Source organism: Amblyomma maculatum, chromosome 11, assembly GCF_055883805.1.
Source record: "Amblyomma maculatum isolate TAMU_Amacu chromosome 11, ASM5588380v1, whole genome shotgun sequence".
In the NCBI taxonomy this organism is placed as follows: domain Eukaryota; kingdom Metazoa; phylum Arthropoda; class Arachnida; order Ixodida; family Ixodidae; genus Amblyomma; species Amblyomma maculatum.
Genome location: NC_139354.1, coordinates 149,537,994 through 149,682,172, shown reverse-complemented (window position 1 = coordinate 149,682,172; position 144,179 = coordinate 149,537,994). Strand labels below are relative to the sequence as shown.

The 144,179-nt window shown below is 48.2% G+C and overlaps 2 protein-coding genes across 2 annotated transcripts; both read left to right on the top strand.

Moving 5' to 3' along the window:
* The first annotated feature begins 37,024 nt into the window (after positions 1–37,024).
* Positions 37,025–104,628, top strand: LOC146175164 (juvenile hormone acid O-methyltransferase-like). The gene is made up of 4 exons (XM_084584598.1): positions 37,025–37,190; positions 99,716–100,351; positions 101,289–101,454; positions 104,303–104,628. Exons 2-4 carry the CDS (start codon positions 99,794–99,796, stop codon positions 104,473–104,475), a joined length of 897 nt encoding a protein of 298 aa, XP_084440724.1. The 5' UTR covers positions 37,025–37,190; positions 99,716–99,793; the 3' UTR covers positions 104,476–104,628.
* On the top strand, positions 49,115–52,496 carry LOC146175165 (uncharacterized). The gene is made up of 2 exons (XM_084584599.1): positions 49,115–49,490; positions 49,727–52,496. Exons 1-2 carry the CDS (start codon positions 49,338–49,340, stop codon positions 50,111–50,113), a joined length of 540 nt encoding a protein of 179 aa, XP_084440725.1. The 5' UTR covers positions 49,115–49,337; the 3' UTR covers positions 50,114–52,496.
* Positions 104,629–144,179: the final 39,551 nt, after the last annotated feature.

Genomic DNA, 144,179 nt, shown 5'->3' with positions numbered 1-144,179 from the left:
GGGGGGCATTGCTGATTAGAAGAACCTGTTAGCGGCGAGTGAAGACCGCTTTGCGACGAAGGATGAAGCTGGAAGGCAGAAAAGAAAACAAAAGTGGGGCAAGGTGGAACAGGTGAAATACTTTGCAGTTCTTGCCAAAAGATGTGAACGCCAAGCGTAATGGAGGTCTTCGTGAGAAGTGGCCTACGGAGGACTTCAAAGAAGCTAGAGAAAAAAAAAAGAAGGAAGAGTGAAAACAGAACTGAAAGAAAACGAAGAAAACTGTTAAGGGACAACGCGGTCACTGCGAACCACTTTTGTTTCGCCACCCATGATTTTTGTACGACAAAAGCTGAAATAAATAAACTTGTAACTTGAAGTGCAGGTCCCGGCGAGCATTGCAGAGATTGCTAGCGGCAGGGCGCCTGATGTTGTGTACACATTTGTGGCAGAAAGGGACGAGCAATACCTCAGGGCGATTGAGGCTAACGCCGCGCATGATGGCATGGAAGATGTTCGCGGTGGAACTCGTGCGCATGACGAAATGGGTGATTCGATAGTCGAGAAAGTTCAGTACGAACACTCGAAGCCCGGTGGCGCGGGAATAGTGGGACAGGTTCGCTTCAATGATGGCGTTGACAGGGTCTTTGTCTGTCGCCCTAACAAGAACAATGAAACGCCGGCAGAGTTCACGACGCATGACGATTCATTCTGGGATCCCGGCGCGTATGTGCATGAGAAGGGGCCCGACCAATGCATAGCAGCAACTAAGCTGTTCAAGCTGGCTGTGCCATGCACGAAGTTGCTCGCCGATGTGAGGTACCTGCCACCTACGGCATTCTGCTGTCGTTCTGCACTAACAGCTTTCAAGGGCTTGCAGTCAGAAAGCGAATGGTGTGATCGGAACATTTATTCGCGCAGATGGCTTGTGCCGCAGGTCATGAACTTTTCACACATGGGTCGCGAGTATTCGATCCGGGGGGATGCACGGATTTGGTGGCTGCTCTTGAAGGATGTGAACTGGTTTAAGACAGCGAGCACCACTCCTTTTTGTGTTCTTTTTTTTTGTTTAGAATGTGAGTGACATTGTGGTAATAACTTTAAGATGGAGTGTATGGTTGTTTTGCGTCACAGTGTTGACGTCAAGGTTGTGCATCTAGAGCTTCAAGATCCAGCTGTGATCTTCCAGCGTAGAGCTCTCCATTTTAGCAAGGTGAAAGCCTATCATGCTGGCAGTGAAATGGGGCAAACCTACAAGACCTTCATGCCGGAGAGTAGGTCTCCAACAAGCAGATGTCATCCAGGGAGCTGAGTGAACCCTTTCTCTCAAAGTACGGCGTGACCTTGGAACAGAGTAAGTGGCGTCACTGCCACTACAAGTAGAGGTGATGCTCTGGTCCTCGCCCAACAAAACCGGAACCCGTAGATATCGTGCAACATTGATGAGGTTTTCTGGCTATGATGAGGCTCAAGCATAACAGCGATATTTGGAACATTTACAGCCATCAGGTGGACCACGACGCGAAAGAGAAGCAGATGCCGGACGAGTGCAATCAGCTTCCGGTCTTATATAAGCTCTTACGACAGCATCTTGGATGGCGTCCGTTCATTGCAGGTCGTCATCATAAGGATCTCCACAGGTTGTGAGAAAACTACCGAGGTGCCACAGTTGTTGAGCAACGTGTTATGGTCACAGCGCCGACAACGCTGCACAGTCTGTTGCTGGGTGTATAGCAAAAGAATGTTCGGAGGAACTTGACCAGACTGTGGGCAACAGTGCATCATTCGAATCTATGCTGTCGCATCCCTTCGGATCCATCTTGTTCTGCACTATGAGTGACGTGTTGCGAAAGCTGGAAGCAAGTGCAGCGGCGGAACACCCGTGAAACTGCGCAGCTGGTTCCCATGGTTACGGCGCATGTGCAATTGCGGCTTGTGCCACGCACGGCGACATTCGCTTTGCACCATGTAGTGAAGCTTTCGTTTCAAAACAAGGTTTGCATATAATGCCACTAAATCTTCAAAACTGTATTTGTTGTTTTTTAGCAGTCACCGGCATGCAGCCTTATCACTCTGATTCTGGCACTTCACAGTTACCACCTTTATTTAGAAAACTAATTGAACAGTTACGGGTGCCCTATGTGATCGCTGGGGAACTTAAAGCTTACCCTTCTGGAAGTGCAAGTGCCGACTAGAGGTCAAACTACACATGATTTTAATGCGTAAGCATTAAGTGGGTATGTCTTTAAGGCCGTGTCACCAGAAGATTGTCGGCAGGATTGCGTTTGAGGGAAGCTAATGACAGGAGTCCCTATTGTAGAGTCTCTTTCTTTGATCGGAAACGTGCAGCGACAGACGGTGGCGCCATAGCCGGTACGTGCGCGAATGGCGGCGGCGGCGGAGGGCGGGCGGTAGCTTCTGCATACGTGGGTGGCATCTTTACTGGTCCAGGTAGAGACGGCACGACAACAGGGGGCTGTAACTGAAAGGTGCAGCAAGAGGTGTGGGCTGCTGTGGAACAGGATCCTGCTTGTTGAGGCTGACTAAGACACAGCAGAGTGTGATTAACCAATTATTAGAGAATGAAAAATGAGAAAAGGGGGTTCAAAGGTGTCCTAATAGTCACATTGCAAAGTTAATGCTTTTCATTGCTAAGTAAGAAAATTTAGTGCGTAATTTATACATAAATCATTGCAACAATAAAAATTAGTAAACAGAAGAAGGGCGATCAAAGGTGCCAAAATTCTCAGAATGAGAAGCCAGTGTTTGATGCCGTTAATTAAGGAAGTATATAGTGTGTAAATGACAATTCAATAATTGAAATATTCGAAAAAAATTAAATGTTTAGAGGTGTAATTTAAAAAGAAATAAAATCTTTCAAAGATGTCACACTGTTCAGAATAGAATAGGTTCACTGATGGTAAGTATCAGTGTATCAAAAATATACGAATTTTAAAAATGAAAAGCATCATCGGTGCATTTAAAACGCTATCGAGGCATACACTTAACGCTGGAGCTTGTCCCCCAGCGCTGCCTCAGACGCAAATAGCCCGTTCAGCTGAACGGGCACTGGGACGCGCGTCAAGTTGCAAAATGTGGCGTCAGAGCTTACCGGGCACTACATCGGCAGGTAGGCTATAGCAGGAAAATATAATAATGAAAAATTTTTAAATGTGAAACCATCGTTCGTGTATGTGAAACGCTATCGCATCATACCCTCAATGGCGGAGATTAAGTATACCTTACTTTTTGTTTTCCGAAGCTGATGCGGCATGGTAGAATCGTAAAGATAATATAAGTACCTTGCCGAGAAAGCCATTGGTTCAGTTTCTCAGGTGAGGCCGATAAATATATAAGCGCTGTATAGTCAAAGCGTAGAGTTTTCTTCATTACAGTGTCCGAAAAACTACCTCTGCAGAAAGGCTTGCTGGGGCTCTTGAACGAGGTCGATCACCTTCGGGAGTACTCAAGGTAGCCTTGCCGATGAAATAAATTCTCCGCCGCGGGGGCTCACTATAAACAGACATTATAAAAAAATAAAGGTGCAGTGGTTAATATTTGCGCCCGCTGTGCCGGAGGTGAATTGGAACTCCCATCTCCAAGAGATGGGAGTTCCAATTCACCTCATCAGTCTCCTCAGGAACCTGTATGAAGGGCAAGAGGCCACAGTCAGAACTGGGCATGGTCTTACTGATTGGTTTCCGATCGAGAAAGGAGTGAGGCAAGGCTGCATACTGTCGCCCTGCCTATTTAACCTATATGCAGAGTGCATCATGAGGAAGGCCGGTCTGGACGAGTCTTCAGCTGGAGTGAAGATTGCTGGAAAACGTATCAACAACCTTAGATATGCGGATGATACCACTTTAATGGCAGAAAGTGAAGTGGAACTCAAGAGACTTCTTATGCGCGTACAAGAAGAGAGTGAGAAGTTTGGGCTTAAACTGAACATTAAAAAGACAAAGATCATGGCGTCTTGCCCTATCAAGTCCTGGAGCATCAATGGACAAGAAGTGGAAGCTGTGACAGATTTTCTCTTCTTGGGCTCCAAGATTACCTCAGAAGGAGACTGCAGCCATGAAATTAGGAGACGCCTGCTTCTGGGAAAAAAAGCAATGGTTAGCCTTGACCGCCTAGTAAAGAGCAGAGACATTAGTCTGCCAACCAAGATCCGTATAACTCGTGCTATGGTCTTTCCAGTTGTGATGTATGGATGCGAGAGTTGGACTGTGAAAAAGGCTGACCGCCGAAGAATTGACGCATTTGAATTGTGGTGCTGGCGAAGACTCTTTAGAGTTCCTTGGACTGCCAGAAGATCAAATCAGTCGATATTGTCGACCATAAAACCTGAATGCTCATTGGAGGGTCAAATTCTAAAGTTAAAGCTCAGCTACTTTGGTCATCTGATGAGAAGAGAGGAGTCGCTGGAGAAAGATTTGATGTTGGGAAAGGTTGAGGGCCGCCGGAGAAGGGGTAGGCAGCGAACGCGATGGTTAGATGGCATCCTCGAGGCACTGCAGATGAAGTTATGTGATGTTAGGAAGATAGTGAGAGACCGGAAAGCGTGGCGTGACATGGTCCATAGGGTCACGAAGAGTCGGACACGACTGAATGACTAACTGAACTGCCGGAGTACCCAAGTTAGATGCCAACCGCCGGCGGCTGCGTTTCTATGGAGGCGAAACGAAGTCGCGTCCGTGTGCTGTACGATGTCAGTGCACGTTAAAGAACCTCAGATGGTCGAACTTTCCGGGCTCCTCCGCTACGGCGTCTCTCATAGCCTGGGTACTTTGGCACGTTAAACCCTACAAGCCAAATCAAGCCTAAACAAATGCTGTAAGACAGGTCAAATCGTTGCAGTCGTCGAAATCTGTTTTAGACAGAGTAAAGCTATAGAGTTGAGTTTATGGTGTCCAGTTGTAGTCTTGCTACCACAGCATTAGAACACTGCGCTAAAAGCCTAAAGGGGTCAGGTCATTACCTCTAACATTTGAGCATAAACTGATTATTGCATTTCGCTCCACGCACGTTAAATTATAAATCCATTGAAATTTCAGCTTATTCAGTGCAATTCTTAGATCTAAAATTCATTTTTATTACTGATATTGAAAGCAGCTTCCTGGACTGGCAACCACTGGTCGATGATGTCACAACGAGAGGATGGGTATAACGACGGAAGGATAAAAATAACTCACTATCTACGCGACGCAAGTTACAGGGATATTAGGAGGATTGCACTGAAAGGCAGAGGCCTCAAAAAGAGAAGCCTCTTGAGACTGATACAGGCGTACATAATAAGCCGAATATGCTATGCCACACCGTTCCTCAACATCAGGACCAATGAAAAAGATAAGATAGACGCACTCATCAGGCGTTGCGTCAAGAGGGCGCTGGGTCTACCCATCTCCTCTTCTACGGAACGCCTGATAGAAATGGTAGTGCATAATAGCTGGACGGAACTTGGTGAAGCGGTGAGACTCGCCCAACATGAAAGATTAAGTAGGTCGAGCACGGGTCGAACCATCTTAGAATGGGTGGGTCGAAAAATAGATAGGGGCGCAGCGGACAAGGTTGCCCTACCGCCACGATGTCGCGAGAACATCATTGTCCGTCCTCTCCCTCGCAACATGCACCCAGAATACCACAAGGAGAGACGGGAGAAGAGAGCAGAAGCACTGGTTAAAAGTGCAAAAGAATTCAGAGTAAAAGAAGTTGCCTACGTAGACGCTGCAAGCGGCCGATCAGGGGCGGCAGTCGCCGCGGTAGTCGATGGTAGCGGCGCACCAGTCGTCTCCGCCACCATCCGAAGCAGAAACATAGACACGGCTGAAGAGGTCGCAATAGCGCTCGCTTGCGTCGGAACGAAGGCTAGATTGATCTTTAGCGACAGTAAAACTGCTCTCTGGAATATCGGATAAGGCAGGGTCTCGCAAGAAGCCGCCCGAATTCTAAAAGCTGCAAATAAATCGATCTCAAAATCACCCTAATTTGGGTCCCAGCACACACGTCCGTCCCCGGCAACGAGGCGGCCCACGATTTAGCCCGAGATCTCTACTTCCGGGCAAACGCGGAGCCGCCCGACTGCCAGGCGATGGACGAACGTTTGCAAACCTATAAAGAAATAATCGAAAATTATAGATTAAGAAGACGTCTGATGCCGCCACCAGATCCTAGCTTAAATAACAAAGAGCCATAGCCTAGCGGCGATTACAAGCCGGAAATTTCCCGAACCCTGTCTGGCTGTTTCACACCCAGATAGATAAGAGAAAAAGTGATAAATGTAAAGCCTGCGAAGCGAGGGGGACCCTCGACCATATACTTTAGGAATGCCGTAAGTCTCCGGGCGCTAAGGACAACATTAAAAGTAGAGAAGCGTGGATAACCCTACTGCGCAGCGACGTCCCCGCTGACGAGTAAAAAGCCGTCTGCCGAGGCCGCGAACAACCAATGTATATTCGCCAGTCCTTAGTCGCGGATGTTCCAGCCCCTGTTCCTCAGGCCTGCATGCCAAGAGCGGGGAGTAGGGGGCCTGCTACATCGGTGGAAATTAAAAGTTTTAATTATTATCAATCATCATTATCCCCATGTCGTCTGCTACTCGTGGTATTGGCTGCACACTTACTTGCACGCCGTGGACGGTGGTCACTGAGAGCTTTTTTTAACAAAAAAAGAAATTTATTCGCATGTTCTCTTTTTTTTCTTTGAGAAGCCTTTACTATAAATATGTGACCTTAGTTATCCTCGGACTTGTTTTGGTCTTCTCCTAGAGATTGTCGAGAAGCTGAAATCGATGGACTTATGCTGTATTATTTAAGCATACTCTTTTAGGCATACTCTTCTTACGTTATAAGAGCTTGTTTTAGCGACAGGCGCTCCCTCATATAAAAAGGTATATGCCCAATGTTTTCTTTCACCGTGTGATTCGCGAACGTGGAGAGGGGTTAGCGTTACGTTGCTGATTGCTCAGCTACTGCCCATCGATTGCGCTTGCGGTCTAGAAACTCAAAGGAAATCCCAAACAAGCATACGTTGACGCGAGAGCATACCCTGCGACATTAGAGGAGCAGACAAAACTTTTGAACAAAGCGGTACCTGTTGATTTGCTGTTATATGCGCATACTGGTGAAAATTATTTTTTGTTTGGTAAAGCATTTTTACAAAACTCATATCAGTCTGGCCACGGCCAACGCACGAAAGCATGCACCGCCGCTTCAGTCCTGGCATCGCAAAACAAAAATCGATTCGAATGCACTTCAGTGCTTCCCATACGCCGCCGTCTCCGTCTCGCATGCCCCGCAGCCGCGCGCGTGACTGCGGCCGACTGCCGAACCTAGCCTTGCGTTTTTCTAGTGCTTGTCCAGCATATTACTCGTGACTACTTAGGCGTGAATATACACCATTTCGTATTTAGCGTGTGAGCCCTACACTCCTGCAGGAATGCGCCGTTTGTTTACATAGATTTTGTAATGACTGGATATGGGCTGATAGTTCGAACGGAACAAAATGCAAGCTGAGCTAGCAGTACGAAAACTGCCACTTCTTTTCGCACCTGTTCGCAAACTACAACTGCGCTGCAAGAAGCGCCGTGGATGCTGCGTCCCCAGCTGCGCCGGGTACCCCACAAGCGGCGCCGACCGTCGCCGGATGCGCTCGCCAGACAGGATCGCATCGACGCTTCCCGTTCAATCTGCACGCGCTTTGTGATGTAACATGTGAGCAGGTGCAGCGGCGGCGTAGCGGTAGAACATCCGCCTCGCATGTAAAAAGAAGACCGGGGTTCAAATCCCGGTGTCACGCAATTCTCCACCGGATAAAAAAAATCCGCGTGTTGATGGATCATGTAATGCCATTAAGGCTATGCGCAAAAAAAGACGACACGAAAAACAGAGGCAACGACAGGACTGTTTTTTTTTGTGTCGTCTTTTTTGCGCATAGCCTTAATAGCATTACATGATTCAAGCCAACTAGCCCGACAACAACTCTTGCTGTGTTGATGGAATTGCATGAACAGGTTTGGGGTGTGACCTGTGCCGGTGAACACCTCTCCGGCAACACACTCCCTCACCAGAACAGGAGTTGGCCACCATGGTGCAGTAATTGGCCGCAACCTCTCATGATAAGCTCCATTAAAACCCCGGCGGCGGCTGCGAAACAACTGACCACGGCGGCGGTCAGACCTGTGACGCAGCGGGGGGTGCTAAGAATTTCTTGCTCCGCTGGACAGGCCGCCATTGGAAACTGACCCTGGCAACGTTTAACGCTAGAATCCTAGCTAGTGGAGCTAGTTTAGCAGTGCTGTTAGAGGAGCTAGAGGGTATGAAATGGGATGTCATAGGGCGTAGGGAAGTTAGGAGGCCGAATGAGTCATATACTGTACTGAAGGATGGGCATGTACTGCGCTATCGAGGTTTGCCGGAGAGGCGAGAACTAGGAGTAGGTTTCCTTGTCAATAACAATATAGCGAGCAATACAGATGAATTCTATAATATAAAGGAGAGGCTGGCAAGCATCGTAATTAGGCTTAATAAGTGCTATAAACTGAAGGTTGTACAGGCCTATGCACCCACATGTAGTTATGATGACCAGGCAGTTGAAAGCTTCTACGAAGATGTAGAATCGGCAATGCGAAAAGTAAAGACGTAGTATACTATACTAATGGGCGATTTCAATGCCAAGGTAGGGAAAAAGCAGGCAGGAGACAAAGTAGTAGGTGACTATGGCATTGGTTCTAGGAATAGCAGGGGGGAGTTACTAGTTGAGTTTGCAGAGCGCAGTCACTGGAGAATCATGAATACCTTCTTCAGCAAACGGAAGAACCGGAAATGGACATGGAAAATTCTTAACGGGGCGGCTAAAAATGAAATTGACTTCATACTGTGTTCAACCACCGCCATTATACAAGATGTAGAGGTAATCTGAAAAGTGCGATGCAGTGACCACAGGATGGTGAGGTCCCGAATTAGCCTAAATCTGAAGAAGGAACGCAACAGATTAGTAAGAAAAAACCCATCAACGAATTAGCGGTGAGGGGGAGGGCAGAAGAGTTCAGGATCTCGCTACAGAACAGATATTCAGCTCTAACTGAGGATGGCGACATTACCCTAGAAGCAATGAACAATAATTTCCGAGATATCATTATTGAGTGCGCTGTAGAAGTAGGCGTTAGGGTAGTTAGAGAGGGTACCGGTAAGCTGTCTAAGGAGACGAAAGATTTGATTAAAAAACACCAGAGTATGAAAGCTTCCAATCCAACAGACCAGATCGAATTGGCTGAGATATCCAAGCTAATCAATAAGCGCAAGGTGGCCGATATAAGGAAGTATAACATGGAGAACATTGAGCATGTTATAAAGAACGGGAGGAAGCCCTAAAGCGGTAAAGAATAAATTGGGCATAGGCAAAAATCAGATGTATGCGATAAGGGACAAGGCGGGCAACGTCATCACGAATATGAACAAGATAGTCAAAGTAGCCGAGGAGTTCTATACAGATCTCTACAGCAGACAAAGTAGTGAGCACCGTAATGAGATTGGCGGTAGGGAAAAGCAGTCAGACGTTCCACCAGTGATGAAGGACGAGGTCAAGAAGGCATTAGAAACCATGAAAAGGGGAAAATCAGCTGGAGAGGATCAGATAACTACAGATTTGTTAAAAGACGCGGGAGGTATTCTGCTAGAAAAACTGGCCACCCTGTATACGCAGTGCCTGGTGTCATCGACGGTACCGGAACCATGGAAGAATGCAAACATTATCCTCATTCATAAGAAAGGGGAATCTAAGGACCTTAAAAATTACAGACCAAAAAGCTTAGTGTCTCTTACGTATAAAGTATTTACTGAGATTATCGCTAATAGAATCAGAACAACAACAACTGCAATCAAGCAAATTATCAAGCAGGTTTTCGGAAACGGTATTCTACTATCGATCATATCCATGCCATGAACCAGGTGATAGAAAATTGCTCGGAATATAACCAGCCCTTATACATAGCATTCATTGATTACGAAACAGCATTTGACTCAGTTGAAACTTCGGCGGTGATGCAGGCATTGCGAAATCAGGGGGTAGACGAGCCGTACGTGAAAGTGCTGGAAGATATATATAGGGACTGCACAGCAACCATAGTTCTGCATAAAGAAAGTAACAAAATTCCCGTAAAGAAAGGTGTTAGGCAAGGAGACACGATCTCCCCCGTACTATTGACAGCTTGCTTAGAGGAAGTATTCAGAGACTTGGAATCGGAGCAGTTAGGGATAAGGGTAGATGGAGAATACCTCAGTAATCTGCGATTCGCTGATGACATTGCCTTGCTAAATAACTCGGGGGATGAACTGCAAACAATGATTGATGACCTAGACAGGAAAAGTAAAAAGGTAGGCTTAGAAATAAATATGCAGAAGACTAAGGTAATGTCTATATGGGAGAGGCCTTCGCCCTGCAGTGGATATAGTCAGGCTGATGATGATGATGATGATGAAGGTAATGTGCACCAGCCTCGGGAAGGAACAGCAGTTTACGTTAGTTAGCGAGGCACTGGAAGTAGTAGGTGAATATGTCTACTTAGGACAGGTAGTAACCGCAGATCCGGACCATGAAAAGGAAATTACAAGAAGAATAAGATTGGGATGGAGCGCATTTGGCAAGCACTCGCAGATTATGACTAGCAGCTTACTGGTATCGCTCAAGAGAAAAGTATACAACAGTTGCATCTTGCCTGTACTCACCTATGGGGCTGAAACGTCGAGGTTAACCAATAGAGTTCTACTTAAGTTGAGGACAACCCACAGAGCTATGGAACGAAAAATGGTTGGGGTAACATTAAGAGATAGGAAGCGTGCACAGTAGGTCAGAGAAATAACTCAAGTTACTGACATTCTAGTGGAAATTAAAAAGAAGAAATGGGAATGGGCAGGACGTGTAGTGCGAGGAGAGGATAACCGATGGTCGCTTAGGGTAACAAACTGGATTCCAAGGGAAGAAAAGCGCAGCAGGAAGAGGCAGAAAGTTATGTGGGCGAATAAAGTTAAGAAGTTCGCAGGGGTCACGTGGATGCAGCTGGCACAGAACAGAGCTAATTGGAGAAATATGGGAGAGGACTTTGCTGTGAAGTGAGCATAGTCAGGCTGATGATGATGTAAGCAGTCGTCGATTTGGGGTCACTACTGCCTTAACTACACTTGATGGCCACATGCAACCACTAATGCTTGTGAATGCGCGTTCCGTAATCGCCGAAACACTGGACCCGAGCTTCGCGTACTCGCGCTAGGCCTACTCGTCGAGGAGCGAGCCGGCTAAGGTCATTTCTGGCTAAGGTCATTGCTATGAGAAGTGGGAACTTATAAAATGTGGCTACTTCTTTTCTTTTTGCTAACATGGCTAAGCCGCAGATAAACACAGCGGTTCAGAGCGTTAACTCATCGAGTATCAAGTTCTCGCTCGGCCTTCGATCCGACCTAAACAGATCGGGCGACAGTCCGTTGATCAGTTACGTTGTCGTCGCGGGGTTCGTTCGTGGTTGGCATAGGGGATCGTTGGTCGCGCTGGCATTGTCGGTGGTATAATTCGGCTGATCAGTACGTCGATAAGCTAAGGAACGTAACCGTGCAGCCCACTGACTGTGACCGTGTCTTATGCTGAAGAAAACCTACATGCCGTACTCTATATAACTTTTTTGCGGTAAAATCTTCAAGCACTTCTGCGCGAAGAACGAGCACTGTGTTAATCATCCATAAAAGAACACGAGACGTCTCCTTTGATATTGCAGCGTGCATTGTAGACGACGCTCCGCCGCGTATTCCCATCTGACGACACACGAGCATTTCAAAATAGGCTGTGGCTAAAGGTACGTCGGACGGACCCGATCAGTGGTCTTAACGGTACGTCCGACGGACCCGGTGCATTTTTCTTCGGGATACGTCGGACGGATCCGGGAAATATTTTTTAGAGGTACGGCAGACGGACCCGATCAGGGGTGGACCCGATGTGTTTTTATCCTGGGTAGGTCGGGAAAGCCCGACGGACCCGAGGCCCCTGAATGTTTGGTTGTAGTGGTTGTAGGTTGTAGCAACAACTTGGTAGCGATAGCCAAATGTAGCCAAATCGAAGTTGATACGAGGTGTACGATTTGCAAGAAGTATGTACTGCATACGTGAAATGTGAAATTACGAAGAATAGTGCAGTGGCAAGAATAGTGCCTAGACTACGTTATGGCATGATGATAGGTTTACGGGAGTTGGACCGCGGCAGGGTGGCAAGCACGACCAGAGCGCAAGCGCATGTAATCGAGGTGTTGACGGCCAGCCCGCACGCCCGCTCATTTGGACCTCGTAGTTATGTAGTTTTGATTCTTTAAAGTTTTCTCACTATCATCTGTGATGAGATTCGTCACGTAACGCGTCGCTTTCTGCTCGTATTGCTTCGCGGTGCCGCAAATTTACACACATACAAGCGGCGCTGAAAAAGCTGGGTACCGCCGGCATGTCTCTAGCCCAAGCATCACGTCATTTTTGTTTGCTGTACGACTGGAGGTGTAGGCGCCGGTTTGTGCTTTCCGCGAGATGCTGTGATATACGGACTACGCCCTGCGAGACTGCTGTACGAGACTACGAGAGTGCTGTGATGAGTGCGCCGATGTCCGGACGGACATCAGCGTGTCCATTGATGATCGCCGATGTTCCACGTGCATGTCAGTGTTTATTAGTTGCAGTGGTAAGTCCAAACACGTCGCGTAAAGAGAGCGTCGTGGGAATTTATTTACATGCGCTGTGCAACAGTCAGACGATAATACGTCATCGACATTTTTTTTATCAGACTGCACTACAGAACTCAAAACTCGGAAAATGATATTTCTACACAGTACGCGTCAATTGTTTACATTTGTGCGTTTTGAAGCTTCAAAAAAAAATTTAAACGGCGATACTTTAACCTGGCCTTGCACCAAGTTGTTGGGAATGCACATGATACAGTTATCGCATGTTTGAGTGGACAGAAAATTACGTGCCCAGCCCACACCGCCGAGATGCACATTACTACATATTCTAGAGTGAGGCAGACAAAAGTAAAGAAAAATGAAGTGCCTTTGCCCGTGCCACTAAGTATAACGGGCTGCGCATTACTACAGGTGAAATGGTTCAGGCTTCTGTATAATATTAGCTGCCTGGCACAGCACCTTCCTAAATATTCAGGCTCTGTACTATTGTTGAAGGCCACTTTATCATAAATAAAGGAACGAATATGCTTTATGTGCAAATGACTAGTGCTTTTTCAATGTACTATGTTCATTCGCTTAGTTTATTTTGCTTTTTCATGCTAGACAAACACAACTGTTACACCTTTAAACTTTTCAGTCCAAAGCTGCTAATGAATATCTGCCATGCATTTGGAAGCAGTAATGCTGGAAAGGTTGGCGTGTATAGGATGTAGTTACACGCTGCGACATCTCAGTGGCGCGTTCGGCTGCTTGCCCCAAGGTCGTGATATTTAATCCCAATGATGGCAGCCACACTTTGTTGGAGGCAAAATGCAAACGCATCTGTTTTTTGCGAGATGTCAACGCAAAGTACAAAGCCCAGGCAGTTAACTTAATATTGAACTCTCCACTACGGTATTCCTCATAGCCATATATGTCACTTTAGGATGTGAAACCCTACATGCCACAGGTAGGGTGTTTTTAGAATTTGTAACCTCTCATCTATGCTGTGTAACATTTGGCTAAATGTAGTTCTCAAACAGTTGTTGAAGATGAAGCCAAAGTAGTTCTTGCTATGGTTTCCTGCTTGGATTAATTTGCTAATTGGAACTTGCATCAATGCTGGACAGTTCAAATAGCGGGCAGTGGAATTACAGGAAGGATGTGGGTCATGCATTTAAGTTCAGACAAATGGAAAGTAATTGACTCTTCCATGCATGCACAGGTGACCTTAGCCAAATACATAATCGGGTGTGTGATTGTGACACATATCAAGGGTCGATAGGCCATGTGGAGCCAGTGTGGTATCCTTCATGAAGGCTAAAATAAAATTGTACAACAGCTGCTGTCCCATGCAGAAAATAACTGGTCATTTTATGTATGATTAACTGACCATTAACAGCATCTTACTCAGGGCATGATGTGATTAATATCTGCTTTAGCATCCCAAAACAACTATGGCTATAAGGAACGCAGCAGCTGAGGGCTCCGGTGTATACTCGACCACCTGGGGTTTTTTTACATGCACTGACACCGCACGGTGCTTGACAGCCTATTGTTTTGCCTCTATTGAAATGCCTCTGCTGTGGCTGGAATCAAATCTGCTTCCATGGGTTCAGTAGCCAACACAACAGGGTCAAGTAACAAAATGCATGCCATTACATTTCGTTCTAGCCTGTGGTTTCCTTCACAGAACTAATGTATACAAGGAAAAGTAAATAGCAAAAAAAACAGCAGTTTTATTGCACATTATATTCGCATATCAGCAAACATTCTCTAGGAAGAAATTTCTTATACTGTTTGCATAGAAACCAGGAACATCTTACAAAAACAAAAAATTTGCACTTACTGCACTCCAATTGTTAATGGGCAAGGTTGCATCTACGCTACTACACTGCACTTCTCACAAAACCACAAGCCCCATCTTCTTTGGCCAATCACTTGATGAAACCCCACCCCTCATGTAATGTCCCGGAAGGGACCTTTGAGGAAAAATAAATAAAAATAGAAAATATGTCGCACACCGCAGACTGGTCATCTCTCAACATATCTGCATTCGTTGCATTTCAATTTCATGTCTTTCCACTTAGCTTCAACTGTTGCCAACATTACTTATCACCCATCTTTTATGAACTACTTTTTTACAGTGTTGAGATCAACATCCTCGTTAACGATGGTCTCGGGCATTCTCGATGCTATCATTTTCCACACCTGGAACAACGAAGAAAATGACAAGCCATGAGCAGACAAAAAATTAGGAAGACATCTAATATCAACCTGTAAGGGTATGATGCGCCAGCGTTAATGACTCTTGTCTACGAATCCCACTGTCGATTTCCATTAATTTATATGTCCTTTGCTACAAACCTAATCACCAATTCCTTAATTCATGTCTCTGTTATCTTACACATACTCATTAGCATACTGTCTTAGGCTGCCCTGTTATGCGATAGACAACCTTCCATAAACCTCTGTAAGCTTCACATTAACCAAACTACAAACATGCCTCCATGGACTAGGAGTAACCTGTCTTACTCAGAGCTGAAAGGTCCCAGAACATATTTCAAAATATAACTTTGTAAGCTCGAGTTAACAGCTTCTGCCATTCGTTAATCATGCTGGTTAAGATGCATGAAAAATACATTTTCGCACGAACATTGGTCGCAAACGGTCAAACGGTGCACTGCGGAATCTGAAATGTATACCTACATTTATGCAAGGGCGGCATCATCACATAACATGATCAAGAGCTCTGTCAATACCTGCAGTTAGATGAAACTTCAATGCCCGTTAACTACTACCTCATACAATGGTTGTTGTTACCTCAAGACCTGTTCTAACAGCATGCGGACACCATTCCACTGAGCGATGGACATATATGCATACCTTATAAATAGCGTATGATTGTGGGTCTCATTTATTTCTATGACTTCAAAGGAGTTCCTGTCGTCAGAAGCCCTACTTTTTATGAAAGCGGGACTAGGCGAATATGCTGCATGAAGATACCAAGAAGCTTGTACAAAGACAATTTAGAGTGAAATGACAGTATTTTTGAAACATTGAAATAAACAACAAACTACACTTTGTCAAATTTATCATCGAGGAATTGACATCATGCAGTCATCAAAAACGTATCATGGAGGACATTTTAGGTCATCTTCACAAAAGACGCACCTGACACGCAGCTTCATACTTATGAAAGAAGTCAAGCCAATATGCAACAAGTTTGGAGATAAACTAACAATAAACCATATCTTACATGTCCGCAAGGCTCGAGAAAATAAGAGGAAAACATTTTGTACAATTTTGCAACAGATCCCTCTCCATCCCAGCATGATTCTAGGAGAGACTGCACTAGTTCAAATCCCCTGCATTTTTTGTTTCCTAAAATGAAGCAATGTTCCTAAACAAGTTGCATCCTAAAGAACATTTTAGTCATTACACATAAAATAAATACATTAAACCTTGTTCTTTGTACATGGCAGCATTAGTTACTTATGCACCATAAAAATCAACACAACGCGGTTGTAAGCTTGCGGTCTGGTTGGTCCTTATTTACGTGACAGCACTGTCGTGCGGGTCTAACGTCCCAGCGATCGGAAAGCGACCTTTTTCATATTCTAGCATAACTTTAAGAACCATGAAGGCGATTCTACAAATCTCTAAAGACGCGTGGGCGTTTGGTTTCGACTGGAGTACTCAAATGTTTTATCAGCATCCGCCTGCTTTATTTCTTGGAGACAGTCTGGAGTGACGAGTGTTAAAGATACGACATTTTTGAACATTTAGCGTGCTTCTGAAGGCGTTACTTTCTATTACAGGGCTCACAAAAAGCAGCTGAATGCTAGACGCCGCCTAGGTTGGCTTTTTAGCAAGACAGCGATGTGGCGTGAAAAATCGCTCCGCCGGACCAGCTCTGGCAGCGGATTTGAAAGGCGAACTATTCGAACTTAAAGCTACTGACCACGCCTGAAACACTGAGTGTAGAATATTATGAAAATCCGTCCTCTCTTCGATCATTGATACGTCCACATGTGGAGAATTTATGCGCCTCAGGGTAGGCCAGCCGTGGGAACACGAATGCGTGGTTGTAGCAACGATCGCTTGCATGACACCCTCTGCAAAATTCCAAGTCAGCTTCTGAAACGAAATGTGCAGCGCACATTTTCTACCGCGTACCGAAATCCGGTGACGCATGCATATCTCCCGCTCGTTTCAAAGCCGAGGCCGTTCAGTTGGGTCACGCTACCTCGAGCATGTATATTCGCAAAATTCAACGACGAGAAAAAGATGCAGGCTTAGCACTTGTCTGGTCTTCCCCTAAAGTAGTAGTAGTAATGCACTTTATTTAGGACTCAAATTAAGCGTCCAACAGGTCGGCTGCCTGTTGTACCGAGGCTATTACCAAAGAACATTGCGGTTCGTAGGGAAGCGGATCATTCGCGCTTCCGGGCTTTCCGGTTGTGCACTTATGTATTGCGGTGCAGCGGGTCTTCGCCTCGAGGAGTCGACGTGCAGCTCGCCGCTGTAGCAGCGTAGGCTTCTAGTAGATTCAGCGTGTCTTTTGCCATGGCTCTGAAGAAGAATTTAACGGAAGGATTTAACATAGAAACATCCTATCTCCTTTGTCTGCATATGAGAAACGAGCATATGGCCGAATGTTCTGCACGGCGAGGCGTGTGTTGGGCCGGCGCTCGATCTTCGGAGGTCGATGCGGGATCTAAGACAGCGTAAATGCTAATAGCTCGCTTGAATTACGGGCAGATCGAAATGATAGTTTAGTGCGAAGCGAAAGCTGCTCGTGAATGTGCGTATCTCGATGCCAGATGGTGGAGCATGGTGCAGTACGTCGCATCGCTTGCAGATATATGTGCGTGACAGCGATGCTTGCCGTACACAACCCTGAGTGAAGACCGTGATCTATGTTAGAATGGGCGAACTCTTCATAGCATCTCATCGAGTCGCGGCTAGCTGATATCATACAGGATAAGATTGACGCACGGACGCACGCGTCGCAAGCGGAATGCGGACATATATGCATTCGACGTGCATGTAGCCGTGAGCCTGTATATCGACGTCCGCCGTATCTTTACGAGAATCGAATGGATATGTCGGACGTATCTTTAGACACTTGGTTCAAAATAACGGTTGTTCTCGGCGGAAGGAGCTTCCCGATTCCCATTTCTATCGCGTTTTTTGTAATATGCGCCGCGGGCTATAGCCGCATGCAGTTTAAGAAAAAAGTGGCATCCAGCTATCAAAAGAGCCCCTACAACCAATACCTGCCGAGCTATACCATGAAAAGTAAATAACATGGTTCTTTCAAGGTTCTCAAGAAATTTCTCTAGCCCAACATTTAGTATATACTTTGTGAATATGGTACATGCAACCAATCCTCCAGTTGACATTACAATTAATTACCAAAGCCATAAAAAAGTATTTGTTGAACCAACTGATCAAATGAAAATCTGTAGAAGATTTACAAATTTTAAAAACTGCAGTTCTACTGATATTGATGGTCTTTAGGTAAGACCCGTGAGATATGTAATTGATATTATTGCGCCACACCTTTAGTTTTATAGTGTGGTTGTTTCCACACAAGATGAAAATGGCGAAGGTTCAGTCATCTTTAAAGGAGGCGGGAAAACGACGTAAGAAATTACTACCCGTTTTTTCGAAGGGTTTAGAGAAAATAATGTTCACACGTATCAATAACTTCTTTCCAAGCATAATATACTCACTGAATGCCAATATGGCTTTCGGCAAAGCAGGTCAATAGAAACAGAACTGCTTATGCAAAAAGAGATGATAGTAAAAAATTTATAAGATAATAAACTTACCCTCGGGATATTTACAGCCAACAATAAGGCATTTGACTATCTAAACCATAGTTTATTGCTGCGTAAACTTCACACATACGGAATTTATAGACTGGCTCTATCACTGTTTGAGTCATACCTTCAAAATTGAAAACAGTGTGTTTCAATAGGAAATCACTTATCATCTCCCAAAATAATCTCTACCGGTGTCCTTCAAAGTAGTGTGTTGGGACCCCTTCTTTCCAAAGTATGCATTAATGGCATTGTTCACCAAAACACTAACGCTTCATTCACACTTTATGCAGACGAAACCAGCCTCTGTTTTTGACAATGATACAAATGAAGTGGTCACCAAAGGGGAGAGACTGCTCTATCGGAACTAGTGGATTGGTCCCAACGAAATGGAATAAATATAAATACACATAAATTCAAAGCAATGATGTTCATGGCCAGGGGCAAACAGGTGCGTGTACCACGATGTGTGTCGCTCGGTGACTCATCTATTGATATAGTTGGCAAACAAAATTCTTGGCGTAACATTTCCTGCTCATATGACGCGGACGCATCCCACTGACTCCATTTCCAAATCACTTTCATCAGCCACTGGAGCGCTTTCGCGGTGCCGCCATTTTCTCCCTGAAAAATCCAAACTGCAAGTTTACAGCGCACTGTTTTCATCGCACATGAGCCTTGCACATTGGTGTGGGGCACCACCACGCAGAAGAACATTGACAATGTATTGCTTTTATAAAAGAAAGCGTTGCGTAACATCGCCAATGTACATTACCTATACCCATCTAAAGGAATATTTTCTCAATACCGGATAATAAGTGTGAAAGCAGTTTATGATTTCCGTCTTATTTACTCATTTTTGTTTACCAGAAATGTGTATAAAGCATTTCTTGAATCCTTATCCAGCTTGACAGTGTATAGTAATGACCCCCGTGCCCGCAGCTGTGACAAGTGGCTTATTCCTCACAGACACAATGACTGCATGTTGCAGTCCCTGAAACACAGATTACCTTTTTTACTAAATACATTTTTAAACCAAGGTTTCAATTTGAAGACTGCTACCTGGAGAGAAATACGCGAGTTCTTTGTTATCTGACTAATGACGGCTTCGTTTTTGGATGCTGATTTGTTCATAATAAAATTTTCTTGGTGCTAACTTTTCTTTGTTACTTTTTTAGCGATATTTGTGATCTTCGTATATTTTGCTTCTGATATTGGCATATACACTAAAAAAAAAGGCGATTATTTTTGTCTTATATGCTAATGCACAGAAATACTTTGTATGCTGCTGCCTGGTACGGTCCCAGGCACCTTCAAGCTGTTTCTCAACCGCTTTTTCGTCTGAGGATCCCCAACGACATATTGAAAAATAAAGGACGATGATGATGACGTCACGGCCGACCGCCTTGCACCTACGAGTAGCGCTTGGAACGTGGTTCCTTCGAGTTTTGACGAAACCGCTTTGTTTTGTTTTGTTTTTGTTTTTTGCGAAGTTTATTGCCTCAGGGCATAAAAGGAATGTTATGATGGATGAAGCGTGTGGTCAAATAAATGAAAAAAGGTTGGCTGATGCAATGAAATCGAGGAGTGAACGATGATGCGGTCCCAGTGTCCAAACAGCATATGACTGCGGATTATGGGGGGAGAGGCCAGCTGCCACCAGGTGCCGGATCCGCGTTGGCTTCAACGCTGGACAATCCCATAGTAGGTTATGGATGTCAGCTTCTATATTTCTTGACTTGCAGATGGGGCACCCAGGGTGTGGATATAAATACCGAAATTGTGGCCACTTTCGGATCACTGCTGGTGTTAGGGCCACCCCAACTCTAATCCTCCGAAGCGCCACCTCCTCTGCACGGGTTAGACCGCGGGGGAGGCTTACCGTACACGGAGGTATAAGAGCACGTGTACGGCGCCGGAGGTGCTCCTTTCTTGTTAAAAGCAGGGTGGCATTGTCCAATTTTATGAGGTTTGGCGATGTCGATGTTGAGTTTGAAAGGCGGGTAGCAGAATCTACTTGGCTTTGAGCACTTAAAAGGTCACGCGGGGTCCATTCAATACGAATTGGATTTGGTATGCGAGCCGCTAGACTGTGTATGTTCTGGCAGATTTCCGGGCTACTACTAACTCGTCTAAGTAGCTTTGTCAACTGGAGGGCGTCTCTTTTCCGCCTTGGACATCCTCATTCCGACATCGGAATGAGTTTCGTCCTTCTCGGGTAAGGATTGTGGCGAGTTAAAGTCCACGCCTCTCAAGTTGTACGAGAAGAATAAGAGCAACCATGTCATCTGCAGTTGCAGACGGGAGATGATCCGAAATGCGTATGTTCGCTTGAGGTATCAGCACCCGGAGCGTAGCGTTGAAGAAGCTTGCGCTGTAGTGAGTGACCTTCTTGGAGTCAGCGTGGCGTTGGTGATAGATATCAAAAAGGAGGCGGAGGAAAACGATGGAAAAGTTACAACGCCATCCCGGAAGCGCCCACGAGACTAAGGCAGGAGACGATCCACGCAGGTGTATGACGACTGCACTAAGTACGCATCGCGGTCTTGTGTACGTCGGTTTTTCGAAGGAGAACCCAACTGCGAAGAAGATTGCTGCCGATTTCGACGCTAGCGGCGACGTTACTCCTCTAAAGCCGTGGGCTGTGCGCCGACTGCTCCATCATATAGGATTCAGGGGTGAGAATAGGGGCCGGGACTCGCGGATGATTGAGCGGGATGACATCGTCGATTGGCAGCAAAAATACCTGCTTGACATCATAAGGTAGAGGAAGGAAGGCCGGAGAATATTTTTCCTGGACGAAACGTGCATGAATGCAGGACACGCTATCTGGACTGCGTGGACAGACAAGACTGTTGCTTCCCACCGCGATGCCTTTATGCGTAGTCTGGCGACAGGTCTAAAGCAGCCGTCAGGGGCAGCGCCTGATCGTGGCGCATACCCGCTACGAGGACGGCTTCGTCAACGGTTACTTGGACGTCTTTCGCAGTAATAAGACCGGCAAATGCCACGAAGAGATGGAAGGCACACGCTTCGAGAAGTGGTGTCTTGCTGTTCTGGAGAAATTTCCACAAGGTAGTGTTATTTTAATGGCCAATGCCTCGTATCACTCGCGTTTGGGAGAAGCAGTGCCTACGACTGCTTCTCGCAAGGAAGTAGCACAGGATCGAGTGACATTGAAAGGGATTACTTGGCAACAGAAAATGCTGAAATAGGAGCTCCTGAAACTTGTGGCCTCTGTAAAGCACGAATACATGAAAAATCATGTTGACAGCGCAGCCGAATTGGTAGGGCGCGTTGTGCTGCTGCTTCCACCCTACAACAGTGAGTTCAACCCAATCGAGCTCATATGGGCTCAGATGAAGCCCGGTGTGGCAGCCAGGAATGCCCCATTTAGGCTGACAGATGCAGAGGTTTTTAGAGAAGAAGCCTACAAGGTGACTGCAGAACACTGGGCAAATGCTGTCAGGCATGTCAACAGTATTGAAAAAAGTTTACAGAAGAGAGAAGTGGCAGTGCACATGTCCAGCCCATCATCATCCATCTCGATGAAGATGGCATGGACACTAAAAGTGATGTGTCTGGAGTAGAGCCCCTTGAAGGCTTGTAGAGTTAACACCTATTCACCAGTGTCCTAAAAGTATCGGAACTCCATTTTCCTACTGCTGAATTGATACTGTTGAAAAAACACTGCTCTAATTTGCTGTGATTATCTCAGAGGTGCGTGCTGGTCCAGCGTGCCGGTTCGTCAGGATGGCCTTCAAATATAGCAGTGACCGCGGGAAAAGCTGCTTCGGTGTTTCATTCCTGACACCAATATCAGCAATTACTTCATTGGTGTGTGTGTCGTATCCGTGGATTGGGCTCACTGCCATTTCGATGTAGCAATGGGTACGAGAAAAGTGGTTTGAGTGTTTCCTTCCTGACCTTGTTTGCTGTGATTAACTTGAAAGTGTATACCGTGTAGCTCGATCAGCCACGATCGCTTCCTAATGTAGCGGTGACCAAGGGAAAAGCTGATTCAATGCTGTATTGACGATCTCATTTGCTGTTTTCATTAAAGGATAAAATGAGAAAATTTAATGTAATTTCCAATGAGGTTAGTTCCCTTCAGTTAGGGCCATATTGATTGTGTGGTGCTATATAGGGAAGAAAAGTTTTCTAGAAATACACTGTACCAGAAAGCACGAACTGATGGGCGAGTTGGTTTTGCATGATGGACCTGAAAGGGCGTAAAGGCTGTTGCACCCGTCCATCCATGACATATTTCTTTTGGCATTGGCATAACGAGAGAGAGAGAGACCCTTTAATGAAGAATAGAGATTTTAGTCGGCGTTTAAATTTCGCTAGCATGCTACTCTCTGTAGGAAGGAGAATTCGGGAGGTAAAGATGGAAAAAGAATTGTGAGGAGATCAGAAGAAATTAAGGGGCAGATAAAATGCGGCCATTAAGTGTGTTCTAAGGTGCATCGTGGAGTAATGGTATGAAATGAAATTATTAAATGCATAGTCCGATAAATGTGCTTATAGAGTTCACAGCGTGAAAAATGCCGAAGGGTAACATTCAAGGTGAACTTAAAGTTTGTCTAAAAGTCCAATGTATTTTAAATACGTAAATAAAAAGTTCACTGCGAGTCTCTGTTGCCTAGGGCAGGCTAAGGGTCCTAAAATGATGTCCATTGTTAAAGGCACTGAGGAGAGCTTTTTCATGTTATGTTCGTAGTACGCGTGCTCGTCAGAGTACGCAGGACACTCAAGTAGGATATGTTGCACAGTTTGAACCTCACCACAGTTGTCACAAAGAGGACTGTTCATTTGACCAAAACGGTATCGCAAGATATTTGTATATGCACAGTTCAGACGGAGTCGGTGGTAAAGAGTTTCTAGTTGGCGAGGAAATTTCGGAGGGAGTCTTGACCTTAGATGTGGGTCAATCGAGTAAAGAAATTGATAGTGGCTTGTCGGTAAGCTCCAAAGTCGATACTTTGCTTCGGTTAGCAAATTTTTTAGCCAGTTTGGATGCATCAGATTTCGTGAAGTAGGCCCGAATGTATCGAACTCTGGGCCAACATATTGGATACAGTGTAAACGTCTTCTAAGCCAGCAAGATGCACACATAGTCCCCGAACCGACATGCCCAAAGAGCAGCATTCGGTTAACCTGCTTTTTTTAGTCTAGAAATAGGGAGATTTAGTGCACTGCTGGAAGTGTGCTCTGTGGCATGTCTGTGCACTGACAGCAAGAGCACAGTTACTCTGGGCTCTACAACACTGGCGGTGTTTTAAACTTTTTCTTGAAATAAGGACACACTGTCACCCTATAGATATTTTCGCCACAGAGAGAGATTGACTCCTCTCCTGTACTGTATGAGGAGTGAAGTGACTGAAGTGAGTTCCCCAAACTCACTTAGAGGTGAATGCAATATGCAGCGAATGATTCTAAGGTTTATCATGTGACAATGTGCAAATGACATCAAAGGCCTGTGGTGCTCGTTGAAAGTGATGCTAAATTTGACCATGGTACCGCATAACTGAAAAGTGCATGTCTGTGCAGCTGGCTAACCCAAAATTGTCTTCTGGCACATTAAGAATTAAAAGAGGCCTGCTTCAATGTTTGAGGCCAAACGTGCCTTCTGACATATTACAGAGGACTAGAATAGTTGCTTTAGTGCTCCATATCTGATCAGATTTGCTCAGTGATTTCTCTCGTAGTTTTGTCCCTATGGCGAAACAAAATTTTTGTTTTTGAAACCAAGGGGCGACAACTTTTGTTATTTTGCTATCCTTCTTTCCCACAAGCCCTACAATGATCTTTCAAGTGAGAATATCGTGTGTCCGACAGCGAATTGAGGTGTTCACGCAGACGAATATTTATGCATCGACTCGTTTGACCTATGCATACCTTAATGCATGACAGTGGAATTTCGTACACGACAGCGCAGGCGCAATCTACTAATCTCGACCTATGCGAAACCTGGCATTCAATCGGGTTACTCTTCTTTAGCTTTTCCTGGCGGTTAACATTCCTTTTAGAGCCATCATATCGGAAGCTGGAACTTGGCAGTACTCAGTATCTAGCTATCTGCAGAAGCATCTTTCACCATTGGTTGTGGAGAACCATTTCTTGGTGGAAAAAAACGGACAATATGATAAATTTGCTGAAGCATAGTAATCCTGGTTTGTGTTCAGGTTTCAGCATTGATATAGAAGACTTATATTTCTCTTTGCCTCACAAGGGAATTATGAAAGCGGGTAAAAAATGTATCACCGAGGAGAATGATGAAGTAGGTTTCATGGGTTATTGCGGAGTTTCTATTCATTCTTTCCTGGAACTGTTGTCCTTTTTATTTGAAATCAACTTACGTAGGTTGGCGAGGCGATGTTTATGTACAGAAAAAGGGAATTTGTATTGGATCAAAGGTAGCGCCTGTGTTGAGCAATATTTTTTTGGGTGAAGCTGATAGACAAATTAGTAAACATGTCGATGGTTTGGTGATACGCATCTTCCGATATGTTGATGATTTTTTGGTGCTAATGGAAAAAGACAATTTCAACAGGAGAATGGTGGACGTCTTAAAGCTGTTTCGGGAGTGTGCAAAAGGTTTGTCTTTTACTTTTGAAGTACCGTCGAACGATATCCTCCAGTTTCTGAGCATAAATCTGAATTTCAAACGTGACAACTTATGTTTCATGTACTCCCTAAGGTCCCAAAGCAGGTGTTAAGCTATTCTTCTGGACACTCAAAAATTGTAAAAAAGGGAATTGCTGGTAGATGCATTCGCTCAAGCTTGCTGAGCTCATGTTATCATTGCATTCATGATAGTGTATTGCTACAGGTTCGTAGGCTAAAAACTGCAGAATTCCCGGATTTGGTTATTTCGGCAACATGTGAAAAGCTTTTGCGGATGGTTAGGAAGGATTTTCCGTTTTGAATAAGGGACAGCGCACAGAAGAAGAAAAAACTAGCAGTGATTCCCTACATGCATAAGATTGCAAATAACCTAAAAAGTGTAGCTGGGCGATTCGAAGTTAATGTTGTTTTTTCGGCGCCGCATAAGTTGAGCAGGCTCTGCTGCGCTATCAGGAACCACCAGGAAAAGCTAAAGAAGAGTAACCCGTTTGAATGCCAGGTTTCGCATAGGTCGAGATTAGTAGACTGCGCCTGCGCTGTCGTGTCCGAAATTCCACTGTCATGCAATAAGGTATACATAGGCCAAACGAGTCGGTGCATAAATATTCGTCTGCGTGAACACCTCAATTCGCTGTCGGACACACGATATTCTCACTTGAAAGATCATTGTAGGGCTTGTGGGAAAGAAGGAAAGCAGAAAAACAAAAGTTGTCGCCCCTTGGTTTCAAAAACAAAGATTTTGTTTCGCCATAGGGACAAAACTACGAGAGAAATCACTGAGGCATATTACATCAGCAAGAAGCAGTCGCAGTGTGTCAGCCAGCCTTCATTGGTTCTTATCGAAAAAGAGGTTTCTTTTCTGGTTAATGTTTGTAGATAATTTATAATTTGTGAAACAGGCCGTTGGGGAGGAGGGGAGGGGGGACTTGTATGTTTGGTCTTGCTTGATAGGGTTTTCCACGTGGCTGTTGGAGGAAGAAGATATCTCTTGAATTTGCCTGGTCAAGGGTTTCGTTCTTCGTAACATCATGTGACATATTTTTTGTATAAGAATCCGCTTTCTTCCTAATAAAAAATTAGTTGCGAGTCAGCGCTCGTCTGTTGTGCGTCTCTTCTTATGTGTCGTCTTTTCGCGCTGTTCTACCCACTATGCACATGAGAGAATTGAATGATTGAATGACTGGCATTGATTGGAAAAGTCCTCGTTCCGGTTGACATTCGGTAGCGGCAAGTGGGGCATGAGTAATCCGAGCGAAGACGACAGTGTTATTGGTGTTATTCATGGAAACGTGCCGGCAGAACGTGAAGACGGACATGACGACGCATGCAAGCGCATATTGAGGCAAGGGCCCGCAAAGACAGCATATCCTGTTCGAGATGCGGCGCAAGCAAAGCAGCGTATCCCTTTCGGTGTCTGGGCATGCACAAACCTAATTAATAGAGCCACGGACAAGCGTCCTGAAATTCCAGAGGGGCCATGTACTGAAACCTGTTTAGCAAGAAGAGAGAGAGGGTAAATATTGATTAATAAAAATTGCCAGCCAGTTTTTACAATAACTATCATCCGATTATTTTGAGTGCATAGCCGCAATTGTGAAGTACAAACTAAATCCATCTATTCTACTTATAATAAAGCAACTTTGTTATTGTTTTTACGCGAAGTTAATTATCTGGTTACTTATCTGCTATGTTTAGAAATATATGTTTCACTATAAGCGCAGGGATGTTAAGCGGGCGATAGTAAAAAAATTATGGTGGGCACTGACTACACGTGCTGCGAAGCAGAAAGCGTTGATTTCTTTTTTACCACCGACATATGTACTCAGATCTGAATTCATTTAATACTGATTTAACTTAATCTCATTATTATTTTATTTAAAAACTGTGGGGCTCCGCAGCCCGTTTAGGTGTTTTAAACCGCGCGCGCGTCTTCCTATTTGTATTGTGTTTGCACGGGCAACGCGAGTGTGCATGAGCAAGTAGATAATCTTGGGGGGGGGGCGTGATGTTAGCAGCGACAGACGAGGGTAGATAAGCGCGTCGAAAGCAAGGCGCGGGGCCTTTTTTGCCCCGGCGGAGAGGCCGGCGCGAGGCAGCCGGCGAGCGTCATGGGACAGCACGGTGTGCACGGACGACTGAAAGACGATCGCCGACGCGAAGATAGAAGCAATGCCTGCAGGAACAGCCTAGGCGTATTCGTGAGTAGCATTCCCATGAGGAGCAATGTTTCTTGTGCCGCCGTTAGCGCTTTGGCCCTATTGCTCGTTTTATTCGCTCCGAAGTGTGTTTTGTTTCGCCGCGGTAAGGCCCTGATAGTCTTCCCGCTTTCCGTTGGTGTTCTATTGTCGCGCGCATGAACAGCCTGTTCTCAGTGCATTAGCGCCTTATGTTTCTTTGTTTTGCTATTTTTGTTTATCCAGAATAAACCGGTGTTTTTAAGAGACTGGATTCGACACTCGTCGGGCGAGGCCATGGCTCGCGAACCCGTTTTTTTTTTTCAGGGCGAGGCCTTCAGCTGGCGCCCAACGTGATTTTTGCTCGAGCTTTGGTTTGCCCCGCAAGTGTCGCAACTTAAGTGAGAACATTCCATGTTTTCATGCGTAGCTATGGCGGATAATGTCAACTTACCTGGCGCAAGCGCCCAGTTGAAGGCTGAATTTCCCCCTCCCACCCATGCGGGTTCTATGCATGAGCAATTACGAGACCGGAAAAGCAAACCGTCGGATTTTCAAAGCGGAATTATTAGCCTCCTGACCCAGCTACTTGCATCAAAGGCACAATTCAGAGAAATGATGGGAAGCGAGCCAGCTTCGTTAACGCCCACTCCCTTGTGTCGCGATAACCATCTGCAGCTAAATTTGCCCGTGCCGAGGTTTGAAGAATACGCCGACAAGAAATCTGCGATTTTCTTCATGAACTCGATGACTATCAGATGGCAATGGCAATTTCGGACAGTGCTCTGGTCACACGTGTGATTCCTGTAGATTTAGCAGGTTCCGCAGCAATCTGGAGGCGTAGACAGCGGCCATTCACAACAAAATAGGACTTTGTACAGCGTTTGCGGGAAGAGTTTTTGCCGCCTGACTACGTCATCCGCATCAAGCATGAGCTTTGGGCCAGGACGCAAGGCGAACACGAGGGTTTGCTCGAGTTTTTGCTCAGTTTTCAAGAGCTGCATGAGCGGGCAGGTCCTAGAGCTCCGGAACCAGAGAAGGTGGCTCATGCCATACATCGGTGCCATCCGAAGTACTAGCCATACCTCCGGCGCCGCCAGTTCATGGACTTAGAGGACATGACCAGGGAGGCCTCCCGCATCGAGGCATCTTTTCTGGCGGAGCTCGACTACAAGCCACCTCCCTGCCTCTAGCCGTCCTGTGCATGGCTCGGATCATTGGCAGCCCACAGTGTGATGACCCCCAGCTGCTGTATGGGGGCAGGCGACTTCCACGAGGTCGCAATTCCTGGTGCGCCTCCTCCTGAACCGAGCCGACTGCAGGGGGTGGCAGGCCAGACCGGGCCTCCTCCTGTACTGAGCCGGCTGCAGGGGGTGGCAGGCCGGACTAGGCCTCCTCCGGTGACTGGTCGAGTGCAAATGGTGGCAGGCCGGACCGCGCCTCCTCCGGTGACTGGCCGAGCGCAAGGAGTGGCAGGCCGGACCGGGCCTCCTCCGGTGACTGGCCGAGAGCAAGGGGTGGCAGGCCGGACCAGGCCTCCTCCGGTGACTGGCCGACTGCCGGGTGTGGCAGGCCTGCTACAATGCGGGCGAAGGAGCGTGGCCAGCACGGAGCCTGGTGTTTTGGTCATCTCGTCACCTGGCGGCCAGGGTATGGGGCTGCTGCAGACGTCAGCCTAAGCGACGCAAGAGACGCGGAAAGAAGTCTTCTCCTCTGGCCCAGGCAGCTTCGGTATCAGAGGTGATTGGCGGCCCCTTGGAGCGTGAATTACGGCCCCAGGACATCAAGGACCAAACGGTAAGCGATTTTCCGTCCACTTTCCGCCTCCAAGATGCCCGCCCTGATAATGCACCGTTGGTGGGTGTCAAAATAGCGGGGATGGAAGTGCCCGCTCTACTGGACACAGGTTCCACTGTTTCTGTTTTTGGCGATGAGGTCAAGCGAGCATGCGATGAAAGGCATTTGCAGTTACGAGACGTGACCACAAAGCTTCGGATGGCATCGCCACAGATAGTGTCGGCAACCTCTGCGGCACGTCTGACAGTTACCGTGAATGGTCGCAAAATAAGGCAGCCCTTTCTGCATCTTCACGAACTCTCTTGTTCGGTAATTTTGGGACGTAACTTCACCTCGAAGGCAGGAATTATTGTCGACCTACATTCAGGCAGCTACCGATACGGCATTACTGCAGAACCACTCAAACTCATTAAAAACGTAACAGGGCGTCACTCAAATCTTCTGGTCGCAGACCCCCCCCCCCCCTCAGCCGGAGTGGCAGAAAGTGGTGTTCTCACTGTCCTGCAGTCTTTCAAAGGGTCACAAACGGAAAGATCTAGAATCCAGGCGACTCTTGAGCCCTTCGCTACCATGTTCACGGAGGCTCCTGGAAAAGCTAACGTGCTGACGCACAGGATTGACACCGGCAGCTCCCGCCCGATCCGTTTCAACCCCAGGCCGTTGAGCGTCCACAAGCGAGGACTCTTGTATGCCGCTCTGGATGAAATGGTGGCTACCGGTGCAGTAAGACCCTCAAAGAGCCCTTGGGCTTTTCCCGTTGTTCTTTCGCTTAAGAAAGACAGTACAGCACGCTTATGTGTCGACTATCGGCGGCTGAACGCTGTAACAGTCAGAGATTCGTACCCTTTTCCGAGTTGACTCTGTAACGTATACACTTGGATCAGCAAAATTCTTCACTGCTCTGGACTGTAGCAGAGGTTTTCTGTAGATACCGATTGACCAGAGTGACATCGAAAAGACAGCATTCACTTGCAATTGGGGATTATTCGAGTTTGTTCGACTGCCTTTCGGCTTATGCAATTCACCTGCTATCTTTCAGCGCGTGATGGATATAGTGCTAGGAGACGCGAAATTCGACTATGCAATGGCATACATGGATGATGTCGTGGTGTTTTCAGAAAGCCTAGATGAACATCTAATCCATTTAACCACTGTTTTGCAACGGCTGCATGCCGCAGGCGTCACTATTACCCCCGCAAAGTGCAGTTGGTTTCACGCAGAATCAACCTGCTTGGTTTCATTGTTGAACAGGGCACAGTCCGGCCTGACGAGAAGAAACTACAGGCCATATTGCAGCTGCCATCACCAACAAATGTCAAGAGCCTGCAGCGATTCTTGGGGATGGTCGGTTTCTACCGCCACTTCATTCCAAACTGTGCGGACCTGGCAAGACCCTTTCAGCAGCTTCTTCGGAAAGGCGCCCGTTGGTCCTGGACAGACACGGAGCAGGAATCGTTTTGCGCGCTGTCAACAGCTATCGCCGATACTACTCGTCTGCGGCTCCCGGACCTAAACCGGCCCTTTACAGTGCAGACTGATGCGAGTGAGTATGGAATAGGTGCTGTTTTGCTTCAGCATCACGAAGGGAAGCTTTGCCCCTTGGCATTTGCAAGTCGCACTCTCTCATCGCCGGAGCAAAAATACTCGGTAACAGAGAAAGAGTGCTTGGCAATTGCATTTGCGCTAGAAAAGTTTGACATGTATTTGGATGGGGTTGAGTTTACAATTCAGACCGATCATCAGGCACTGAGTTTGACATATATTTGGATGGGGCCGAGTTTACAATTCACACCGATCATCAGGCACTGTCTTGGTTGTCAAAGCTGCAAAACCCAGCCGGCCGTCTAGCGCGCTGGGCGCTCGCTCTTCATAAATATAGTTACAGGGTGGAGTACAAGAAAGGCACCTTCAACAAGGCGGCCGACGCCCTGTCCCGAGCTCCGCTACCTTGCAGATGGCGAGAAAGCACCGCAAGTCCTGGTGATCGCAGAAGCCGCTGATGCCTGGGGGGCGCTGGTTTCCCGTCAACAGCTGCTCGAAGCTCGGCTAAGCGATCCTCAGTGCATCCAAATACGAAAGGGCCTGGACAGCGCCAACCCTGCAGGAAGCACAGCGCCTACCGGCAGCTATGACTGCTACCTTGAAGCAGAGGATGGACTTCACCTGAGATTTATACCCGCTGCCGACGCAGATGGTGGCTAGTCCACATTTCGTGTTGTCGTACCAAAGAGCCTCCGCAAGCTCTTTTTAGAGTATTTTCACGACACACGCCTTGCAGGCCACAGCGATAGCAAGAAAACATATGAAACGTTGGGTCGCATCGTGACTTGGCCCCGCATGAGAAAGGATGTCGTGGCATACGTCCGTACTTGTCTTACATGCCAGACAGCAAAGGCATGGGGGAGGTAAACACCGGGCTTCTTGCAACCTGTGGAGAGCCGTTACCCGTGGGAAATTGTTGCCTGCGACGTAATAGGCCTTTATCCTAGATCTGTGAAAGGAAATCGCTACTTGCTAGTGGTCACTGATCATTTTTCTAAATGGGTTGAATTATACCCGCTGCGTAAACTGGACTCAAAGGTAGTCTGGGATAAACTCCTAGACGCATTCACTCGGTTCGGCTTCTCGGCGCAGCTAATCACTGATAATGAGACATATTTTACGGGCAGGATATTTGCTGACACCTGCAGAGCTCTTGGCGTGCAGCACAAAAAGACTACGCCCTACCATCCTAAGGCCAACGTCACAGAGCGGGTTAACAGAAACCTGAAAAACATGCTCGTGGCTTTCACGGAGCGTCACAAAGACTGGGATTTGCGAGTGCAGGAGATGGCTTTCTCCACAAGAACCACACTCATAGCCTCTTTTATGCTGTGCCTGTCAACGCGCCGCGCGAACAATAGAGCGGCGCCGTCGGGTAAAGTTGCGCGGCGCTGCCGCTCCCCTCGCTGAGGGCGCCACTGACATAGGGGTCGAGGCGCACGGGTCGCACCGGTACGAACGTCGGCGCGGGGCGGGAGCGCTGTTATTCGCTAGCGGGATAACTGTTGCTGAGCATGAATTGTGCATATTCAGCATATTTACTTGTAAGGCCGACATTCACTAAGCATAACAAGTGATCATGATACTTGTTAGGCAATAACACCAATGCTATATGGCATATTATGTCAGGCAGTTTCAAGAAATTGCGTATGGCTCAAAAAACTGCATGACTGCTCCGCTAGCGCCCATGGTAATAGAGAAATTACAATGCTAGTCTACGCTGCAATAAAACAAAATTTAAGAAGAAAGGCATCGGCATTTATTTACACATTTCACAACAGTAATAGTGCTACAAGAGTACCATGTAGAAGCGGTGTGATGAATAGTTGCCGCAAGTAAGAAAAAATGCTCACGGTGACTGTTGTCACTGATAGCACTTCAGAAGCAAGCTTGATCTACAGATGATTGGAACAACTGCATCGCAGTATGCCATTGAGATCTGTAAGGAGAACAATTTTCGTATCAGCTGTTACTTTCAATGATTCAGCGCGTCGTACAAACGTTTTTTTTTTTTTTAACTTGAAAAACAAGGAAAGACAAATATACGCGTTGCATCATTCTGTTTCGATCCCTCTAAAATAATCGTCACATAAGGCAAAGTTTGTGTTTTTATTTTTTCACAGAATTTCTAAGTTAGCGAAACAAAAAATACTGGGCTGGAGCACATGTAACATACCAGACAGACGAGCTAACCAGGACGGGAGTTAATTATCATCGCAGTCCAGAAAATACACGTGCACATTGATTATTATTATTACCTTACTGACTCGTAATAAACACACTTCTGGTGCTGTCATTATTTTTCACAGGCCTTAATGCGGTTGAGTACGAGTGTAGCGGTTTCCGATGCTAGAGAGGGACAGTGATTTAGTTTTTAGATAGGCTTTGCACGATTCGGTTTAACTGACTTTAAAGAAGTCATCTTCACAATAGGTAAATATTGTGTTTCAATTTTATCACAAAATTTCGTAATTAGCGTATACTGCAAAAAAAAGCAAGCTTCGCAGGAGCACATCTAACACACTACACAGACGAGCTCGGCAGGGAAGCAATTAGCATTGCAGTCCAGAAAGCACAGGTGTACATCTAACATTACTATTGCAGTATTGACGAATAAACACAGTGTTTGGTGCTGCCAGTATTTTTTAAAAGCCTCAAAGCAGCTGAACACTACGCAGCGATCGCCGGAAGGACAAAGCAAAGCTGGCACTTACCAGTTGGTGCAATGCTGTATTTCTGCAGCACCCGAAGGCAGAGAAAAGTAGAAGCATGACCTTGCATACTGCAAAACAGTCCACGAAACAGCGAGAAAGCGGCAGCGCGTGGCTCTCCGCACCGCTTTGCAACACGGCGCACCCCCACTCGCCTGGCGAGGGTGGATGGATGGATGGATGAATGGAATATAAGAGCGTCCCCTTTGAAACGGGGTGTAGCTGTAGCTATCATGCTCATTTTTCTCCCTATATCTTAATTATTGTTTAGAATGGTTAACTAAACCATTATTCTATGTATTAAATTTTTGTTCCTACATTACTAACATTATGTCACTTCTCTGCTTTTAAGCCACCAATCTTCCAGTTGTTTTTTGCTAGTTTCCACCGCCGGTTTATTCACCCTGCCACTGTTATCTCTAAATCCCAGAGCTTCAGGAACAGTGATTGTGCCTGCATCAACTTCCGGATAGATACTATTACATTCGAGTATAATATGGTCAATTGTTTCACTGGAGTTACCACATACAGCACCATGCGTCATCTCCATTGTTAAATTTCTTTTTGTAGCTGCGTGTTCTAAGGCACCCTGATCTAGCTTCAAAAAGTAGGGCCCTGCTTCTTGAGTTATCAAAGAAATCTTCCTTCCTGATCTGCATTTTCCACTTTCGGTATAATTCCACACTCTGTTTCTTTTCCATCGAATTTATCCAATTTTTACCGTCTGTATTTTCACCTGTTGCTTAATGCTCTTTATTCCTCCGTCCTTGTGACTAGCATTCTTACTAGTTAGTTTCCTAGTTCATTCCTCCATTTTGAGTCAACGCTTTTTAAGTACAGGTATTTAAATACTTTAGCTGCGCATCTGTTACTGTCCAATTTCCTCAGGCGTTCCTCATTTCATATTTTACTCTGAGCTTCCCGTACTTCGAAAGATGCCCACCCCATACCTCCCTGTGCCGCCTCATTTGTAGTTTTGCCGTGGGCAGCCAGTGCTAATCGTCGTCCAACAGATCTCTGATTTATTTCTAATGTCGACTGTACCTCTGATTTTAGGCACAAAACCGCATTTCCGAAATTAAATCCGGGCACCATAATTCCTTTCCAAATACCCCTCAACACCTCATACCTATTGTATCCCTACAATGCCTTATGCTTCATTATCCCGGCATTCCTTCGCCCTTTGGCCTTAAGTGATTGCTCATGCTTTCCAATGTATGCCAATCCTTCGTTTACCCATACCCCCAGACATTTATATTCTGCTACTCTAGGTATTTCATGGCCTTGTATTTTAAGACCCTGATCAGTTGAGCCGTTGAAAATCATCAGACCCGACTTAACTGCGCTGAAACTGAAGCCTAGAGCGTCCCCTTCGTCTCCGCAATACTTGCTAGAGTCTGCAATTCTTCCAGACTCTCAGCTAGCAGCCCAATATCGTGTGCATACATCAAACCGGGGAGGCGCTGCTCTACCGCCTTTCCACCTAATCTATATGACAGGTTAAAACCTAGGTTACTGTCTTGTATCCTCCGTTCCAGGTTTATCATATAAAGCATGAACAGCACCGGTGATAGAGGACAGCCTTGTATTAATCCTTTGCATACTTTGACATCTGCCGTACTTCTTATCCCTTCCCACGTAATTTCTGCTTTGTTATCCCGGTATATTTCCTGTAGGAACTCTATTATCTCATAACCGATACCTTATTCTTTTAATATGTTCCACAGGAGTTCCCTGCTTACGTTGTCGTACGCCCCGTTTATGTCCAGGAAGGCCGAATACAAAGGTTTGTTTTCCACTCTAGATATTTCGATGCATTGGGTAAGCACGAACAGGCTATCATCTAAGCGCCTACCATTTCTAAAGCCGTTCTGAAGTTCTCCGAGTATCTTGTTACTTTCAACCCATGCTTGCACCTTTAATTTCACCGCCTGCATGGCTAACCTGTACATAACAGATGTTATGGTAATCGGCCTGTAGGATTTTATGTGCATCCTGTCTCCTTTCCCTTTATAAATCAAAATCATTTTACTCTGCCGCCAGCTGTCCGGAATTTGCTTATTCGTTATGACTGTTTCCAGAGCTTTTAACAACGTTTCCTTAATTTTTGGACCGAGTTCATTAATCAGCTTGATCGGAATTCCATCTATTCTTGTAGATGTGTTTTTAGGAATATTTTTTTCTGCCTTTTTCCAGTTTAGATTGGTCAGTTCTAAGCTGCTTTGTATTCTGCTACCTTGTGTTGCTTCCTGATTTGCGGAGATTACCCTATCGTCGCTCTTAAATGACTCGGCTATAACTGATGTAATGTAGTACACTGTGTTGTCTCCCTTTAAACAATTTCCCTCGTTATCTTGAATCCGATCCTGCTTTCTTTGATTCTTCTTCCCTAGCCAGCTTATATGGTTCCAGAATTTTCTTTCTCCACCTCTAGAGGCATCGTGTATGTCAGCCATCCAGCGACCGGTGGACTGCCTTATTTTACTTTGGATGAGGGCCTGCACCTGAAGTTTCTTTTGTCGATATGATTCCCATTTTTGGTCGATTTCCTCCTGAGATACCTGTGCTTTCTTTGCCATTCGGTGTTCCCTTGAAGCAGCCCGTCGTTGTTCAATAGCTTCCCTGATTTCCTTATTCCACCAGCCCCGCGGCTCCCTCTTTCCATTCCAGCGGTTTGCTACTTCAACCTCCTGAAGTTTCCTCCTTATGAGTAGTTCTACCTGTTCATAATCCCAGTCTTGACCCTACTGACCCTACAGCGATGTCGTCATCTCTCGGCAGCCAGCGGCGTAACTTGTCAACGGAGGAGGAGCGGCGGCGACGGCCGCGGAGCGCGGAGTTGCCAGGCACAGAGTGTATAAAGGAGGCTATGCCACAGTACACCGGTCGACTGGTTTTACGCCGGCGTCTATACTTCTTGGTCGTGAGCTTCGATTTCCCATTGAACATGCCCTTACCCATGACTCTGATTTACAGGCTCCCAGTTATTCCAGGTTCACCCAGGATCTCTCCAATCGTCTCGCTGGAACTGTAAAGGAGGCCAGGGAGAATTTGGACCTCGCCCGCCTGGAGCACTACGGCCAGTACAACAAGGGCAGGCGTCCTTTGCACTTCGAGATTGGGGATAAAGTACTCCGCCGCTCGCACCCGCTAGTGATGCCGCAAAAGGATTTGCCGCCTCTCTCGCTCCTCGGTGGACTGGTCCTTTTGTAGTAATAAAGCGTCTTTCGCGTCTCGCTTACATGCTTCGTCATGTGCAGGGTGGCCGGGAGATCGGACCAGTCAACGTCGCCGACCTGAGAAAGTACTACGAGCGACCAGAAAGTACGTAAAGGCACTCGGGTCTACAAGATGTGAACCATCTGGACCATCGTCTGATGATTGCCACCAATCCAGCGGATTCCTTCAAGCGGGCAGCTTGTCAGAACCAGCACTGTTTTTGTGCTCCTCCCAGTGCCCTTCTTTGTTTCGTTCTTAGAAATCTCGGGAGGTGTCCCGTCTTGAAAGGTGGGAGGGGGGGGGGGGGGAGTGTGGGGCTCCGCAGCCCCTTTAGGTGTTTTAAACCGCGCGCGCGTCTTCCTATTTCTATTGTGTTTGTACGGGCAGCGCTAGTGCGCCTGAGCAAGCAGATAATCTTGGGGGAGGGGGGGGGGGGGGGGGCGTGATGTTAGCGACAGACGAGGGTAGATAAGCGCGTCGGAAGCAAGGCACGGGGCCTTTTTTGCCCCTGCGGAGAGGCCGGCGCGAGGCAGCCGGCGAGCGTCATGGGCCAGCAGGGTGTGCACGGACGCCGACGCGAAGATGGAAGCAATGCCTGCAGGAACAGCCTAGGCGTATTCGTGTGAGTAGCTGTCCCGCGAGGAGCAATGTTTCTTGTGCCGCCGTTAGTGCTTTGGCCCTATCGCTCGTATTATTCGCTCCGCAGTGTGTTTTGTTTCGCCGCGGTAAGGCCCTGATATTCTTGTTACTTTCCGTTGGTGTTCTATTGTCGCGTGCATGATCAGCCTGTTCTCAGTGCATTAGCGCCTTATGTTTCTTTGTTTTGCTATTTTTGTTTATCCGGAATAAACCGGTGTTTTTAAGAGACTGGATTCGTCACTCGTCGGGCGAGACCATGGCTCGCGAACCCATTTCTTTTTTAGGGCGAGGCCTTCAAAACATACTGCCAGCCTGAGTGTGAGGCTTTAGGCAGGAGCAGGCATACAATGCATGCATAGTTTCGGAAAAGAATAAAAAAATTAAAACATGAAACCGTAACTAAGCATCATAAATACAAGTCAACGCTAGGCCGGCAAATTGAAAAATAGAAAAAAGAATGTAAAGCGAAACGTGTTGCAGCAAAAAAGCTCAAATGCTACCAACCCGACGCCACTGTTTGAGTACAATGCGGCAAATGCGTTCAAATATTCAGAACAGCGCGTGACAAAATGAAGATACACTTGTGCGTTAGACAACAGCAGATAGGGTATTCCACTGGCGAGTCGTTCTAGGAAAGAATGATTCTTTAAAAATGATGGTTTTACGTGAGTATTCTTTAACCTTTTTAACGTGATAGGAACGTTTTGTGGGTTTGTTAGCGGTTTCAAGGTAAAGAGTTGTATTAATTCCCAATTGGTCATGATAGAGCAAGTAAAAAAGCTTAATTCTTTCCCGGTTGCGTCTTGAGGCCAGGCTTTCCAAGTTGCCATCTAGTAAGAGTTGGGTTAGAGATGTGCGCCAGTTATATTTGTTGTAAATTATTCTTACTGATTTACGTTGTACTTTTTCCAGTTTAATGATGTTAGTTTGCGTGTAGGGGTCCCAAATAGCGGCAGCGTATTCCAGTATTGTTCTGATGTACGTTTTGTAAGCCAAAAGTTCTATGTCGCGTGTTGATTTTGCCAGCGTTCTTCTTAGGTAACCGAGCCCTTTCATTGCCTTTCTTTTTTTTCAACGTATCGTCGTGTTCGCTCCATCAGAGGTCGCTTGTGATTATTAATCCAAGATATTTATAACTTGACACTGTAGCTAAGGCATTGTTTCCAAAATAATATGCAAAGTGCAAAAGTTGGTTTTAGCGAGTGACTGTCATTGTAAGTGCTTGTTTTGTGATTTATAGCCATTTGCCATGTAGTGTACCATTCTTGTATGTTGGCGAGAGATGTGTTCAAATTTACCTGATCTTCAAAACTACAGATTTCATGGTAAATCACACAGTCATCTGCGAAAAGTTTGATCTTCACAGGGATTTCACAAGCAATGCGATTAATTAAAATCAAAAAGAAGAGTGGTTCAAGTACCGATCCCTGAGGGATTCCTGACTCAACTAAAACAGGTCTAGAGGATACATTTCCAACCTTAACATTCTGATGACGATAGGACAGATAAGCTTCTATCCATGCAAGCAAGGTATCATTTTTCAGTAAAGAGTAAAGGTTACAATGAGATACGCGATCAATAGCTTTTTCGAAATCTAAAAAAATAATGTCAATCTGATTATCATTATGTAAAGCTGCAGCGAGGTCGTGAATTGTTTCAAGTGCCTGAGTTACAATGGATAGACCTTTACGAAAACCGTGCTGACGCTTATGAAGTATTTTGTGATTGTTACGAAAAACTGAGATGTGTTTGAAAATGATATGCTCCAGGGTTTCGCACAAATGCAGAACAGTGAAACGGGCCTAAAGGATGAGGGTTACGACTGGTCGGAAGTTTTTGGAATAGGTGTGATTTGGGCATACTTCCAGTCAGATGGGAGTTTTTTGGAATAGGGGAGATTTAGGCATACTTCCAGTAAGCTGGCAGTTCGTCGCATGCAAAAGATTTGTTAAATATGGGGGTCAGGTAATTTGCGCACCATTCGGCATACCTTATCAGAAAACAGGTCAATATTCCATCTATACCACACAACTTAGCGTCTAAGTTGAGTAACAGCGAAAGTACACCTTCCTCTTTAGCGTGTACATCGCCAACAGCCGGGACGTCATCATAAAGGTTGAAATGGGGTCTTAAGCAGTCATCACGTGTAAAAACAGAGTAAAAGTATTCGTTTAGGGCATTTGCAATCTCAGATTTGTCAGTTGTAACGACATTGTTCAAGCACATGCTTTGCAAGAATTTCCTTTTTGGTGCAATGTGGCGCAAAACTTTCCTGGGGACGAACGCAGAAAATTTTTTAGAAAGACATTTTGGTAATGAGCTTTCGCCTTCTTGATGCTATCTTTCAGCAGTGCGCGCAGATCGCCCATTTATATTCTGCTGGCCACGGACGGGTGCCGCTTATGTTGCTTTCTTACATTTTTCAACTTTCGGCCCAGCCGGATGATTTCTTTATTATTCCAAGGGCTGGTATTGCGCACTATTATTCGCTTAAAGAGCACGAAGTCGTTTATGCATTTCAACACCAAATCCTTGAAAAAACGCCGTAGCTGGTCAACATAACTCTGGTTCGAATTACAAAGGGAAACAAAGCCGGTAAATGAGCTATTCATTGCATCTAATTATGTCACGTTGGTAAAAAGGCGTGTGAAGGCCGCAGAGCCGGTAACACAGAGAGCCCGGTGTTGGCGAGGTCCAGGGGCGAACGGTCCGAGCGCGAAAACGGGAACTGTCTTCTTCACACTGGCAGCATAAACAAGGTTGACGACTGGGCAAGTTGGTAAGGGTTCATATTTAACCAGCCAAAGGACGAGACACAGGGAAGAAGAGGACAGGACAAGGCTGGACTAGCAACTGAGCGTTTATTTAAAGGAAGAAAACAACGAAGACTCCTTCCGAAAAGCACGCGCACAACCCAACCGGTGGAATGGCAGGAAATTGAGAAGATGACAAAAGAAAATTCAACGCCAATTCAAAGTCAAGGCTTGACTAACGACTTTTCTAATAGAGCGAATTCCTTACAATGAAGGCTAACCGATACCTTAGCCACAGACTTGTTCTCAGCCTTAGCAACGTAATATGCTTCGAACAGCTCTCGACAGAATTATATACCATTGCTGTAAACTACACCCGTATTACTGAAATCAGGCGCACAAAGGCACGGCCATGCTCCGACTTACACTTTCGGGATTGCACATGTAGCGCCAGATTAGAACTCGCCTTCCCTCTCAGAGAATTAGAGTGCTCCGTCAGGCGCACATTTAGACATCTGCCGTCTGCCCGTAGTAGCACCGGCCACAATTGAGCGGAATGCGATAAACCACATTCTTTCTGCAGGTGGTGAACCTTTTCTTAAGTGACACTGTACAACGAAAACTGTCACGAGCTACACTGTCGAGCCCTTTTCTAACTCTGGCGCGCAAGCCTCCTATCTCTTTTCTCGCAGTAAATACGTCAACGTCGTACCTTGCCGCCTGTTTCTCAGTCGGTGCGAAACGCCATGGGGGTAAGGTACGGCTGCCACCTTCTTTCGCCGCGTCGCCACACCAACATCAACCTGCCCCGTTTTGCTCTTTCTCGATCGTGTTAAAACATGTTCTGACAGACGAGCGAGATGGACAGTTGGAAAGCCTGCCACCAACAACTTCGAAATTTATTGTTAAAATGCATCTTCAACACGGTGATGGCAAAATTTACGTAATGCGGACTTGATGCATGCGACTGCCAACCCATTCTTTACCAACCTCGAGTCATCGTCATCATCATCATCAGCCTGACTATACCCATTGCAGGGCGAAGGCCTCTCCCATATTTCTCCACTTAACCCGGTTCTGTGCTAGCTGCATTCACTTGACCACTGCGAACTTCTTAATCTCATCCGCCCACCTAACTTTCTGCCGCCCCCTGCTACGCTCTCCTTCCCTTGGAATCCAGTTTGTTACCCTAAGCGACCATCGGCTATCCTCTCTTCGCACTACATGTCCTGCCCATGTCCATTTCTTCTTAATTTCCACTCGAATGTCGGTACCAACCTCGAGTGGTCCGATTCGAAGCTAAGCAGAGGCTTCCCTGACCTGGGGCTGTAGCTCCAACACACGTGATTGTCTTAAAAGAACTGGTCCAAATCCAGACACTGTATATGTTGATTTTTAGGAAACTCATACGTAAAAGAGAGGCCCTGACCTTGCTCTTTGAACATTCGTAACACATCTTGCGCCAAACTATCGAAACCATCCTTATCCAAGAAAATAAGGTAGTCATCAACGTAGCGAAACGCTACTATACCGAAGGCATCCAAACCTGGCTTCAATTCGGTGTCAACTTTAGACAGAAAAATGTCGCTGAGCACAGGAGCGACCTGCGACCCAATGCATACCCCTAACTTCTGGATGTACATGCTGCCTTGCCAACAGACGAAAGTGAAACTAAGGTAAAAGGATAACAGCTCCAAGAAACTAGCAACCGATATACCGCACACATTAATAAAAGCCAATTCATCATTATCTACAGTGATGCAGTCTTGCGCACACCTTAGAAGTCCGTCCTGTGGCAAAGAATAATATAAGTCCTCCACATCAATGCTTATTGCAGAGCACCTACCCGGTTTTCTGTCCATTAAAAATTCTAGCACCTTAGAAGAACTCGGAATCAAAAACGGGTCCTCAACTTTCCACATCTTTAGATGCTTCTTCAAAATCCCGAAATCTCGTACTGCCCGGTTCGACGTTCCGAAACAATAGTCCTGAAAGGAATGTCGGTCTTGTGCGTCTTCGCCGAGAAGAAAATATCCGAGTTGGCGTCTGTAGCTGCCTTCACCCTCGAACTTAAAGCCTTCAGATTATGATCATCTAACCAAGCTTGCTTCCTGTAAGACGATGGCTTCGCTTTCACCTTCCTAAAAGTCTTGGCAATCCTCTTGTCAAAGTCTCGGCAAAGTCTTGTCCTGTCCTCTTCTTTCCAGTGTCTCGTCCTTTGGCTGGCAGCATTAGCTCCCCCGGTGAGAAACCATCGACCCGATGCTCGAGGAAAGTCATGGACTCACAGGGAGGGCGTCCTCGCGTGATAATGTTTGAGGCAAACGACGTGTACCATCTCTGGGCGTGCGGCACTACTTGGGGCCTCGTGAGGAACAACTTCGTAGTTGAGAGCGACAATGCAGCGTAGAATTCTCTAAAGGCTGAAGTAGCGACGCAATAGCTTTTCGCTAAGTCCACGTCGTCGAATTGGAGAGCTAGCCCAGACAAGATCACCTGTCTGATATTCAACCTCGCGGTGCCGCAGATAGTAGTGTCGCGCATTCTGCACCTGCTGCTCACGGATGCGCAGCTTAGCGAGCTGGCGGCCTTCTTCGGCACGTTGCAAAAAGTACCCAACGTCATCATTGGGGTGGTCGTTGACATGGGGTAGCATGGCATCTAGTGTTGCGGTGACTTCGCGTCCATAAACAAAGCTAAACGGCGTCATATTGGTCGTTTCTTGGATGGCTGTGTTTTAGGCGTACATTACGTAAGGTAGGACTGCATCTCGCGTTTTGTGCTGAACGTCCACATACATTGAAAGCATGTCGGCAAGCGTTCTTTTTCAACGTTCGGTTAATCCGTTTGTTTGGGGATGGTATGAAGTAGTCCTGGGGTGACTTGTGCGACCTAAGTCAAGAATATGCTGCATAAGCTCAGCAGAAAAGGCCGCACCTTAGTCCGTGATCACAACCCGGGGAGCGCCGTGGCGCAGGATGATTTGCAGTACAAAGAATTTTGCAACTTCTATAGCGGTTCCACTCGGAAGAGCCGCTGTCTCCGCATAACGCGTCAGGTAGTTGGTGGCCACTATTATCCACTTTTGTCCGGAGCTTGAGGTAGGGAATGGTCCTAACAAATTTATCCCGATTTGTTGAAACGGCTGGGATGGAGGCTATATGGGTTTTAGGAAGCCGGCTGGCTTGACAGGAGGAATCTTTCAGCGCTGACAGTCACGGCAAGTGCGAACATAATTCTCAACATCATGTCCCAGACAAGGCCAGTAGTACTGTTCTGTAATTCTGGCTTGCGTTCTCGTGATTCCAAGGTGGCCGTAAGCTGGTTCGTCGTGGCAGGCATGCAAAATTTTGTTGCGTAGGTTCGTAGGAACGACAAGCAAGTAATGTCGACTGTTGGGGGGCAAACCTCTTCTTGAAAAGCACGTCGTCGCGTAGGTAGAAAGAGGGTAAAAGCGCGCCGGTAAGCTGCAGAAACCCTGCTGCTAGCAGTTCGCAGGTAATGAATTATTGCCTGAAGATCAGGATCGGTGCGTTGTTGCACGCCGAAGTCTGTAGAGCTTACTGCGGTGACGAAGGCGGCGCCTTCGCCTGCGTATGTTGGAGCAGGCTCGACGAGAGCCCAGGAAAAACAATCTGCGTTTAAATGTTTACAACCGGATGTGTGGGTCACTGTGATGTCATATACTCTTGTAGGCGGAGACTCCATCGTGCAAGGCGCCCTGATGGATCCTTGATACTGGCTAACCAGCAAAGTGCGTGATAATGCGTCACTACTTTGAAAGGTCTCCCGTACAAGCATGGCCTGAACTTCATAATTGCCCACACGATGGCGAGGCACTCTTTTTCAGTGGCAGAATAATTGCCCCCGGTCTTCGACAACGAACGACTTGCGTAAGCCAGTACACGTTGCTGACCCTTTTGGACCTGAACTAGAATAGCGCCCAAACCAAAATTACTCGCATCGGTGTGTACCTCTGTATCACCGTGTCCATCAAAGTGCGCCAGAACGGGTGGTGACCGAAGGCGGCGTTGAAATGCCTGCTGCTGCGGTGTTTCACATTGCAACTGTACATCTGCCTTCGTGAGATACGTAAGGGGCGCGGCGATTTTGAAGAAATTTGGCACAAAGCGACGATAGTATGCACATAACCCGAGGAAGCACTGAAGTTCCTTCTGGTCTCGTGGCGGCGGGAAATTCGCGATGGCAACAGTTTTCTAAAAATTTCAATTCTTCGTAGGCAAAGGGGCGTTTTTCTGCCTTTAATGTAAGGCCGGAGGACATTTTATAGCTTGCAGTACCGCCTCGAGGCGACGAATGTGCTCTGAAAAACTAGGGACGAAGACGATCACATCGTCCAGGTATACGAGACAAGTCTGCCATTTCAGGTCCGCGAGGACGCTGTCCATAAGCCTTTGAAAAGTCGCTGGCGCGGAGCAAAGGCCGGACGGCATAACCTGAAACTCGTACAGCCCGTCTGGAGTGAGTAATGCATTCTTCTCGCGGTCCCTCTTGTCAACCTCGATTTGCCAGTACCCAGATTTGAGGTCCATGGAAGTGAAATGCTTGGTGTTGCATAGGCGATCTAAAGCGTCATCAATTCTGGGCAGGGAGTAAACATCCTTTTTAGTTACATTGTTTAGTCGTCGGTAGTCAACACATACCGGTAAGGTACCGTCCTTCTTCTTGCCAAGGACGACAGGTGCCGCCCAGGGGCTCTGGGATGGTCGAATAACATCGTGAACAAGCATTTCCTTACCTTGAGTGGTAATTGCGGCCCGCTCTTTAGATGAGACACGATAGGGTGACTGTCGGAGTGGTTGCACTATATCGTCCTTAATAATAAGATGTTTTACAATGTGTGTGCGACCAACGCGTGGAAGTGACGCGAACACAGTTCTGTGGGGATTGAGAAGGTTCCTCAGGATATATTGTTCCGTCTGCGGTAGTGCCGGGTTGATGTCGTACTTTAGGTCGGCGAATCTCTCTTGTTCCGGTCGATAATCACATGTCAAACTGTGCACGCACCTAGTTTCAGCGATGGCATCAATGTAAGCGACCGTTGTTCGCTTACTGAGATACCGCTGTTCGTTGGTGAAATTGGTGAGAAGTCAACTTTGCCATCTTCGAGGATGACAACAGTCCCAGCAACAGCAATGCCGCGGTCGAGAAGCAAAGGCGGTTTACTCTCGATGACACCTTCCACTCCCCAGAGGATGTGCGCACCGACGGTCACCATTAGACTGGAGCGGGGAGGAACAGCCACATTTTCGTCGAGAATGTGGAGCGGCGCCGGCAGAACACAGTTAACTTCGAGGGAATTCTCTGTCGAAAACTGAACCGACCGAGATTGCAGGTCGATGATGACGCCGTTTTCCGTCAGGAAGTCCATACCGAGTATAACGTCTCTGGAGCAATCCGCTAACACAACAAACGTTGCCAGAAAGGTTCGCCGTTGAACTGTGACTCGCGCTGTGCACGTTTCTTTAGGTGTAATCGAATGTCCTCCAGCGGTACGTATCTGAGGGCCGTCCCAAGCTGTCGCAACCTTCTTGAGTGCCGCGGCGAATGATCCACTGAGTGTGAAATAATCGGCCCCACTATCCACCAAAGCGGTTACGGCGATTCCGTCAACTGAAAGGTCTACATCGGCTGGTGGTGACGTCTCACTGCGGTAATATCGAGGTGTCCGGTCTCGGCTCCGGTGCGTCGAAGAGGTGCGGTGTCGTAGAGGAAGAGTAGGGCTACGCAGTTGGTCGGGTTGTCGACTTGCCGTTAACTTGGGCGGCTCGGTAATCGTCGTCATCTCTGGGTTGTTAGGCGTCGGCGAAGTGGTTTGCGTCGTTGGAGGGTCTTGTACATTTCGTCGTCGAGCAGCCACACCTCCAGTGGCTGCTGCGTCTAGTTTCCCCTACGGAGATTTCTAGACTGTTCCCGTGGCTCGGAGGAATCGCAGCGGCAAGGCGGAGGTGGTCGATGGCGCTGGACTGAGTCTTGGTTAGAAAGGTAGTCGGAAATCTCCCGTGGGCGCTCTGCCGGCTGCGGACAGCGAGCACCGAAGGGCAACCCACGAAAACCCATCTCTTTGTACGGGCAGCGACGCCAGACAGGCCCGGCTTCGCCACAACGGTAGCACAGCGGCCGGTAGTCCGCGGTTCGCCAGATGTCAGGTCGGCGGCGCCTGGGTCGCTGGAGCAAGGTCGGCTGGGAAGGTGGCAGTGGCATTTGGGGAGCGGTCGGCGCAGGCGCTTCGTAACCTGGTGTTGAAGGCGGAAGAAAACGGCTTGCGACGGCGGCGTAACTCATTGTAGGTGGTTGTGGAGGGCATGCAAGAAGCGTCGCGGCACCCAAAGCTTGTTGCACTTTTTCGCGAACATCGGTGAGCGATGCAACTTGCGGCTGCGCCGGCGTAGGCAACAGTTTCGCCAGCTCTTCACGCACAATGTCTCGAATGGTCTCACGCAGTGAGCCTCCTGATGACACGGTGGACCTCTCAGCACATGTGGACAGCATCGACCCGGTCGTGCGCTCGTACTGCCGTGCCCGCACGTCAAGTGATCTCTCGGTGGAAGTAGCTTCCGTAACAAAAGCATCTACGGTCACTGGCGGGCTGCGAACGAGGCCGGCGAAGAGCTGTTCTTTCACACATCTCATTAATAATCGCAATTTACGCTCTTCCGATATGTTTGGATCTGCGCGGCGGAACAAGAGCTTCATCTCCTCCGCGTACACCATCACGCTTTCGTTAGGATGCTGGATGCGATTCTGAAGTAGAATATCGGCCTTTTCTTTTGCGGAATGTGCTAATAAATGCCTGAAGAAATTCTGCTTTGAACGTGTCCCATGTTTGCAGGCGATATTCATGATTGACGTACCAGGTCCTCGCCGAGTCCTCCAGGGCAAAGTAGACATGGCGCATCTTCGCGTTCGCGTCCCAGGCATTAAAAGTGGCCACCCGGTGGAACTGGTCCAGCCAGACCTCGGCGTCTTCATGGGGAAGACCATGAAAGCGAGCGAGTCTCGCTGGTGAAGTAGGACATTGGCAGGAATCTCTTGTGTGCTGATAGGGATGGTCTGTGTACTTGTAGATCGTAGATCAGGAAGCAGACCGAATTCGGGAGATAGGCCACGTAGTCGCCGGCTGCCCTGGTCAACAGGCGTTTCTACACTGGGAGTGCATCCTTGGTTGCAGTCGCGGCTTGATAGGGGCGTGCTGTACATGAAAAATCTGCCCAGCACTTCACCAGATGTCACGTTGGTAAAAAGGCGTGTGAAGGCCGCAGAGCAGGTAACACAGAGAGCCCGGTGTTGGCGAAGTCCAGGGGCGAACGGTCCGAGCGCGAAAACTGGAAATTCGTCGTCTTCTGCTCCTCTTCCTTGTCTTCTTCGCACTGGCAGCAATATATCAACATCACTTGCGCGAGAAAAGACAGGAACCACGCGTTCTTGCGTCCTTTGGCGTGAAAGAGTATTGACCTGCATTTGAAAAGCCCACCATTTTATGATCCCAAATGGCTTCAAAAATATGGGTTTCAGGATTCCGACAAAGAATTGCTCTGCCGAAAAAAAAGAGGTCTAGTACAGATGATGAGCTGCATTGAATCCGGGTGGGTTGTTTTACAAATTGAGTTAAGTCACGAAGTAAAATTAGATCAACCAGAGGTTCTGTGGTTGGGTACAGAGCGCTTGGAAAGTCGTCACTCCACTCAATGAATGGCACGTTGAAATCACCAGTGAGCAGTATGCTACGGTAATAGTTTCTGTACAAACACAAAAATTCATTCAAATCTCTAAGAAACGTGTTATCGGTGCCTGGTGGTCGATTGAGGCCCCCTATCACTATGTTAATTTCTTCCAGGAATACATTGATGATAATAAATTCTGTTTCGGCAACATCTGGTAATCTTGTCCCCCGCAATGACTCTTGAAATAAGATTGCTACGCCACGGCTGCGGCTGTTTCTGTCATTCCGATATATGCTGTAACCAGCCGGGCTTATTTCAGAGTCGCTAATACTAGGGTTTAACCAAGTTTCTGTACGTGTGATTCATGGGCAATAATGATGCTCTCCAAATCGGCGGTTTTATTTATTATACCTCGGGCGTTAACTTTAAGGCACCGAAAAGTTTTCGGTGTTTTGCTACTAGTTCATTCCAGCCGTTTCGGACCAGCTACAGGAATCCTTTTGTGTGCATGCTGTCCCATTGAAACACTTCATCATCTATTTTAATTTTGTCATAAAGAAGCTTGACTTTGCTAACCGCCAGCCTTTGTAGAGCAGCACTGTCCCAAAGGTGCTTTCGAATTTGTCTAGTGGCTAATGAATAGTCTGCCGAGACAAAGATAGATTTTCCTTTTAGCTTGTAGCAGTTTGGCAAGACTTTTATTTTTTCGCGGTGGTCAATGAGCTTGAGTATTACAGGGCGCGATTTGTCCTTTTGTCTGCGTCCCATCCTATGAATGCGTTCAACTGACGATACATGAACGCCAAGGGTTCCCTGAAACGTTTCTTCAACTAAAATTTGTGTAAGTGACTCTGTTGTTTCATTTGTTTCCTTTTTCACACCAAATATGATAAGATTATTGCGCCTTCCTCTGTTCTCCAAGTCAGTCAGTTTCTTTTGCATGTTCATGACGGTTTGTTCGAGATTATCGATCTTTCTTCCAAATTCCTTAACTCTTGTTGCTGACTCCGCTAACACTTCCTGATTTGTTTCAATGGTATTCAGTTTTTCCTGTATGGTTTTTTTGACCATTCGAAAGCTCAGTAAGCAATTCGTCAGTTGTAGGACCGGGATTAGCTTCTACATCACCGCAAACCAGCAAATCGGCAGGAGCACAAAAAACACAAGCAATAAGAGGTTTCAAGCGCGGTGGGCAAGGCAGCAGCAACAAAAACCGATTGTCATCTTTGTGGCAATCCGCAGGTAAAAGCTTGCTGACCTGGATCGCGAAGCAGGACGGGTTATTGAGCATGCTTCCAGCTTTGCTGCTGCCCAGCCCAATGACGCTGTATGTCTTCAGGGAGGGGGGGGGGGGGGGGGGGGATTTATACCGCTCATTGTGGTCACGTGAGGTGACGCCGCGTTGTACCAAAGCCGCCTAGAATTTTTCAAGGCATCCGCACTTTCCTTCTCGCACCCTTTGACGTCACCACACCTTGACCGGTCGAGAGCTAAGGGTGACCGGTCAAACCAGTTCGTGCATTACCGCCTAGGCTTGTCAGTGCAAACGTGCTGTGTGGAATGTCCCGACGCGGCTGCTTGATCCTGAAGCGAAGCACATGCTCTTTCTCGTAGCGTGGTTTGATTTTATTTTGCAACGTGCGTTGTGTGCGGCATATCTGCGCTGTGAAGTGAAAGTGATAGTAGCCCAGGATGGGCTGCTGCTGTGTACCGAACTGTCGTGGGAATTATGACGGCGGCCCGAAGGTCCACGTGTTCCCATTCCCCAAATACGACCGGAGGACAAAGGGGAAACAGGCCATCCGCCGTGATGATGTGGACATCGACACACTACGTGACCCCAAGGTAATATAGATTTCTTATATGTCAATCACTGTTAGTGTCAAATTATAGTATACAATAATCGTACGGAATTCTACCAGTGCGAAACATAACGTTTACAGCTGATGCCAGTTGACTGACATGCAGTAATATATAGCAGTAGCGACGGCAGTAACGAGCCAATCTATGGCAGTAACAACAGTAGATACAAGAATTTGATACATTGAAAGAGAACATTTCTCTATTCTCTGTGCATGCAGGTGTGCGAGCTCCATTTTAGGCCCGAGTACCTCCGGTCTACAACTTCGTACACAGACTTTAATGGCAGGACTGTAGAAGTTGCGATGAACCTCACCCGACATACTCGACGCGGTGCCTACAGCATATTGCCTAACTGTCCATCGTACCTGTCCAACTCTGCAATGATTCGTGAGGAGCCCGACGCAAAACGGAGGCGCCGTGAAGCAACGCGTCTGCAAGAGGCCATCGAGATGCCCCTTGCTACACATGAAGAAGTGGAGCGCAGGAACATCGTGTCATCGTATGAGAAACTTCTGTCACTCCTTGAAGGTTTTCACGTCCCAAACTTCTGGGTGATGAGAAAAACTGACGCTGCCGTAATATTATTTCACTTCGATGAGAATTAAATGCACCCAGAAATTGAACACTTCATAGTAGTGAATAATTTGTTGAAGGTGTCAGCCTTTTGGAGAAAAGTTGAGCTGCGCGGTGGTAACGTGGCAGTTCCCGACGCACTTGAAGACATGCGCAGCTTGGAATCTGTTCTGAAGAGTGTGCAGCAGTTCAAAGCAACCGACCGCTGCGAGAAAGACGAAAACCTCAAAGCCTATTTTCAATTGCTTTTTTTCTCTTTTGGATGATCCTTCTGCCACAGGAAAAGATGGAAACACTTGGATTTTTTAAAGAACAGCTTTATCAGCTCATCAGAGAAGGGAGCTCATTTAGATATTCTTCAGAACTTGTCATCTTGTCAAGCATATTCTATACAATTTCTCCGCAGGCGTACAAATTTGTTCGCAGCTCTGGAAAATTAATCTTGCCTCATCCATGTACAATCACGAGACTGTGTAACAAGTACAACGTTAGCCCTGCGGGAGAGTAAAGCGATCAGCGGTTTTTACATTATATAACAAAAAAAGCTGATCTTTTGAAACCCCACGAGAGGACGGTAACACTTGTGACGGATGAAATCCATATACAACAATATTTTGAGTATAAGGGAGGTTCCCTCACGGGAACAGCATACAACTCTTCTGAAGCTGCCAAAACTGCGCACGTATTCATGACGTAGTCCTTGCTTTCCGGGCACAAAGATGTGGCACATATCCTGCCTGTTTTCAGCATCTGACTTGCATGAAGCCGTTAAAAAGGTAATCTTAGTGTTGGAAAAAGCAGGACTCAAGGTGATTTACAACATCTTGTGGGCTGCCACGAACACATTAATGAAAAACTACGTCCATAAGAAGACAGACCTGCTAATGGCTAAGAAGGCCGCAGCTCGAGCGAGAAAACTAAAAGCACTCAAATAAACCGCAACCGCGACAGTACTGACGCTACTGAAATAAAGTATCTAGAACGGAATATCCCACCCAGCTGCCGTGCATTAGAGTCGCTTACTGCGTCTCGAAGGCGTTAAATTTTAATTACGCAGTGTTAGAGCCCATGCGTGCCGCCTATCAAGAACCCACTTTCATGCACTGCTTGTGCGATGCCGGCGGATTCTTTTCCGCACTACTCGGTCAAGGTGCGTGACGTCACGGAGGGAGCGCGCAGGCCTGAAGTGTTCTAGGAGGCTTTGGTTGTACTCGTCCCAAGCTAGCCTGTAGTTGATTGCGATGCTCGGTTCAGAGATAAGGCAGCGATGACCAGTAGTGGAGGATGAGTTCACGGCTCGGCTGAAGTAGGCAGTGCTGGTTTCCGCAGGAAAGCAGCTACACGTTGAATGCCTGATTCCAAGAAGGAGCGCCGTGACCTGGATCACGAAGCAGAACGGGTTATTGAGCATGCTTCCAGCTTTGCTGCTGCCTAGCCCACCCATTGAAAATTATTCGCAACGCAGCATGATTCACATTATCCTACCGCAGTCCACCCTGTTTCAACCTAGTACTAAGTATTCCATGGTGACAATTCATGTGAGAATCAAAATATATTTCTTTACATTCAACCGCAATTCAACCTAATAGATACACCTGCAACTTATTCTAATAAATCCGCTTTCCAATCTCGCCAAATGTAGCTGTGTCCTACATCATTCACTCGCAATCCTCCATAATCGACCAGTCGTCCGCCACAGTGCTGCATAACCTCATTCATTTTAAAAAACTCCAACCTAATCTTATGTAATCCTCAGCTAATGCCAAACATTTGGCAATAACATATCTATATCCACATTTCTGCGAATTAATTTATTGCAAACTAGTGTTAATCAATAAACCACTATAGCATTCTAAGTCACCTCTTCATAAATCAATTAAATCTAAATCACAGTAAGTTAGCTATAGTCTAACTTAATCAGCCCCCTGCAACTTATTTTTACGTAATCAGCTCCTCATTGTCCATCTGAATCAAACTTTCAATCCGTCATAACTTATCTGTATCCACCAAACTCCACCGTAATCTAATGCAATCTGCTTTTAACCCACAAAATCATCTATGGCGATTGCAGCATTGATAAATAAAAAGAAAATACATCGCTAACAGAAGCTAATTCAACACAATATATTCTTAATACGTCACAATCCACCAGAACATAATTTATTCCATAGCAATACACCCTAATCATCCCTTATCCAACTTTCGTGATTATGTAGCCGCTGGTATGATGTCCTCTTTCTATACCCCCTCCGCACACGTAGATGTCGCCGGCGTGTCTTCTGCTGCGGCCAACGAGGCTTTCGCCTGACGTTTCCGAGAGGTTTAACCATTGTTGAATTGAATTAGACGAATGTTATATGTTGGTTGCTCGTGGTTTCGGTATGATTTAGCATTTGATCTTGGATTGTACGTGTCGGCACCTTCTCAACAATATATGACGGCATTCTATTGTAAATATCAGTTTTTATGAGAACTTTTTAATACCCAGGTTATAATTAAAAGCGTCAATTAATGTAGCACAGTTGTACTCAATATAAGCGCTTCAATGTGTGTCTTTATCATCATCATCATCATCAGCCTGATTATACCCACTGCAGGGCGAAGGCCTCTCCCATACTTCTCCACTTAACCCGGTCCTGTGCTAGCTGCATCCACTTGACCCCTGCGAACTTCTTAATCTCATCCGCCCACCTAACTTTCTGCCGCCCCCTGCTACGCTTTCCTTCCCTTGGAATCCAATTTGTTACTCTCAGAGACCATCGGTTATCCTCTCTTCGCACTACATGTCCTGCCCATGTCCATTTCTTCTTCTTAATTTCCACTAGAATGTCGGTAACTTGAGTTATTTCTCTGACCCACTCTGCACGCTTTCTATCTCTTAATGTTACCCCTACCATTTTTCGTTCCATAGCCCTCTGGGTTGTCCTCAACTTAAGTAGAACTCTCTTGGTTAGCCTCCACGTTTCAGCCCCATAAGTGAGTACAGGCAAGATGCAACTGTTGTATACTTTCCTCTTGAGCGATACCGGTAAGCTGCTAGTCAGCTAGTACCTGTGTCTTTATACTATAGCATTAAGTTCAGTAGCGAGAGTGACTTAACCTACAATTTCCAGTGCAATTATAGTCTTTTTGTTACTAGCCATATAGAATATTATAAAACCCCTTGTAAATTATTTTGCGTAAAGAACCAGAGAAGGCTCCTGCTCTTATCGTTATCGGTGAGCCATTTGGAGAAGTCCTCTTCCCTTTTTGCGGTTAGGCCCACTTCCTGCAGAACCTGTGTCCTTGATGCCCTTGTCTTAGCACAAGTTCACAGGATGTGGAGAACATCCGCTTCTGCAGCTGGTGTGGAAGACTTCGGGCATGGGATGGGTCTGGTGTCTTCAATTGCAATATGTGCATTTATACTATACCAGTACGTTCCATAGTTAATAGCCAATAACAAATTTGTGAAAATGACTTAAATCCTACGACTTCCAGTGCAATTATAATCTACATAATGCTATCCAGCGATATGTGAATCGATGCTCCACAGCAAGATTTATAGCTATCAAAAATACCTAATTAACGGCAAATAATTAGGACTTTCAAATACCTGTTGCAGCTCTACTCGACCTTAGCTATCCTTTCAATATCGCTTGAACCTGTACTATAAACGTTAATAATAAATTACAGTTAATAAATTAGCAACAAAAGAATTATACCTACAATTTGTCCTGTGTAGATTTACAAAGAGTTTCACACAACCTGCCCCATTAGCCGCGACAATCATATCAGCTGAGAAACGCTACTATCAGGCCATCCAGAATACTGTCACGTGGTAGTGACCAGGGTCGATGACAAAAATGAGGACACAGGCTTGATGGTACGGAAATTAACTCTTTATTGGGCTGAGTTGCGCCCGCAAAAGAACTAAGCAACTCAGCGGCGGCGATAGCAGCAGACGTGTTGGTCGATCGTCGAACAAAGAGTGCCCGCCACACTCGTCAACGCTCAATTAAAGGGCTGCACAGAACAATCTAGATAACGTCGCAAACCGCTACCAGCACGGGCTGGAAAATTGTGGAAAGACACAGGAGTGGCCGGAATCTTCGAGATAGATCTCGGTGCATCTTGCGCTACAACGAAACTGATAAAGGTGTGACTCGCGACATCGAGCATTAACAAACAAAGATTAATTAACTGATACGCGATCCAAAAACAGAGTGATAAGCCTGTATGCCGGCGGCTGTTGAAAAACAACAAATACAGTTTTGAAGGCTTCGCGGCATTACTCCCCCTTTAAAAAACCATCGCCTCGATGTTCCAAACAAAGCAACTTAAACATAAACACTGCAAAGTTTAAACGCCACAGATTCTTTAACGCGCTTAATAAGGCTTCAGTCGTACAACATGTACAATTTGTGGGCGTGCGCGTCGCTGTTGTGATGCTGACGTTCCGTCGGAAATGACTTCATAGTCCAGTGGTCTGACGCGGCGAATGATTTTGTACGGCCCAAAGTATCGACGCAACAACTTTTCACTTAATCCGCGACGGCGAATTGGTGTCCAAACCCACACTTGGTCTCCTGAATTGTACTCTGCGTGGTGTCGTCGTAAGTTGTATCTTCGGCTGTCGGTGCGCTGTTGGTCTTTAATACGTAGCCATGCGAGTCGTCGGGCTTCCTCTGCACGCTGCAGGTAGGCGGCGACGTCGAGGTTGTCCTCGTTGGTTACGTGCGGTAGCATTGCGTCGAGCGTCGTCGTGGGCTCCCTACCGTACACAAGTTTGAACGGGGTCGCTGTGGTCGTCTCCTGGACTGCCGTGTTATACGCGAAGATCACGTGCGGCAAGATGGCGTCCCAGGTCTTGTGTTCAGCGTCGACGTACATAGCGATCATGTCCGCGATCCTTTTGTTCACGCGCTCCGTAAGGCCATTGGTCTGGGGATGGTACGCAGTTGTTCGTCGATAGCTTGTGTGACTGCATTCCAGGATAGCTTGCATCAACTCTGCCATAAACGCCTTTCCCATGTCCGTGATGAGCACTCCTGGGGCGCCATGTCGCAGGAGAATTTGTTCGTCAAAAAATTTGGCGACTTCTGCCGCGGTACCATTTGGTAGTGCTTTTGCTTCGGCGTAACGGGTGGTAGCCAGTGGCCACGATGATCCACTTGTTGCCCATAGACGAAAATGGAAAGGGGCCGAGGAGATCCATCCCAATTTGTTGAAAGGGCAGGTCTGGGGGCGGACTAGGGTTTAGTAGTCCTGCTGGTCTGATGTTCGTCGTTGACACTCACGACATGTCTTCACGTAGTGGGCAACTTCGGCAGGCAGTCGCGGCCAGTAATACTTCTCCTCGATTCGACGCAACGTGCGCACAAATCCGAGATGGCCTGCTGTGGGCTCATAGTGCAACGCCTGCAGAATTTCCTGCCGGAGGTTTTTAGGCACTACAAGAAGCTGCGCGGTCTTGTTGGTTGCGAAGTTCTTCTTCACAAGGAGGCCATTGCTTAACGCGAGCTATGATAAATGTCGCCTGAACACACCAGGAGGGGAAGTGGTCTTTCCTTCTAAGTAATCGGCTAGCGCTTTCAGCTCAGGGTCTGATCGCTGTTGTTCTGCGAAACTGCTGGCGCTTACCGGTTCTAGAAAGGCATCGTCGTCATCGTCTTCGGGGGAGCGTTGACGGGAGCGCGTGATAAGCAGTCTGCGTCGGATTGCTTCCGGCCCGACTTATAGACTTATAGCGCGTGTACTGTGTCTTCTTCTCTTGTGTGCGTCTTCCCGTGCGCTTCATCTTCAGTCAAATTATAGACCACAGTCAAGTCAAATTCTTGAAGTCGTAGGCTCCATATGGCAAGGCGGCCGGAGGGATCTTTCAAATTAGCCAGCCAGCAGAGCGCATGATGGTCGCTTACCACCTTGAGTGGTCGGCCGTATAGGTATGGACGAAACTTAGAAGTAGCCCAGATGATCGCGAGGCACTCCTTCTCGGTCGTCGAGTAATTGACTTCGGCTTTTGTGAGGGACCTGCTCGCGTAGGCGATTACTTCCTCCTGTCCGGCACTCTTCTGGACGAGAACGGCTCCTAGGCCCACACTGCTCGCGTCGGTGTGAATTTCGGTCTCGGCGTTTTCACCAAAGTGGCCAAGTACAGGAGGGCACAGCAGGCGGTGCTTAAGTTCGTCGAAGGCTTCTCCTTGCGGCGCTTCCCATTTAAAAGGTACGTCAGCCTTTGTAAGCTGCGTCAACGGTTCGGCGGTCCGCGAAACGTTTCTGACAAATCGTCGATAATAAGCGCACAGCCCAAGGAATCGGCGCACAGCTTTCTTGTTGGCAGGCGGTGGGAATTGTGCGATTGCAGCTGTTTTCTCCGGGTCTGGGCGAATACAGTCCTTGCTAACAATGTTACTTAAGAACCGGAGTTCTTCGTAGGCGAATTGACACTTCTCTGCTTTTAGCGTTAGCCCCGATGACTTGATGGCTTCCAGCACTGTCTGTAGTCGTTTTAGGTGGTCTTCAAAGTTTGACGAGAAGACAACAACGTCGTCAAAATATACCAAACAAATTTGCCACTTCAAGCCTGCCAGAACTGTGTCCATTACTCGTCGAAATGTGGCTGGCGCGGAGCAGAGGCCAAAATGGCATCACCTTGATCTCAAAAAGACCATCCGGAGTGATGAATGCTGTCTTCTCGCGATCTCTTTCGTCGACCTCAATTTGCCAATATTCGCTCTTCAGGTCCATCGATGAGAAGTACCTTGCATTGCAGAGCCGGTCGAGAGTGTCGTCGATGCGGGGAAGCGGGTAGACATCCTTCTTAGTAATGCTATTTAAGCGGCGGTAATCAACGCAGAAGCGAAGTGTGCCGTCTTTCTTCTTCACCAAAACGACTGGTGCCGCCCAGGGGCTCTTCAATGGCTAGATTACGTCATCACGCAGCATTTCCTGAACTTGATCGCGTATGGCCTGGCGTTCTCGCGGCGATACATGATATGAGCTTTGGCGCAGAGGTCGGGCGTGTTCGTCCGTTATAATGCGGTGCTTGGTCAGTGGTGTTTGTCGTGCCTTCGATGATGACGAGAAGCACTCCGCGTAGCTTCGAAGAAGACTGAGAATCTGGTCTTTCCTGCTGTGGGTCAATGCCGGGTTGATGTCAAATGTGGGCTGACGGAATAGGTCCGGTGCGTCTTCCAGCGTTTGGTCGTGGAGGGCGAATACATCCTTGAGGTCCGCTAATTCGTTGAGAAAAGCGATCGTCGTGCCCTTGTTGAGATGCCGGTATTCTTCGGAGAAGTTTGTTACCAGCACCTGAGCTTGACATCTCCGAAATTTCGCGATGCCTCTTACAATGCCGATACCTCGTTCTAAGAGCAATTGGATATTTCCTTTGACGATGCCTTCAGCGGTTTCGATGTTTCCGCTACCAACGCAGACTGCGATGCTTGATAGGGGCGGGACGGTGAATTCTTCATCGAGGACGTTTAGAGCAATGTGTTGCGTCGACGTCGTCGTAGCAGGAATGGTTTTGTCTGCAGAGAGCTTGATGAGCTTGGATCGCAGGTCGATGATAGCCCTATGTTCATTTAGGACGTCCGTGCCTGAAATCACGTCCGGGAGCACTGTTGCAAGACCACAAAGCTGGTGGGGTAAGTACGCCCATTTACAGTTATTCTTGCAGTGCATCGTCCCGATGGAGTAATCAGGTTGCCACCTGCGGTGCGAATCAGCGGGCCATCCCAAGCAAGCGGTGGTAACTTTTCTTAGCTGAGAGGCTAACGGTCCACTGTTGACTGAATAGTCAGCTCCGGTGTCTACTAGGGCAGTGACTCTGCGACAGTCGATATCAATTTCAAGGTCACTTGTTCGCCTCCTCGCATTACACGTGGACCTTGGCGCCCGATCTCGGCTCCGTCGTTTCTTCAGGTCATGGCCGTTGTTACTTCGCTGGGCGGTGTCGGCTTGCACTCTGGTCGTGTTGTCGTCGATGTCGTCGTGTGGAGCGGCGGTGAAATGGCTGCGTCGTCGTTAGTGGTCGTCGGCGGCGGAGGATGTTCGTCTTTTCGCCGTTGAGCAACCTCCCCTCCAAAGGTTGCTCTGTTTAGTTTCCCCTGCGCGGGCTTGGGGACCTTCCGCGCACACTATCATTATAGTTACGTCCTGGCGACGCAAAGCGGGCCCTGTACGGCGATGGAGACCTGAATCGACGGCTTGGTGGCGCAATCTCACCGCTACGCAGATAGTTGTCGATTTCTTGTGGTCGTAGAGCGTCGACTGCAAATCCGCGGAGACCGATTCGTCGGTACGGGCAGTGCCGCATAATGTGGCCGGCCTCACCGCAGTGGAAGCATAATGCCCGGTTGTTCGCTGTCCCCAATGCGTCGCACTTCCTGGGGCTTGTTGGTCGTTGGTAGGCTTGGCGGAATGGGGCCAAGGGGCGGTTTTCAGGAACTGGACGGTAGCGGCGAGGGCTCGGAAAGTCGTGACGTCGGGGTGGTGGGCGACGTAATGCACCAGCGTAGTTAATCGCTATTGCCTCTTGTGCTGGAACAGTCGCAGCCGTCGCTTGAGGAACGCCCAGCGCCTGCTGGACTTCTTCACGGACGACGTCCGTGAGCGTCGCCACCTGCGGTTGTTGCGATGATGGCATCAGTCGGCGGAGCTCCTCTCGCATGATCTCCCGGATGAGGTCCCGAAGGTTCTCTCCGCTTGTAGATGCGCTAGGGTAGTGGCTTGAGTCGTCCGGTTGAAGTGGTCGCTCATAATGGCGCATCCGGTTGTCCAACGTCTTCTCGGTGGTAGACGCTTCTGTTTCAAATTCCGTCACAGTTCTTGGCGGATTTCGCACAAGACCCGCAAAGAGCGACTCTTTAACGCCTCGCCATAGAAGTTTCTCTCGCTCACCTTCGGTCATATTAGGGTCGGCGCGGCGAAAGAGGCGCTTCATCTCCTCAACGTACGCCAGGACAGGCTCGTTAGGGAGTTGAAGCCTTGACTGAAGGAGGGCCTGGGCTCTTTCCTTCCGGACGACGCTTGAAAAGGCAGTCAACAACGCTTCCTTGAAAGTGTCCCAATCCTTCATAGTTGCCTCATGATTTCCGAACCAAACTCGGGCATGTCCTTGAAGAACAAAGTAGACTTGCCTAAGTTTCGCGGCGTCGCTCCAGCCATTGAAGTCTGCCACACGATCGCAAAGGTCCATCCAGTCTCCCGCATCTTCATCCGGTCGTCCATGGAAGCAGGGGGGCTCACGGGGCTGGACGAAAACAACCGGTGCTGTAGGCTGGGCCATTGTCAGCGTCGATGCCTTCCGAGATCGAATGGGGTCAGGCAGCAGACCGTGTTCGGGTTGTAGGCCTTGGAGTCGGCGGCTGGCTCGGTGACCTGTAGGTTGGTCTTCCAGGGCGACAGAAATAAGGCTGAGGTCTTTACTTGAAGGATCAAGGGCAGCACCTCCACCAGATGTCACGTGGTGGTGACCACGGTCGATGACACAAATGAGGACACAGGCTTGATGGTACGGAAATTAACTCTTTATTGGGCTGACTTGCGCCCGCAAAAGAACTAAGCAACTCGGCGGCGGCGATAGCAGCAAACGTGTTGGTCGATCGTCGAACAAAGAGTGCCCCTCACACTCGTCAACGCTCAATTAAAAGGCTGCACAGAACAATCTAGATAACATCGCAAACAGCTACCAGCACGGGCTGGAACATTGTGGAAAGACACACGAGTGGCTGGAATCTTCGAGATAGATCTCGGTGCATTTTGCGCTACAACGAAACTGATAAAGGTGTGACTCGCGGCATCGAGCATTAACAAACAAAGATTACGGAACTGATACGCGATCCAGAATCAGAGTGATAAGCCTGTATGCCGGCGGCTGTTGAAAAACAACAAATACAGTTTTGAAGGCTTCGCGGCAATACGAAAAATTATGGAACTTAACCTACACTGCACCAAGTAATCGTCCTTTTAAATTCAAACTCGCTGATAAAAGATTTCATATATAAATGTTCGAATGAGATGTTATTTAGGAGAAAAAGGTGACACAAATTTTCTTTATCGAGCGCCTTGGTCATCATATGTTGAAACTGTTCATTGTTGCGAATGAATGTATTTTTTTTTATTCTACGTACTAAAAGATATCCGAAAATTTGAAAATGTAATATCTGGATGTGCCAATTGCATGCATTAAATCAGTTTGTGCACCTGTCGTACGCTGCGTTTTAGTACCAAATTGGGACGGGTCTTGTCAGGCCCACTGTGCCTTTCGCCCTCCTCCTCAAAATGTATTCATGCTTGAAATGAATCAGTTCATTTCAATTATACTCTAGATAAGATATTTACTGGTAAATGACGATTATGTGGTACGAAACTTAACTTTATTTACAATTAGCTAATTAACAGTAATTGTTTAGGAATAAAGTATTCTGCAGTGCAACTATACTCGGCATAAAGTATCAAACGGCACAGCCCTTGTGGCCATTATATTAAGGCGAAAGCCTTTAACTCCTCATCGTTGGCAGCAGAAGCGGTCGGCAGAGGGTGTCACACTTCCGAGGCATATAGTTAAAAATAAATAAATAAACCTTGTCTCCACCTGGAATCTAACCTCCATCGCTTGGATGCTCAGCCGAGCGCTTTACCAACTGCGCCACGCCCCGGATCACGAAACGTTCACCATAATTCCCCTTGTCTACCGTGAAGATAGCAGGATTCCGCGAACCACAGATACTGCGCCTTTAACAGGGGGCCCGTCATGTACCGTCACTACTCGTCATGACATCGCCAGGTGATTTATGCATAGACGAAGCTGATATCGCCGGGCGTCCGATCCAGGCGTCCGTGCGGCGCCTTTCATTTGCCGCTTCCTCGAACACCGCACCACACTGCGAAGAGAAGCAGACCCAGATGTCTAGGAGGCGTTAGTATAGCAGGCATCAGCGGCATTTGAAATTGATTTGCAGGACAGAAAAGGCGCAGTATCTGTCACAATTGTTCGCGGACACATGTACCTCAACGTAAAGGAAGGAAAAAAAATGGGAGTGAAAGAAGAGAGGGAGATAGAGGTGCCGTAGTGGAGGGCTTCGATCCACAGCGCTATAATGGCTTTCGCTTTTAATGATTCAAAGTGCCTTCTGGAAAGTTTTTATGCATATGCTGCACAACAGCATAACACTATAGTGTTGATCTGGCTTGAAAATCATTTTTATAGAAATAATGCGGAGTCACTTTCACAATGAGAACAGTGAATTAAATATTTTCAACCAAGAAACAAGACCTCGCCACTGCAAAGCAATGCATATCAACGGCGCGAACCTTCACCTGCTTTAAAGACGAGGTAAGAGAGCCACGACAGTCGCTTTTCGCGCCTACGTGCATTGATAGGCGAACATCCAGTCGCCCTTTTTCGTAACGAACGCGAGCAGCGAACCAGACGAACGCCGCATATAAAGTTCATCAGGCGTTTTAGGTTAGAGCGTGAGAGGGAGGGCGAAGGTTCTCTCTCGGGACTCTCCCACCGAGCCCCTAACGCAGGCAGCAACTGCAGCTCTGTTCAAAAAAGCCGCGTGTTTTTTAAAACGACTGCATATTGCGGCGTCGGAACCAACGAGCCTAGACCTGGCTTCATCTTAGTGAAATTCGCGCAAAACCGCAAAACAGTCCAGAGTTCTTACGGACGTTTTTGTCAATCGCGACATACCAATCCATACACTGTGGAAAGAGAGAACCTATATTTGTCCAACAGAGCGAGTGTCCAGCTCTTCGGGGATTAGACCCGAAAGGTGGACAGTCGTCTTAGTTGCCGACCGGTAGTCCTTGGACTCCAGGGGCATCTTCGGCCAGTCGAACAATTTCTCTTCGGGCTCTTGGGTCTGAGCTTCGCAGAAGGGTCTCTCAGGTGTCTTTAGTTATATTTTTATCCCTACTTGGTGACATCGCGCATTCCCATATGTGATCCAGTGATCCCCTTTCCTTGCATAATGAACATAGGTCTAATCGTACTTCCGGCCATATATGGTTGACTAGAACTGGGTTCGGGTATGTATTTGTCTCTAGTTTCTCCATGCTGCTGCTTCATCTTTGTCTAACGTGGGGTCTGGTTGTGGTAGGACCCTCCTGCTCAGCCTGTAGTGCGTTGTTATTTCGCTATAGTTAATCAGGCCCTGCTGTTTGCCTTGCTCCGGTGGCGTGAGATCTCGGGATAGTTTGTGTGCCACCTCGTTTCCGGGCACGCCTGTGTGGGCTGGCCTCCAAACAAGCGTTACGTCTCTTTCTATTCGCTTTTGATCGAGGATTCTAGCCGCGATCGTCGCTATGACTCCTGCGATGCAGCTCCTGATTGCGCTTTTGCTGTCACTGACTATGCATTTTGCCTCGGTCTGAGTAAGAGCCAGTGCTATTGCAGCCGCTTCCGCTGCCTGTATCAATCTTGTTTTTATAGAGATTGCTGTAACCATTTCTCGCTTGCCATTGACTACGACTGCATTCATTTTTTCTTTGCCGCAATATGCAGCGTCTACATATGCAATTCTACCTGAATTTTTCGTCTCAAATCTCCGTGTCTGTGTTTCGGTCCTTTTCTCTCGCCTCTGCTTAATGTTCTTTGATAATGGGGGATATGGATCCGTTTCTAGTCCTCCTCTCATTTCCTCTGTCTTGTCCCAGTAATCCTTCAGTTGTATACCTATTTCCCGCAATATGTTATTTCCACCCTTAGTTTTCTCTAGCCTTCTTTGTTGTGTAGCTAATGTTGCTTCAATTATTTCATCTAATGTGTTGTGTATTCCCAGCATCATTAGCCTGTCTCTGGAGGTACTTGCTTGGAGGTGTAGTGCTCTTTTAAGGCATTTTTGATCATGCTATCGATCCTATCTTTTTCGACCTTCTTCAGGTCTAAGTATGGCATGGCATACCCGACTCTGCTTATTACGAACTCTTGTATGAGCCTTGATAGGTTACATTCCTTAAGGCCTCCTTTTTTATTGGCTATTCTCCTTATAAGATTTGTCGTTTGTATGACCTGTCCTTACTGCTTCTTTATCGTTTTTCCGTTGCGTCCGTTTTTTTGGAGGACCATTCCTAGCACCTTCATTTGCTTGACTTTCAGGACCGCTTGTCTTATATTTACGTCCATTTGTTCTTTTTGCCTTAGGTGTTTCAGATTGTATATAAACAACTCCGATTTCTCTGGAGAACATTTCACGCCCCTCTCGTTTGCATATTGTACAGTGTTGTTTGCCGCCTCTTGCAATTTGTGCCTGATTTCAGCATCGCTACCTTTGTCCAAATGGTTACATCATCCGCATTTTTATGTCTCCTATTTTCCTTAGCTTTTTTGGTACACTGTGGAAAGACAGGTCTGGAGTCTTTATCGCAGTGATAATCCCAAATTCTCAAGCGCCGTATAAAGTGAAGTCCCATGAAAGAGCATTTGTTCAAGGTAAATAAAGGTGGGCCTAATGAATGCACGATGCAAATGGGATGCAAACCATGACCTAAGCGCATTCAACTTTAAAACATACAGAAATGCACTACAGGAGCTATCATTTTTGCCTTTACATATGCACAATATCTTTGCAAATGTCCAACGAGGAGTTTTTCTTGAAATCGTTGTGTGTTGTCACCTTAGGACGCGCAGGGTGTGTTTTTTTTTCTATTAGGTGTTGTGCTGTGATCATCTGCGCACTCGTACCGTCGCTTGCCCGTGCTCCTTTGCGCGCTTGCATATACTTGTAGCTGCCGCGTGTGACTGGAGCTTTCATACAGTGTGTACACACAATACAGCGTTCCCGGTGTTTGCATCCGCCAGACCTTGCATACCGGCAACTCGTAGCACAAGAGGGCAGTGGAAGAAAAAAATGCTTTCCCCGACAGCAGGGAGGACTTACACGGTGCATGCCACGTCATAGCTACTACCCTCTTGGTGCATGCCTCCAAGTGGCGAAACTGAAACACTGCGTCTGGGATTTTTTCTTCTTTGTCAAGGCGTTCTTCGTGATATTCCTTGGGAACACATGGAATCACAACTTTGAAAAACTCGCATGCATTTCTGGTATGGGTTAATTGATAGTCCCTGATTTGTTTAGCCCTCAGCAAGAAACAAAGCGGCATGCACGCATCATTAAGATGCGTGCATGCCGCTCCAGATTGCCCGAAAGAACTGATGTGATTAGGCCACCTAGTGGACGGTCACAATTGTATTGGAAAACTCAGCCTTCACGACGGTGTGTAATAAAAACCTCTCCCGTAAACGAGAGCAGATGTCAACACGTAATGGTTACGGGAATCGGCTGAGGCGAGCAGTCTCCAGCTGTGATTTATAACCCGCAAAGAGATCGCTTTTCGCAAGAGGCTTCGTACCTCGCTTATCATCAGACTCCGCTGCTTTGCTGAAGTCCCTGTGATGACATCCTATGGTGACTGATGACCGCCAGCATTAGACGATCCGAAATGAGGACACCAGCAGAAGGACAAGGGATGATACTGGATCATAGAGGGTATTTTCATCTGCCGGGAGGCTCCGTTTGTGTAGGGTTAACCCGCACAGTCTTTCTTGGCAGGTGTGAGCAATGGGTTGATCGCGAAAGAAGGTTACGGGGTGGACACAGAAAACGGTAGCCCAATGAAGCACGAAGGAAGACAGAAAAAAATAGTAGCGTCTGTCCTTGTGTTTGTCCGCTCTTCGTAGGCTGTCTAGTGTTCACGCTCATCAGTAGCCATAGAAATATCGTGCACTAAACAGGCCCAACCGAAATTTTATTGAAGCTGTGACGATGGCGGCATCGAATTGCTGAACAATGCAGAATAATACAACAGAACGCAGGCCTACGCATGCAGGAGAAGCACGTGTTCGAGTGCCGTGTACATGTCTAGCTCCTAAAGGGGAAAACGCCATGAGCTGACATGGCAGCACAGTGGCCGACTTGGTTTCAAATTCTCGGACGAGCTTCGAACTGCTGCCGCCTCATCCGCCGACGTCAGGCGGTGTTCTGCGTGCGTGAGTTTGTGACACCGTGGCTCCATTTTCGGGAAGGGCGCAGAAACCTTAGATGGAGAATTCATGTCATTCAACGTCGTTCAGCACACGGGTGTTTCCATTTCGGCTTCCGGATGTTGACTCCATTTCTGACTCGACGTCCTCTCAAGCTTGTCTACACCGGGAACTGAAAGAATTTAATGCTGGTCATGTGCATTTCGTGGCAATAGACCGATGCAACTGAGCGCCGACGATAGCGCCGCTTCCGACTGCGCGAGCACCCCACTGCGGCCGCCCGGGGGCAATTCTGGCGCGATTTCCTGTGCTTAGCTCACGATCATCCTCGTGTGCTTCAGTCGTTATAGGTGCGAGTAGGAATAACGAAAACAGGTGCACTGTACTGTGCGACATCCAGAACACTATTGATGCAAAAAGTTCATATTTTTTATTTCATGCCCGCGTATCCTTGCACCACCATATATTGTTCGCATGTTTTTCCCGCGCAAGTATTCCCATACACATAAGTGATGTGGAAAATCGCTAAGCGTTATTTCTGGCACTGACGAAAAGGTCCCATTCTTAACTGTTCAGCGTTTCGCAGATCAGTCAAGAATGGGACCATGCAACATTGACACATGAGCGAAAGCAACGCCTTTAGTATGCACTGAAAAGTGACAGATAGTGTTAGTGATGGTAAATAATCACGAGCGGTTTACATTATAAGCTAAACGGGTCTCGGCTGCAAAGTAAATAAATCAAACATTATCACTTGGCAAGCACTCGTACTTCTTATTACCACGTCCTAAGCCAAGCACTGCTGAAAACTTTGAGCAGCCTAGCGCGAATGTATCATTTTATTCCCAGTCCCTTTTTATCAGCCCTGTGCGTTAAACATCTAGTCTGAAACGCAAAGGGCAACATCCATAGTGTGATTGAACTTCTCAGCCACGCCAGCGATACGCACATTAAATAGTAACTGCCGCAATTTTTTAGTTTAAAACACAAGGCAGAGAAAAACATCGACGTTTTTCAGCTTCATCAAGCCCTTCGACCCCACAGAGGGCCTTCCGATTCTCAATTAAACTGCCTAGCGTGCGACGCGCCGTCGCTGGGCTTTCGCCCTCGTGAACACTTATGTGGCTATTTGGGCGCGCTTCACGACAACCGGTGCGAATGGCACCGGCCGGATGCAAAGTGAATGTACCCTGCTTGATACAAATCAATAACAAAATGTCATGGACCTGCGGAGCACAGGAAATTTACCCCTTTGTACTCTGTGGTAAAAATCGAAAACGAAATACATCCTACATCGCTGTTTGTCCATGGATATAAAAGCAAGCGCAGACATTTCTTTGAGCAGTACCGAGGGCAGCCATTTGTTCCTGCCAAGTCAGCCCCCAGACAACTTAAGCACCTAATTTGGACGTGTGAGTAGCTGCCTCAAATTTATAATTTTGCAGCTAAAGTAAGACGATCAGCTACTTAATGCTGACCCGTAACAGTTGTCTGCATTTTTTGTTGCCTAACTGATGATTGGTATGCCTTTCGGTAATGTACCAGATGGAAAACCAATTTCATGCTATTGGAAAGCACAAAAAAAAATGAGCACAAAAATAGTTTTTTTTTTTCTTTCTTGGTACAGCAAAGCATTGATATTATGCTCAGAAAGAGAACGAAAAAGAGGATACACATTGGAGAAGCAAGCGGAAGACTATGTTGTAGCGCTTTATCCTATATTCACGACACGCTGTGTAATTGAGCCGCGTTCTCTTCTGATCACGTGATCATTCCCAGGCAGTCCCGGACTACTTGCTGACAAGTGTCCGCTGATCGAATTTCGCCGGGCAGCGCAGAAGCACCTCCTACCAGCACAATTTCTGAGCCAATGGCCATTTTGAGTTGGACTCTAAGCGCATTCTTGAGTAAGATTCGTGTTTCTGCATACGATAGCTTGTGCTCAACACAGCCGCACACTGTCTGAGCAACTATGAGATGTTTGAACCTTGCGTCTTCGCTTTCTTGTCTTGAATTTCGATACACAAGGAAGCGTCCAGAGCATCGAGCACGGATCGTGTTGTCCAGAAGTTCTTCCTCTATTTCGCGATCTTTTCAGCGCGCAGGTATGAAAGCGTCGCAAACGATATGTCTTGTGCTGGAGCAGCTGACGTTTGTAATAAGTGCTTTTGCAGGCGCTTTCGTGTGCTTTCTGCTTTTAGCAGACGATGGAGGCAACTTGCATGGAGGTGATGGATGCAGCTTGCATAGAGGCAGCTTGCAAGGACGCTACTTCCTGTCAGAGCGGAACCCGAGACCTGTCACCAAGTAGTCTCGGAGTAGTACCGGCTACATCTACACACCTCCCTAATACACATTAGTAGGCCATGAGCACCACATCTTCACTACTAGGTGCCTCTCAAAAGCGATGTACACCAGCGACCCAAGAGTATCGCAACCTTTCTTGCCCTATGTGTTGCCTACCCGCTTATGATGCAGAGAGCCTAAGTTCGAGCCCCAATGGCGACAACGTAACTCATTTGAATTCCATATGCTTTCTGAAATACCACATGAGGCCCTCCTCGCATTTTTGGCTACATTTGGACCCTTCTCCGATTGATTAGCTCTATTTGAAAGATATGCTGTTTTTTACCCCACCAGACGACGGCCACGCTGAGCGTTCAGCAAAGCAAACTCCTTACGCTATAGCCTAACAAGTGTGTTATTAAACCAAGAAGAAGGCGGCTGTTCTGGTAAGCTAATGGTGGTAACGTGGGCTGCATTAGTTGCTGCAATTCAGATTTAAAATCAGCCAGTTATATTAAACTGAACGAGAACAAAAGCTATCAAGAATAGAGACACTAAATTGCGTTAAGTTTTCATTGAAAGCTGCATAATTATCTCTATTGTAGAGAGGTTTTTCTTTTTTTTCTGTCGGATATGTAATTTGTGACTGATAAAAATTAACACAGCGCTGTGTTAACTTTATTTTTTTAAACTAGCCCTGTCTGAGTTCCTAATTAAACGCGACTGATGAGTAGCGTGAATCATGGCATGATCACAAAGTCCAGGTGAAAAAGTTAGTGCAGAAAGGCTGTCAGGATGTGCGGTGAACAAGAGATCAATGAAGCTGGGGGACCGATTACCCTGCCTTGCAGAGGTGGCGATTAGCTCCGATAAGCCAAACGTATAGGACACGTGTTAAGAATGTACTTTCTGCGTTATTCTTCGACAATGTTACTGCCATATCTGACCATACTATCGCTGGAAAGCTGAAATCATCGACTAAAAGTGTTGGCATGTTGGGAAAAGAATATTTGTAATCAGACATTTTCAAAAATACCCGACCCAGAGCTTCGACAGCAAAATCAAATTTTGGACAGCATCGGGGTATTGATACCTCCACTAGGATTAGGAAGCCTCCATGTTCTGCCGCGGGGCCTGAATTAGGGTGGTGACTTCTTATGCCGGAGTTGCCGATACTGCCCAATGATGGCCGTTGCCTAAAAATGGCCGTAAAGCTTGGTGGGCTGCCATCTTGTTCCACAGCTTACTAGTGGCGCGCATTGGACATGTAAAACATAGGCTGAGGTAAACGGGAGAATGTGGCCGTATTGCCTGATTAGGAACTGTACGTGTTTTTTTTTCTTTCGGAAGGGGGGAGGGAGCGAGGGAGGAACTTCATAGCTGTGTAATCAAGCCAAAATGACGTTTCTCAGTAAGAATTATCCTTCGCCGAAGCATTTTCCTAATGTATATAATTAGTTGGCTCATGAACGTCGCGTACAGAATGTGTTACAAAAAGCGTTACAGAAAATGTTACAGAAAGTAACGAGTTATTTCTCTAAACCACTCTGCGCGCTTCCTATCTCTTAACTTACCGTTAGCATTTTTCATTCCATAGCCCTCTGCGTTGCCCTCAACTTACGTAGAACCCACTTCGATAGCCTCCAGGTTTTAGCCCCATAGGTGAGTATAGGTAAGATGCAACTGTTGTGTACTTTCCTCTTGAGCGATATCGGTAAGCTGCTAGTCACAACTTCGAGTGCTTGCCAAATGCGCTCCACCCAATCTTATTCACCATTTTATTTTCCTATGATGGCCCGAATTTGCAGAATACTAGCTGTCCTAAGCATAGCTGCTAGTCATAATCTGCGAGTTCTTCCCAAATGCGCTTCACCCAATCTTCTTCTTGTTATTTCCCTTTCATGGCCCGGATCTGCAGTTACTACCGGTCCTAAGCAGAGCTGCTAGTCATTATCTGTTGGTGCTTCCCAAATACGCGTCATCCCAATCTTATTCTTGTTATTTTCCTTTCATGGTGCGGCTCTGCGGTTACTACCTGTCCTAAGCAGAGCTGCTATAATCTGCGAGTGCTTTTCAAATGCCCTCCACCCAATCTTATTCTCCTTGTTATTTCCTTTCCATGGTACCGATCTGCAGTTACTACCTGTCCTAAGCAGAGCTCCTAGTCATAATCTGAGAGTGCTTACCAAATGAGCTCCGCCCAATCATATTCTCCTTGTTCTTTCCCTTTCATGACCCGGATCTGCAGTTACTACCTCTCCTAATCAGAGCCACTAGTCATAATCTGAAAGTGCTTGCCAAATGCGCTTCATCTCAATCTTATTCTCCTTGTTATTTCCGTGTCACGGTCCGGATCTGCGGTTGCTACCTGTCTTAGGTAGACATATTCGCCTACGTAATCATCAAATCGGAGATTACTGAGGTATTCTCCATCTGCCCTTATCTCTAACTGTTCCCATCCAAGTCGCTGAATACTTCCTGTAAGCAAGCTGCGAATATTACTGGGAGATCGTATATCATTGCCTAACCCCTTTTCTTATAGGAATTTAGTTACTTATAGTTACTTTCTTTATGCAGAACTATGTTTGCTGGGCAGCAATAATTATATATATATATATATATATATATATATATATATATATATATATATATATATATATATATATATACTTTGCGTTTAATTATCTGTCCCCTGAACATATTACATTACTAATTTATGTGATTATCGAAGTAAAAATTAAAAAACAAACAAAAAAGAAAAAAGGCAAAGTAAAATCCCTAATGCTTTCCTTGGCCTCGCCGACTGTTGGCTTCTTTCCTTCACTCCTTCACACACACACATATATATATATATATATATATATATATATATATATATATATATATATATATATATATATATAGTGCGAAAGGTCTAGGTAGCTTAGATATCACAGGCCGCTGTGTGCGCTAGGCCTTAATATTTAGCAGGTTTTATCGTGATTGCCACCTTACTAACCATAAAAACAATATGGCGCTTGTTGTATGCACTGCCGTTCGCGAGCATCATGACCAGCTAAACCACTCGGCTCGCGAACGCCGGTGCATCACAACAAACACCCATTTTTTTTTTCTTTTTAGTCAGGCGGCAGTCGCGATAAAACATGCTAAATATTACCGTCTAGCGCACACAGCCACCTGTGGTATCTGCGCTACCCGGCCCCTTCGTACATAAAGAAAACAAATAACAAAATACATCGCCATCAGGCTCCGTCGCACATAAAGCAAACACGCGCCGAACAACTGCTCATTGCGGCTATCACTGGTGGGTACAGGCTTGATGCAAACCCCAGTAGATACTTTTCATCATGCACATTTCCTTTAGATGCATACATACCTGTAACGAAGTGTTTTTCGCACAGTCGAGAGTACGCAGTCGGCTGCTAAGGTCGGCCATTCACATCTTGACGCTTGGCGGCCCTAATTCAGGCTTCACGTCTTTGTTTGTCGCGGCTCGCCGAAGGAAACCTAAAAAACCGCTTCTTGCATCCCGGCACGCCTAGAGAGTGGCAACCGTACGCGGCAGATGTGGTTGCATCGCTTTGCCAAGCCTGTGACGGTCACCGTGCCGCCCGATGCCACCAGCCCCCGTGCACTTGCGGTGCCGAGAAACGCCGTCGACGCCGTCCAAAGTGTTTCCATCAGTCGCCGCTACGACTTCGCGCATGCGCAGAAAACTCACGCGAAAGGCGCATTGACCGCAAAAAGAAATTAGCTACCTCTTGAGCGGAACTTAGAGGAATACTTGCTTAGAGGAAGTATTCAGAGACTTTGAATGGGAGCAGTTAGGGATAAGGGTAGATGGAGAATACCTCAGTAATCTGCGATTTGCTGATGACATTGCCTTGCTAAGCAACTCGGGAGATGAACTACAAATAATGATTGATGACCTAGACAGGAAAAGTAGAAAGGCAGGCTTGAAAATCAATATGCAGAAGACTACAGTAATGTTCAACAGCCTCGGGAAGGAACAGCAGTTTACATTAGGTAGCGAAGTACTGGAAGTAGTAGGCGAATGTCTACTTAGGACAGGTAGTAACCGCAGATCCGGACCATGAAAAGGAAATAACAAGAAGAATAAGGTTGGGATGGAGCGCATTTGGCAAGCACTCGCAGATTATGTCTAGCAGCTTACCGGTATCGCTAAAGAGGATAGTATATAACAATTGCATCTTACCTGTACTCACCTATGGCGCTGAAACGTGGAGGCTAACCAAGAGAGTTCTACTTAAGTTGAGGACAACCCAGAGGGCTATGGAACGAAAATTGGTAGGGGTAACATTAAGAGATAGGAAGCGTGCAGAGTGGGTCAGAGAAATAACTCATGTTACCGACATTCTAGTGGACATTAAGAAGAAGAAATGGACATGGGCAGGACATGTAGTGCGAAGAGAGGATAACCGATGGTCGCTTATGGTAACAAACTGGATTCCAAGGGAAGGAAAGGGTAGCAGGGGGCGGCAGAAAGTTAGGTGGGCGGATGAGATTAAGAAGTTCGCAGGGGTCAAGTGGATGCAGCTAGCACAGAACCGGGTTAAGTGGAGCAATATGGGAGAGGCCTTCGCCCTGCAGTGGGTATAGTCAGGCTGATGATGATGATGATGATTATGAGCGGAACCAGTTGGTACAGGGGCTGTCTCAGCGTGACGTGGAGTTCACCTCGAGCGCGCACCGAGAGCAGACGTGTTTCCGTCGGCTCGGGTATCTCCCCTCGTGAACCGCTATCCGCCGCCCCAAGCGGGGCGATAATTCCTCGAAAAGCGTCTGCTCCAGCCCGCGCTGCCGCGGCTGCTGCCTCTTCCTCCCTGCGGCTGACGCCGTCTCCGTGCCCGCGTCCCGCACTTTGCAGCCTGCCCGGTTTCTGCGATGGCAACGACGATGTCTACAAGCCACACGGCTACCACTCCGCTGCCTGCTGCCTCAACCAGTTCGGCGATGCACACACAATATACGACTCTACAACGGATATAGACGACGACGACGACGAGGAAGTGCTGCCCAACTCGCCGGAAAATCATCTCGCCACGTCGACCAGTATGACAACCACATCGATGTCGCTCGGGAAGACGGTGGCTGGTTCACAGTCCATTACGTGGGATCGCACTTCCGCCCAGTCTCCGGAGCTTCGGACGCAGAAATACCCCCTCCTACACCCCCACGTCGCCAACCCCGGCCACCACCTCTCCCTCGCCTTCCGGAGGCTGACTACAAGGTTATATTTCGACCCCGCGAAGGTTTGAACCTCGCCCGCCTTGCACCGCACTCTTTCGCTTGTGGCATCGCTGCCGCTTGCGAACTGCAGCTGACGGAATTTCAAGCTGAAGCCGTATGCCGTGTACGCCATCGAACCAACACGGCCATAGTAAGCACGCCCTCTGCTCCACTGACAGACAAGCTCCGCCAAATCACGTCTGTCACTTTGGACAACAAGGGCTACACCGTTACCGCCTACGTCGCTGCCCCAGATGACTCGTGCAAAGGAGTCATTCACAATGTGCCGCCGAACATCACGCCAACTGAACTCCAGGAGTACATCCGGGCACCCGGCTATAAAGTTCTCTACGCTCGGCGCATGGGATCCTCCAGCACGGCATTGATAATTTTCTCTGGCCGCCAGGTTCCCTATTTCGTCTACCTTTATGGCGGCGAAACCCGGTGCCACCCTTTCAAATCCCTACGGGAAGTGTGCACACTGTGCCGCCGGGAAGGCCATCGTTGAGATGTATGCCCTGGCTCCGAGACTCCGCTCTGCCCCATATGCGGCCAAACAAACGCCCCGATAGGGCATCCCTGCCAGCCCCGCTGCGCGTTGTGCGACGCCGAGCACAAGACTGGAGACCCCACTTGCCCTCGGCGCTACGCTACACCGCGTCCTCGACCTCCGGCTCCGCGAGGACCACCCAGTGAGCAACGTGCACAGATCACCGTCTCCCACCCTCTAGTCGTTCTTCCAGCCAAAAACTGAAACACACTGCCAACTCCAGCTCCACGCCACAGCGTGGGAGAACGTCGATCCCGCCGGACACCCCAGCAGGAAGGTAAGGAGAATTCTTCCCCATCATCCCAACATCGCTCTCCTTCCTTGCGTCCTGGGCTCAGATGGGCGGATTTGGCAGCGGCTGCTCCACCCCCAGCCCCAGCATCCTCAAGTCCCCCCCAAACTCCCATCGTGGCCCCACAACCCGCCCACACTGAAATCCGGCAGCTACGGCAGGAGATCGCCAACCTCCGGCGTCAAGTAATGTCTCTGCGGCAACCCCAACCCCCACCCGCTTCACTCCCCCCTCCGGTCCACCCAGTGGCGCCTATTGACCCCTCCATCATGAAAGCCATCCAGGCACTCACAACTGGTCAGCAGGAGCTAGCTGCTACGGTTGGCCAAATGACTCAGCTATTCGCGACAATGCAGGCGTCGCTCCAATCTTTCCAGGAGAAAGTAGTCCTACTCGAGGTGTCCACCCCACCCGCGGTGAGACGCGAGCGCAAAACCCGCGGTTCAATCACCACAGTGCCGCCCCAACAGACTACGCCGGCGCTCTCGCCTCCAGTCTTGCGGCCCCCAACTCTAATATACCCACATGGCGGCTCTGCGCCGTAACTCTTCCCGTCCAGACCGCCGACCGGACAACGAGCCCCTGGTGGTCTGGCAGTGGAATTGCCGCAAACGCTCGTCCCTGCTACAGTTTGTGACATCAGCTCAATCCGCACCGGCCGTCATCGCCCTTCAGGAGCCCGGCTGTTCGCCTACCCTCCAAGGATATGTGTGTTGCATGCCATCGGGGGCTAGCCGCAGTGAAGTGCTTGTGTCGAAGCAACTTGTGCCGGTGACTCATGACATCGACGGCACCACCACCGACCATATTCTTCTGGAACTGCTACCGCCATCTAGACAGACCCCCAGCGTTTTTGTGCTCGCAGTGTACAGCCCTCCTAGTTCCCGTGCGGAATCTTTCTCTTATCTCTTTGAACACGCATGTCGTCTTGCACGCTGCTCCCCTCTGATAGTCGTCGGAGACTTCAACGCAGCCCATCCCGCATGGGGTTACACCCGGCCTACAGCCAAAGGTACGCGACTGTACACTTTAGTCCAATCGCACGGCTTCTCTTTACTTACTGACCCTTTGACGCCTACCCGCCTTGGTAACTCCGTCACCCGCGATACCTCTCCGGACCTTACTTTACTGCTCCATGTACCGCACCATGAGTGGCGGAACCTTCTTGAGACGCTTGGTAGTGACCACTACATTATTGAGACTACGATCCACACACCTCCGCTTCGTGCCCCGCTCAGGAAAACACGCTTAGTCGATTGGCCTGCCTTTCATACCGCCCGAACGGAATCCCCCTCGTCGGATTCTATCGCTGATATCAAACTCTGGGTCCGCGCCCTCCATTCCGACGTCGATCGCTACGCAAAGACCCTCCAACTCACAACCCAACATCCGGAGGCCGATCCTCATCTGGTCCACCTGTGGGAGGCGCGCAGGGGCCTAGTGCGCCGCTGGCGCCGGCAACGCCATAACCGACGCCTTAAGCAACGTATCGCCAACATTACGGCCCAGGCAGAAAGTCATGCGGCCCTCTTGGCGCAGCAGCAGTGGAACGGCATTTGCGACTCACTGAACGACCGCCTGGGTACAGCCCGTACTTGGCATCTTCTCCGCCATCTCTTAGATCCCACCAAATTCCGCAGACACACCTCCCAATCTGTCCGCCGCTTAATCCAGACGTTTTCAGGTTCGGATGACGCTCTCCTCGCCCAACTTCGCCTTCAAATCGCTCCCCCTACCGCCCCGCTTGCTCCCACACTGCCCCCATACACCGGCCAACCAAACCCCGATCTGGACTCCCCGTTCACGGTCGAGGAAATATCCGCAGCGCTGCAATCTCTCCAGCGTAAATCTGCTCCTGGGGCGGACAGGGTTACCTATACCGTACTCCGCAACCTCGATACCTCTTCCATCGCTGTTCTTACGACATTCTTTAATTCACACTGGTCAGCGGGCACCTTGCCTTCCGAGTGGCGCCATGCCGACGTCAGTTTCATTCCAAAACCCGGAAAACCTCACGACCTTTCCAACCTCCGCCCTATCTCCCTTACCTCGCGTCTTGGTAAGCTATTTGAACACGCCGTTCTGAGACGTCTCCAGCCATGCCTTGACTCAAGCTCTTTCCTCCCCCATACACAATATGGCTTTCGTAGTCACCTTTCCACCCACGATGTCCTCCTCCAACTTCGCCACGATATTCTCGAAGGCCTCACTCCAGCGTCCAGTAGGGCTATCCTGGCATTGGATCTGCACGCCGCTTTTGACAATGTATCCCACTCTGCCATCTTAGACGGTCTAGCTGCTACCCACTGTGGTCCCCAAACCTTCGCGTACGTCAGTGCTTTCCTCGCTGATCGCACCGCTACAGTCGGCCTCGGGCAACTTCGGTCCCAACCCTTCTCTCTACCCGCCCGTGGCACCCCCAGGGCTCTATCTTACTCCGCTCCTGTTCAATGTTGCTCTGGCAGGCCTCCCTGCGGCACTCTCCGCAATTCCTGACCTTCATCATGCCATTTACGCCGATGATATCACCCTGTGGGTAAAAGCCGGCTCGGTGGGACATATCCAGTCCACACTACAAGACGGCCTCGACACTGTCACCTCATACGCTACCTCCTGCGGCTTGACTCTTTCTCCTTCCAAGTCCGAGCTCCTCGTCGTGCGCGGTCGGTCTCGCACTCCCCTCGACCCTGCCACAACTATAGCTCTTTTCGTCCATGGCAGCACAATCCCAGCGGTCACATCGCTACGAGTCTTCGGCCTCCACCTCTAAGCCGACGGGCGTGCCAGTTCCTCACTAAGCCGCCTCTCTACACAGACTGCGCAGCTTCTGGGCCTTTTCCGCCGCATCTTACACCGTCGAGCGGGTCTCGCTGAAGCGGACGCTCTCCGCTTGGTCCAAGCGCTCTTCCTGAGCCGCTTTCAGCATGTTGTTCCTTACCTTGTTCTTACCCCTTCAGACCACAATAGACTCGATATCCTCATACGCAGAATCTACAAGACTGTCTTAGGCCTCCCGCCGTCCACGCCTACCTCGGCACTTCTCGCACTCGGTCTTCATAACACCTCGCGCGAATTGGTCGAAGCCCACTCCCTCGCACACCTACAACACCTAACCCTGTCTCCCGCTGGCCGGGCCCTCCTGACCCACCTCGACATTCGCCCTCCAGGCTTTCTTTCCCGACAACCAAACTCGCTTCCTCGGTCACTCCAGACTTTCTGCAAGGTGGCCCCTATCCCACGCCATATGCAACCCACTCTCCACACTGCTCGTCGCACCGCCCGGGCAGACTATCTCCGCCGCCGCTACGGCTCGTCCAAGTCCGCCATCCACGTGGATGCAGCCAAATATGCCTCGCTAGCTGCCTTCACAGCGGTCGTGGTGGACCACACGGGTCGCCTCCTCACTGCGGCCTCGCTACGTACTAACAGCGCTCAGTCAGCAGAAGAGTGAGTTGACAATCGCTCTGGCTCTCACTACCCCAGACTCATCCACATCCCGGACAGTCTTTACCGACTCGGCCTCCGCCAGTCGTGGGTACCGCGACTTAGTCGTAGACCACACCGCCGCTACCGTTCTTCAACATGCACCGACTCCCGCCCCACCGACTGCGCTAGTCTGGACCCCTGGACACGACGTTCTCGACGGTAATCAATACGCACATGCCTGGGCTCGCGCTCTTGCCTACCGAGCTGATTCGCCGCCGAGTTCGCCGGGCCCTTCTCCGGCAGCGTTTAACCCTGTACTCCCTGTGTACCGGGAGATCCTTTAATACTACCGCGCGACACGTTGCGCCTTCCCGCGACCTCACCGCCGCCTCTCGCGGACCGAGGCGGTCTCTCTCCGAATGCTCCAAACTCAGACTTTCCCCTGCCTCACTCGCTACAGCGTATCCATCCAACTCTCTATTGTCCTGAGTGCCCACTCTGTTGGTCTCTAGCAACCCTATACCACACTGTCTGGGCCTGCCAAGCTATTCAAGCGGTCCCTCGTATACTCACGCCAAGTGAGGCGGACTGGGAGAATGCCCTTCGCGCACCCGACCTGGAGGACCAGCGTCTGCTCGTTCGCCGGGCTGAAGCAGCTTCGAGGGCTATTGGGACCCTGGACTGAGGGTACCACTCCTCGTCCCTCAATATGTAATCGCCATATCAGAAATAAACGTTTTTCACTCACACACTCAGCGTGACGTGTAAAGTGGTTGACAGCTGTTATAATCCAATGGTTACTCCTATCGGAGAGAGGTAGGGGACCATATAAGGCCTCACTCTCACAGCCGGTGCTCCTCTCCGTCGCGGCGGCAGCGCCGGGGGCGCCGCACGACGGATGGAGCGGCGCGATGTTCAAACAGAAAGAAGCGCCTGACATCGTCAAACCTGTTCGGGCGGAGCCTCGCTGCTCCCACGTGACTCTACGTCAGCGCTTTTTTTTCCTGCAAGAAAAAAAAGCCGAGGTGGCGACAGCCCGCCCTGCAGCGGTGGAAGTCATGTGCTCCGCGAAAAAAAAAAGAAAGAAAGAAGCGTGCTATCTCACGTGCTCTAGCGCAGTTTGGAGCTGGAACGCGTTTTCATCTCAGCTTCGGTAACGGTGCAAACACCGCGCGTACTGCGCCAAGACAAATTAGTATAATTATAGCAAGCATGTGTTAAACCGCAGCAAAAATAATGTCCACTCTAATAACATTATTCTTCGCAATCAGCGAAAACATAAGGAATTATTTTATCAATAAAAGAATTGTTCACGACAACATGGCAAGATGCTTTTGATAGAAGCATTAAAAAGTCAAGCTAAAAGGCAACAACAGAAACAATATTTCACGCAAATCTGTCGGACGTCGAGATTACCTGTGGCGCCCTGCATATTGCAAAAGAGAATCAAATCTACATTTGCTGCCAGGCTCTTGTGCTTTGTGGCTGGAACACGTAGCCATCTTAGCTTTAGTAGCTGTCCACAACTCCACAGTTTACTGCAAAGCACTGCGCGCACAGCGCGAAAGCAAATGTGTGCGAATGTAAGAAGCGCGTATTAAAGCGTAGTGTAAATGGGCACTCTAATTAAATTACTCTCAGTGGAAGGCCGTTTCGTCCCAGCTTTCATAAAAGGGTTTCTCTGTCTGGCAGGTATACTGCTGCTTTTTCTTGAATTTCTTTTCCCGATTGATATGCTTTTTCTTTACTACCTTCCTTAGACCTCCTCCAATTCATGTTTTCTTGCCGCGCTATTCATCCACTGTTTGCTTTTTTTTTTTCTCTTTTCTTTATTCAGTTCTTTTCCTCTGTTCCTTTCCTCACCGCGACCATTACCTCTTTCTTTTCCTTCTTCAACTGTGCGGTAGTTGTTTTAATTTCTTGCCTGCCTAGCCAATAGGTTTTCCGCCCGTCCAAATCTATACTGTCCTGGACCTTGTTTGCCACGCCGTACTTGTTTTTGGTTCTGGCTGTGTCTATATAATGGCTCTTAGCTCAGATTGTGAGCCGCGTGCTTTATATGATTTCAGTTTGCCAAAGACCTGTTCTTTGCTTGGATCGGCTTACGTTTGCGAGAGAAACTACCAGCTTAACTGTGTGTAACTGGGTATCGCTTGCGTAGCTCCAAAATGAAAGGGAGTAAAACTCCAAATCTACTGCTTGATAATAGTAGTGCTACTTCAGTACTCCAGATAAAGAAAACTTCCGCGTCTCTTATATTCCGCACTTAGTGTCGCGACCACTCGAAGCAGTTGGGAGTTGGAACGCCTTCTTATCTCAGCCTCAGTACAAACACTGTGCACACACGGAACAACAAATAGATGCGAATATATATCAAGGCAGTATCCAAGAGCAGTATAAATGCGCCCTTCTATGATATTATTCATGGCAGTCAGCGAAGTCGAAGAAATCTATAGGTATATAATTAACTCATCACTAAAGGAATCGGTCGCCCCAACTTTGCAAGTTTTCTTTTGATACACCCAATCAAACATAAAACTGAAACATCGTAAAGTTTTGCAGGAGGTCATGTTTAGCTCCGACACCAGGTGCATTGAAAAATGAAAACAAAAAAGAAACGGCATTTGTTGTCTCTTGTCAGCGCGCGCTTCACGGGCCACCTGACAGGAGCGCAACCCACGCATTTTTCTCTCTCTCTCTCTCTTTGTGCTCGCTCACTGCCGTCTGCATGCGAGCCCGTGACGGCCGCGCGGCCGCTCCGCCGGCGCTCGCTTGGTCGCGACACGCAAGCCGTGACGTAGCGGCACGTGAGAGAAGCGAGCGCGCTCACTGGACCGTCCTTCTTGGGGCGAAGTCCGACGTTCGCCGGACCGGCGGCGCCTTGGAGCAAACCCCACGGCACCGGCCACCCGATTTCGTAGAGTACTGGCACCATTAACTCCCCTTCTCAAGCTAGCGCCGGCGCGACGAAGTCGACGGAGGACAGAAAAACCGGCTGTGAGAATGAAGCCTAAGTCGATGCCGATTACGTCTAAAGGCGAGACGGGGCAGGGAAGGGATTCCAGCGGGTGAAGTCGGCCGCTTGCGACGTTGGCACAGATGGCAGGAAGCGACGTATTTAATTCAAAAGCGTAGCTTTTTGGGCTTGTTGGTGCATGAACAAAGCGATATTGTAGCGAAAAACAGACAAGAAAAACGAGTGTTGTTCGGTCTTTTCGTGTTTTTTGTCTGTTTTGCGCTACAATATCTCTATGGACGTGTTTAGCTACGGTGGAAGATAGACCAGGCCAAAAGAATCCTCTTTTCACGCGGTCGTGTGTTTTATCAAAACCAAGGTGACCTGCAGCAGCGTCATCGTGGAAAGCCGCCAGTATACGTGTACGAAGCACACGCGGCACGACTGGGAGCCAGCGAGTTCCATCAGGGCAGTACACGTAGCGGCGTAGTATGCCATCTTCCAGCTTGACAATGCGAAGCTGTCGGTGACACCTAGCATTTGGCGGGTTCGAAGCGCCGATAAGGCGGTCGATGATGGGCCTGCAGTAGGCATGGGCTAATTACTGCGAGCGGAGAGCGTGTTTGTTTTCAGTCATCAAAAAAACTTGTGATATGCGTTGGGGAAAGAGATGGTCGGCTGTGGTCAGAGGTGGAAATGCATTGCGAAGAAAAACAGCAGGCTGATTCTGAAAGTAGATGGCGAGAAAGAGCGTCGGCGTCTTGGTGTTGGCGACCCGATTTATAAACTACGTCGAAATGGTATTCTTGAAGGCGTAGAATCCAACGACCAAGTAGGCCTGTCAAATTCTGCAGTGAATTCAACCAGCAAAGAGCATGGTGATCGGTCACAACTGTGAAGTGCCGACCATATAGGTAAGGGCGAAACTTTTGAACAGCCCAGACGACGGCAAGAAATTCCTGCTCGGTAATAGTGTAGTTTTTTTCAGCTAGAGTCATGGTCCGACTGGCGAAGGCAATCACTTTCTCACGCGAAGTTGCATCGCGCTGCAGAAGGAGACTGAAGTAAAACTTGTTGCTGGACTAGTTGGTTCATAATCGTACGGGAGAAAAGTAAGCGCAAAAAAAGACAAACACAAGAGAGGAGACAGGCCAACGCGCTACTGACAACTGATTCTTTTATTGAAATCCACATAATATATAGGGACATCGTCACATCACCTATCGGCTCCGTACACGTCAGAAGGCAATATTATCTAACATTAAATTCCATGTTTAACATAGGGTAATCTAAACCCGATAAAAACACCTTACTCTTTAAAAACAAAATTACACGTGGCACGTGGCACGTAAAGGGCCAGAGTAACATAAAATATAAAAAATAAATTCCATGTTTAACATAGGGTGGACTAAAAGCGATAAAAATACCAATGACTTTAAAAGCAAAATGACACGTAGTGCAAAGAGCCAAAGTAACATGTTGGAATGAATAAGAAGTGAGCTGAACTTACAGGCATAAAGACCAACCCCGAAACCCTGAAAAATCATGTAACATCCTAAACCTTCTTCTGCTGCCCTATAAGCATCTTGTGCCACCACAAAACAAACAAACAAAACTTATATTATGATGGGACCCAGTGATATGTTGAAAAGTGAAGACGACATAAAAAGCACGTGAAAACATAAAAACCAGGACAAGCATATGTACATACCAGCGTAAGCATTCACCAACGTTTTTGTCTTCTGAATACACAAAGTATATAGTAGCACAACTCGTACTCACGTTCTTTGTTCAGCCAAATTTTCCAAAAAACTTTCTTCACTCTTATACAGGGAAACCGAGGCATCGCTTACACAATTTTGGCCCTTCTTTCTAATCCAAAAAGCTTCCTTTAGTTTACGGGCAACACGTTCGCGGCTTTGGTCCAAAACCACCGTCCTTTCCAAAATGGGTTTGCACTGGTGATCACAGTCCTTGCAATGCAGCGGCAGATTAGACCCCGTTCCAGTGTTACCACAAGTGAGAGGAACCTGATATATAAACCCTTCATTGCACTCTACGTACCTATGCCCATGCTTTGTTCCACGTGTTCTGTCTTTCCGTTTCTCTGTGTTTATACGAGGACACAATGCGACCAGCTTACAGGGGGCAGAGAAAACTACTGGTACCTTAAACTTGGAAGCTACTTTTTTCACGTTATGGGCTACCCGATGGCTACAGGGAATAACCACTGGCCTATTTATTTCGGTTTCAGGCATCAACCGTTGGTTTTTCTTTCCTTTGACTTGTTGAGCAAGCGACTCCACTGCCCCCGCCATGACTGACTGAGGGAAGCCAGCATTCTCAAGCCTGGCTACCTGTTGCTGGAAAATTGCTTGCATAGTATGGGAACATGACTTTACAATGGCTGCCTCTAGGGCTGCTGTTACAATGCCTCACTTCACTGTCTTTGAGTGAGCTGATTCATAGGATAAAAGTCCTTTCTGCGCACGTGGGCGGTACATCCAGCATAACATATCGCCTGCTATAGATATCTGCAGGTATAAAAACTAACTTATTGCCTTCAGGCTGCTCTTGCATAAATTCTAATCCTTCTTCAAGCTTACAAAATATTTAAACACTTTCATTAACTGTGCTTAGGTAGGAGCGCTTATCCTGCTTACTTAAAATAATCAAAAAAACGTCCACAAACCAGAAAACCTTCAAGACTTTTTCTTTATCTAAATGCTCTTCCACCCTGCGATCAATCATTGAAAGAAAAATGTTACTCAGAAAAGGCGCAACGCAGGAGCCAATACATATCCCTTTTTTCTGAATGAAAAAACCCGCCTTCAAACTGTACAACTGTAGCGTTTAGGTAAAATTCTAGCAATGACATAAAACTTTCAAGCGAAACAGCGGCTGCATTCTGAAAGGGCACGATCCCGTTCTCTTCTATGCATTCGCGAACGGCTAAGAACAATTCTTTATGGGGAATGGAATAAAAAACGTTCCTTGGCATCAACGGAAAAGAAATGCCCAACCTGCTGATTGTTTTGAAGAAACGTATGTATTTCCAAGGATTTTCTTGTGGCGAAAGGATCCCTAACTACAAGCTTGTTAAGACTCTTCAAAAGGTACTGACTCACAAGGCGCTTCCAAGACCCTCGCTCGCTTGCGATGCAACGAAAAGGCACACCTTCTTTATGAGTCTTCGCCGAACAAAATATACTGACTCTTGCCCTTGCAGTCACTTATAGACTTTGCTAACCTTGATAGATCCAGCTCATTGCTGAGGTCGACGGCCCTTGACTTCGCCCTGGCAGGCTTGAGTTTGGAAAGCTCGAAATTTCTCTCCACTGCACAACAGGTATTTGCATTATAAATTCCCTTTGGTACCATGACGAAACCTCCTTCCTTGTCTGCTTGCACCAACCGCAGACCGTTGTCCTTGAAGCACTTGATCATGGTGTTGACTGTTGACCCAGAGACAGTCCTTCGCTTGGACACTGGTCTCAAGAGCACATCTAATCCATCCAACAGGCAACGCTCCCGATTTTCCTTTGGTGCCTTTCCCGCCACTCTTCTGTTGAGAGACAATTGGAGCTCATGGGCGACTGTTGATGGCTCGATACAGAACTTTGGACCTTTAGCCAAGACCATGCTCACTTCTTCGGGCAGATGAGCCTCGCCGAGTACTTTCACAGCTGCACTCCTTGCCTTCTGCCTTTCTGGTGGCCTTGGTAGTTTGCCGAGAACGTGATGCCACTAAAATTCTGTGGTCTGTGCCTCGAGCTTCCTGTACTCGCGGAATTTCCTTTCAGCTACCCATTCAGGGTACCAGCAAAGGCAGAATACACGCAGCCAGTCATAAAGAAGGCACACTCATCTCCACAGCTCAGACCGCAAAATCCTGCACAGACGTTTAACGTGGCCATAAATAGGACGGACTGCGCCGGACAGAGCGTTGATCGCCTCCGGTATCAGTCCCTTCTTGATGCAGAACGTGATGCGCCTGGCGCTGCAGGAAGCCCATGAAATGTGACTGACTATGACCGACGCTTGTGACAAATGCGAAGACGCACAAAGAAAAGGGCCCACAGCACGGCAAAGATACTGAAGTAAAACTTGTTGCTGGGCTAGTTGATTCACCACCGCACGGGATAAAAGTAAGCGCAAAAAAAGAGAAACACAAGAAAACAGACAGAACAACGCGCTTCCTGTCTCCTCTGTTGTGTTTGTCGCGTTGTTTGTTTTGTTACTGGTCGAAGTGGAGAAACAGAGCGGCGGTATGGAGAAGGGGACCGGCGTCAGGATACATTGAGACGCGGATACCGGCGGTGGTGAGGATCGACGAGGTGGGCTGGGAATAGGTCGTCACTGATAATATGAAGGTATGTCCCTTTCGAAGGCATCGTAACCACGCCGCTCGTTCTGAATGCGTCGACGACAGAAGCGGGATATATGTCCTCGAATTCCACAATAGTAGCACACTGGGTGAGAGGGGCGCCAAGGTGCGTAATAGAGTGGCGTAAGTTGAGCGGTCGTCATGGCGTTGATGTGGTTGTAGGGCGGTTCTTGTCGGGGTGGGGGAGCAAATGGAGAAGGGGATGCAGCGACGTGAGCGTAAGTCGGCGCTGGGCGAGTTGCAGGAGGGTCAGGTGCGAAAGGGTGGGTGATATTTGCCAACTCTTCTTTTATGATGTTGCGGAGGCCGGTGTCATTAGAAGGAGGAGAAGAATGATCGCACCCGTGCCGACAGATAGGGCTGAGGGCTTGGAGGCCCTCGCAGATTATCACTCGAATCAGGACTCGTAGATCGTGGTCAGTAGAGGTCGGACCAGTAGTGAAGCCGGGCTGCAATCTGAAGGACTGCCAGTCCTCAACGTCTTCGAACTTGTCGCCATGAAATGGCGTGGGCATACGTGGAGTATGGCAGATCAGCTGCTGGGCACTCACGGGAAGCTGAGTGGTGGTCTGAATTGCCGCTGTAGTCATCGTGGTTCGCGGTGGGGAAACAAGAGGACCACACTCGGGTGCTAAGCCTCTCAAGCGACGGCTCGCCTTGTGCACAGGTGTCGTGTCCACGGTGTGTAGATGGGCGTAGGGGGCAGCCAGAGGCTCTTCGTACATGGGATCTACCCAGAAGCTCCACCAAAAATGTCACAGAAGCCAGTGAAACTGGTTCAGCAGGTTTACTGGGACTAAGTAAAACCACCGGCAAGATCAGGCACGGAACCGAATGGCGGGCGAGCACCGAGAGCGAAGAAGACGAGCGCGTGCCAGTCTCCCGAGCTCGCCACATGGCGGCGCCAGTACGATAACATTGCGGCAATATATATATATATATATATATATATATATATATATATATATATATATATATATATATTGTAGGGGTTAAACCCAGAAGGATCCAGCCGCTCAGGAGGGACTCGCAGTGGAGCGTCAGGCGTGGCGAAAGAGCAAGGCAGCGAACAACTTCTTCGTCCTTGAGAGCGGCAGCACGCGACGCATGTCAGTGGTTATATCGATGAAGATTACCACACTACAGTTTCCCCCCGGGCAGAGAAGGAGCCATCCTGGCGACTCATGGTGCCGAAAGGACAGACGGATCGTAGTAGGGCTTGATTCGGTCCACATGAACTATTTCGCGTCCACGGCGACGCAAGCCCGCAGATGGCGTAACGGGCTCAACTACGTAGTTCACAGGAGATGTTTTTTGAAGGACTCGGTATGGACCGTGATACCGAACAAGAAGCTTCTTTGACAGGCCGGCGGTTGTGGCAGGAACCCAGAGCCACACCAGGGAGTTGGGCGCATATGAAGGCGCCTCGTCAGTGTCACGATGGTGTTTTTGTTGCCATTGATTTTTCTTTGTAAGCGAACGAGCGAGCTGACGGCATTCTTCTGCGTACTGGGCGGCATCCGAGAGTGGCGTCGATTCAGAAACATCAGGTCGGTTGGGAAAAAGTGCGTCCATTGTGCAGATTGGCTCGCGCCCGTATAGAAGGAAGAAGGGAGAGAATCCAGTGGTTGTCTGTATCGCAGTGTTTTGTACGCGTAGGTTACGAAGGGAAGAACCTGGTCCCAGTTGGAATGAGCGTCGTTGACGTACATGGCCAGCATGTCACTCAGAGTACGGTTGAAGCGTTCTGTCAGGCCATTCGTCTGAGGGTGGTAAGAAGTAGCGGTGCGATGAATAATGCGGCATTCTTTCAGTAGGGCCTCAAGAGCGTCGGACAAGAAAACGCGTCCGCGGTCACTGAACAGTTCCTTCGGAGTCCCGTGGCGAAGAATCAAGTTGTTGAGAAGGAACAAAGCAACGTCTCTTGCAGTAGCAGAGGCTAACGGTGATGTCTCAGTGTAACAAGTAAGATGGTCTACTGCCACAATAATCCACCGGTTTCCAGCGGGAGTAGTAGGAAGAGGGCCATAGAGATCTATGCCGACGCGGTCAAACGGACGAGCAGGACAGGGTAACGGCTGCAACGAAACAGGGGACTTCTGAGGAGTTTTTTGGCGTTGACAAGATTCGCAAGAGCGCACGAAATGTCGCACAAAGCGGTACATTCCACGCCAGTAAAATCGCAGACGTAGGCGCGTGTAGGTTTTCAATACGCCACCGTGAGCACATTGTGGGTCACCATGGTACGCAGCACAAATGTCGGCACGGAGATGACGCGGGAAGACTAGAGGCCACTTCCGTCCATCAAGCAAATAATTGCGGCGATAGGGAAGACCGTCACGAATGGAGAAGTCGTTTGGCTTGCCGGACGAGTGCTTTGGATGGATGACCGAGAGTAGGACTTGAGAGAAAATCCAAAAGGGCATTGATCCAGGGGTCATTCCGCTGCTCGGTAGCCATGTCGATAGTGGCAAGAGTCGACAAATCGTAAGCACAGACGTGGTCAGACGAGATATCACTTGGCAAAGGCGAGCGGGAAAGAGCATCCGCATCCATATGCTTCAGACCTGATCGATAAATGACAAGAATGTCATACTCCTGGAGGCGGAGGGCCCAGCGAGCAAGGCGACTGGATGGGTCTTTCAGAGAGGCCAGCCAGCACAAAGCGTGGTGATCGGTCACAACATAAAACGGTCGGCCATACACATAGGGACAAAATTTTCCGATGGCCCAAATAATGGCCAAACATTCCCTTTCTGTGACTGAATAATTGGACTCTGCTTTCGTCAATGTTCGACTGGCGTATGCCACAACATACTCGCTGTAGCCAGGCTTACGTTGTGTAAGGACGGCACAAAGCCCGATACCGCTGGCATCAGTGTGGATCTCCGTAGGCGCAGTCAGATCAAAGTGGTGTAGAATGGGAGGTGAAACCAAAAGGCGGCGTAAAGTGTCGAAGGCTTTATCGCAGGCTGGAGTCCACGCGGAAAGGTCGGAGTTGCCGGCAAGGAGCCGGGCCAGAGGAGCAATGATAGAGGCGAAGTTCAAGATGAAGCGTCGAAAGTAGGAGCAGAGGCCGATAAAGCTCCGAAGCTGCTTCAGGGAGGTTGGCTTCGGAAACTCTGCAACTGCGCGAAGTTTGGTGGGGTCGGGAAGAATGCCGTCCTTAGAGACTACGTGGCCTAAAATTGTGAGTTTTCGAGCGGTAAAGTGGCACTTCTTCAAATACAATTGAAGCCCAGCCTCGGCGAGACACGTGAGGACATGCTTTAGGTGGAGAAGGTGAGAAGAAAAATCGGTAGAGAAAACTACGATGTCATCTAGATAACAAAGACAGGTCTGCCACTTGAGTCCACGAAGAACAGTGTCCATTAGGCGCTCGAAAGTAGCTGGGGCATTGCAAAGGCCAAAGGGCATAACGTTGAACTCGTATACGCCATCCGGTGTTATAAAGGCAGTTTTCGAGTGGTCATCATCAGCCATCGGTACCTGCCAGTAGCCGGAGCGCAAACCCAAAGAGGAGAAATACTCGGCTCCCTGTAAACAGTCCAAGGCATCGTCGATTCGCGGCAGAGGATAGACATCTTTGCGCGTGATTTTGTTTAGCCTACGGTAATCGACGCAAAACCGGATGGAACCATTTTTCTTTGTGACCAAAACAACCGGAGAAGCCCATGGACGGTTAGATGGCTGCATGACGCCCCGGCGAAGCATGTCGTCCACGTTATCAGCAATGAATTGGCGCTCAGAGGCCGACACGCGATAGGGACGCTGTCGTAAAGGTGCGCTTGTACCAGTGTCGATTGTGTGCGTAACGACAGACGTGAGACCCAGCGCGGTGTGAGGAAGGTCGAAGGCAGAAGTGAAGTTCTGTAGAAGAGCGGCGAGTTGATCGCGTTGTGTGGGTGGAAGATCTGCGTCAATAGCTTGTTGAAGAACATCGGGTGGTGTCGAAGCGGTCGCTATATCGCAAGAGCTCAAAACATTAACGTCTAATGAAGTAGGTGTGGCAGGAAGAGTATTTGCAAGCGCAGGATCAAGTTCTTCAATACGACCGAGACACTCACCGCGTAGCAGGACGGACGGGCACGAAAATGGATTTGAGACGTACATTTCAATAAGGCCATCTTTGAACTTCAGAACAGCAAATGGGAGCAGGAGGCAGGGATGGCGTGAAGCGGCGTCGGAAGGTGTGAAGAAGACAGTCGAAGTAGTAACGCTTTCACAGCAGAGTGGAACGAGGGCAGCAGAAAATGGAGGAATGTCTGTGTCATTGGCGACAAGGAGTTTTGCAGACTGGGTAGGGACATCACACAAGACGGTATCACAAAGAGGTAAAAAGGAAACTTCCGCGCTGGCGCAGTTAATAACGGCACGATGAGTGGAAAGGAAATCGTAGCCCAGGATGATGTCGTGTGAGCAGTGAGACAGTACAATATCTCGATGGTGTACAAGACGTCTTCGATGAGAACACGGGCCGTGCACGCCGCTAAGGGATGAATGCCCTGTGATGAGGCGGTGCGAAGCGAAACGCGGTGGTCACCGTGCGAAGACGACGGCAAAGAGCTTCACTGATGACGGATACGGCAGCGCCTGTGTCGACAAGAGCGAGTATTGCGACGCCTTCGACAAACACTCGTATTACGTTAGCGGGAGAACGCGGAGGACTTGAAGAGTTCGAACCATGCGCAGTTCTTACCCCGGGAACTGCGACTGCTAGTTTCCCTCAACAGTGCCGGTAGAACGTCGTAGCGGAAATGGCGAACGGCGACGAGGGGAAGATGATCGGCGAGTGGCATATGTTTGATTGTCGCGAGATACAAAGCCGGAACCGGGCGGAGTTCTCGGCGAGGGCTGGTCGGCATCGTAAGAGTAGTTCCAAAGGTTAGGGCGAGGAGGTGGAAGGCGTTGGCGGCAAAGGCCTAGGACATGACCCGGCAGCCCACAAGAGTAGCAGATTGGCCGGTTGTCCGCAGTACGCCAAGGGTTCGTAGGGCGTTGGCGTACCCTTGAAATAGGGACATTGAATGCAGACCCAGCCATAGGCGAAGGAAGGTTAGAAGGAGCGGCCTGGTAGGAAAGAGGTCCTGATGGCATTAGCGGCCTGGCCGCAACTTGGGCGTACGTTAGTGGTGCCGTTACTTGCGCTGGCACTGGGCTGGTCAGCAGCACTGGGCTGGGCGGGAGCACGGAACTGGGCGGAAGGACATCAGCGATGTGGTCTTTCACGGCACGCCGTATGATAGGGGCCAAAGACGGAGCCATGTCAGGAACAAGGCGGCCAGTATCTTGTAACTGAGGGACCAATGATAGCTGGGGGGCGACCTCTTCTCGAACGAAGGCTTCGATTTGTTGAATCAAAGGGCTGTCCTCTGATGGAGTAGAACCGCTCAGAGCTAGTGCAGAGATGGTGTCGTCTCTAACACCGGACCGCCGGGTAGAAGCGCGCTTCTTACGAAGCACGTGGTAGCTCTGACAGAGTTTGATTACGTCACTGTCAGTGGCAGGATTTTTCACCCATAGCATCTGGCACGCGTCGTCAGATATGCATTTCATGATGTTTTCTATCTTATCCGCTTCGGACATTAAGGGGTCGACACGCTTGCTTAGGTCAACGATGTCTTCTATGTTACTCGTGAACGACTCTTCGGCCTGCTGAGTACGATCGCGCAAGCGTTGTTCTGCTCGGAGCTTGCGAACTGCAGGGCAGCCGAACACTTCCGCAAAATTCTTATTAAATGCAGACCAAGATGGCAGGTCTGCCTCATGGTTGCGAAACCAGAGGTTCGCCACGTCAGTGAGGTAAAATATTACGTTACCTAATTTCGTAGTGTCGTTCCTCGGTTGTAAGTACTGACACGCTTGTATGCCGACAACCAGTCGTCGACGTCTTGATCGGCCGTACCACTGAAGAGGCATGGGTTACACTGCCGTAGAGCTCCAGAACACAGGACCGTGGTTGGGAGGGGCGGCGATGTTGAGGCAGTATCGTCCGGCATGGTGGAAGCAGATGGCAATGTGCGGCTTTTTAGTTCCAGGGTGGACGGGAACGTACCCAGCAGCACCTGCACCAATTGTAGGGGTGTGTTTATTCGGTAAACTCAGATGGATCCAGCCGCTCAGGAGGAACTCGCTGCAGAGCGTCAGGCGTGGCGAATCAGCAAGGCAGCGACCAACTTCTTCCTCCTCGAGTGTGTCAGCACGCGATGCATGGCAATGGCTATGAAGATTACCACACTACAATATATATATATATATATATATATATATATATATATATATATATATATATATATATATAATGTAAAGAAGACGAAGAAGAAACAACGCTGCGGCATCGCCATCACCATCGCTGGTCTCCGGCGCCCATCTGTCTCGCGCTGAAGCTGTGCCCTGCGGCTGGTATTCCGATCCTGCTGTGCCCGAATTACTGCCAGCACTAGACGTTCCAATCAACTATTATATCCACGTTTCACTTGGTGGAGGTGCGGGGTAGTCAACGTTCTGCTGCGAAGTTCCAGGGCGAGATGGGTACAGGGAACCTCAGCTTGGCCTCCACACGTTTCTCAAGGATCCGTCTGGCCGTCTCGGGCGCTGGGCCCTCAGGCTTCAGGAATACGACATCCGTGTAGTGTACCACTCTGGCCGCAAGCACTCTGACGCCGATGCTCTTTCTCGGTCACCGGTGCGTTCGCCTAACTCATCATCCCCTCCTCAAGCCTCCTTGTCAGCACTCACCATTGAGGATATGCCTTTCGAGCAACGACAAGATCCTTGGGTTTCTAACCTGCTATATGTCCTTGGCACTACTTCCGCGGCTATGCATCCTCGGGCACTCCGCCGACCGGCTTCCCATTTTACCATTCGGGACGGCCTCCTCTACCGAAAGAACTACAACTCAGACGGCAGAAAATGGCTTCTTGTCATTCCGCGCCACCTCCGCTCCGAGGTTTGTGCCCACCATCACACCGACCCGCAAAGCGCTCATGCCGGCGTCCTGAAAACCTATGATCGAATTCGTCAGATGTATTACTGGCGGGGAATGTACAATTTCGTACGTCGTTACATTCTCTCTTGTACCATCTGTCAACAACGCAAGATTTCTCGCCACCCCGCTGGTCCTCTCCAGCCTTTACCGTGTCCAGCTCGCCCGTTTGATCGCGTGGGAATCGACCTCTATGGTCCGCTACCATGCAGTGCCGCCGGTAATCGATGGGTCATCGCCGCCGTCGACCACCTGACCCGTTATTCGGAGACTGCTGCACTTCCCGCGGCGACAGCCCGAGAGGCAGCCCATTTTCTTCTGCACCACTTCATTCTTCGACACGTCGCCCCTCGCGAGCTATTCAGTGATAGAGGTCGTGTCTTTCTGTCCGAAGTAGCCCAAGAGCTCCTGTCGTCTTGCAAATCAATACATCGGGCTACTACCGCGTATCACCCGCAAACCAATGGCCTCACGGAGCGTTACAACCGTACGCTTGGGGACATGCTCGCAATGTATGTTACATCTGAATCTGGGAGCTCCAACTGGGACCAGGTACTGCCATTCGTAATGTTCGCGTACAACACTGCCACCCAAGCAACAACTGGTTTATCGCCCTTCTTTCTGTTATACGGCCGTGAACCATCTTGTATTCTGGACACAATATTGCCATACCATTCAGATGCCTCTGAGTACAGTGCTTTGTCCGATATTGTACAGAAGGCCAAGGAATGCCGTCAGCTACCTCGCACGTTTACCTCCAACACTCAAGGCTATCGCAAAGATCAGCATGATAGCGATACCCCTGCTCTGACATTCCTGGCCGACAGCTTCGGTTGGCTATGCGTTCCTGCCACCAGCAAACTAGAAACAAAATACCACGGACCTTATCGCGTCTTGGAACGCACATCCCCTGTTAACTACATCATCGAGCCAGTCACCCCTCCTTCCGACCACCGCCGCCGCGGACGTGAGGTTGTCCATGTTAGCCGCCTCAAGCCGTATTACAACCCTCTGGTTGTCTCTTCTCCGTGAGTCGCCAGGATGGCGACTTCTTCACGCGGGGGAAATGTAAAGAAGACGAAGAAGAAACAACGCTGCGGCATCGCCATCACCATCGCTGGTCTCCGGCGCCCATCTCTCTCGCGCTGAAGCTGTGCCCTGCGGCTGGTATTCCGATCCTGCTATGCCCGAATTACTGCCAGCGCTAGACGTTCAAATCAACTATTAAATCCACGTTTCAATATATATATTGAAACGTGGGTGGTAGGATAGTTAGAGAGGATGCCGGTAAGCTGTCTAAGGAGACAAAAGATTTGATTAAGAAAAAACAAAGTATGAAAGGTTTGGTTTGGTTTGTGGGGTTTAACGTCTCAAAGCGACTCAGGTTATGAGAGACGCCGTAGTGGGGGGCTCCAGAAATTTTGGCCACCTGGGGTTCTCTAACGTGCACTGACATCGAACAGCACACGGGCGCCTTGCTTTTCGCTTCCATCAAAAAGCGGTCGCCGAGGCCGGGGTTCGATCCCGCGTCCTTGGGAACAGTAGTCGATCGCCGTAACCACTGCGCCACCCCGGCGGGGTACAAAGTATGAAAGCTTCCAAAAGAACAGACCAGATAGAACTGGCAGAGATATCAAAGCTGATCCAAAAGCGTAAAGTAACCCATGTAAAGAAGTATAACATGGAGAAATTTAGCATGCTGTAAGGAACTGGGAAGCCTTAAAGCGGTGACGAAGAAATTGCGCATAGGCAAAATTGAGATGTAGGCACTAAGGGACAAGGTGGGCAATGTCTTCACGAATTTGGACAAGATCGTGAAAATAGTCGAGGAGTTCCATCCTGATCTGTACAGTATAGCCAACGTAGTCAGTACAATAATGAGATTGGCAGTAGGAAACAGCAGTCAGACTTCACCCATGATGATGGACGAGGATTACGAAAGCTTTAGAGGCTATGAAAAGGAAAAGCAACTGGAGAGGATCAGGCAATGGCAGATTTGTTCAAGGACGGGGACATATCGTGCTAAGAAAACTGACCACCCTGTATACGCAATGCCTGGTGTCATCGGCGGTACCGGAACCATGAAAGAACGCAAACATTATCTTAATTCATACGAAAGGGGATGCTAAGGACTAGAAACATTACAGACCGATCAGGTCGCTATTTGTATACGTATGAGGTATTTACTAAGGCAATCGCTAATAGAGTCCCGACGACCTTAGACTTCAATCAAATACAAGATCAAGCCGGTTGTCAGAAAGTGTGCCATACTACCGATACTATCCATTCCATCAACCAGGTGATAGAAAAATGCTCAGAATATAAGCAGTCCTTATACATAGCATTCATTCATTACGAAAGAACATCGTACTCAGTAATATTTTTATTTTTATTATTTAATCATAAAATTGGAATAGATTCTTCACCGTACCTAATACTATCGAACACCAGACAAACCCGACACTCCAACCCTCTTTCTCTTGCCCCGTACTTTGCCAAGTCTAGCTTATTTCAACACTCTTTCTTTCCCCAGACCAATAATGATTAGAACAGCTTGCCAGCTTCCTGCCTACAGTCTCTTGACCTGATAGAGGACCATGTTTAGCATAATTTCATGCTCCGCTATTATCATTTTTCATTTCCTGCTGTTTGTGCTCTGTTTTGTTTGCATTTTGATATTACCGATCACTGTAATAATTTGTTTTTAATCCACTCCTGCTTGGGCCTCACGGCCTGCAGTATCTAATAAATAAATAATAAACCACGGCAGTCATGCAGGCATTATGAGATCAGAGTGTAGACTGGCCGTCGTATATATATATAAGGAAAGGCGTTAGGCCAGGAGACACAGTCGCCCCAGTACTATTCGCAGCCTGCTTAAAGGAAGCATTCAGATACTTGGAATGAGAGTAGATGGAGAATACCTCCGTAATCTATGATTTGCTGGTGGCATAGCCTTTGTACGTAATTTTAGAGGGGTAAACAGCAAATAATTATTTATGAACTAGATAGTAAAGCTTATAAAATTAATATGAATTATTATGAAGAAAACTAAGGTAATGGTCAACACCCTCGGGAAGGAACTGTCGTTTACTTTAGGTGGTGAAGCACTGCAAGTAGTAGGCGAATAGTTCTACTTAGGACAGGTAGTAACCGCAGATCTGGACCACGACAGGGAAATAACAAGAAGAATAAGATTGGGAGGGAGTGCATTTGGCAAGCACTAGCAGATTATGACTAGCAGCTTACCGGTATCGCTCAAGAGGAAAGTATACAACAGTTGCATCTCGCCTGTACTCACCTATGGGGCTGAAACGTGGAGGCTAACCAAGAGGGTTCTACTTAAGTTAAGGACAACCCTATGGAACGAAGAATGGTAGGGGTAACATTAAGAGATAGGAAGCGTACAGAGTGGGTCGGAGAAATAACTCGTTACCGACATTCTAGTGGAAATTAAGAAGAAAAAATGGACATCGGCAGGACATGTAGGGCGAACAGTGGATAACAAATGGTCGCTTAGGGTAACAAACTGGACTCCAAGGGAAGAAAGGTGCAGCAGGAGGCGGCAGAAAGTTAGGTGGGCGAATGAGGTTAAGAAGTTCACAGGAGTCAAGTGGATGCAGTTAACACAGGACGAGTTAATTGGAGGAATATGGGAGAGGCTATTCCCTGCAAGAGGTATGGTCAGGCTGATGATGATGATGATGATGCTAGCAGCGGTAACAAATACAGATTTGAATTATACGCGGTAATACGAGCAAACCGTGAACTCTATATTGCCTATATGGGTTTAAAAACTTGTAAAAGGGTTACAATTCGAATACCATACTTCAAACGTGACGGGCAATTAAAGGGGAGGTTTTGGAATTTCTTTTCTGGGGTTGAACATTCCAAAGGTGATGAGGCTAACGGTTCGGCTTGGGTTTGTGGAGTACAGCGTCCCATAGCTACTCGGGCTAAAAGAGAGACGCCGTAATGGAGGGCTCCAAACATTTCGACCACCTGCGGGTTCTTTAATGTGCACTGACATCGCACAGCACACGGGCACCTTCGTTTCGTCCGCATGGAAAATCGGCCGCTAGGGCAGGGAGTCGCTCCCGCATCCTTGGGAAGAGTAATCGAGCGCCTTTACCAACCGCCAGCGGGGCATTAGGCTAACGGGGACGCCGTAATGGTGGGTTCCGGGAATTTCGACCACCTGGTATTCTTTAAAATGCGCTGACATGGCACAGCACACCAGCAGCTAATTTGTGGAAAACGTGTTGGAAAAAAATATTCACGTGATTTCAGACCGGAGCTTTTGAGCATTCGTTCCGTTGTGCAGTGTTCAAGGAAGGGAGTCACCATTTCATTTCCCATGGGAAGCACTCGTCCGCTAGTCAAGCTGAAGCTGCTAATTTGACAAAAGAATTTTAAACGATCCGTTATGTACATGCATTGATCCACTTCTAGCTGTAACACGATCGCTACTTTCAAACCAACATTGCGTGCAACGCATGCAGGCCCATATCGAAGCAAAGCGATACAACCAAACAGGGACCCGGAGGTGGCGCTTCGAACTGCCGCCCACTTTGCTTCATTGCATGGCCGGGACAGACGCAATGGCGCTTTGAAAGCAGTCGCCGTGTTATAGTTACAATTGGACGACGCTCTACCTGCAGTTCCGTGCCGTTGACTATAAGTGCAAATATCAACCTGGAAGTGAGACGGATACTGGGCTCTTTTTCTTAAAAATCGACCATGATAACTGCGCTTCAGCGTGGCTGAAACGCAAATATGTCCGTGTTCTGTGGAATGTCAGTGCATGTTAAAATACCCAGGTTGCCGAAAATATCACACGTTCTAACCTTGGCCCAACCGGGGTGGCGCAGTGGTAACGGCGCTCGACTACTGTTCCCAAGGACGCGGGATCGAATCCCGGCCTCGCCTGCCGCCTTTCGGTGGAGGCGAAAAGCAAGGCGCCAGTGTGCTGTGCGATGTCAGTGCACGTTAGAGAACCCCAGGTGGTCAAAATTTCCGGAGTCCTCCACTACGGCGCCTCTCATAGCCGAAGTTGCTTTGGGATGTTAAACCCCACAAACCAACCACGCTCTAACCTTGCCGCCAGCGGCTGCGTTACTGTTGTAACCCTACCGATGGCGGCTGCGTTTCGATGGAGGCGAAGCGTCCGTGGACTGTGTGATTCAAATGTACGTTACGGAATCTCGGTTGGTCCGTCCACTACGGCATCCCTGAACCTCGCAAACCATGCCAAACCGAACTGTTCCGTAGCATTGCACTGCGGCACCTCTTTATTTCTTTCTACTTTCGCGGCCACCTTCCTCTCTTCTTGCGGCGCATTTTAGGTGTCTACCGATAAGTGTGGCAGATACTTCGCCCTTCCTTCACTATAAATCTATTTTACTTTGCAAAACTCTACCTATGTCTCAATGCCAAAAATGTTGCCTTACTTCACCCATGAACGCTGTGCACCGAATGCGTGTGCAGGACGCATTCGCAGTCACTGTGTAATCGAGTATATTTGCAGTAGAGCAATCTTGACTGATGGTTATAATATTTGTGATTAAATTATTTGTAGTTCATTCTACATAATAAAGTCACATATCATTGGTTAGCTCGTTTTTATTACAGGTCCACTGGACAAAATGTGCCTAATTGGTAATTATTTTATTCTTAATAAAATTCACCGTTTTGTTATAGTATCATTTATATCAAGTTGTATTAGATTACACTAATTGCCGCTCTTTTTAATAATCGTCAAATAGGTATTTGTGAATAACAGTTAAACCTGCGGCTATAGAGTCAGGTTGTACACCGTTTAAAAGGTCTCAGCGAATAGAATCCAAAATTAAACGATCTACGGTCGCCCAAGAGCCAAATAAAACTAACCTATACTAACAGTCGTCTAACTTGGTTCAAAAAGATGCAACGGAAGAAAAACCGTAGCATTTACTGCTCACGCTTTAACAGCAACTAAGAAAAATTAAGTGCCCTCGGTAGGTTTTTAAGAAGGCTAAACAAGAGCAGAGTTTGGGCTGAATTGACATCAGTGTGGAACCGCCAGAAGGTAAGACCGGCCCACCGATATCAGGTTTTCTATGGGATGGACCGGACACCAAACACCACTGTGCGCTCCGATGGGTCGCTTGAACATCGCTTCTGAGGGTGCCCTGTAAGGAGCAACGTATGGCAAATGCGAAAAACATCATCTCAGCAGCAGGGCCCACTCACCCTCACTTAATTAGTGAGGCTGCTGTCCGAATTCCTAACGTCCCTCACAAACGTTGCAGCTGTTGTAATTCTCATCTAAGCCTCACATCACTCCCGAGGCCCAACTCGTGAGGTCTCAAACTCGCATTTTGCCAATCTATACTACCAAGCCACGCGCACAGTGTAGGTAACGCGAACATTACGGCTCCACAGGACGAAAAAGAAGAATTGTGGTCTTCATTTTTATCGTGCTAAGTTTCCTAGTGTCAGCGCGCTAAATAATTCAGTGTGGTGTTGTGTATTCAAAGTTTTTACACCACAATCCGACCTAGCACCGAGCATGTGCTCCTACAACAAGGTTATCACTAAATACTGGAAAAATGACGCCACTTGGAGTCCACAAACCGGTGTTTGCAAAACATATACCTGCTGCATGAAGGGTGTAACGCCTTCTTATTCGAAGTTTAGGTATTTTAGTATTTGAAGCCAAGATACAAATGTTGGATGAAATGAGAGGCTTGGTGTGGCAGGAAATGTTTGAAATCATTTTCTTTTTCTTGTTTTCTTTAAGACGTCTGTACATGTTGTCCACTGGATTGGTAGCGTATTTTAGACCCTGGTTAACCATTTAGATGTGCTAACCAAGTGTTTCTAATACCGCCAAGGATGTTAGGTTTTTGGTAATCAGTTGTTCCTAGAATACAATGATGACAACAGACGTTGACAAAATAATCCAAAGCACCTTATGAAAACCTGTGACTATGAAAAGTGCAGGCTACCAGTAAACAAATATTTTTTTCTTAATGTTTAAAACAGGGGTCGAGATTGCAAACATAATGGAATAACCTGATTTTATGCACAGAATGTACAGGTGCAGTATAGGATGAAACTTCGCACCTTGCAGCGGAGATATCATAAATTATGTTGCTTAGTAACCAACAAAAAAGCTGCGCTTCATTACGTAGGAATGAAAATGGGTGGCGCCAGTGCGAGGACACAGGCAGCATCTTGCAAACTGCTATTTTGTTGCGTTTGGCAGAGAGGTCTCGTATGGTTGGGTAGCACACTTTTGGAAGATTATTTGGTCAGTAAATTAAATTAAATTAAATTGGTTCACAGGAAGGGAAAGGCGCAGTAACTGTCACACTTGCTCTGTGGACACCCGAACCGCGCCGTAAGGGAAGGGAGGAAGGTGGGAATGAAAGTGGAAAGAGAGAAAGAGGAGCCGTAGTGGAGGGCTACGGAGTAATTTCGACCACCTGGGGATCTTTAACGTGTGCGATGTCAGCGCACGTTAAAGATCCCCAGGTGGTCGAAATTACTCCGTAGCCCTCCACTACGGCTCCTCTTTCTCTCTTTCCACTTTCATTCCCACCTTCCTCCCTTCCCTTACGGCGCGGTTCGGGTGTCCACAGAGCAAGTGTGACAGTTACTGCGCCTTTCCCTTCCTGTGAACCAATTTAATTTAATTTAATTTACTGACCAAATAATCTTCCAAAAGTGTGCTACCCAACCATACGAGACCTCTCTGCCAAACGCAACAAAATAGCAGTTTGCAAGATGCTGCCTGTGTCCTCGCACTGGCGCCACCCATTTTCATTCCTACGTAATGATGGTTTGGTTTGGTTTGTGGGGTTTAACGTCCCAAAGCAACTCAGGCTATGAGAGACGCCGTAGTGGAGGACTCCGGAAATTTCGACCACCTGGGGTTCTTTAACGTGCGCTGACATCGTACAACACACGGGCGCCTTGCTTTTCGCCTCCATCGAAAAGCGGCCGCCGAGGCCGGGATTCGATCCCGCGTCCTTGGGAACAGTAGTCGAGCGCCGTAACCACTGCGCCACCCCGGCGGGGTTCCTACGTAATGAAGCGCAGCTTTTTTGTTGGTTACTAAGCAACATAATTTATGATATCTCCGCTGCAAGGTGCGAAGTTTCATCCTATACTGCACCTGTACATTCTGTGCATAAAGTCAGGTTATTCCATTATGTTTGCAATCTCGACCCCTGTTTTAAACATTAAGAAAAAAATATTTGTTTACTGGTAGCCTGCACCTTTCATAGTCACAGGTTTTCATAAGGAAAAACACAATTTTGTTTCTTTTTCGCTTTTTGTTTTCCTATGAGAAAAATGTAGTTCGACACGAATAGCGGTTATCAACATATTCAAGCCCCTGCGAAGCCTTGCAAGACACCTTTGTTCCGTAGATGCGAAATATTGCCCCTTTTTTGGTCTTACACGATTGGTGCGGTCGACAACGTTTGTGACCACCTGCGGTAATGTACATCTCTCACCTGCAAATTCTCACGCTGCAGGTAGAAGAGCAGCGACGTGCCCGTTCGAACAGAGACCGCTTCAGGAAACGACTGAACTGGAACAAAACGCTCACAAACATGTCGGGCAACAGCAATGACTTAAGTCCGAAGCCGCAGAACTCCGAATCCAATGTCGACTACATCGATCCCTCTTTTCTGAAGATAAAAAATAAGTCCGCCTTCCTGAGCAAGCTCGATGCTTTAAAGCGCGTTCCCTTCGTGCGCCCCATCGGCTCAGGAGAGCAGCATCTTGACATTGGCTGCGGTTGGGGAAACTTCACCAAACATGCCTTGCTGCCGCGTATGGGACCCTCTGGTCGGATTATTGGTGTTGACAGAGCGGACCACTTGCTCGACTACGCCCGGAAGCACGCCAGTCACCCCAGCGTCACCTACGAGCACTTAGACATCGAGGAAGACGACCCGCAGCCACTGCTGGACAAGTACGGCCAATTCGACCGCATATTCTCGTTCGTGACGCTGCAGTGTGTACGTGACCTGGAGAGGGCATACCGAAACGTGTTCCGCCTGCTGAAAGATGGAGGAGAATGCGTCTTCCTGACACTCACTGGCTCTGTCATCACAGATGTCATGTACCACCTCAGCTCCATGGAGCCCTGGAAGGCATACGTACCAGTGAGTGTTTTAGCGGGATTTACGCCGACTGTCGTACTCGATATCGAATTTGAATACCGTACGATTTATGTGCCACCTTCCGCAATCAAGTGAATTCGCTCATTCAGTAAAAATTGTAGCGTCTAAATTCTCTTCATTTAAGCGCAACGTATTGAAATGTTTCCTCTATCGTTTGGAGCTGAGCGTCATGTGTGCGCTTCACGGGCACTGAATGCTTTACACCAATTAGGTTTTTCAGAGAAGGCGACACTGAAAAATATTGTGCAAGATGAAATCAAACACTTTGCGCTCCACTTTCGAGCCAATTCATATAACACTGCAAATGAACTGGGCTCAGCTCTGTTAGGGATGATACGTTAGAGACAACACGGCACCAGAAACCTTGAATTTTTCAGCGCACAGAGGCTGGCATATGTCGCAATATAGTGAAGCCATTGGCGTGTTTTCATTTCTTTTAGCGAGAGAAGGGCAGAGGTTAAACGTTTATGTGCTAGAAAAAGTATTGCAGGGCTCCCGTGGTTGGGTCCTTTTCATATCTGAATAATCCGTGCAGATGGTGCATTTTTCATTTCCCCAATGTGTAGTAGGTGGTGTATTTTATTAAAATAACAGTATCTCAATATATCTGTCTTGTGTAAAGAAAATACACGATAATTTACAAATACCTTTCGCCTTCAAGCTTATTCAAGTTGATAAACTTATGCAGTAACGTGTTCATATACACCGAAGAGCAATGTTTGGTATGCTCTTAGAACAGTTGCATTATTTTTAGTCATATAGCTAAGAGTGAAATTTACAACCTCTTCGTTTTTCCAAACAGCTAGCGCGCTAAAAAGCCAAGGCCATATCTGAAATAAGCCGCACCCTTGCGTTTGAACGCTTCATTCGTACCCTATAAAAGCTCTTGGGTCAATTTTTGTACAATCCACTTCTACAGGACCCAAAAAAGCTGTACTCGGACCGCGTCTTCTTTGGGACGCCCATTGTGGCTGAGAAAGTGGTGGAAGCGGAGAAAAAAGCCTTGGAAGGAGCAGGCCTGGCCCTGCTATTCAGCTCTGTTTACGACGCCCAGTGGATGCTGCCAAATGTGCAATTGTGGATGGGTACGTGTTTTCCTTTACCTCGGTCTCCAGAACAATGTCGTGAGCACCGGAAGGTCATTGGCTGGAAGGCCCCTTTTGAAGAACGTCAGCCGCTTTGTCCATAAATTGTGCCGTGCTCCAACTGCCTGAACAACGGATTTCGTACCAGGGACTGCTTAGAATACTGGATGGCAGATTATCTACAAAGTAGCCGCAGAACTGCTATTTATTATCCTCACTTTGTGATGACTGCTGCCGCATTTTTCCAAACAGGCGCCTGCCAGTTTTCGCCTACCCGAGAATATTCACGCGTATAATAATTTGTGAATTAAATCATCATTATTATGATTATTATTCAGTTCAGTTCAGTCGTGTCCGACTCTTCGTGACCATTTGCATTCATTCAAAAACGCTGAAAGAAAATATTAGCAGAAAACGGTATTTTTACGCAAGATATGTCAATGCGCGCCTTAGAAAATATAATTTGTTGTACATTCTTTTTTTTTTTTGGAACTAGCGCATTACACTAGGCAAACAGCAAACAGAAGTAGATCCAGACGCCTAGGAGGCGTTAGTGCAGCAGGCATCAGCGGCATTTCTAATTATTTGGTTAGAATTAAAGCTGATGGGTTTATCGCGACAGGAAATGACAACAATGAGCTTTTTCTATGTAAACTACATTTGACTACTCGTACTCTTTATGACAGAAGTAACGCACGTTTAGAACAACTTGTCACATAAAAAAGGCCATTGGCAGGTGCTATTAACAACTGCGTGATTCAGCTCCAGATCAGGTTAAGTACAATTTATTGCATGCGGTATAATAGACAAGACAAATAAAACTTGATTTCGTGTCTCAAAGCTGGATTATGAATAAAATAGTTCCAAGAATCGAAGGATCAAAAAGCGACGTCGCTATGGACGCTTGGCCGCCACAAGCCAGTTATCCCTGTGGTAACTTTTCTGACACCTCTTGCTTAAAACTCTTAAAGCCAAAAGGATCGAGGGGCCCCGCTTTCGTGGTCTCGAATCGTACTGAAATTCAAGATCAAGCAAGCATTTGCCCTTTTGCTCTACGCGAGGTTTCTGTCCTCGCTGAGATGTCAATGCGCGCCTTAGAAAATATAATTGGTTGTACTTTTTTTTTTTTGGAACTAGCGCATTACACTAGGCAAACAGCAAACAGAAGTACACCCAGACGCCTAGGAGGCGTTAGTGCAGCAGGCATCAGCGGCATTTCTAATTGATTTACAGGATAGAATTAAATCATCATTATTATAATTATTATTCAGTTCAGTTCAGTCGTGTCCGACTCTTCCTGACCCTATGGACCAAATCACGCCACGCTTTCCGGTCTGTCACTATCTTCCTAACATTACATAACTTCATCTGCAGCGCCTCGAAGATGCCATCTAAATTATTATTGCTTAAAATGATAACATGATTACTATTGCTTGACATTAAATATTTGCTGTCCTGCTCTCAACAATAGAACGTATAGCACTTCTCGTGTTTTGTCCACTGTCTGCATATGCGATATCCTTGCGAGCATTCTTGGTAATTTTCATTCGAATTTCCTTAATTTTATAGCTGGTGAAAAGTTCATTGCAGTGTGCAGCAACGGCTGCATTCCGGCGTCAGGAGGCTCCCATGTACACAGCTAATTAGGAGCTCTCACTGGCTATCCTAATGAAGCAGCAAGGTTTGCAGTCAGTCGAAGCAGAGAAATCGGCCAGGCAGTAAGACCAATAGGTGAAGGTGGCTACTCGGTCCTTTGCTTTCTCCTCTCTACTGTCGTGTCGTGGGGAAGAGGAAGAGGAACAAAGGAAAGAAAATATTGAAACCGGGTGACGCGCAAGCAAGCGGAGTATGATGTCCCTCAGGGTTTTTGATGATCTACCTATCAGTATTCTGGGTGAGAGGTATAAATGCTCCGCTTACTTCTTAATCGCCCATTTCCTCATTTGCCTGGTTTGACACAGGGTAGATGAACATTTTGTGCGAGAAGATGATGGACAGTTCAGTGTCGACCGTTTCCTTCGATTTTTTCGATCATGGCGCATACCGTCGCTGAGAACTATTCAGAAAGACTTCGGTGGCAATTCCTTTAATCGCATACTAATCTAAAAACAAATGATAAAATTTCTGGCTATGCCAGTTCCATCAAATCATTTCCAAATCAACCGAACCTGCAAGTGAAAGAGCAGCCCCGTACCCCCCACGTAATCCAGAACTTATAGGAATAATAGTTTAAATGCAAGAGGAGACTTTCACATTCCCAATATGCACAGCATGTTGATAATGGCTGGAACTCACAAGACGGCTACCATTCTGTAAGCGACTATCAACAACAGCTCTTACCAGAGAGGAGTACATTATTCATTGTCTTTCTGTCCACTGGTTAGGCGCGGTCGACGTAAGTATTCATGACGTCACTGTGTTCGCGCCTCTCCTACTGCCGCTTTACCTTTCATCGACATCGTAATGAAGCTATATATTTACGACGTCTTTCATAGCCTGAGTCAATTTAGAATGTCAAACTCCATAAGCCAAACCAACCAAGTACTTCTTCGCTGGCCAATAAGCGTGGTGTACTGTTATGATTGACAGAAAACATGTAGTAAAAAATAGTACAGGCTTCCTTTGTGGTAAGCACAGCAATACATAACCGATCTAAACTCGCGTTATAGCTACAAAATTTTTTACAGCCTATGATGGTGTAGAAGGAGAAAAAAGCGCAGCATTTTCGTGGCTTCATCAGACGCAGAGTAAGGTCTGATATGAACAGTGGATATTTTAAACGAACTTGTAATGGGTAGCGATAACGCTAAGTAGCCTGAACACTCAACGTTGTTGTTTTGTTTTTCAGATCAATACATTTCGATGTTCAAGTTGGATGCCAATATTCCCGAGGAGAAGCGTGACGCATTCCGCACGGTCTGCCGCAACCTGCTGGAAGAGAGAACACTCACCACAGACGAAGGTTGCTCTATGAGACACAGCTTTGTCATTGTACACGCGCAGAAACCGCCTCGCAACTAAACGCAAGTCCAATCGTTTGCGGTCCTGTATATTTGATGCAAAATAAGAAACGTGAAGCAGTTCAGAATTAGTAATATTACCTATGTTGAAAATGCCTTCGAAGTTCCGCTCGTTTTGTCTGTTTGTTTTTCAATAAAGAGTGCAGCATAATATTCTCGCACTATGACAAGATCTATCGCCTACGGTTTCTTAATGTGGCATCAATGCACTAGAGGATGAAGAGCAAGGTACTATTTTTACTTTCTTTCTAGGCTTATACCAACCCGCGTTGTTCAATACTCCAAGAACATTATTCAGTGAATCACATACTTTATACCCAGCCGGGGTGGCGCAGTGCTTAGGGCGCTAGGCTACTGTGTCCAAGGATGCCGGATCGAATCCCGGCTTCGGCGGCAGCTTTTCGATGGAGGCGAAAAGCAAGGTACCCGTGTGCTGTGCAATGTCAGTGCACGTTGAAGGACCCCATGTGGTCGAAATTTCCGGAGTCTTCCAATACGGCGTCTTTCATAGCCTGAGTCACTTTGGGCCGTTACACGCCACAAATCAAAAGAAACATACTTTAGGACTTTCAGGAATAAAATTAGAACGGCTAAATTTTCGAAAGCAATGGGAGCGAATAAGCTAGATTTGATTGCAGAGTTGCCTTATTTGCATTCTAAATAAGTGTATAGCGCACATCAAGCAACACATTTCATTTTCACATATTTGAACTACCACATTTTATGTAGCCTAGCGATATTACGAACTATTTATGATATAATATTACTTGAGTTGTCTATTTTGATATCATGGCGTTATGCATACTGTCGGTGAAAGCACTTTATCGCGAAATACGCCGATCAGACCGCAAATGAGGCCCAGAGCAGGAACAAAGCATGTATTAGCCACTAATGCAGGCTTTGCCTCTGCCACTTCGGAAAAAGACGCGTTTCGCACCATTATGCCCCACAAGCAAAGATCATCAAAGGGCGGCACGACAGCTTGGTTCAGACTAAAAATCCTTGGTTTGTATCGTCTAATTGCGGTGTTCTGTTAAAATCGACCTGATTGTACGGTACAACCACCTAATCGTCAATGGATGAATCACAGTAACAATGATGGTTCCGAAATCGTCGCTGTGTGCGTGCAGACGTCCCAGCGAGACCCGCGTGAGATCTCATTCAACTCAGAACACTTCACCAGTGGAGCGTGACCTGCTCGCGAATGCTCTGACAGAGCTGACAGAACGAAGCATTTTCAGCCGCTCGAGCGCACTCATGGCTAATCTGTCGAAAGCAATTGTCAATCTACAGAAATATGATCACAACACAACCTTGCGTCCTTAAATCAATCTTCATGATGAAAGTCCATCATTGCCCAAAAAAGCAGTTACCTCAAGCAAAATACTTGGAGCAAACGGGCGTTTCACGTTTTTTGTTTTTTGTTTTTGTTTCTTTTTGCAATCGAAAATTTTTATTGAGAGATCTCAGGGTGCGTCGTGCGCATTTCTCTGGAAAAGATAGAATGATACTGTATACTCTTTTTCCAACGAGCGGACACACCGATCAGAACGCGGAACTCGTCCGACGATTCTTGAATAAAGCGTAAATTCGATCGAGTTGGCACAGAATCATTTAGACCACAGCGCATGCACACGGACGGGGCTACAATAACGGGATGAAAGACTTAGAAGGAATATGGAGAATGAAATGTTATAGCGCGCGGCAGCCGAGCGACCGCACCAAAGAAACAGCGAAGGCCGGTGGAGGATCAGGAATGCGGGTTTATACGTGTGACGCTTATAAGAAGCGGTTGCTTATCCACTGCTGATATCACTGCGCATGATGGCCAAGTGACGCCTCATTCACTTGACGCTATCACATTCCTTCCTCGCAAGATCATCGCCTCCATTCATTACCTAGAGTGACGGAATTCGCGAGAGTTATATCGGTCCTGTGGTTTCCGGGCGCGCTGGCTTCGGCGCAGTGTTGGTGGAGAGTCGTCAGTCGCATCGGCTTTCGCCTTAGGATGTCCGTTAGGGGCAGCTGGCAGTTGCCTGCTCGCCTGGTGGTGGCGGTCTCGGGGTTGCTGCGTCATCGCAAAGAGAGATTATTGCCGCGTCCGCCTAATGCTGCGCCTCCTGTGGCAGGAAATGGGTCTCCTGATGACGCTCAAAAAAGTCTTCAGTGTCGAGTGGTCTCGGGGCTACCGGCCCGGTATCCAGTCCTGAATGCGGGAGATCAACATGAACGTGCCGAGCTGTGTTCTGCGTCTCTACGAGGTAGGTAACAGAGCTGACTAGCTGCACTATACGCTCTTTCGACCATGATACCTTCTCTTGCTTGACAGTCTTCACGTATACCCAGTCCCCCTCCTTGAACGAACGAAAAGTCGATCTTCGTTGGTCATGCTGCTGTTTTAGCTCTTCTTGCTTACTCTGTATGTCATCCTGAAATGATGGCCTTAGTAATGGCAGTTTAGTGCGCGGAGTTCGTTTCAGGAACAGTTAGCCGAACACTTGCCTGTCGCCGTGTTCGGGGTCGTTCTATATGCCAGCAAGTAGTGGTCCAGTCTCTCCCGCGTTGATCTGCTGTTACCACCCTTAATGTCGTGAAGAAGCTGCTTGCGAAGACTTCATTTTATAGTTTGCACCGACCTTTCGGCAGCCCCGTTAGACTGCAGATAGTATGGCGGGCTGTACGTGCGTCGGATGCCACAGGCTTCGAGGAAGTCCAGGAATCCTGCTCTGAAAACTGGGGCCATTATCGGAAACCAGTTGTTCAAAGTACCCATAAGCAGCAAACCGACTCGGCAAGCGCTCAGTAGTCTTCGTGGCTGAAGTCGAGCGCATAGGAATCTAAGAGAGTACGATTGAGGGCTAGTTGGTAATGCATTATTGAACAACTTAACTGCGCCAAAAGGACGGGACAAGAAAAGAAGAACACAGAACAAACGCAGACTAACAAGTGGTTTATTGCAGCGACGCCTCCTTCCTTCAACACCAACGCGCATGCGCACCAACACAAAATCCAAAACAACAAAATTATCTGGTCAGCCAGAGAAATTCTAGCTCCTTGCGGTATAAGTGAATGGAAGCCTCCCTTACACATTTATCACGCCATAATCGTGCGATTTCGAACGCTTCAAGAACTCCCCGCTCTTTTCTTCCCCGTGCACATCAAATAATCTTAGTCCGGCAGAAGAGCGGGATACATTCCTGTTTATCACGATTACAAGCCCTGCAATGCTTACCAAGGTGCTATCAACGTGCTGCATCCAAAGAGTTCGAGTGCTCCAACAACACATCGATCCACTTTGAAAACGAGTCTACCCACAAGAGAATTTTTTTTTTCGAAATAAATTAAGTCCAGGTGCACTCGCTGCCAGCAGCCATGGGAAACGCACATGGCTCGAGTGGAGAACAAGCGCTGTTTTGCGCTTGTTGGCAAATGCTACACGTTTTTACCGTGCTTTTGATGTCTGCGTCCAGCCCTGGCCACCAGAGCAAGCTATGTGCGAACATCTTAATTCGTCACTCCTGGGTTTTTCAGCTGTGTTGGCACAACAACACGACTACCCCAAGTGACGCATCCCGCGTCCAGGAAATGCTCCAAACGTCTGTTTTAGTACGGTACAAGTTGAGCATCTTTGATTTGTGCTGGCCATCCTTCCAGAGTATACGGTAGAATTTGCCGAGTATGCCGTCATACTTACTAGCTTTAGCAACGTCCTTAGCAGTCGGCGAGTAGCTTCAAAAAAAGCCATCGTATGTATCTCATCCCCACTCGTTTTGCTTGCAACAGACAGTCTGGACAGCGCGTCCGTCACTTCCATTTCAGAAGCCAGGATTAACGCCCCTTGTTGCATTCGAGCAGCCGCCAAAAATGTAATCTGCTTCCGTGACCCTAAGATGCCAAGTAATGGTTGATGATCCGTGAACAACGTGAATGCTCTCCCATAAAGGTAGCGATGAATCTTCTTGAGAGAAAATATTATGCCCACTTGGAAATATGTGAAAAAAAATTACAAGGGTTCAACGCTGCTGAACCAAATACTGAGCGATAGGATTAGCTGCGGGTGACCGAGCGTTCTTCTCTTTTTCTTCCTCAGACCACATATAAAGCCCCGCTTTAACCAAGCCGTATGAATGTGCCTTAGTGGTATATAGGGGTAAGGTGAATGTCAAGGTCCTAGCAGGCTGATTCAGACATAACCGTCCCATTTGAAACGAGAGACCCAACTTGGCAGCTCCTGCCGACCGCTTGAGTTGGTAGCCCAGCTCTCAGCCTTGTGTCACGTGGGTAAGACGTGGCTACCTGCCGCGCTACGCTGAAGGCTCGAAGCCTAGAGTAGTATTGCTTTCGCAATAAAAGAGCCGCGCCGAGCCCATACCACGACGCATCACAGCTTAGAGCCAAGGGTTGCTTCGGATCGTAGTGAGCAAGTAGCGGAGCTCGTAGTGAGCAAGTTCTTTGTTTTTCGAAACGCGCGAGCACACTGGCCTGTCCATTTCCAACACTTTCGCTTCTTCAGAAGCTCGTAGCGCGGCGCAGCCACAGCCATGTTCGATAGGAATTGGGCGTGGAATGTTACCATTCCCATTAAAGAGTTAAGCTCGGTAATATTCGTAGGCTCCAATGAACCCTCTATTGCACTTGTTTTTGATCCCAGTGGCTTTATTCCATCCACTAAAATTATGTGGCCCAGATAGCGGACTTACTGTAAAAGAGCTTGCATTTTTTTCTGCGCAGGGTCATATTGCCGCGAACCGTTTAAATCTTTATTTGTTCCTGTTCGACAGCCGCTGGCATGCGGCCTTGTCGTTGTTATTCTCTCGCTCTTATCAATTCTGTACCTCTTGTTTGTTCATGCTCGTTGTCGCGATTCGACGCCTTATCATTTTCTTTGCGGCGAACGATGCGCCGAGATCTGTTCCGATCACTCGTGTATGTTTCTACAATGTTCCAGCCTGTGCTAGTAGCAGTTTGTAACGTTATCTATAGATTGTTGTGGGCAGCCTTTAAATTGAGCGTTGACGAGTGCGACGGCCATTCTTTGTTCGACGATTGACGAGCACGTTTGTTGTTATCGCCGCCACCAAGTTGCCAAGTTATTTATCGGGCGAAAGTCAGCCCAATAAAGAGTTAAATTCAGTACCATCAAGCCTGTGTCTTCTTTTGGTGTCAACGGCCTTGTCACCACTACGTGACATCTGGTGGAGGTGCTGCCTTCGATCCTTCAAGCGAATACCCCGGCCTTGTTCCTGTTACCTTGGAGGACCAGTCAACAGGCCACCGAACCAATCGCTGGCTTCAAGGGCTCCAACCTGAACATGGTCTGCTGCCGGACTACACTAGATCTCGGAAGGCATCGACGCTGACAATGGCCCAGCTTACAGCGCCGGTTGTTTTCGTCCAACCCCGTGAGCCGACCTACTTCCATGGACGACCGGACAAAGATGCAGAAGACTGGATGGACCTTTTCGACCGTGCCGCAGAATTCAACGGCTGGAACGACGCTGCGAAACTCAGGCAAGTCTACTTTGCTCTTCAGGGACATGGTCGAGTTTGGTTCAAAAATCACGAGACTTCTTTAAAGGATTGGGAGATATTCAAAGCACAGTTGTTGATGGCCTTTGCAAGTTCTGTCCGAAAAGAAAGAGCTCAGGACCTCCTCCAATCAAGACTTCAACTCCCAAACGAGCCCGTCCTGGTCTACGTAGAAGAGATGAAGCGCCTGTTTCGCCGCGTCGACCCTAATATGACCGAAGGTGAGAGAGTGAAATTTTTAATGCGAGTTGTTAAAGAGTTGCTTTTTGCAGGGCTTGTCTGGAACCCGCAGAAAAATGTGGACGAATTTTAAAGTGAAGCATCGACCATCGAGAATATGTTGGACACCCGGATTCGCCGCTACGAGCGACCACTTCAACCACACTACTCAAGCCACTACCCCAGCGCATCTGCAAGCGGAGAGAACCTTCGGAACCTCATCCGAGAGATCGTGCGAGAGGAGCTCCGCCGATTGCTGCCATCATCGCAACAACTCCAGGTGGCGACGCTCATGGATGTCGTCCATAAAGACGTCCAGCAGGCGCTGGGCGTTCCTAAAGCGACGGCTGCGACAGTTTCAGAACACGAGGCAGCAGCGATGAACTATGCTGATGCATTACGACGCCCAGCGCCCCGACGTGATGACTCTCCAAGTTCTCGCCGCTACCGTCCTGTTCCTGAAAGCCGCCCCTTGGCCCCCACCCGCCAAGCCTACCAACGACCCCCAAGTCCCAGGAAGTGTGACGCCTGGAGGACAGCAAACAACCGGCCATTAAGCTTCAACTGCGGTGAGGCCGGCCACTGGCTGTACCGGCGAATCGGTCTCCGCGGATTTGGAGTTGACGCTCTACGACCACGCCCAGGTGAACGACCGCAATAAACAGAAAACTATCTGCGTAGCGGTGAGACTGCGCTCCCAAGCCGTCGGTTCAGGTCTCCATCGCCGTACAGGGCCCGCTTTGCGTCGCCAGGCCATAACTACGATAAGAGTGTGCGCGGAAGGTCCCCAAACCCGCGCAGGGTTTGGGGACCTAAACAGGGAAACAGCCACGATAACACAGTACATGCCCATCCGTCAGTACAGTATATGCCTCATTCGGCCTCCTAAACTCACTAAGCCCCATGGCATCCCATTTCATGCCCTCTAGTTCCTCTAACAGCACTGCTAAACTAGCTTCACTAGCTAGGGTTCTAACGTTAAACGTTGCCAGGGTCAGTTTCCAATGGCGGCCTGTCCAGCGGAGCCAGAAGTTCTTAGCACCCCCTGCTGCATCACAGGTCTGACCGCCGCCGTGGTCACTTGTTCCGCAGCCGCTGGCGACTGAGGGCCGGGGTTTTATGGGGCTTGTGAGAGGTTGTGGCCAATTACTGCCCTAGGGTGGCCAACTCCTGTTCTAGTGAGGGAGTGCGTTGCCGAAGGTGTCACCAGCATCAGGTCGCACCCCAAACCTGTTTATGCAATTCCATCGACACGCGGATATATTTTTTTTAATCCGGGGGAGAATTGCGCGGCACCGGGATTTGAACCCCGGTCCTTTTGCATGCGAGGCGAATGTTCTACCGCTACGCCACCGCTGCATCATCATAGAAAAAATGATAATAATGAGTAGGACACCTTTAGGAAGGCGAAGTGTTTTAAGGGAATTGAGAGTGAATGCACCCAAGGGTGTTCATCCACGTACACAGTGCATAATGCGGTTCTTACCTTTTTTTTCTCTCTCTGAAAGAGGCAAAGTCATTGTTAAAATTAGAAAGGGTTGAAAAAATGTGCCTGGAGACGCCCACCACATTTCTCGGAAATATGTGCTTTTGATGTGATGTATATCTGAATTACCAGTCGTTGGGCACGATCGCTGCGTCCTAGACTTACAAAGAAAAAAATGCTTCTTCACTCGCACTGCGTGATTGAGTGCACAGCAAAGTGCAAAGAAAACCTTCAGGAAAGAGGAAGTAGAAATTATTGATAATTGATTGATTTTTTGGAAGGGAAAGGCGCGGTAACTGTCTCACTTGTTTTCTGCAGACACCTCAACCGCGCCGTAAGGGAAGGGGATTAAGGTGGGAGTGAAAGTGGAAAGAGAGAGGAGCCGTAGTGGAGGGCTACTGAGTAATTTCGACCACCTGGGGATCTTTAACGTGCGCTGATATCGCACAGCACAGAGACGCCGCTTCGTTTCGCCTCTATCGTAACGCAGCCGCCGAGGTCGGGTTCAAACCCGGGTACTCCGGCACAGTGGTAGGGCGTCTTACCACTGCACTACCCCGGCGGGGCGAAGTAGAAATGAAGTTTCGATTCAGTGCGATCAGATTGGCCACCACTTCATGCTCCTTGTCATCGAGTTTAAAGCAACGGATTGCGGCTACCTTCCCGCCTCGACTAAAGTCCAAGGAATGAAAGAGCACCGTACCTTGCTTTCCGTTGACAAACCTTGACAGCTCCGGAATCAGCTCCGACCAGCTGATTCCGGCAGCCATGGCGAGGGCCTGACTAAGCAGCGGGCCCGACGTGCGTTTAATGACGGCTACACCTTCACAAGGCCTAATAATCACCTTGATACCTTCTTCCGGGAACCACGGAAGATTCATAGCTATTGACCGTTCAGCCAATTTTCTTCTAGCTGCTTTAGCAGAAGAAGAAGAAGTTCCTGTTTGGAACGCGGTGTTGCACCACCTTGTCCTCCTTGGAATCATTCAGAAGCGTCTGCTTGCTTTTCGATTCAACCTTTTTCCTGAGCGTTTGACCCAGGTGCTGTCGTAGTCTTCTGGATCGAGGTCAGTACCTTCTACGGTCACATGCATCGTCATTTTTGGTCCACAAACGCGGCGGTAGACCGGCGGTGAAGGGGCCTCCGGGCCGGTCTCCTCGGCCGAAGCCGCGCTAGGCCAAACGGGCGCTAGCGTTTCGCAGGTGGTCTGCACAAGACCGACAATAAAAACCAAACTGCTGCACTCACAGTCACAAATTCGGTGTCCATGATATCACGACACGTTCCGACGCCCAAACGCCCAATGGCACCACTGAAACCGGAGGATTGCGGCCGAGGAGTCGTCCATGGGATCTGTGATACATTCACGGAAAAACAGTTGTTCAGAGCATTGAGGAAGGATCCACAGAACCCAACGGTCGCTGGGGTGCGGCGGATGGGAAAGACTTCTACTATTATTATCACCTTTTTGGAACCTGAAGTCCCAAGATTTGTCGGGATTGAAGGCATGCTTATGCCATGTCGATTGTTCAAAAAAGATATGAAGTTTGCTTCAGATGTGGGGAACTTAGTCATCGCTCAGATGTGTGCGATAGTGAAAAACCTAACTGCCGTGGCTATGGGGTGGTATCGCCGCCCGAAGATCACCAGTGCACTCCCCAATGTCGCCTATGTGGAAAGGGCCACCTAACGGTAGACAGACCCTGCAAAGAACTCTTCCGTACACCCTACGTTATGAAGAAGAGAAAGTGGGAAGCAAAATTAGCCGCCGAGGAGGCAGCCAAAAAGAAGCTAGCCGCCGAGGAGGAGGCCAAGAAGCTGCAACAGGTCCGCTTTAGTCGTCGCGATGGGCGTAGTCAGTCCCACAGCCGGTCCCAGAGCCGCACAAAAACCCGTTCCTCTTCGTTCCCGCGACTGAAGCCGCCGTCGTCCAGGACGATAATGGAGGGCTCTCGACCAAAGCGACAGCCGCAGCAGCAGCAGCAGCAGCAGCAGCAGCGGCAGCAGCAGCAGAAACCGCCGCAGACACCATCAATAGGAGTGTGTAGTGACTGTCAGGGCTCAGCTGAGGTTCAGGCTCTAAACAAACAGAATCAGTTGTTACAGGCGCAAGTTAAGGCACTACAGGAACAAATCATTGCGATAGGCAAAATTTCACAGCCAATGGAGACCGAAATGCCGGTAGCGGAGGCACCGCAGAAGGAACAGGAAAAGACCCCTAGGGGCAATCCTCCTGCAGCAAAAAAGAAAAGAGGTCCCGAGCCGGATCTCGAAACCCGCGTCCAAGGATTGGAAAAACGATTCGCTAAAAAAGAAGACGAACAAATTTTCCAACAACAAGTTATGACCGCGTTAGAACGCCTGAACAGTGCTATGGCAGAGATGCGGGTCGAAATGGCTAGGAGAGACGAGAGAATTCAGTTGGTTTACCAAGAGATTCATAACATTAAAAATGGCTCTGCATCACCGTAGAAATTCCATTTGGCAGTGGAACTGTAGGGGCTTCAGTCGCAAACGCGCGGTACTGGAAACTTTTTTGACCACCATTGACAAACCCGAAGTAATCGCATTGCAGGAGTGCAGTAAGCACGCTAAGCTAGCGAGTTACAAATCATACGCGGGACGATATGACAACACGCGAGTGGTCACCCTTGTCAAAAGGAATATAACGGTGCTGCAGCATAATACGGGGACAACAAATGTTGACCATATACTAATCGAGAGAATCCCACAAAAAAGAAAATTCAAAAGTCTATTCGTTCTCAATGTATATAGCCCGCCTCGACAAAAACGTCAATGCAACTTCAATGAGCTATTCGGCAAAGCGCGAGTGATCGCGAAAGGAGGACTCCTGTTGATATTAGGGGACTTTAACGCGCATCACACGGCACGGGGGTATAGATACACGCAGGTAAAAGGACGCGAACTATGGAACAGCATTCAGCAGAATGGCTTATTGCTTCTGACGGATCCCCTGAAACCAAACCGCCAGGGTAACAGCGTTTCGATAGACACATCTCCGGACTTGACTCTAACCGGAGGCTGCATTTACGCCACGTGGTGCAACACAGGTGAAAATTTAGGCAGCGACCATAAAATTATAGAAATCGTAGTAGATAACGGCCCACCGGTCGTCCGCACCAAAAAGGCAACGTTGGTGAACTGGGAGGCTTTCCGAAATGGCCGCACAGGTGACGAGGAAGGCATAAGTAACATTGACGATTGGAATAAAAAGGTCATTCAGTCGGTCAACGAAGCAACAGAGAAGGTGGAGGTTGACGAAGACATTGAAGGAGAAGACCGTCACATGGTCAGTCTCTGGCGTAAGAAGAAGGATCTAGAAACGAGACTCACACAGAAAAGAGGGAATAGGAACTTGCGCAGAGAATTGGCAGTGCTTAACAAAGAAATTGAAGAATATGCGCTCGTTTTAACGAGGCAAAACTGGGGCAGCATTTGTGAAAAACTGGACAGGAATATCGGGAAGGCAAGTACGTGGCACTTACTTCGGCATCTTCTAGATCCCAACAAATCTAAACTGGATGCCAGGCAGCAAATTCACAGGCTAATACATACCTTTGACGGGACCGCGGCTACTCTCATAGCCCAAGTCCGAGACCGGTATTTGAACTTTGCAGAGGGTATAGGCCAACAAATGCCTGATTACAAGGTCCAAGAAAACCCGGGGCTAGATAGCCAGATAACGGTTGCCGAAGTCCGGGCAGAAATAAATAGACTGAGAACAAAGACTGCTGCAGGTCCGGACAGAGTCAACAATCGAATGCTAAGAAACTTGGACGACGCGTCGATCCGACACCTCGCAGCATTCATGCAGGAGTGTTGGGAGGCCGGTCGGCTGCCGGCGACATGGAAGGCCGCAAACCTCGTATTCCTCCCGAAGCCGGGGAAGCGGCTGGGTTTCGAACACTTGCGTCCGATCTCGCTCACGTTATGCGTGGGGAAACTAATGGAGCATGTTGTTCAGGACCGGCTGAACCGGTTTTTGAGGACAACGATATTTATCCGAACACCATGATAGGATTTGGACCGCATTTGGCCGCATGCGATGTCATGCTGAAGCTAAAAGAACAGATCATATACAATTCAACAGTAGACACCGGGGTGATCGTTGGTCTAGACTTGTCAAAAGCTTTTGACAACGTGAAGCACTCGGCTATTCTGCAGAATCTCAGTGCATTAGATGTTGGAGTTCACACGTACAACTACATACGCGACTTCCTCAGCGATAGAACGGCAACTATCAGTATGGGGGGACACACAGTAGAGGGTATTCGACTGGGAAACAAAGCCACACCACAGGGATCGGTGTTTTCCCCGACGCTGTTTAATATCGCCATGATTGGTCTCCCCGCAAAAGTAGAGGAAATCCAAGGGTACACCATACATCATATGCAGATGACCTGACTCTGTGGATGTGCAGGAGCAGTGACGGTGAAATTGAACAGACACTCCAGCGGGCAATCGAAGTTATGGGAAGATACTTAGAACTACACCGTGCTTAGAACCGATCGGGCTCAGATGTTCGGCCGAGAAATCGGAAGCGCTCGTTCTCACGTCAATGCGATCGCCCCTTCGTCGGCGTATAAAGCAGGATAACCCGGAAATAACACTCAGGGTCAACGGTAACGTTATACCAACGGTGGCAACCATTAGAGTTCTGGGATTACGAATTCAGGCCAACGGCAGGAACTCGGAAACGATACAGAGGCTAGACGCTAGCACCAGTCAAACCTGTAGACTCCTGAAGCGGATCGCAAACAAACATGCGGGCATGAAAGAAGCTAACCTCCTTAGGCTAGTCCAGTCTTTTATAATCAGTAGGATAGTCTACGTGGCGCCGTATTTACGGCTTCACAAGGCAGAAAAGAAGAAACTTGACGTTCTCATTCGTAAAGGGATAAAAACGGCACTAGGTTTACCACCCAATACATCGACAAACACGATTATGAGACTAGGGGTTTCCAATACCCTTGAAGAGCTCATCGAAGCTGCAAGGACTTCACAATACCATAGACTGTTGCGCAGTCGTACTGGTCGGAGCATTTTGGAAAAACTGGGGTATGAGCCGCAAGCATGCTCCAGACACACAGAAAAAGTACCTAGACAGGTTAGGGACAAATTAAAAATACCCCCGCTCCCCCAAAACAAGCACCCAGTTTTACCATGAGAGCCGGAGGAGTGATAGAGCAACAGCGCTGCAAGCCTGTTTTGAGGGAAGACAGGACGTCTTATATACAGATGCCGCACAATGCGCGAACGGTAGGGGACGTGTTTAAGTAGCAACTAGAGAAGACGGGGGCTCGGTAGTTTGCTGCAGCACCCGAAATTCGACCACAACGGAGGCGGAAGAGGTGCTAATCGCGCTAGCTCTAACACAACAACAGATCAAAATTATCGTTACAGACTCGAAATCAGCGATTAGAAACTTTGACGCGGGCCGCATTTCGGCCATAGCAGCAAGAGTGTTGGCCAGTGGTCCACCGCCGGCAGAGCAGGTCGCGCTCATTAGGACAAACGGCGCACCAGGGGTTGAGGGGGAACGAGAAAGCGCACGTACTGGCCCGAGGATTAGCTACATTCCGGGATCCCAGTGACGACTTACGCGCAACCCCGTACCCCTTGTGCGATGAGGAGCCCCTACAGTTCGACGATGACCTTAACACCTACCAAGATATCCTAGATCATTACAAATTAGGCAGATCAGTACTACCAAAAGCGTGTAAGCAACTCACCAAAAGCGAGGAGGTTATGTGACGTAAGCTACAGGCTGGAGTATTCCCGAACCCCCAGCTTTACAGCAAGTGGCACCCGGAAATTTTTAGCCCCAGGTGCAAACGTTGCAATGGCATAGCGGACATGATCCATATGATATGGACGTGTCCTAGATTTGGAGAACCTGACCGAACAGATGAGTCCTGGGAGGCACTACTTCTCAAGCAGGACGAAAAAGGGCAACGAGAAGTCATCCGTCTTGCTCTGGCCGCTGCTCAGATCCAAGGGATCCAGGTCGACGGCTGAGGGGGAGGACATGGTTGGGACAGAGCTTCGCCTCGGATGCTCACCAACCTTTTGACGGGTGCAATAAATGTTATTTCTCTCTCTCTCTTCGATTCGGTGCTTAAAATGCTAGCACTGGAGGTGGGTGGAGGGGGGGGGGGAATGCATGGTGCCGCGCCGCATCTCCGCACCCGCTGCGAGTGACCCTAGCGACGCCACACATACCGCATGGGCTGGCGCCCATGATGAGCTTTCGTTTCTGGTTGGGGTCCAGCGCCTGAGTATGCTCGACTCAAACAAAATGAGCTCGAACACAAGGTCGAGGAACTAACAAAAACAGGCCTGCGCATGTCCTGAAAGGCAGGACAAAATAGAAAAAAAAGCGCCATCAGGTAAAACTTGTCATAATCTCGTATTTTTCAACAATCTATGTTCACTTTTCATGCAAGATATAGAAATCATGCTGACACACCTGCCCCCCCCCCCCTCCCCCTCCTCTTTTTGATAAAAAAAGGCGTCTGCGAGCTCGCGAGATAATCTGTCTTTACTTCTGGTTAGAATTTTAATCTCTCCAAATCGTGGTTCACAGCTTTTTTTTTTTTATTTTCATCAAAGCAGGAGCGGGGCAGGTCGGTTTTGGAGCGATTCTGATGCGTTCCCTAAAGACCTGTAATGGTCACCAGCACGCTCGTTAACGCGGCGCCCGCGGTCTGACCGACGTACACCTTGCCACACGTAAGGGGGATCTCGTAGACCACTCCCATGGCACACCTTACATAGAGCTTCGAGTGTTTCTTTCCACTCCCCGATGTTGTTTTAGCACTGCTGGTAACCTTCGGGCAAATCCTGGCCAATTTGCAGGGGGCAGAGAAGACCATGGCGACTCCGTACTTATTGCCAACTTGTTTTAAATTGTTGGACACTTTGTGGATATAAGGTATCACCACTGGCTTGGCTCCACGAAAGGTTTCTTTCCGACGTTGCCCCTTTGGCTTGCCCTTGAAGTTTTGTAGCAATGCCTCGGTGACGCCAGCCAAAACATGGTCTGGGAACCCTGCTATACGCAGTCTACTCACCTCACCCTGGAAGCTCACCCTCATCATGTGAGAGCACGACTTGAGGAGTGCAGATTGCATAGAGAGGGCGGTAAATAGCCCTCTTAACGGTTTTTGACTGGGCTGAATCGAATGGCAAGAAATCTTTCTTCGCCTTATGATAGCGCCAGCACACACTTCTGTCTCCCAGCTTATTGTTCAGGTCTAAAAACTGAATCCAGTCCTGCTCAGGAAGCCCGAATGTGAAAGAGATCCCCTTCCCATGTTGCTTAAACATTTCTAATATTCTCATAGCAGTCTCGTCATAGCGGCCTGTGTCATGTCTGTTTAAAATATTTAGCACAGTTCCGTCGTCAGTTAGTGATGCCAAGATATTGTCAATAGACGCGAGAAAAATGTTACATAAAACTGGAGCTACACATTTTTTTTTGTCCTACCTTTCAGGACATGCGCAGGCGTTCACCGTCTTCGGGCTATATATGTACACATGTATCTTTCAATAAACTTAGTTGGAGTCAGCGCCTGTCCCGCTCGTTTTTCTGTGTGTTCCGTCAAAAATTTAGCGCTGTTTTTCCTTTGGTTAAACACACTGTCACAGCAGCGTACTAGCCCAGCAAGAGATGTAAATTCCTTATCCTTGTTCGTGGATATTGATGTAGCTTTGAGGAACTTATTCCAGCCAGGAAGTCGAGCTTCTTGCCAATTGCATGGTTTTGTCCTTAAGGTGGTATATATAATTGAGGTCACTATCGAGGTTTTCCTCGGTGGCGTTCACCGTTATCGGGCTATATATATATATATATATATATATATATATATATATATATATATATATAGGGGAAATGAGGGTGCTCGTTATAATACATGAAGGAAAGAAGCCAACAGTCGGCGAGGCCAAGGAAAGCGTTGGGGATGGTACTTTTATGTCTTTTTTTTTTTTTTTTTAATGTTTGCTTAGATAATCACAGAAATTAGTAATGTAATCTGTTTAAGGGAAAGATAATTAAACACAAAGTAGAAGAAAAAACAACGTGCCGATGGTGGGATCCGAACCCACGACCTCCGAATATCGCGTCCGGTGCTCTTCCAACTGAGCTACATCGGCCGCTGTTCCCCCTGCTACTTGCTTGGGTATTTATGTTGTCTGTATACTAACCTTGAGGGTGTTCACCAGCGCCACCCTCAGCCATAGCGGCGGACGTAGAACGTCCTTTGTTACCGCCAGCGTCACGTAGAACGTGATCACGAGCGAGGGCGAAAGCTGTGCTAGAACCCTCTTACGCTACCTATGGCTTCAAGACTGCCAGAACCGAGACCCCCGTAAGCTACAAGCAGATCAATTAAGGGGAAATGAGGGTGCTCGTTATAATACATGAAGGAAAGAAGCCAACAGTCGGCGAGGCCAAGGAAAGCGTTGGGGATGGTACTTTTATGTCTTTTTTTTTTTAATGTTTGCTTAGATAATCACAGAAATTAGTAATGTAATCTGTTTAGGGGAAAGATAATTAAACACAAAGTAGAAGAAAAAACAACGTGCCGATGGTGGGATCCGAACCCACGACCTCCGAATATCGCGTCCGGTGCTCTTCCAACTGAGCTACATCGGCCGCTGTTCCCCCTGCTACTTGCTTGGGTATTTATGTTGTCTGTATACTAACCTTGAGAGTGTTCACCAGCGCCACCCTCAGCCATAGCGGCGGACGTAGAACGTCCTTTGTTACCGCCAGCGTCACGTAGAACGTGATCACGAGCGAGGGCGGAAGCTGTGCTAGAACCCTCTTACGCTACCTATGGCTTCAAGACTGCCAGAACCGAGACCCCCGTAAGCTACAAGCAGATCAATTAAGGGGAAATGAGGGTGCTCGTTATAATACATGAAGGAAAGAAGCCAACAGTCGGCGAGGCCAAGGAAAGCGTTGGGGATGGTACTTTTATGTCTTTTTTTTTTTAATGTTTGCTTAGATAATCACAGAAATTAGTAATGTAATCTGTTTAGGGGAAAGATAATTAAACACAAAGTAGAAGAAAAAACAACGTGCCGATGGTGGGATCCGAACCCACGACCTCCGAATATCGCGTCCGGTGCTCTTCCAACTGAGCTACATCGGCCGCTGTTCCCCCTGCTACTTGCTTGGGTATTTATGTTGTAAGAGGGTTCTAGCACAGCTTTCGCCCTCGCTCGTGATCACGTTCTACGTGACGCTGGCGGTAACAAAGGACGTTCTACGTCCGCCGCTATGGCTGAGGGTGGCGCTGGTGAACACTCTCAAGGTTAGTATACAGACAACATAAATACCCAAGCAAGTAGCAGGGGGAACAGCGGCCGATGTAGCTCAGTTGGAAGAGCACCGGACGCGATATTCGGAGGTCGTGGGTTCGGATCCCACCATCGGCACGTTGTTTTTTCTTCTACTTTGTGTTTAATTATCTTTCCCCTAAACAGATTACATTACTAATTTCTGTGATTATCTAAGCAAACATTAAAAAAAAAGACATAAAAGTACCATCCCCAACGCTTTCCTTGGCCTCGCCGACTGTTGGCTTCTTTCCTTCATGTATTATAACGAGCACCCTCATTTCCCCTTAATTGATCTGCTTGTAGCTTACGGGGGTCTCGGTTCTGGCAGTCTTGAAGCCATAGGTAGCGTAAGAGGGTTCTAGCACAGCTTTCGCCCTCGCTCGTGATCACGTTCTACGTGACGCTGGCGGTAACAAAGGACGTTCTACGTCCGCCGCTATGGCTGAGGGTGGCGCTGGTGAACACTCTCAAGGTTAGTATACAGACAACATAAATACCCAAGCAAGTAGCAGGGGGAACAGCGGCCGATGTAGCTCAGTTGGAAGAGCACCGGACGCGATATTCGGAGGTCGTGGGTTCGGATCCCACCATCGGCACGTTGTTTTTTCTTCTATACTTTGTGTTTAATTATCTTTCCCCTAAACAGATTACATTACTAATTTCTGTGATTATCTAAGCAAACATTAAAAAAAAAGACATAAAAGTACCATCCCCAACGCTTTCCTTGGCCTCGCCGACTGTTGGCTTCTTTCCTTCATGTATTATAACGAGCACCCTCATTTCCCCTTAATTGATCTGCTTGTAGCTTACGGGGGTCTCGGTTCTGGCAGTCTTGAAGCCATAGGTAGCGTAAGAGGGTTCTAGCACAGCTTTCGCCCTCGCTCGTGATCACGTTCTACGTGACGCTGGCGGTAACAAAGGACGTTCTACGTCCGCCGCTATGGCTGAGGGTGGCGCTGGTGAACACTCTCAAGGTTAGTATACAGACAACATAAATACCCAAGCAAGTAGCAGGGGGAACAGCGGCCGATGTAGCTCAGTTGGAAGAGCACCGGACGCGATATTCGGAGGTCGTGGGTTCGGATCCCACCATCGGCACGTTGTTTTTTCTTCTACTTTGTGTTTAATTATCTTTCCCCTAAACAGATTACATTACTAATTTCTGTGATTATCTAAGCAAACATTAAAAAAAAAAAGACATAAAAGTACCATCCCCAACGCTTTCCTTGGCCTCGCCGACTGTTGGCTTCTTTCCTTCATATATATATATATAAACTTGAAGTAGGTGACACACGGTGAAAAAACAACACTTTAATCCGACGTTTCGGCCGAAACGTCGGATTAAAGTGTTGTTTTTTCACCGTGTGTCACCTACTTCAAGTTTATGACCTACCGGACCCATTCGAGCTTCAACCCCCTCCCTATATATATATATCTGGCTTGGTGTTGCCCCTCTACCAATTGAATGGCCACGGCCGCTTGATGGAAGCGTCAATGGGCGAGCGCGTCCTTAGAGAGTTTACAGTTGCGCCCGCTATTTCTGCTGAGGGCGCCACTGTTCGGGGATGCGTATTGACAAACCATATCCCGTAGGAGCACTCGAGCAGACGACGCTCTGACGCGCAAGCACGTGACACGACGTCACTTCCTTTAAATTGTTTTTTGTTTGTTTCTATTTTTTTTACGCCGAAGAAAGATGGCGGCGCACACGCGCGCGCCGTTAAACGCTTCGCCGACGCTGGCGTTGGGGCGTTGGTTAGCCAGACAAGCGCGTATCCTTCTACCATGGCTTAGTGGTAGTGCCTGTGGCTTAAAGAGTGCTGCGGCCGCAGTTTTGAGGCTTTATAAACGCAGTGGCCCAAGCCGTGCCATTTGGATGCTGGATACTTTGATGCTTGCAGCTCGAAACAAGTGTTTCGGCCGTCATCTCGAAGTCTGGTGTTTGACTCTGACAGCAAGCGGTTTTGTGAAGCCACGACTGCTGAACTTTTGCTGCCTAAGCATGCTGGATGCCGACTGTGCTGGTGCTGGATGTGCAAGTGCGTCGATTCCAAGAAAGCTGCGCAGCGCCGTTGGATGCTCGCCTTGGTTAGTAGCACTGCAATGTTTGGATAAGCACCGCTGGAATATGGGGGGTAAAAAGGGGGGGAAAAGAGAAAAAAACGTTGTTACGTGATGTATTAGAGAAACATTTGCTGTGATGCTGCATCGCTGCTCGAGGGGGTCTTCGCTAAGGATGCTAAAGCTACTGGCCTACCCAAGGGCGTATGTAGACTACTACCGATGCTAAATTACATCTCAAAAGCCGTCTCTCATTTTATGCTACCTTGTGAGCAGCTGTTCGCACTCAGGATTTTTTTTCTTTTGAGTCTTTTTCCGGCATTTAAATACAGAAATGTTTCTATATAGCAACATGCTGGGACAGCGAAGCCAGTTTTCTGAAATTAGCCGTAATAATCCTTGAAATGAAAACATGCTCTCGTTTTGTGAACGCACGCATGATTACCGCGCCCTGTTCATAGCGGCAACCGCCCTTTTCTGAAGCTCATAATCTGGCGACGGCAAACTATTCATTCTGAAAGTAGTGGGATATTAGGTGAACTCGATACTCATGTACTCATGCTTCTGTGGCTAAAAACAGCGCTGACACAAGACGAAGCAGAGGGGACACGATGCTGTTTCGTCTGCTTCGTCTCGTGTTAGCGCTGTTTTTAGCCGCAGATCATACATCAACCAGCCAGGATTTCCACCCTCTTAAAGTACCCACGCTTGTGTGAGAGCACTGCGTTGAATAGGCATTTGTTGAGCACAGTAGCTAACTTAACTGCACCTGTTAAGCAGAGGCAGTGGCATAGCATGCTGTGTAATTTGTTTTTGGAACTCTTTATGTATGTGATTGCTATTCCGCTCAAGTGTCATGGCAAGAAGAAACAAGAGTGTTCATTTTTGAAGTCGTGGGCACCTCATAACATGCTTACGCAGGATGGTGCAGTTCAATATTGAGTCAAATAAATAAGTGCTGGCTTTCACAACAACTGTTTATTCCTTACATACATCTCAAAGTGACCTTGGCTAACTTGAATTCCAAACTATCTTACAGCCGCTTCAAAAGCTTCTGAATTAGGTGGCATGTTGTACTTGCACCATTATGCCTACCAATCTTTTTGAAGAAGGAAGCATTGCTACAAAATTAAAGGATTAAGCTCACAAATTATAGCAACACTTGAAGAGGGGAGAACCAGAGTATTTTGACATCACTCCCTTATGGTTTGCACACTGGTCAGCTAGCAATCCAACATTTCAAGAAACGCTTGTTAATGTCATCATCATATGCCACAAGTGTGTTTATAGTAAATTAGGTACTACAAGGAAATGTGGCTATAGTAAATTAGGTACTACAAGGCTACCACGATGAAAGTCGTCTAGGAAATAGTATGACACAACCAGTTTTAGGCATTTAAATTTGAGGAATCTGAGTTTGATCCCAGCCATAGCGATTATGTTTTGACAGAGAAAAATGTAAGGCACCCATTTACTGTGTGATGTCAGTGCATGTTAAAAAAAAAAAGATCATTGGTCAAAAATGAGCCGGAGACCTACACTACAGAATCCTGCAGAGCCTAAGTTAATTTGGGACACTATACAAACAAAACTGAAATGCACTGCTTCTAAATTTAGGCGAAACAATCCTTTGCTGTTTAGTAAATGCACGGCAAGCAATACATTGTAAACCACTTATGCAGAAGCAGTTTGTTTTACTGGCAAATGCTTTCAACTTATTGGCAGGAGAAAGTGGCAGATGTGACTTCAGTTCTACAAATGACACTGGGCAGCCATTCAGCCATCAAAGAACCTACTTTGAATTGCAAATAGCCACCTTTGTGTTTGCAAAGAGGCCCAAAGCACAGTGAATAAGCAAGATAGCGATGAAAATAATTCAATGAAAAGAAAGGTGGAAAGTTCGACCAGCAGCAATATGACCCTAGCGTGCTGCTCCACACTAGAGAAGGGGGAAAGGGGAAATAAAAGGAGAATGAGGATGCAAATGGTTGATGACAATGTTATAGTGCAGTGAATTTATTTATTTATTTATTTATTTATTTATTTATTTATTTATTTATTTATTTATTTATTTATTTATTTATAATACCCTCAGGGTACAGTTGTACGTTACAATGTTATAGTGCAGTGGATTGCACTCGTCTCGCATAGCCGGCGTATAACACAAGAAGTGCATGTTCTCCACATGCACCAGTTGTCATTGCACAAATACACCGCGCAGCTACACACTTTCACTCTCATATTCTGGTCCAAATACATGCACAGGTTCGCCACGCACTGATTCTGGAAAAGCTCAAACTACACTGAAACATGATTGATCGCACTGTACGCAGCTGTATAGGCATGCGAAGTACAGCACTAACAATTTGTGGTGTGTCACATATTCGCGATTCCAGCAATCCATGCGGCACCTGGCGGCAAACCATGCAAACACGCCAAAGAGGTCCAGTAGCAGACGCTCCTTGCTCACGCTATGGAAACCCGCTATCAAAGCGCTCGTAGCACCGCGAAAAGGGACAAAACCAACGGCAAACCGATTCTGCAGCCGTTTCGCAGCACAGTGGCACATTGTTTCATGTATTTACTTCGTGATCCAGCGATTGGCGCCAGAGAATCGATGCATTTTCAACCTCCGAGGAACACATTGAAAGAGCCGTCTACATATAGCCTCGTCTGTTTTTGTCGTACGATTGCTTTCCTGGTACCAACTGCCTTCTACTAGCCTTCCCAAGGGATGGAGCACCTACGGATAAGTACGAGTGAACAACAATACGTACTACGCAGTTCGACTTCTCGCGTCACGTACAAAATTCGATCGGCGCACGTATAAACAACTCCTAGTTTGTGACAGCTTGATCATGGCGCTTTTTAAGCTAGTTCTGCTAAGAACGTCATCATCAAATGCGCGTAAGGGAGCACTCTACGACGATCGGCTTAATTCTTCGCCGCGTCAGGCAGGCGTCTCGCGATCTGCAGGCAACCCAGCGCATGACTGCCCTCGATCTTGTACCGCACGTGTTACGGAAATTGGGTCCGTTGTGTGATCGCGCTCGCCTATGCGGCCGCTCACATTTAGCGTTGCAGCTTGTCACCCTTGATTAATATCACAGAGTCGTATAGTTTTGTCGGCGACAGGTCTCTGACAACTGCGCGGTGAACTGATCAAGCCGGCACTTTTTTTTTAAATATATTCTCAAATAAAGCTGTAATTCCTTGGCGACAAAGCTCACTTGCAGGGCGCTCATTTGGTGAAGGGCTTGAATGCGTATCACACCTCGCCAATTATCAGAGCAGCATGTAGTGATGAAAAGTCCTGAAGCCTTGATTATCGTCTCAGCTAGCCGCAAAATGAACCCGTCACGCCATCAAGACCTAAAGGCATTTAAAATGCCTCGAAATGGTTTATTACCACAGCCAGAAACGGTCTGATAGCATTTCATGGCAATTCATTCTTTAATGACACCATACGGCTTCATTTTGCGGCTGAGACAAAAATCATTTGGCATCAGCACTTCTGACCACGACTGTACATAACACGTCAAATCCAAAATTAGCTTAATTATTAAAAAGATTTGCAGCGCTAAAAGACGACACAGGGAAAAAAGATGCACAGGACGGCGCTACACTTTCAACAATTCATGCAAACACACAGAATATATATGCAGCGGGTGAAGGGAAGTTATCATGAGATGAGCTATAATCTTCCATATCTATCTAAAAAGGCATATTCATTGCCGTGCAGCACCATGGTGACAGAACTCAAGCAGCCAGACCCAGTTCTTTCAATATGATATGATTCTATGAGCTGTCGGGCGATATCGTCCCTACATCGTTTTAATGCAGTCGTGTCATACAAAAGGGCTCGACACGTGCCATCATTATATTTTTTGCAATGTAAGGGAAGGTTGGAGCCGGTGCCAGTCCTTAGCGAGTTCTTGTGCTCCCGTAGCCTATCATTAATACATCGGCCTGTTTGGCCGATGTATATCTTGCCGCAAGTGAGAGGGATGCTGTAAACTACTCCCTCTGTGCATGCCACATAAGGCTTTCTGTGCTTCTTGTTGCACCCAAGAAATTCTTCCTTCTCCTTGGACGTTTTCTGGCACAACCTACCGAGCTTGCATGGCGCGGAGAATACCACCGGAACCTTGAATTTTGTGGCTACCTTCTTCAAGTTATGGGCTACACAGTGTGTGTATGGGACCACTACAGGTTTAATCGGTTTTGCAGGCTTATCCCTTTGTACACCTCTTCCTGCTTTCAATCTTTGCACAAGGGTCTCAGAAACAGCCGATAGTAAACTAGTGGGAAAACCAGCAGAATTCAGTTTTGTGATCTGTCTGTCGAAGCTAGTTCCTTGCATATGGCAACATGACTTGTTGAGACTGGATTGCAGGCAGAGCGATGCCATCGCTCGTTTCACTGTTTTTGAATGCGCAGAATCAAACGGTAAAAGTTCCTTCCTGGCGCGTGGGCTGTACATCCAGCATACCTGGTTTTCCATGACAGTGATATGTATATCTAAATACTGTAAACTGTTATTAATGGGAGCTTCATGAGTAAATTCTAATGACTTGCTGTGCTGTTTAAAAAGATTTAAAACTTCTGCCAAAGAACCTGGATAGGTGGGGGCGGGCTGTTTCTTCAAAACAACCAAGAAATCGTCTGCGTATCTAAAAACTTGCAGGACCTTTTCACGGTTTAAAACATCAGATAACACCAGATCTATCTCAGCAACAAAAATATTGCACAAAATTGGAGCAACACATGATCCAATGCATATTCCCTTCTTTTCTATATGCAGTTGATCACAGAAGGAAACAGTTGTAGAAGAAAGGTAAAATTCTAAAAGCGTCATTAAATTATCAACCGACATTCCAGCGGCATTCCGGAATTCCACAGCACCATTTTTATCAATGCAGGAAATGACTGATTCGAACAATTCCTTATGCGGGATGGAATAACACAGGTCAACGACATCAACAGAAAATATGTAGCCTGTCTGAGTGTTGCCTTTGAAAGATCCAATCACATCTAACAAATTCTTTACCACAAGCGGGTCACATACTTCAAGCAGAGTCAAAGTTTTCAAAAGGAAACAGCTCACCAGATTCTGCCATGATCCTTTTTCGCTCACAATACACCTGAATGGGATGCCTTCCTTATGGGTTTTGGCTGTAAAGAACACCGAGAGACTATTACACTCATTTCCACTGATAGCTTTCGCAAGCTTAGAAATCCCAAGCTGTTCACACAAACAAGCGGCCCGAATCCTTAATTTTGCTGGCTTAAGCGGGAAACGCATGTGAGCGAAAAAGTGAGCGAAGCGACAAAGTGGCGCGGCGTAAGCGATCATGGTTCGCTCCGTCGCCTACTGGGGAAGACGCATGCACGCGACAGCGCGAACCGAGCGAAACGACGACAACGCTGGCATTCGGCTGGCTTAGTGGCTTAGTACACCGCAAAACTATTGCCAAATCTAACAATAGTCATAACGATTGCAAGAATTGACGTTATTTTGCGACAACATGGCAAAGTAAAATGTATTTACAGCAAACCGTATCGAATGTGTGTGAACTTGCACTGTAATCGGCACGAATAGTCACGTGACCCCTTGTTTCTACTGTTGTTTCGGTTGCGATTAGACGTTCTTTGAATCCTTGGCTATCCACCATTGTTCATACAAAGCGAAATGTTTACGCGGTAATGCACAATCACAATGCAACACGACAAAATAAAGAAAGCATGCGAAATGAGCGGCAGTGACGTAGGGTTCCTTCCGGGCGAACGAGCGAAATTTTCTATTTCGGCAGATCCGAGCGACGAGCCAAGCGACACATGCATTTCTGTTCGCGCGAAGGCTTCGCGCGACGCGTGCCGCCGTCGCGTTCGCGTTCGCGTGAGTTTTCGCGTGCATGCGATTCAGCCTTTAATGTCCACACGACGGAAGTTCTTGTTGATAGCTTGCACTGCTTTTTCGTAGAACGTCATGGATGACAACACTGTCGCGAGCAGGATTTTCGCTGGTACGCTGGGAATAAATATACGCAAACACACAGATCGATGTTTGTGATGGAGCGCGCAGCGTGAGTCCGACAGGGGGCGTGGTTTTCTACCTGGGCGACAACAACTGCACGGCGCTAGGGGGCTGCTCCGCTAGCTGAGGGAAGCGAGGGCTCGTCTGGCATGAAGCCAGTGCCACTGCACTCAGAGCGCTGAGGGAAGCGAGGATACAGCGAGGGCTCGTCTGGTGGGACACCAGTGCCGCAACGCCGAGGTCCGCGATGCCGGACCCGCTAAGCTACCCTAACTAAGCCGCGATCCATCGGAGCAGTGAGGGCTTCTGATAGATATCAGTGCCACAACGCTCACTCCGATAGACCACGGCAAGCTGACGGAAGGGGAGGTGTTTACTCCTACTCTTCCCGGTAGCCCCGGGCCTCGACGAACTCCTTTGGCTCCCGGCTGCCCTTCCCTATCAAACCTGCTTTACTCTACGTGCGAGTTTCTTCCTCTTCATTCTCAATCCCTCCTCGAGGCCTCATGTAACTTAACTGTCCTCCTATATTGCGCTACATTACTTGGTAGCGCAGGCTGAAACCTCTTTACTCTCCGAGGCTCTACTTGCCTCGTCATAACTGCCAGCCCTCATATTCCCTCATATTACATAATCGTTGCGCCCAGCAAACTCAGAGATAATGTACTAATCTAAATTCAACGAATATAGTTAGAGCTGTGGCTCCACCTGTCGGACATCAGCGCAGGCTGCTCTCATAGTTTTATTTTCAGTTATGGCTCATAGATGGCGCTGCTGCGCTACATTCCTTCCCGGTACACAACAATGGTGAGTGTCCTCACTCACAATCTCAGTTAACTTATACAAAGTTATAATAAAAGAAAACACAAAATTTGCAATACTACATGCTGCACATGCGATAATCGTCCTTTGATGGTGAATTGTCCAACGTTACTGCGAAACACTGCTCCAGTAGTTTCCCGTCACTGTCACTGCTCGCGATTCACCGTAGGTGGCGTCACTGTGGGGAGAGGGCGGTAGTAGCCCGCTCTCATTCGCACGCTGCGATCGTCTGCTACGATAGCCTGTGCGGGAGTTTGGAATGTGTGACGGGGTGACCGAGCTGTGCAGGGTCCCTGCTGCGTCTGTGCGAGACGGCGTTAAATGCTGAATTGCTGTGATATCGTGGAGGATGCAAGGCTATGCAGGGAAAAGTGATGTAGGCCTAAGCTAGCTCAGGTTCGGCGCAGCAACAGTGCTCCCTCATCCCGAACCGGTTCCTCCCCCCTCTGATTCCACCGGCTCTCCTGTTGTCCCGCGCGGTGATGGGGCGAAGCTCAAAGAGGCGAGAGCGCACGGACGCACAGATGGTGCAATGCGACGGCTGCCAGAGATGGGTCTACCTCGACGAGACCGACTTTGAGGATCTTCAGACAGCCAATGCAGCGGTCTCGTTTACTTGCAAGCTGTGTGTGCGGTTGGAGGCGCTCAGTACCAGGCTATGCGCGGCGGAGGAGGAGGTGAGGACACTTCGGCGAGACGCCGCACGGGCACCGCAGCAGGCAAGGGGGTTACCGCTCACACACGGGGATGGCGCTACCGACTTGGCGCCCGACCAGGGACCCCAGGTGCGTGTCCTGCCTAAACCCTCGACCCAGCCCAGCGGGGAGCTACATGCAGTGGCCACGGACGGCCCTATCGTGGGCCATGCCCCTTTGACAGGGGGTGGTGATGAGCACATCCAGCAGGAGCAAGCGGCGAGCGACCACCAGTCGACAGCTGTTGACATGCTAAATAATAGCCTTTTGTGCACAGCGGGAAGTCCGGAGAACAACGCCCAGGCAAGGACACTGAGCACCCAAACTGATGCATGCCCGACGTCGCAGCAGACCACCGAGCGCTCGAAACTGCACGCAACCGGCACTGGGTCAGACGGCAGAAAGATGAAGGCTGGAGAAAGCGGGCCGAATATCGTTGCTACGGGTTGCATCACGCCAGCGGCGAGCAGCGGTGGTCTACCAGACACCACGAGATCATCTGCCGGCCAGCAGCCCAGGCCCCGAAGTAAACGGAGGGACAACACCTTGAACGAAGGCAGGTGTGCTGGTCAGAAGGTGCCCCGTAGGGGGGCGGGGGACGCCCTGGCCCCGACTTCACGGGAAATCTGTGTCATCGGGGACTCAAACGTCCCACGCCTGGCGCGAGCCCTTCGCCGCCAGCTGGGCACTCGAGATTGTGTGAAATGGCGCTACGTCCGACGGGCGACGGTGCACGATGCGCAGTGTTTGCTGCGTCGTTATCAGAGCCACGGGCGGCTGCGTGATTCCCTGGTGGTGCTTCACGTTGGAGTGTTCGACATACTACAGGGTGTGGAGCCGGAGGTGGTGTGCAGTTCTATTCGTGACGATGTGTTCCCGTATGCGCCGAATTTGGTCATCTGTGCCCTTCCAGTGGTGTGTGCTGGGGATGTCGACCCAAGGCCGCGCGTTGCCCGGCTCAATGCCGAGCTGAAAACGTTGTGTTCATCTATAGGCGCCACATTCGTGGAGGCTGCAGGATTGCAGGGAGACCGAGGATTGGCGAGGGATGGTCTGCATTACCGTGCTGAAGCAGCCCGACAAGTGGCGAACAAATTGGTGGAGCTTGCGCAGCGTTTTTTAGGCGGAGAGAGCGGGGGACGGAAAACCCGCACGGAGCATCGCCTACAGGGGCACCAGACCACGGCGCAGAGCAAGCAAATACCCGTTTCTGGCCAGGCAGAACATGCTGGCATGAGCACCGAAAGCCTGTGCGCGCGCGGGCAGATGACAACGGGTGCCCTCGGAGAGGGGTGCACTCCCCTGGCCCTCGGAAAGGTGACCTCACCACCGCAGTTGTGCGCTCAGGGACGGGTGCCCTGGGTCCAGCCCACAAATCGGGACGGACCAGCATATCTGACACCACCTGCACCCCAGCTACCTTTTCCGCCAATGCCAGTGTGGCCCGATCCTCGGCTTTATGGACCTGGGCCGACACAGAGTGTGCTGCAGAACCAGTATTATCCGACGCTCGCCCATCAGTCCGGGTCCCAAGCCCACCAAATGGACGCCGGAATAGGCCGCGACCTCTACCACATAGTGGCCGAGATGGTCAGTCGCCACATGGCGCTACAGGTGCCCCGAAACGCCCTATAGGCCAGTACGAAGGAATGCACCCTCGGCGCCACCGCCGCCGCCAACATGGTCGGAAGAAAACTGAGGTGAATGTAGGGTTCCTGAATATGCACGGCGCGAGACAGCTGCGCAAGTGGGAGGAGCTATACAGGAACCTAGATGCAGAGAATGTATCATTGTTCGCGGTTGCTGAGACGCACCTACGCGATCTAGAGGCACCGCCGATCCATCCTCACTGGCACTGGATAGGGCGCAACCGCAGCGGAGAAGGCCGCAAAGGTGGCGGAATCGGCTTCCTATGTCGGCAAGGCACATCATGGCAAGAAATACCCTGTGAGTGTAGTGAGCATCTATGGATCAGCGGAGTCCTCATGGGTGTGCCACTTGTTGTGGGCGTCGTCTATCTGACAGTGACAGGCAGCTACCACGAAGGCAACGCCAGTGTCATGCAATGTGTCGCGACCGAGGTGAGACGCTGGGCGGGCTCCAAGGAAGTGCTGGTGATAGGGGACTTCAATGGACACATCCAGCCGCTAGACGGCTACCAAGATTTCAATGGCGAGCTCCTGCTGCAAACAGCCAATGCACTCTCCCTTGAGGTATTAAACCTCCGCCCGGACTGTGAAGGGGAGTTCACATGGTGTGCAAGGAGCAGCCGCAGTTGCATTGACTATGCCCTCGCGTCCGGCGACCTCTCCCGACGCGTGCACCGAATCCATATTGACGAGGAGGGCACCTTCAGTGCAGGCAGCGACCACAACCGCCTGAAGATCACGCTCACATACTCCGTCTGGCGAGGTGCACGTAGAGAGAATCGGGAACCGGCCCGGCGATACCTGCCTGTGAGAGCTTACGAGCTTGTCGCGGCGGAATTCGAGCACAGTCTGCAGTGCAATCAGGCCACTAGGTACGAGGAGTTCGTCGGGGAGCTGCGTCGTGTGATGCAGAAGCACGAAGTGCGGACAAATTCTCGGCGAGGCGTGCGACGCAAAGGCTGGTGGGACTGTGAGGTGCAGGCGGCGCTGAAGACGCGTCGCGAGGCTAACCGACTTCACCGTCATGCTGTGAAAAGCGGATCGGATGAAGAGTGCCAACGAGCATGGAGTGTGTACCTGCAGTGCAAGCATGCCATGCAGGAGATGGTCCAGCGCAAGATAGCCCAATATGACCACGAGCAGATCAGAGCCATCACAAGCGCAGGTCGCAGTGGTACCAGAAAGTTCTGGTCTTACGTGACATCACTCGACAAAAGAGACACTGCCCCGACAATCAGGGACGAAAGTACTGGTCAACCTGTCAACGATATGTCACAACACCTCACACGACACATGTCGCAGACATACGAATCCCCCCTGCCTCTGGACCCTATGACACGCCACGAACGCTCAGCCCAGCCGGCCCCCAACGAGCCCAAAGGAGGATCCGAGCCTGGGTGGAAGGTCACGCGAGCGGCCTTAGACCGCGCTATATTACGCATTGGAGCGCACACCGCGCAGGGACTCGACGGCATCCCGGCAGGTGTGGTTAAGTGTTTCGGCGATGCTGCGCGGGATATCCTGGCATCCATATTCACCGGAATAATAGATGGCGACCCGATCCCGTCGGGCTGGCAGTGTGGCAGAGTTAGCCTCGTACCAAAGAAAGGAGGCGATGCGGGGCTCTTGCGAGACTACCGACCGCTCACCGTAACGAGCGTACTCTACCGGCTGTTCGCCCACATTTTGAAAGGGTGGATGAGTGGATGGGCAGAGAATGCGAGTGTGCTTACTGAACTTCAGAATGGATTCCGCCCAGGACGACGCCTAGAGGACAACCTCTTTGTGCTTAGCCAGACGATGGAAATTGCTCGAAAAGAAGCTCGGGGCCTGGTGGGCTGCTTCCTGGACGTCGCCAAGGCATACGATAGCGTCCCCCATGAGCCATTGTTCCATCGTCTGGGAGAGTTGGAAATGCCACCGGTGTGGATAAATCTACTGCGCCGGCTGTACTCCGAGAACACGGTTGTGGCCTGCTTTGGTGGCGCCCGCTCGGAGCCCGTGCCCGTTACGAGGGGCCTCAAACAGGGCTGCCCACTCTCACCGCTCCTATATGCGCTTTATGTTGCAAGCCTTGAGCAAACCCTGCTTGAGTCAGGGCTGGGCTTCCCGTTTCCCCATATGTACGAGGGAATGCCGGAAGTGTGGGTTCTGCCAGGCCTTGCATACGCCGACGACCTGGTGCTGCTGGCAGAGAATGTGGACACCCTCCAGCAACTGGTCACCCTGGCCGCCACCTGTGTGCACCGACTGGGCCTTCAATTCAACGCCAGGAAGTCCGCAGTGCTGCAATTCTCGAGCCCGCCCAGTGGGGCTGAGGTGACCCTGCCCAACGGTGACACCATACCCCGGGCTACCGAGTACCGGTACCTAGGTGTACTCATCGGATCGGCGCCTGTGCCTTTGGAGGCTCACGAAGACCACGTTCGGCAGTCCAGCCGCAGGGCGGGCAACATGTTACGCCGACGCTGCCTGTGGGGCTGCAATAGGTATATGCTGGTCCGCGAACTATGGAAAGCTGTTCATGTGCCTGCATTAACTTTTGCAAATGCGGTTCTCTGCTTATCGGCCAAAACCCGATCATGGTTGGAACGTGGCCAGCGTGAAGTGGGCAGAGTGGCACTGGGCTGCCATGGCCGGGTTGCAGTCGAGGCCATACAGGGCGAACTCGGCTGGTCTTCGTTTGAGGCACGCGAGGCGCGCAGTAAGCTTGCCTATGAGGGCCGCCTGAGGACTATGCCCGACTGCAGGTGGGCACGCCGAATATTCCGCTACCTGTATCTCAAAGGTATCCGCACAACCTGGACTGCGCGCCTACACACGCTGAGCCGCAAGTTTGGCCTCCTGAGGCAACCGGTGCAGGAGGCAAGCGAGCGGAAGTGGTCCAGGGAGGTACAGGAGCGCGTCCGAGAAGAGGAGACGGAGCAGTGGCGCGCAGCAATGTGCGCGAAGTCAACACTGCTTCTCTACCGCACACACAAGACCGCCCCGGCCCCGGAGAAGCTGTACGACAACGGCAGTGGGAGCGCCCTTTTCCTCGAGGCGCGTACTGGGGCGCTGCGCACTCTGTTGTACCGGCAGAGGTTCGACAAGTCTCCGGTGGTTCAGGCGGGACGCTGCCAAACGTGCGGTGGGGAGCAGGAGAACATAGAGCATCTGGTCCTCCACTGCCCGCAATTGGCACCGCGACACCCAGAGGGCACCACCCTACTGCAGGCGCTGGGTTTCGCCGCCTCTGACGGTGACACTCCGCACGCGGCGGTGGCGGCAACAAAAAGCCGACTTCGACAGTGGTGGGGGTCGACTCAGCAGCGCAAGCCGAAGGCGAACTCGGTGACTCCAGCGAACGCACCCCCCGACTGTGTTTAAGTGGTCTGTGTGTGGCTGTGTGTGAGTATATGCTAAGACTTATGTCATGTAAACGGCTAGGGTGCACATCGTGCGCCCCCCCGATGCAAAGGGATTGCCACATAATCATCATCATCATCATCATTAGCTCACCTCCATGGCTCATGTAGTCTGCTGTCCACAAAAGTCAGTTTCCGGCTGTCTGGAAACACACTGCACTCGTAGAGTCTAGTTCACTTTAGCACACACGTACCCACATACTCCTTTGTGGAAGTACTTGTTCGTACACACGCACTGCGCACATGCGTTTAGTCCCGTAACGTGTTGTCCTGTAGGCTCCCTTAGTGTTGCAGGCACACTCACACACACACATACGCGCGCACTTCTTGCCTAATAGTACACAAAGTCGTTTCTTCGTGGAGGTAGTATACGTCGGCCGCTTCTTCCGCGTCTGGTTGGAACAGGGTTGTCCGGGACTGTGTCTGAAGTATCAAAGAACTCTTCGTCCGGGACCGTGTCCGATGCGTCGAAGAATTCTTCGTCGTCACTGATGCCGGATGGCTGCTCGTCCTCAGTGACCTTTAGGCGTGGCTCTGTTGCGTCTTCTGCTCCGACGGGGGTGTGTTCTTCTGAACCGACTTCTGGGTTACTATCCCGGTCTATATAGGGCTTTATCCTGTTAATGTTTACAATATCTCGACGTCCTCGGCGACTTTCTATTTCCCAGTCGTTTTCCGCGGTTTGTCTCACGAGGCGGAAGGGGCCGTGGTAAGGATGCAAAAATTTTGATGTGTGACCACGTTTGGATGTAGGCATACGCACGTAAACAAGATCACCAGGGGTTAGTGGCAGCGTGCGGCGTGTTTGATCGTACCGCAGCTTATTTGCCTCCTGTGACCTTCGCTCCCGCTCTAGTACCAGTTCCCTAGCGTCATTCCACCGGCGCATCGTCTCCTCGCTTGTCAGGCCCATGGCGCCCCCCCGGGCTGCCCCTACGGCCACGTCGATCGGCAATGTTGGCTCGTGTCCGTACAGCAAAAAGAATGGGGAGTATCCAGTCGTCTCATGCACGGATGAGTTGTATGCGAACGTCACGAAGGGAAGAAACTGATCCCAGTCGCGGTGATCGGACGAGACGTATTGGCTGATCATTTCAGCGAGTGTCCGGTTAAAACGTTCGCAAAGGCCATTTGTCTGAGGGTGATACGCCGTCGTGCGCGTGTGGTTCGTTTGAGTGAGACGGAACAGCTCTTCGATCATGTCGGCCACAAAATGTTGCCCTCGGTCTGTGATCACCTGTTCAGGTGCCCCATGCCGTAGAACCACTGCTTCCAAAAATGCTTTCGCGGCGCTTGCAGCTGTGGCTTCGGGGACGGCGACGGTTTCCGCCCACTTAGTGTGATAGTCGATCAGTACGAGTACATGTCGATTTCCGCTTGAGGACTGCGTCAGGGGACCCAGGAAATCCATTCCGAGCCGCTGAAAAGGCCGCCGAGCAGGCGGGACGGGCTGCAACAGGCCGGATGGCTTAGCTGGAGGGGTCTTGCGAGTTTGGCAGTCCGGACAGGAGCGGACGTACTTGGTTATGTCGGCAAACATTTTTGGCCAAAAATAGCGTTGGCTGATCTTGCTTAGTGTTCTCTTCATGCCCAGGTGCCCTGCTGTTATGTCGTCGTGACAGGACGCCAGAATCTCTCGGCGGAGTGGTTTAGGGACTGCCAAGGCCAGTCTGTCTTCCTTGAAGCCTTTTGCTCTTCTGAACAGAAGTTCCTCTTGTAAGCTGAAGGCTCGTGCTGTACGGCGGGTTTTTCTCTGGACAGGTTCACTCGGGTTCCTCAGGTGCTCAATGATAGGTCCGAAGAAGTGGTCTTCCCTGGAATGTAGCGCAGCAGCGCCATCTATGAGCCATAACTGAAAATAAAACTATGAGAGCAGCCTGCGCTGATGTCCGACAGGTGGAGCCACAGCTCTAACTATATTCGTTGAATTTAGATTAGTACATTATCTCTGAGTTTGCTGGGCGCAACGATTATGTAATATGAGGGAATATGAGGGCTGGCAGTTATGACGAGGCAAGTAGAGCCTCGGAGAGTAAAGAGGTTTCAGCCTGCGCTACCAAGTAATGTAGCGCAATATAGGAGGACAGTTAAGTTACATGAGGCCTCGAGGAGGGATTGAGAATGAAGAGGAAGAAACTCGCACGTAGAGTAAAGCAGGTTTGATAGGGAAGGGCAGCCGGGAGCCAAAGGAGTTCGTCGAGGCCCGGGGCTACCGGGAAGAGTAGGAGTAAACACCTCCCCTTCCGTCAGCTTGCCGTGGTCTATCGGAGTGAGCGTTGTGGCACTGATATCTATCAGAAGCCCTCACTGCTCCGATGGATCGCGGCTTAGTTAGGGTAGCTTAGCGGGTCCGGCATCGCGGACCTCGGCGTTGCGGCACTGGTGTCCCACCAGACGAGCCCTCGCTGTATCCTCGCTTCCCTCAGCGCTCTGAGTGCAGTGGCACTGGCTTCATGCCAGACGAGCCCTCGCTTCCCTCAGCTAGCGGAGCAGCCCCCTAGCGCCGTGCAGTTGTTGTCGCCCAGGTAGAAAACCACGCCCCCTGTCGGACTCACGCTGCGCGCTCCATCACAAACATCGATCTGTGTGTTTGCGTATATTTATTCCCAGCGTACCAGCGAAAATCCTTGTCGCGAGCAGGATTTTCGCTGGTACGCTGGGAATAAATATACGCAAACACACAGATCGATGTTTGTGATGGAGCGCGCAGCGTGAGTCCGACAGGGGGCGTGGTTTTCTACCTGGGCGACAACAACTGCACGGCGCTAGGGGGCTGCTCCGCTAGCTGAGGGAAGCGAGGGCTCGTCTGGCATGAAGCCAGTGCCACTGCACTCAGAGCGCTGAGGGAAGCGAGGATACAGCGAGGGCTCGTCTGGTGGGACACCAGTGCCGCAACGCCGAGGTCCGCGATGCCGGACCCGCTAAGCTACCCTAACTAAGCCGCGATCCATCGGAGCAGTGAGGGCTTCTGATAGATATCAGTGCCACAACGCTCACTCCGATAGACCACGGCAAGCTGACGGAAGGGGAGGTGTTTACTCCTACTCTTCCCGGTAGCCCCGGGCCTCGACGAACTCCTTTGGCTCCCGGCTGCCCTTCCCTATCAAACCTGCTTTACTCTACGTGCGAGTTTCTTCCTCTTCATTCTCAATCCCTCCTCGAGGCCTCATGTAACTTAACTGTCCTCCTATATTGCGCTACATTACTTGGTAGCGCAGGCTGAAACCTCTTTACTCTCCGAGGCTCTACTTGCCTCGTCATAACTGCCAGCCCTCATATTCCCTCATATTACATAATCGTTGCGCCCAGCAAACTCAGAGATAATGTACTAATCTAAATTCAACGAATATAGTTAGAGCTGTGGCTCCACCTGTCGGACATCAGCGCAGGCTGCTCTCATAGTTTTATTTTCAGTTATGGCTCATAGATGGCGCTGCTGCGCTACAACACAACGAATCCACCGTCTTTATCTGCTTGTAGCAGTCGCAGATCATTTTCATTGAAGAAGGTCACGACCTTGTCTGATGAAGTTCTAGACCGGTTTACACCCTTAGAGACACACTTGAGAAGGCAGTCCGCACCATCCAAACGGCATCCACACGGTTGTTTTGAAGAAACAGCCCACTTCCACCTATCCAGGTTCTTTGACAGAAGTATTAAATCTTTTTAAACAGCACAGCAAGTCATTAGAATTTACTCATGAAGCTCCCATTAATAACAGTTTACAGTATTTAGATATACATATCACTGTCATGGAACACCAGGTATGCTGGATGTACAGCCCGCGCGCCAGGAAGGAACTTTTACCGTTTGATTCTGCGCATTCAAAAACAGTGAAACGAGCGATGACATCGCCCTGCCTGCAATCCAGTCTCAACAAGTCATGTTGTCATATGCAAGGAACTAGCTTCGACAGACAGATCACAAAACTGAATTCTGCTGGTTTTCCCATTAGTTTTCCCATTAGTTCCCATCGGCTGTCTCTGAGACCCTTGTGCGAAGATTGAAAGCCGGAAGAGGTGTACAAAGTGATAAGCCTGCAAAACCGATTAAACCTGTAGTGGTCCCATACACACCGTGTAGCCCATAACTTGAAGGCAGCCACAAAATTCAAGGTTCCGGTGGTATTCTCCGCTCCATGCAAGCTCGGTAGGTTGTGCCAGAAAACGTCCAAGGAGAAGGAAGCATTTCTTGGGTGCAACAAGAAGCACAGAAAGCCTTATGTGGCATACACAGAGGGAGTAGTTTACAGCATCCCTCTCACTTGCGGCAAGGTATACATCGGCCAAACAGACCGATGTATTAATGATAGGCTACGGGAGCACAAGAACTCGCTAAGGACTGGCACCGGCTCCAACCTTCCCTTACATTGCAGAAAATGTAATGATGGCACGTGTTGAGCCCTTTTGTATGACACGACGGTATTAAAACGATGTAAGGACGATATCGCCCGACAGCTCATAAAATCATATCATATTGAAAGAACTGGGTCTGGCTGCGTGAGTTCTGTCACCATGGTGCTGCACGGCAATGAATATGCCTTTTTAGATAGATATGAAAGATTATAGCTTATCTCATGATAACTTCCCTTCACCCGCTGCATATACATTCTGTGTGTTTGCATGAATTAAAGCATTGTTGAAAGTGTAGCGCCGTCCTGTGCATCCTTTTCTCTGTGTCGTCTTTTAGCGCTGCAAATCTTTTTAGTAACTATGAACCAACAAGTCCAGCTTGGAGTCTTGCTAGCTTAATTACTGATATATTAATGAAGGAATTAGAGGTCGTTCAATTAACTCAAGAATATACTGAAATCAAAACTTATCTATGCCAGTGCTCAAAATGAAACTAGATGAGCTTGCACAGTCTTTTGAACTCAAGTTCTTGATGGCCCTACGTATACACACGTGCCTTTCATTCATCTTGTCCCAGTCAAGTTTAGTTCTAGAATATTTCAAACGTGTGATATATGCTGAAGTAAAAGTGGAGTAAACATTTCACAGTAAGAAAAGGATATCAGTAAAACAAATTAATGATTTTACATATATATCCAAACATCACCTTGTCAACTGCAGCATAAATGACCCCGTGAATAAGTGAGTGAATGCAGATTGGCCGTACCGAACTGATGCACACAACCTTCCTTGCACATACGTAAAGTGTGCTTTCTTGGACAACTGCCGATTAATTGCAAGAAATGATCTGCGGCTGCTCTAAAGGCCGAGACTCATAAGACAGCTGTCAAGTGGAGCTTGATAGGATGAGGCCCATCAGCTGTACGTGAAAGCCAACATAATAATCAGTTTTTCGTGTTTGATGACACACTATAAAAGGTAATGGCTTTCTGCATAGCAGCTAATATTTATTTATTTACACAGCTTCTTGAGAATGTTTTTCTACATATGCAGTGCACGAGAGTATTGTAAATGTGCATAAGTACTCGCTACATAACCGGGTTAGAATAAGGGGAACATGTACACACAGAATAAAAAAATCCAGGTATGGGTTACAATGAGCATTCAATTCAATCTTTATTCAGCATTTTTACAGAAAAATGCAGGGAGCGGGGACAAAAAGATGCTCTATGGCAAGCTTGACTCAGTTTGAAGTTGACTCGGCCTCAGTTCGCAAGCAAACATTTCAACATGAAGATATGTGTTCACCTGGGCTAAAGAGAAGTCTTGTTGAAATGTTTGCTTCCGAACTAGGCTGCCCCTCAACCCTTGTTTGTTTTTCCTTGATACTAGATGACCAAGACTTCCATTTGTCACTTTTCCAATGCTCTATTTTCACACTACTGCATACAAGGTTAACGACTCATCATCTGGCACAAGCATTAATTGCCGTGTGCCTCCTGCACTTGATATCAGAGTTCTTGTTCTCTTTGCAGCAGAGCATTTCTAACGTTTACACCCAGCCGCACATGCTCTTGCATCCTCCTAAACGTTAAATAAGTCACTCAGCTCAGTCACTAGGCAACAAGTTAAGTCAGGAAGGTGCCACAAACTTTTTTCAGTAAACTGCACGCTTGTGTTAACAAAGCACTAATGCATCAATGTCTAAATAGTAGTGACATACTGTACCTGAATACGTGCTTGCGCTCGACATAGAGTTCTCTTGAAAAGTATTGCTTTCTGCACCTTTCTCACTTTTCCAGTTTACACCTTCTGAAGCCAAGTAGGCAACCGCAACAAGTGTAGCATTGTTCGAGTTAAGTGGAACTATAAATGGGTATCAGGTAAAGAAAGAACATAAGATATGGTAGCCATGCAACATAAAGCATAAGTATGCATTATTAGCTGCTCTGCAGTGCAGCTTACATGAAAGGCAAAACTACTTACCCCATACAGACAAGGTAATCAGCACAGCCTTTGCCGGGAACATAGTGTTTCCGCAGTCACTGAGGCCACACTTTATGCTTTCACTTGGGGTTGACACATGAGTATCATCTGTCAATGTTTAATTTTAGAGCAGTGTTTTCCTGCTACAATTTCAGCATTGCTGGGATCAGCTTTCCGTGAGGAGGAACTGTGTTGTTATCTCATGAGAACGCACAGTCAGACATTATACATGAATTATTTTTATTACAAACCAGTGAATGATAAACTAGTTTTCTCCCTGACAGCTTTGCACTGTACTTCTGTGTCCTAATCTTTTAACAGCTATAACAAACACATAAAGTGGCCATGTCCTCATTTATAGAAGAATACAGGAAGAGGAAGGAATGGAGGAAGAAGTCATAGAGGAAGTTGTTTAGGCAGGTGCTGGAGGCATGCATCTGTTTGTGAGTGGCAGACCTGCAGAATCCCTACTGCACAACAATAACATACATATTAACTGACAAAATATTACTGCACTTAACGAAGTAATGTTTTTCAAATAAACACCAATCTCCATCAACAATTGCCATGCAACACTGGTGAAAATCTAAGCACAAAGAAATCTCAAGAGAATGAAATACAGTGTAAGAATTCCGATCAAGCGAACCTTCGCTGGGCTTAACAAAACCAACAGCAAAAATATTGAAGGTATTGAGCTAATTACCTGAACGATATATGAAATGTGGAAGAGGTTGGCAATAAACTGATGGGCTTGTATAAAGACGCATGAAGCCTGCTCGTCACCATAAATCATTTTTAAGTTAAGAAACCAAGCTTAAAACCATCAGCTGCAATGTGTGGGGTACATGAGGTACTACAAAGTGTTTAACTGAAAAATTTTCACTGTATGTCCTACAGATTTAAACCTTATGTGGAGTGGGGCTTTAATGTACAAAATTATGAAGTATTTACAATCACAGATAAGCACGATACTGAGCTTTAGAGAGGCTAGTTTGGTAGTCTAACAGTTAGTGAACTACTTTACTAAACATCCGATGCCCGAATAAATATTTTACCTCCTCCCGGTGTCGACTAAGAATGCCCGACAGCTTTTGTAAAGGAACTCTGATGATTTGTGCTTGGTACACTTATACAAATGCGTCTTTAGGTGCCTAGAATGCAGCACCGTCATAGAATATATTCACACAAGATACAATAATCATCACTGCAAAAGACAAAGCTGACTCTTTTAGATGGCGTTCAGGCGAGTTGTGTCACCTACCAACCATTAAAGTGCTCCATAATTGAATTTAATTTACCAGTTCATGGGCACAGCACCCAGAGATAGGAAACTGGAGTAACCTGATGCCTATCTTGTGTATCTCAACTCAGTGTTCTTATCTGTAGCCATTTTTGCATGAAAATATTATAAAATTTCCTTTGGGTTTTAAAGCAATCCTGGCTAGATTACAGATAGGTTTACGTTTAAGATTCGAGTAAGCAATGGATGTCTGATGAGAATTTTGCATGAATTGCATTTGCACAGACTGTAGATGCATAGTTTGTAAAATAGATAAAGCATCAAAGTTTATTTCTTAGTCATGCAATACAGCACCATGCTACTTCCAAGCTCTAAACTTCTACAAGGTAAAGAGCACACCTTTTCCTCAAATTATAAGATGTTCTAGTCTTTAGGGGTGTTATTTGGATACACTAGGAGGCTGAGAAGCAAACCTTGTTGTCTGGTAAAGATGGTATGTGCAATAATTGCAGTGAAGCAATCCTTTTGATATCTGAGCACTCAAGAGAATGTTCAGTGTCATAGACTCGACTGTTTTCCTGTCGCCCTCTGTGCCGCATGTTCCACACACACGCATCCGCCGGTCCTCTCGCAGCTTTCTGCAGAAGCTCTTTAGCCTTGGAGGCTTCAGCGAATTAAGTTGATGTGGACGGCAGGCCTTTTCAGCTGCATTGTTAAAAAACACAATTAGAAGAATGAAAAATACTAGCAGTAAATAAAAGAGTACTGTGGTTCATAGAAATTGTATAAAGATAAAATTATGGTGAAGAAAGCCTCTGTAAACAGCGTACGAATAGAATAATTCACAAG

Excerpts from the sequence above, each read along its gene's own strand:
- LOC146175165 (XM_084584599.1), top strand. The coding sequence starts at position 49,338 with ATGGGCTGCTGCTGTGTACCGAACTGTCGTGGGAATTATGACGGCGGC. Across the intron at positions 49,491-49,726 it reads ACACACTACGTGACCCCAAG|GTGTGCGAGCTCCATTTTAG; the intron begins GTAATATAGATT and ends CTGTGCATGCAG.
- LOC146175164 (XM_084584598.1), top strand. The coding sequence starts at position 99,794 with ATGTCGGGCAACAGCAATGACTTAAGTCCGAAGCCGCAGAACTCCGAA. Across the intron at positions 100,352-101,288 it reads CCTGGAAGGCATACGTACCA|GACCCAAAAAAGCTGTACTC; the intron begins GTGAGTGTTTTA and ends CCACTTCTACAG. Across the intron at positions 101,455-104,302 it reads AAATGTGCAATTGTGGATGG|ATCAATACATTTCGATGTTC; the intron begins GTACGTGTTTTC and ends TTTGTTTTTCAG.